General features: G+C 39.4%; 2 protein-coding genes and 2 long non-coding RNA genes across 7 annotated transcripts; 3 read left to right on the top strand and 1 right to left on the bottom strand.

Moving 5' to 3' along the window:
- The first annotated feature begins 30,697 nt into the window (after window positions 1-30,697).
- Window positions 30,698-76,246, top strand: FAM193A (family with sequence similarity 193 member A). 4 transcript variants are annotated; one of them, XM_015624466.2, is made up of 22 exons: window positions 30,698-30,796; window positions 33,385-33,630; window positions 35,905-36,071; window positions 36,331-36,498; window positions 38,323-38,557; window positions 41,798-41,922; window positions 46,175-46,319; window positions 50,939-51,016; window positions 52,214-52,294; window positions 52,581-52,693; window positions 52,837-53,079; window positions 55,015-55,168; window positions 55,275-55,454; window positions 58,327-58,578; window positions 60,543-60,741; window positions 62,105-62,377; window positions 62,718-63,000; window positions 64,799-64,985; window positions 66,629-66,859; window positions 68,710-69,553; window positions 72,445-72,526; window positions 75,291-76,246. In XM_015624466.2, the coding sequence occupies exons 2-22, from the start codon at window positions 33,541-33,543 to the stop codon at window positions 75,382-75,384; spliced, it is 4,224 nt and encodes a 1,407-aa protein (XP_015479952.1). In that variant the 5' UTR covers window positions 30,698-30,796; window positions 33,385-33,540; the 3' UTR covers window positions 75,385-76,246. The 4 variants fall into 4 exon arrangements, with proteins under 4 accessions (XP_015479952.1, XP_015479953.1, XP_033369624.1 ...); XM_015624467.2 differs by lacking the exon at window positions 52,214-52,294; XM_033513733.1 differs by lacking the exon at window positions 30,698-30,796 and having other exon boundaries at window positions 33,434-33,630; window positions 52,217-52,294.
- Window positions 76,247-80,014: 3,768 nt separating this feature from the next.
- On the top strand, window positions 80,015-104,418 carry LOC107203073. The gene is made up of 5 exons (XR_004496983.1): window positions 80,015-80,627; window positions 82,924-83,143; window positions 84,261-97,425; window positions 97,790-97,832; window positions 98,818-104,418. It is a non-coding gene; the product is annotated as an uncharacterized LOC107203073 (long non-coding RNA).
- A 15,612-nt stretch (window positions 104,419-120,030) lies between these two features.
- TNIP2 (TNFAIP3 interacting protein 2) lies at window positions 120,031-127,668 on the bottom strand. Its single transcript, XM_015624469.3, has 6 exons — window positions 127,152-127,668; window positions 124,707-125,012; window positions 122,929-123,012; window positions 122,121-122,402; window positions 121,640-121,759; window positions 120,031-121,156 (listed from the first exon to the last, which is right to left on the bottom strand). The coding sequence occupies exons 1-6, from the start codon at window positions 127,599-127,601 to the stop codon at window positions 120,875-120,877; spliced, it is 1,524 nt and encodes a 507-aa protein (XP_015479955.2). The 5' UTR covers window positions 127,602-127,668; the 3' UTR covers window positions 120,031-120,874.
- LOC117244275 lies at window positions 123,009-125,089 on the top strand. The gene is made up of 2 exons (XR_004497032.1): window positions 123,009-124,163; window positions 124,776-125,089. It is a non-coding gene; the product is annotated as an uncharacterized LOC117244275 (long non-coding RNA).
- Window positions 127,669-140,038: the final 12,370 nt, after the last annotated feature.

Here is a 140,038-nt window from a genome sequence, read left to right as displayed (position 1 = left end):
AGCTCCCCACCCTTTGTGGGGGAAGGGCCGCGCCGGCTGCGCGGGGCCGTGTCGTCCTGGGGTTTGTCCTGAAATCAGCTTCAGCGTCCCCATCTGCGGGCTCTCACCTTAATGGAGGAGCTGGAAGAAATAGGCGGGCAGGCCTTGAGAAAGCATAAAGACACCTGTATTTTTTTTTATTTTTTTTAATTTTTTTTACTATTACGCCGTTTTTGTATTGGCCAACTTCGTTATTAAGTATAGGAGGTTCCTTGTAGCTTGGGCTGTGGTTGGCACTCTGGTGCCTTGGCATAATTCAGAATTGTTACATTATTTCATATTATGGTGAAATTTATTTGGAGCAGATTGTGTAGTGTAACTGATTTTTTTTCCCAAGAAAAAATACTCAAGGATTAAGCCCTTAAAAAGGTGTCCTATCAGTTTAAGTAGCAAAAGAGCAAATAAGTTCATGTTCCTTTCTCTTGTAAAGGTTACCTCAAGTTTTTTGTTATCAACACAGAGCTTGTGTTCAGGTATCATATTTACAGCAGCATTTCCTGCTGACAGCATCTTCAGACTTCTGTGTGCATGTCTTACCACCTGCTCTGTTTCCTCTTGCTCTCATGAACTTGTTGAGCATATGAAAGGGAAGTTAAAGAATTGGCTTTTGTGATGTAGCATGTCTGAAATAATATATACTTGTAATGATATAACAAATGGGTTTCTTTTGTTCTCCATGTAGTTTTGAGCCCATCTATTTTGTTGGGTCAACAATCAATGTGGTGTAGGTTGACTTTTTTCCCCCTTCTCCTTAAAACTTGGGTTCATACACTTTCATACTTGTCTACCGTACTTTAGATTAACTGTTTCTGTATGTCTGTTCTAGTCTGATACTTAACTTCACACATAATTTCCTTTTGGGACAGTAGTCTGTATGGGCCTTATGTATCCAGAAGAATGATGTGCCTAATGACAAAGAGGTGTGCAGGTTTTTCTTCTGCAACTTTGCAAGTCATCAGTCAACACTGTTTTAACTAAACCTGTATCAAGAAGATGCATCTTGTTTTGTTTTATGTCTTAGATCATAAGCCTTTACAGGCTCAGGTTTGTAGATTGTTAAACATCATCATGCCAAGGGAAATAAAACCAGCAGTGAAGTGATGCTCAGAATGGGACGTTGATGTGGCTCCACTACCCCCATTATTTTGATGTTTATGGCTTGTGGTTATGTTTAGTCTAGAACTTTGGTTCTCATCAGACTGTATGGGATCTTTCTGAAATTTATCTTTAAAGTCAAAATAATTGCTAGTCTACCTAGTTTGTGTTCCTTTGTCTTTCAGACATGGTAGTTCCTAATAAAATTTCTCAGTCTCTCCGAAAGTATGTTATGTCTTGAAAATTAAATACTGTGTTTCAGCACTAAATTTTTGGGAGAATACATCTGTCTATTGCACTTGCTTATATGTTATTCATACTTTTGTAAGTGTACACAACATGTGACTTAGTGCATTTGTAACTTTCTCTTCATTGATTTTTTTTTGCGTCTACTCTTAGATTTGTATGCGATTTGCTGAATGTTTCCATTTCACTTTGTAGTGTGGTACAAGTGGTTCTGAAGACTTATGGGCAGTGGGGAGTTAAGTCAGTTAAACAAACAGATCAGTTAGTTAAACCTGTAGCAGAGACCTTGATCAATCAAACAGTAAGCATGTTGGAATGAGATTTTGAGGATAGGTAAATCCTTTTGCTCAGCTTTTTGAAAGTTAAATGCTTATACCCCATAAAGCTCCTTTAAAGCTGGTGTTGCTTCATCCATAGTGGATTCAGTGACCTCTTTCTTGACACTTTTAATACCTTTCCAATGGTTATGACATGAGATTTGCCACTACTTAAAAATTCACTGATAATTTTGCTGCAAAGATGAAATCATAAAGCATCATTGCATGACTCCTGCTGATGTGAAAATAGGATCACCTTAATGCTATGTAAAAATCTGATAGTTTAGCATACATGGTCAACACAAGACTTGGCTTTTTGAGTGAAAAACTAGTAGATGTTTTTTCTGGATGAAGTTGAGAAAGAAAACTGTATTTTACATGACGGATCACTTCTAAATTAGGCTTGTTTTGGCTGGATGGAGAGTAAGCAACACACTAATAGCTGTAAAATAGTAACGAGATTTGCTTTACTTTTATCTTACCTAGAATAATGTGAAATTCCCTTTGGTGAGTAAAAGAAATCATCAGCCAGTTCTCTGTTGAACAAACTTAAATGTTTAATCTTAGAAAAGATGTGAAGTATAACCACCAGCACCTCCCATGAATTTAGTGTTTGCTGCACAGCATAGTGTGTTCTACTTGTTCTCATGTTCTCATTGCCCTCATGTAGTTTCCAGCTCTTGTCACCTACCTGGTTTTAGGGCAGCCATTCTGGATGGGGTGGACATATCCTTCTACTAGTGTTCTGTTAGGTGTTTCTTTCCAAATTTGTCTAAAAGACAGAATGAAGCAGCATGTAAAGAAATGAGCCTGTGTGTGGTCCACATCCTTGTATGTCAATAATTGTTCAGAATAATGTATACTTTGAACCTTCTTTATAAAATACGTTGACTGTAGTTTAAAAATGAATGTATTTATGGTTCAGACTAAAAGCTCATGTGCCAGTACTGAAATTCTAGCTAACCCTGTTAGAGCTAACAAATAAATTTGAATTGAGGTTTTTATACATCTTATCTGGAGGGTTTTTTTAGGACTGTAGACTAAATTCTGCATTGGAGTGCATGCTAAGTCTTGTTCTGGGATGCAAGTGGGCAACTCCTAATGGAATCTTCCTGGAAGGTATGTTATTCCATACACATGCTTTATAGCATCTGAGTTCGTCCTCTGAAGAACTGTCAGATGTTTTGGAGTGCTAGTGAAATTAAGTGTGCTTTGGCAGTGTATCATTGCAAGGGAGTCTCAGTTTTGAAAACCTGTAACTGTGTCAACTTTAACTGGAACTGGAAACGAAGTCACTTAGTTGACCAGTGCTGCTGCATGACTTCTCTAGGATTTTTTCTTTTTAATATGCTTATTTATAGAAATAGATCTTGCTTTCTGTTTTGTTTTGGTTTTAATTCAGCAATGCATTCCATCAGGCTTTCTTAATTTGATCCTATACATTTTTGACAGACAGTTGGATTATTGATGTTATGAGAGGCAATTGATTAACTCTAGCAATTACTGCATAATTCATACATAGACTACAGCAAAATTGGCTATTTGTTAGTATGTTCAGGTATTTTGGAGTGAAGTGTGGTATGTCAGTAGCTGATCAACTACAGAAATACTTTTTGTTACAGGCCTGACCAATTATTTCCTTATCAAAGGAAATAATTTAGTAGCCATTTTACAATTCTGTTGCATTTTTCTAAGTATTGTTTTTCAAGTATAGTAATGTGTTGAATCTTATTGCATTTGAGAGCTGGCTTGGAATTTCATAAAGTACTTCAGCAGATTATTTTTTTATTATGGGGTACTGCTTTTTAAATCAAGATTCTATACATAGCAGAATGTATGTAGCCAATTTCTTTAGCAGCTTTGTAGCTCATTGTGTGTTAGTGATATTTCTGTTTGATTTGTGATTTTGGATTTTCCCTGTTCACTCTTCCCCTTCCATGATTCAAACAATCAAAAGGAAGGAAACATTCAAAAGACAAGCTTTGTCAGGAGCTCAGAAGTTCAGCAAATAGCTAACTCTTGTGCTTTTATGTAGGGCCTCCTCCCCTCCTCCTCCTCCTCTCCAAAAGCAAACTTATTTTGGCCAATTTTTGTCAAGGCTCAGGTAAACTAGATAAACTCCAATTAATAAAACAATTATAACCTCTGCTCTTCAGGCTGAGGCAGTAGGTACTTATAAACACCCTTAACACTGACTTGAAGAAAAACAAGCCTTTGTGACAGTGAGGAAGTAAATTTGTTCCTCTGATTAAAGGTAGTTCATTTTTTTTTTAATAGGCATGCAATGTCTGCCCTGAAGAGCTTATGCTCTGCCTTTTTTTTTTTTTTTAATAAAAGGAGGCAGAATGGCATAAAACTATTAGGATTTGCTTTAGATGGTATGGTTGAGTTAACTTGCTAATTTAGAAGCAGAGTCTAAATGGAATATTTCAAACTTTAAAACAAGCTTAGTGGTTGCATAACATTCACATTATTAGCTCTTTCATAGCTTCTTCCCATGCTCAGTTAAGGCATTTTTCAGCTAATAGACCTGACACCAGAAGCACATATACCAGTGATTGGGTCAGTTCTCATAATGCTGCTCCTGGGAAGTGTGTGCCTGTGTGTACTCATGACCTTGACGTATATCCAATCCCTGAGCGTTCCATTTCTCCCCCACCTCCTGCACCTGCAAAATCATGGTCAACTGATAATGAGAATAATCAGGTGTGAATTGTTAAATAAAATGTTCCAAAAGTGTCCAAAAAAATGGCATCTGGTTCAGCGGTATAATCCATATAAGCTAAGGATGGTCCTTTGGCTTTGTTAGGAGACATTCAATTCCAGGTGTGAAGGCAGAGGATTTTTTTCCCTTGCTGTATTTGTTGCAGAATGTGAGAGATTGAGAGAGAGAGAAATTATTTACTCTAAAAAAACTTAGTGACTCCCTTCCCCTCTTCCCTTTTGTTTCCTGACTGTGGAAGCAAAACCTTGTTGATTTAATTTGTAATGAGATTAGTTTGAAAAATTAGTTCCGAAATAGGTATATATTGATGAGAATATTCAGGGTTCTTGTCCAGTTCTTCTCCTCCAAGTTTCTTGATTGAAACAGTAGCTGAAGCTTTATTTTAGTATTTAATATGACATCACTTTCTTGGTTATGGCATTTGACCTGTTATGGTGGTATCCCATCTTGGGGATGTCTTTGAATCTTTTCTCCTTTACAGTGAGAGATCCAGTCAGCCTCTCTTCTGGCTGGGCAAGGAGGGCTGAGTGGATGTGGGAATTCAGTTTGGTGGTGCTCGGTGCCTATGAGACTAATTTTTAGACCCTGATACGTGTGTTGAGCAAGGGTGGTCCTGAACAAATACAGATCTACTGAAGACATATTGTGGAGAAGTGATTGGGAGAAATAACTGGGAAATAAGCTTGCTTTGTTGAGGATGTACAGAACTTTATGGATGTGCTCAGCAGTGTTCCGGGTTCGTATGGGTTTGAGTAATCAAAGAAGGTTTAATGTTTATTTGGGCTTCTTCACTAATGGGAAAGGAGGTCATGTATCCTGTTTTATTAAGGTAATGGAAACAATCCCTACAATTTCCTCTTTTTTAATTTTTTTTTTTTATTTTAACTGTGACAGGTAGCTGTGGACTGGTCTGTTTTGAGAAAGAATATTCTGTATGTGGAATTTTCCTAGGCTGATTAGACATAATGAAACATTTGACTTAAATGTCTAGAAGAATACTGTAGTTCAGTTCCTTCTTTGTTGCAAATGAAGAGTTCAACAGGGAAACAACATTTATGATGTTACTCTTAATTACAGGAACTGCCCAAATTGAGGCATTTCTGAGAATACAGTAGAATAAGTGTGTTTTTGGTTTTTTTTATATAACAATTACTTCATTTTGTGTTGTAAAAATTCATGGCAGCCTATGACATTACTAACCTTCACCTTCTCACCTGTGAGGAAACACACCAGAAATACTATTAAAGATACATCTGAGCAACATAGCATTTACCTGAAGTAAATATTTTTTCCTAAATATTTTCTTGTTATTTACTTGTTTAAATAGAGAATGTCCAGCTGCTTTACTGATGCAGAAATTAGTCCAGGCACTGTTTTACAAAGTGGATTTTAGGGGGAAAATTAATGGGGCTGCCTGTGAGCCTCTTCTAAGCTGTTCAACTGAAGGTGTTCATGTTGGACTGGTGATAGCACTGGTGAAAAACTTCCTTGGGGTGAGAACTTTAACCATATTCTTAAATAATCCATTTTTTTGCAAAAGCCACAAAAGTAGTTCTCTCTTAGAATCTTAGAATTCCTAGTATCTCAAAATTTCTAGGAATGATAGTACCCACTCAAGCATCTGAGAGGAAGGCATTCCTGTTCTGCATCAGTCTCTAGAGCAGGCATCTCTCTCCACCCTTTTATTAAAGGAAGCCTGGGGACATTTTGGTACAAACTAAGTGCCTGAAGTCAGGTAAGGTGAAAAACCTGTGTAGGAGGCCATGCTTAGCCTCTTCCTCCCTACTCTCATAACCTCAGTTATGGTTTCTTCCTCTTAAAAAACAAAAAAAGTTGGAGCTCAGGTAGTTTTTGATACATGCACCTTTGAGTCATATCTTAAAGAGTAACTTTGCTCATTTATAAGGAGGAAACAAAAGATTTACTTCATTGTACATTTTTCAGGAGAAAATCTATGTGCTTCCATGAACTATTCCTATGCATAGTCTCTCCTCCTCTTGCCTAGGGGAACAAAGCACAGTAGGTGGTAGGTGGCTCTATGTTGTTACTTTCTGTGGAACATCCCAAAGTCCACATGAAGAGTAGATCTTTACATTAGTCCTCCTTTCATACACTAATCTGCTGAACTGGCTTATAGTAGCTTTGATGGGTGGTTACTTGCAAAGGATGTTAAAAACATAAGACCACAATCATCCAGGTAAATTAAATTTTTACAAGGTCATAAAAGTAATTATTTTGAAGTCCAGAGCTGTGGACTTCGTTGCCTGGATCTTGAACAAACTTGACACTTAAGGCACCTGGACTTCAGGGCTTCTCTTATGGGCTCATACTCCTCTTAGAATGTGGCTGTGAGAAATAGTTTGTGGTCCAGGAGGGGCCACAATAGGCAGTGAGGACTAATTTCTGGGAGGGTTCATGAATGGCAGTTGCTCTTAGGAAAAAATCTGCTGGTTTGTTGAGTTTTTGGTGGTTTTTTGTTTTGTTTTTTTTTTTTTTTTTCTTTAACTGCTTTGGCAGCAGTTCAGTGGTTTGTGTTAAGCTGCAGACGGATGGAGGATGTGATCAGCTGTTGGGGCAGTGTTTGCTGCTCTAAATAGCTGTTTCTTGTCATCTCTGAGGAAAGGTAGCAGGCTGGATAGAAGTGTCTGGCTGGCAGCACAGGGGACTTCACTGTTCTAGATGTAAATTTTCAGATGCCTGTCTTCATTCTTCTAGATGTTAATTATGCCTACAATATCAAAAGTGTTTAGTCATGGCTTGCATTGCAATGTCAGCTTTGCTCACTTTGATTTCTAAGTCAGTTGTTGCTCTTTTTGGGAATAGTAGTTTCTCTACTTAAAGCAAGACCAAACTGTGCAGAGAATGGACAGTGTTTGGTTTATGTCACAAACTTATACATGTGCTCTAGACATGAACTTTCTAAAGATGGGGCATTAACATATGCATGCATCACTGGAGTATAAAACTCTAGTAACTGATATCTGTTTATTAACTAATATATGATTGATAAGTTAGCTGTAGTAATTAAATCTAGTAGTTGTCCTTTAAAAATGTAATGGGCTCCATGGACCCATAACTACCTGTAATTTTCTGACTTAAGAATAGAAACACTGGCAACTGAAGTCTGCTCAAAGGGTTTTACTACTTAGACTTCTGTGGACAACAGTTAATTAATTATGTTTTTTGTGTAGTTATGTTTTTACTTCTCCCTTAAGGTTTCATCTTCTTTAGGAAATCTGCAGGCGTAGCTGAAGTAATCTCTGAAATTAGTCCTTAGGAAGAGTTCTGGAAGGTAAGGAGCAGAGTAGTAGGCATGTTTCTCTACAGCATCAGAAGCTGAAGCAGGTTTTACAGTATCAGGCATCTCAGTTACAACACTCGTAAAGCTATTGAGAAGAGGGGAAGTGCATATGGTATGCTGTGTTAGAACCATCTAACTCCTGAGCCAGCTTTTATCAAAAATTGGTCATCTAAGCTAATATATGATCTGGATTTAGGGTAGTAATCTGCCTCTCAGGTAGGCTTAGCACAGCTGGCTGCTGCCAGAGCTAGTGCAGCATAACTCAGTGTTAGTGTTGAGCTCTGCTCACCAGCAATCATTTAGGAGCTCTAAGCATGGATATTTGCCAGCTAGACTGACATCTGAGCAAGACCCTGAAGCAGCACCTTTTTATGTAAGATTGCTTTCTTGGGGACTGCTATTTTTTGGTCTGCTTTTATTCTCTTCATAGGCTAGAAGAAACAGGTGGCAGTTATAGGTTTGGTAAGTTAACAAAAGTCTGTGGGTAGTGAATGAGGGTGTGGTCTTTGGAAGGATAGAATAAGACTAAAATGTTGGGGTTTTTTTTTCCTCTTGGATGAAGTAGGAGATAATGTGAATGAAGGGAGAAAGCTGTAAAAGAGCAAGCGTTATTGATGGTACATGAAATATGCTTGGCCTTTTTAAATGGGCAAGTGAGTTCAAGAAAGAAAGACTGTAGAATGCATTAGCTAAGCATGGCATGATGTAGACTTATGTTTTGAATTTGACTGAGAAGTTTTGGTCATGTGCTTCAGGTTTTGAATGTCTGTCATGATACCAGGATTGTAAAGTGAGGGAAGGAAAAGAAGGCTGTCAATGGAATCATTTTCCTGAAAGCAGTCTGTTAATTGATGCAAGCCATGACTCTAAAGTCTGTGTGTTAGGGGATATCTCATTTTGTATAGAGTTGAAATATGTTGGAAACTGTATTAAATGTAATGCACATGTAGTATTGAAAATTGCTGTAGTGCTCTACCTTGATTCCTGCTTTCAGCTTTGTGCTGTCAAACTGCATCAATGATGGCTCCTTAGAAGTAAAAAATGTGGCTTTAGGCAGGGGTGCCAGACTTGAATACACTCTGCCACCCACTTCTTTCTTTCAGGCTCTTTTCAAAGAGAGAGAACTAGTACAAACAGCTATATGTTGATGTGGTTGAAGTCAGTGCACTAACTGTGGGCACTGCAAACTTTGATTTCTTCTGTATTTTAGGACTAAAATAATAAAGATTTTAAACTGAGATTTTTTTATATATATGTTTTTTTTTTTTAATGCCAAAGCTTGTTTTCTGGTTTTTGGTGGTGAGGTGGTTTTGGGTTTATTTCTTTCACTATGTGCAAAACATAATCTTCAGCTCTCAGAGCAGAAGTCTTCCTAAGCTAGGAAGGTGATGATACTGTTGAATTGTACACAAAATTACTGAACTTGGATGGGACCACTGATGGGGTCATCTGGTTCAGCCTGTCGGCTCAAGTAGGGTCTTCCTAGAGCACATTGCACCAGATGGTTTCTAGACAGTTCTTGAATATCTCCAGTGAGGAAGAATCCAGAGTGTCTCTGGGCAGTCTGTTCCAGAGCCCAGTCCCCTGCTTAGTGAGGAAGTTCTTTCCTATGTTCAGGTGGAACTTACTGTGCAGGTTTCCACCTCTTGCCTCTTGTTCTATTGCCTTACACCGCTGAGTAGAGCCCAGCACCATGTGATTGACACCCTCCTTTCAGATGCTTATGGACATTGGTAAGATGTACTCTCTGTCTTCTCTTCCTCTTGAGGCTGAACAGGTAGTTCAGATATTTCTAATACTAGGTGGTTTTTTCCACTGAGATTGGTAGCTTAATTTAAAAACGCCTTGAGTAAAATGTTGTCATAGGCAGACTTTTGTTAGTTTATAAATATTAACAGAAATTAAGGATAACCATATTAAACTTAACAATTGACTATTTTAAACATGTTGTAGGGAATATTTCACTGAGATAGATATAATACTCTGAATTTGGATAATAATGGTGATGCAAGCCTAGAGACACTTTTGTGGACAGATGCATGAGTGACAGTGTGTGTGTGCACGTACTCAGGCTTTTTGAAACATGGTGTTTTTGAATGTGGGTTAAAGAGATTGCTGTGTAAGTGTAGGAATGAAGTAAATAGTTTGGATGTGTGCATGGAAATTAATTTTGAGTAGGAGAACACACATATATGTGGGCTACCAATGGACAAAGAAATGCCTGAGTAAATGTTTAAACCTTCTTTGCCACACAGTGTCTCATTGTGAAGCCAGTCATTGGGAACAGAAGAGTTCACCTCAAAAAGCAGTTCTGAGCCACAGTATGGTTCTGCCAGCCTTTAGTGTTTAATTGGTGTGGAGTTAATGACCAAAAGATTTCTTAATTGCCATAATGCTTCCAGGCTGCTTATCTTCAATAAGCTGCTGCCACAACAGATGGCAAGCTAGTGGTTTAGCTGAGGTTCACCAGAAGTTTTTCACAATTTTGTTTTAATGGCTTTAACTTATCTATGTGGCTGTTACTAACGTGTAGTTGAAACCCAAGTCTTCACTAGAATAGGCTTCAGATGAATTAAGGTTTTAGTTAGTCACCCAGCAAGAGATAGCACTCTACTGTCAAAGTAAAACTTCGTAGTTTTATCTGTGTAATCATCTTTATTTTATGTTCACATTTTTTCCTGGCTACTTCCAAGATTTGTCTCCACTATACTATCATTCTCCACTTCTTTTCAGGAAGTCTGCAGGGAATTGGACTGGTGTCTGCTGTGATTGGAGACAGCTTGCAGCAGCAGCCTGAAGCTGGCTAGGTTGCGGGTTTTTTTTAGCATCATAAGAATCTGAACCACAAGAGTAAGAGTGGACAAAGTTAAAATTCCATAATTTTTAGATATAAAACAAGGCTTTCAGAAAATATTCTGATGCTTTCAAAGGAAAAGAAATACAATTACTTTTCTGTCTGGAAAACAGGCGGCCATACTTATACAGTATCCACTAGTTGCAGATTTGAAACCTTATGTAGGAGGATATGGAACTTTGTACTGAGAAACATTGCATAGTAGGTAAGTTAAATATTAATTATTTAATGTTTTTGGAAGTGCTGTCATTGGTGACCTAACTTACTGCTTTTCAGAATTATGTGGAAATTATGACAATCACACATTGAATATTCTTTAGACTGGTGGTTGTATGTTTTTTGTAAGCTTGATGGCTGTATCTTAAAAATTAAGAGGAACATTCTTCTGTCAATATTTAAATAAATTTGAGGCTATGTTTTTATTTTTGTTCAGGTGAAAAATCTAGTGACTGTGTAAGGTTTAGGGGATTGTGCTGATCCTTTGAAATTTGTTAAAACATTGCTAGAAATGGCCTGTGATAATTTATTCTTTAAGTGGAATGTTCAGGCTGAAGTCTGAGTGTCTGCTTGCCTTTGTGGCTTTTAACTAAGGTTGCAGAAATGAGGATTTGTCTAAATGTGAAGCCAGTTTTGAAACAAACTCTGAAGTCAGTGGGTTGCACTTGTTGGTGAGACTGGCTCATCCTCTCAATCAGCAAGATGTTACTGATGATTTGGTAGCTAAACTGCAAAAGTTCATGGTAGTCTGTGTCTCCTCTGCTAAAGCCTAGAAGATCCTAACTGGTGTTAGACCTCCTTTGTACCAAAAACACTAAAAAAAAAAAAAAAAAAAAAATCATCTAAGAAATTTACTCCCAACCCTGTTTATATTTGTGATAATCCTGAGAAGGTCAACATCGTTATGAAGAGCTTTTTCCATGAAGTCTTAACTTGTGAAATGGCATGTAAATGAATAATGTACAATGTTACAAAATGGAGGATACAGAGTCACATTGTCAATGTCAATTTACATTTGAAAAGACCTCTGAGATCATGGAGTCCAGCCTTGACTGATCACCACCATGTCAACTAAACGATAGCACTGAGTGCCATGTCTAGTCATTTCTTGAGCACCTTCAGGGATGGTGACTCTACCATTTCCATGGGCAGTCCATTCCAATGTTTAACAACTGTTTTGACAACAAAATTCCTTCTAATGTCCAACCTAAAACCTTCCCTGGCACAGCTTGAGGCCATTTCCTCCTGTCAGGGAGTTGTAGAAAGCCGTCATGTCACCTTCGAGCCTCCTTTTCTTCAGGCTAAACACCCCCAGCACCCTCAGTCACTCATCATGGGATTTACCTTCTAGACCCGTCACCAGCTCAATGTCGCTTCTCTGGACCTCAGTGTCTTCCTTGCAGTGAGTGGCAGAGAACTGAACACCAGGACTTGAGGTGAGGCCTCCTCAGCAGTGCTGAGGGTGACAGTCACTGCCCTGCTCCTGCTGCCCACACTGATTGGTGTGCCCAGCTGACCCAGGCCAGGAGCCATTGGCCTTCTTGGCCACCTGGGCACACCTGGCTCGTGTTCAGCCACTCTCAATCAGCACCCCCAGGTCCTTTTCCACCGGGCCCTTTCCAGCCACGGCCCCAGCCTGTGGTGCTGCAGGGGTTGTTGTGACCCAGGGCAGGACCTGGCACTTGGCCTTGCTGAACCTCAGACCCCTGGGCCCACTGATCCAGCCTGTCCAGATTCCTCTGCAGAGTCTTTCTACCTTCCAGCAGATCAACACTCCCACTCCAACCCTTGGTATGTGAGGAATTGTTCTAATACTAAATAATAATTCCTGAATAATTGTATTTTTACATTTTAATTGTTCTCCCAAGTTAGGGATGAATTTGTCTGATGGGAAAAAATTTTCTGTGGTTTCTTTGTTACTTGTGTATTTCCTTGTTTTTCTAACAGGAAGTTAGTCTTCACTGTTTTATTTTGCTTGCAAAAATCCTGTCTTTGACACTTCTGCCACAAATATATTCTTTGTATAGTGTGCTTGAGTAGTTCAACTTTCTGAAGTTACAGGCAAAGTTTTCTTGGTGTTGTTATTAACTCATGATAAACAAAAAATAGTTGATGTAATAGACTGCCTTTTTTGATGCTTTTAAGACTTTATTTATGGCTAGAAATTGTTCTTGTCTTAATTTTTTAACCAAAATGGGTATTGTGTGGGGTCATGTTTGTGACATGAGAGAGTTTGCACAGCTATAGCAATAACCTGTTCATGAGTGTTACTACATGATCAGAAAAGTGTTAAGTCTGGTGATTATTTCTTTTGTAGGTGTCTCTGCTTAGTGGGCTTTAATGAGAGTTTAGTGGGAGTTTAGTGGAGCACAAATCCCTGTCTTTAAAGCATGAAAGGATCATTGGAAGATGTGGTTCTGGCACCTGTTGTGTCTGCCCTTCTGATATGCTGTTGGGATTCTTTTCCTCTAAAGCAAAATTTGACTGACAGTATTGAACAGGAAGGATGTCTGTAACTCCTCTTCATGGAAAACCAGTCTGCATGGTCAGAGCTCCTGAACTAGTTGGCCTGGCTAGTTGGAAATTATACTAGATAGGCTTACAACTCCACTATATTGCCATAAATAGGGGTAGGAGAGGCAGAAAGGATGTGTGTCCCACTGCTACTGTGTGGATTTATCCTTCTAACTTGGCTTTTTTCCATTTTCCTAATCACACTTGTGCATTTGCGAGAGAGAGCATGTGTGTGGGTAACTGATGAGCAGGCACTGAGCAGGCAGGTAGTCTGACCACCATGGGGTATCAGAAGCTGGGTAGTTCCCAGGAGAGTTGAGCTTTTTGGCCCTGTTTTTCCTTCTGTGAATCATTTTAGGTAGAATCCACTAATTTTTGACCTTTTCATCTTCTTTTAAAATATTAAAGCACATTAGTATTTGTAATTATGTACCTTGATGCATATTAAAAGGTGGATGATTTGTCTGAAGAATACAACTGATTTTCTTTAAGATCATTTTATGTTGTGTTTTTTTGGTTGATTTTTTTGTTATTGTTGTTTTGGGGGTTTTAATTTCACTCTAGGAAGTGGACAAAAATCCAAGCAGCTAGCTAGTAAACTAGCTTCTTAAATCTGATACCAAAATTGATTGTAATATTCCATAATCTCTTATCAGTCCTCTAAAGTTTTAACTTCAAGGTTTTTCCATGCTTATTTTTATCTCATTCATCTGTCTTCTGGCCAGTGGAGACAATACTGATGCTGCTTTTCTTACTTATTTGTTTAACCTGCTCTTAAAATGACTTACGTGATGGAGACTCCACAACCTCACCAAACAGCCTATTTTTACTCTTAACTACTTTACTGTTAATTTTCTATTGCATAGAACTGTCCCAAAATTCAAACATTCTGTTGCTTATTCTGTTTGCTTTGGATAGAGAGAACTGACTCTTCCTCTCTCTTTAGTGTTCTGGTAATTTTGGTGTCCACAGTTCTGTCAGCCTTTCCTGGTAGGTATATTGTCTGTGTCTGGTGATAGTTCTGTTGTGGCTTTTCTTCAGCTGTTCCTGTCTGGCTGGAAGACCTGTGTTCAGAATGAGTTGCAGTAGTCCCTCTGAGACTTACTGGAGCAATATTAGGTGAAAGGATTATGTCCTGTGTCATTTAAGCTATGCATCCCAAGGTAGCATTAGTTTTTTCCATCAGTCTGACCTTGTTGGCTCCTCTTTTGCATGTAGTCACTTAGATCTATTTTGAAATTCATGATAATTGTCAAGATCTTGGTATTTAATTTGGTCATGAGAAATTTTCAGTACTTAAGGCTGTCAAAGACATTAATCAAGTAAATCATGACATTTATTCTTCCTTCTCTGTGTAAATCTTTCATTGAAGAAAGTTTTACTGGTTTGATATAACCAAGGTGGCTGTTCCTCCTTTCTATATCATCTAAGTGCTTAAATAGATTGTTTGAGTATATTTAATTTTTCTGGGAACGGAAGACAAGCCATTCCTCAGGTGTTTCTACCTTCACTATCCTTTTTTTCTCCCTCGGTTTTTGGGGTTTTGTAAATTATTTTCTTTTGGGTGGAGGGTTGGGTTTTCTTTGAGGAGTGAGGTTGTTTCTTTGTTTTAAAAAGAGGGTTTAAATAGTTCACATTTTTCTAAGCTTCTTATTATCTAAGACATCCTCTATTGGTTTTCAAAGATAAGATTATTGATTTTGAGGTGGCTCAAAGGATTTCCTGAGGAAGTTTCTTGAATGCTATCAGATCTAGCCTACTTGGAAAAAATATAAGTATGGCTCTTTCCAATAGTCAGGTGATTTCTGGGTGGATATTTTTACTCATTCACTTGGGCTAATTGTGCTGGTCACCTGCTTGTATTTGATCTCTTTGGTGAGGACTTGTTCTTCATCCATGTGTTTTTTCTCTTCATTCAGTAATGAAGAAATTCTAGTAGTAGTAGTATACTGATAGAATGATTTCGTAGTACCCTCAAGCTGTTTTATAAGAATTCTTCTGTTTTGTGCCTTTAGCCTTTCATATTTGTCCCTCTTATTCTCTTGCCATTGTTAAGCTTGTTACTCCCTTTATGTGTGCTTTTTCTGAGTCATTATTCTCTTGCTATGTTTTCTATTCTCTTGCTGTGCTTGGTTTTCTTGAATTTGTTAATTTCTATTGTGTCATTTGAGAATTAACTCTTCCTTGCCATAGACTTGTCATCTGTGAGTTCTTATATAGTGATGTGAAATCTGTCCCTTGCTGTTCTTCCTTCCTTTCCCTCTTCAGTAACCATTGAACTGATGGTTCATTTCCAGTGACTTATTGTTTACTGTCAACTACTTTTTTATTGCTGCTACAGCTAAAGGACATGTCTCCAGTTGCTTTCTGTGTTTAAAATGTATATTCCATGAGCCATTCCTGGTAGGTGCTTAGGTTCTTATTTGGTCCATGTACCCAAAAGTCATGGATTTTTTTTTCCCCTTTCAGAAAGGATAACATTTGTCTGTTGGCCTTTTTTGATGGTCTGTGGTAAGCTTGCAGATTGATCGCACTCATGTGCTTTCTTCTTTTTATTATTTGCAGACTTGCAGGATACTGCTCTGTGCATTTGTGATGCTTGTATCCTTCAGATGTAGGGCATAGCACTTCTCAGTACTTGGATTTATTTGGTTTGAGTTTTTGTTTGCATGTTCAGGTTTTTGGTGTGTTTTTTTGGTGAGCTGACTGGATCCTTTTTCTGGTAGTATTCCAGTGGGAAAGGGACTCTAATGGAGTAGTGTGATCATGTGGAATCTACTAGTCTTGTGGAGTAGTAGATCATAGTGTTAATCCCATCCAGAGAATTCTAGTTCCTTTTCTTATGCTTTGCACATTAGTATGCATTTGTCTAAGACTGATGGATTGGTTACTTGGATTTTATGCATTTTTGTGAATAAATACTTGTACTTACTTCTAGGCTCTTGCCCTGGTATATCATCTTCGAACTCTTGATCATAATGAAAAATAGTCTTCCTTCAAGCTGACAACCAGGAAAAGCTTTTTTTGTATGTCAGTTCCTTGTAATCTTCTATATTCTCACCTTCTGGCATATGGAACCTCCTCACATGGTCAGAGAAGCCAAAACTCTCCTTTGATAGCATTTTGAAATTAATGGGGTTGTGTGCAAGGAGAGTTTGTTCCTGCTTCTCTGAGCTGACTCTTATTTGTTCTCAATTGTTGCTGGTAGTATCCCTGAAGAGTGGTTGGTGTGGTGAATGACCATTGAACAGCTTTTATTTTCCTGGGTCTGAAAGAGGCAAAGAACATCTGGAGCAGTATGCCCCCAAGCAGGACCAGTATACATTTTGTTCTTTAGGGTGTTTTTTCTGATACAGCTGTTTACTTGGCTTTGTCTTTTGCAGTCTCCTTTTGAATTGCCTTAAAGACTTTGCAGTTACAGATGTCTTGGCTCAGCTGCCTCCTGCTTCTCCTTAATGCCTCATCCCACCAAAACAAACCACACAACCCAAATCTCAAAAGCTCTAAGACTCTGTAATGTAGAATTATGTGCACTGTATGTTTTCCTTGTAATCGTCCTCAGCATAGGAAATAGAGGCAAATGCTTTTACAAATCCAGTCCAAGACAAATTTGTCTCCTTATAATTCTCACTGTCTCCTTATAACCTTTTCATCCTTGGATCAGGGAACATTCCAGATGAAAGTTTCGGAGATGCCACTTTTCCTTTTTTGTTCCTTGTATGTGTGTTGGAATCATTGTTATCTTCCTGCCATTTACACCCCTGCATTTTGATGAGGGGTAACTGAATAGACTCCTTGGATGCTCTGATCTGTTTCTTGAGTTGCAGCAGTAAATTTGGGTCAAATGACTTCAAGCTTTATACTTTTCCTCATTTGATTCAGTAATTATCTGTTCCCTCCCATGGTGGTACTTGAAGCAAACCCTCTGTTGTGTTCCAGTACTGTATTTCATGTGACCACAAGAAACTAGTAAGTGATGTGATATGTGTGTGTATGGTGAGCATTGAGAGCTCAACAGTTTGAGGATAATTAGCTTAACTTGGCGTTTTATTCACTTTGTAATGATTTGTTAGAAACACAGCTTTTAAATGCAGTTACGATGTTAAAGCTTACTTGCTGCATGTTCTGTAATTTTGCTGATTGCTCTTAATTATTAAAACTAGGACTCTGCTTCTTACTGATGCTGATTTTTGCAGAATTGAAATGAGAGAATTATTTCTCTGGTTTGTACTGTCAGTGTCATATCCTAGTACAGCATATGTAATTTTCCTGGCATTTTTTTTTCCTGTTGAGGGAAAAACATGTCTAGTTTTAGAAATTGCGTTTGGTGGGTCATTCTGAAATTGGCCTCTCCCATGTTCAGAATGCGGCTTACTTAATGCTTTATGAGATTTTGCTCTCAGGAGGATGTATGTTTAACCCTTTAACAGCTAACAAGTGAAGTAATTTTCTTGTATCGTAAGTCCTGGAGTAGGATATCTACAGTTGTAGCATTGAAGTTACATAATCAGGTACTTAATTCCTAGATGTTGTCTTCCACATCTTAAACTTGCCTTTGGATGAGTGCTTACTACTGTTCGTAAGGAAACTGCTGGCGCATCTTGGGGTTGAGTTGGTTTTGGTAATCCTATTAATTTAACATATTTCTGTTCAGGATTGAAGTTGTAACAACAGATTAAAGCTCTAACAACTCTGACTAAGAAAAAATTTATATGCATGGTTGTTACCTGTCAGGGCTAGTTGAGAGAATTTTGGGGTGTTTTAACTACTTGCTTGGAACACTTTGCTCATTGTACTTGGGAAAATGAATGCTTGAATCGTGTTCCTTACTAGCTTTTAATACCTTTTTTTAGCACGTGGCTGCGAAATCACTGGGAAAATGTTGAACATATTCCTAGAACAGAAAAGGCAGAATCCTGGTAGGAGGTGGATTGGCTGTGTTCTGCTGTGTCATATTTAGCTACAAAGAAGGGAAGTATTGCATCTGGGAAGGGGTATGTTCTTCTAAAGAATTTGCAATGTGTGTAATTAACACAGAATTTCCTTCCCTCCCCTTTCCCCCTGGAAAGCCTGGGTTCTTGGTAGCTGCACATGCAAGTACTGCAGGTAACAAGTTTCACTTGTTTTCATTCAAGGCCAAGCTTGTCTACACCTAAGTTAGTTATTTTGTATACTTGCTGTCATTGCACTTGTCAGCTGGAGGATAGCATTTAATGCTGTACTGAAACTCACTAAATACAGTTAATTCCTGCACATCCACCAGTGCAAGACCTGGTTTCCTTCTTCTATGATTTTACTTTGGTTTCGGGCTTTCAAGTTTGCTTTATCTTGCAAATTGTCCATACCTTTATGCAAAATACTTTTTTTTCCATTTCATTTTAAGTGCAGTTTTAAAAGATATGTAAGAGCTTTGTAACAACTCTTGGAGACAAAATTTCCTTCCTCTCCCCTGCTGCTGAAAAAGACACCCAGAAGACAAAGGCAGCTCTTATATTACAATTGAGTTGCAGATGTATTTGGGTGGCTGCAAAGCTTTTTTTTCATGTGAATGGCGATAAAAATGTGAAGAGATTGGGGCAGCTGTTTTGATTATATCTATCTGTAGAAAAATGTAAAATGCCTTTCACTAGCTGATTCAACTTCATTTGAAATAGGTCTTGACTGTCCATATATTCAGTTCTGTTTCATATCCTTCGTGCTGTGACTGATAATCTTGTCCTTCAGTTTGAGTGTATTCCAGGACACTACTTCCCTGTCCTTGGTTTAATTGTTGTTTTCTGCCCATCCCCAGTACCCTCGCAGAGAACTGCATTGCTTTGCTAAGCTAAACGAGGCAGGCCTCTTGCTGACGACCCAGTTTGGCTGTCACCATGTCTGTTCCAGTTTGGAATTTCTTGAGGCTGGTTGACCAAATGAGGTCTCCTCCAGAGGGCTGTGAGGCAGCACTAATACTTCCTTCCCAGTGTCTCTTGAAAACAGTGTCATGCATCTTGGAATTATGTTTTCCTTTTGACAGTTGTAGTGATGAGCATCAGCCATTGGTATAACAAAACCCCTGTTCACTTTCCAGTGCTGATAGAGAATTAATCTGAGAAAGGCTCTTTGATTGCAAATACCAAACAAGATGCTTTTCAGTGTCAATGCACCTTTATGTTGTGCAGTTTTTTGATTTGGGGATGGGAATTGAAAAATTCTGGCAGTTGGAAGTGTAAATTATGAGTAATGGGTTGAATATAATGAAAGAAAAAAAAATATGGAATCATCAATACAAATAATTAAATATGCATGTCCACAATTGTACATCTTCAAAAATAACCAATTTCTAGTAATGTATTCTTAATTTACACGCAGTACCTGAGATCGGTGCAACATAAAATACAAAGAAGATGAGAATATTAATTCTACTGGCTTTAATCTGAATAAATGGTCTTGTTTAGCCAAGCTGGTTGCACAAGTATAGGCATGCTGTATTGTCTTGGTTTCACACAGTTTAAGAGCTTATAACCTCATGCTTATTGTAGTTGGTTGAGTTTTGTTCTGTTTAAAAATGTTTTTCTTTGAGAAAAATGAAGACAAAGAAGATGAACACAAGCTTATGTTACAGTTTGCAGCTTTCTGACTGGTATTCAAATTTTAGTTCAAAATGTGTGGCTTTGATTCTTACTATCTTCACCATTTCTTTGCTGAAGTGTCATTATTTATTAAACTTGGTAGGCTGTAGTATTTGTATGCGAAGTTCTGTTTTAATGTACTCCCTTAAGCTTAAATGTAGATTTTTTAAAAATTACTTTTAATGACCAAAATAATTTTATTTTGCTGCGGAAGTAAATTTTTCCTCTATTTATGATGCTATTAGGAAATGGCTCATCAGCTGCAGCTGCCATTTGTACAAATAGTGATGCTGCAGTTTGCAAAGTAAAGCTTGACAGTTGGATAAAAGTGTTAGTTTAGGTTTCTCTTCCCCCTCCTGCTCCCAAGAGCAAAATCTTTCATTTCTTGCAGTACAATATGTATTTCTGTATGGTAGATGTTACATATTTTTCTAGTATATGTTTATAAATGTGAGCATGGTAGATATTGTGATTCCAATGCTTTTAGATTTTTGTAAGGTAAGACAGTTTTAGGTTTAAAGGAAGACAAAATGACAAGTTGGGACTTGCAAGCGTAGGCACTTTTCATGGCATCAGGGATCTGTTGCTTTCTCCTGTAGTGATCCTTCTCTGCTGGAAGGCAATTAACCATTAACCACCATAGACTGCAGTCAGATTAACTATGGCATTATTAACCCTTGCTTGGACACTTCTTCCCTGAGAAGGGACGTGGGCAGGGCCATGACAGCTGGGCAGTTTTATCTTCAGGATGAGGCAGCAATGCACACACTGTTCACTGCTTTTGAAAAAGTAAGGGAGACTTCATCTTGTTAGATTTCAAATACAATAGGAGTATTTTTGTTCCCAGATGACATGGATCTTCCAGTTTCTTGTCAGGGAATACCTTCAGTAATGGGTTTGCTAGTGGGTTATAAGGAATTGTGGTAATGCTATTTGTCTTTTTTGTGTTGGAACAAAATATGAAATTATATTGATAAATCTTCTAGGGAGATAATGATTTAGAGAGGGATAGTCAGAACCCTGAGCATATCAAAACCCAGTATTTGTTCTTATGCTGAAAACAGTATTCATGGAAGTGTTGCCAAATTTCATGTGATTTTGGTAGCATGACCTTTAGGATGACTGTGTTGATGGCCTCTGTCTGAGTGCACAATATTCTGTGAATATAAAAAACAATACAAACAAAAAACCAAACAAAAAACCCTATCCTGGTCATTTAATCTTTCATAGTGGTGTCCAGTGAGAGGTTATTTGGTATCCAGCAGAATTACCAGTGAGTACTTTGTAGGAATGATGATGTAATTGTCTGTGGCCCTCACTTCCAAAGGCCTGTTGTCTAACCCTTTCCAATTTCTTGGAACATGAGGAGAAAATGGCTCATCACATAAAAGCACCTGGATATGTAACAGTGATGATGAAGAGCGCTACTTGATGTTTGATTCTCAGCCTAGATGACTTTTGTTAGAGATGATTTGCTGCTTGCTGTTTTTAAAAAGGGCTTATGCCAGATCATATCTTATGGAGAAAGCATCCAACAGTAATTAGTTCAGGAAGGTCTTCGGCCTTTGTCAAGACAAACTTCATGAGATCATGTGCCAGGCAGTGCTTAGATACACTTCTTAATTACAGCTTGTGTAGGTTTGGTTTTAGTGGTGGAATTCAACTCAGGAGCATTGCTGGAACACAGCAGGGTAGGGTCTGTACACTCCATTCTACAAAAGAACTCTTTATTTCTTTTTTTTTTTTTTTTTTCCCCTTAGGATATTATTTGATAGTGATCAGTTATTCACATTAAAAAACCAGGGGAGGTGAATTCTGTAGCAGTGGTTGAGGCAGGGATGAATATACCCATCTGTAAGTTTCATGGAATAGTTAAAGTTGGCATCATTCAAGTTAATGGCCAAGGAAGTCATTTGACTTTGTTCAATAAAGTGAAATAGATCAGGAAAATTTATTTGAGTAGAAACTTGCTTTAACTTCCATTTTAAGTTATGTGAATGTAGATTGTTCTCTCTTAGAACAGGATACAGATCAGTTTCATCTTTCTAATTTTGGATTGTGAATTCTTGCCAATTCCTGTAGAGATCATGGCTTTTTTGTGTGTGCTAACATTTTCATGTTGTGGCACTATAACCTGTGAACTCCTTATTTCCTAAGAGGTGCTCATTTCCTGAAAGATGTAGTTTAGGTTGATTCAGCTAAAAGAAAAATGAGTGTGCTATTGAAGAATGTGTGGGAGGAATGGCACAGAATATAGATATTACTTCCTTAAAACTCATTACAGAGTAACAGTATGTGTGTTCTTTTCAAAGTATTACTTCAAAGTTGTCTTTTTGAGGTACTACTGAGGAAAAAAAAACTTTCCCTGGGGAGTTTCATGCACATTTCTTTACAGTGTAGATCATGTCATTTAAGATGGCTGTGTTTCTGTGTATAGATTTTTGTCCCTCCAAGTTTGATGGGTTTGTGCATTTTAAATAACTGTTTTGATGTGAGTCTGATCTGATTACTGCGCTACAGTAGAAAAGTTTTATTTTGGCACTGAGGATCCAAAGGAAAAATAAATGCAGCAGGTAAATAATCAGTTCTGTGTAAATCTACCAGAAGTGATGATTTCCTTAATTTTCACAGGACTTGAGTCTTACAGAACTGAAGTAGAGAGAAAACTGATTTTTCTTTCAGTTCTCCATTCTCCAATGCTGTCTGATATCCTTCCTCTGTGCTCTATTTTTAAAGGTTTTGTGTATGTCTGGGCAAACAAAAACTTAATTATGTATACTTTTTGTGCAGACTCTTAGAACTCATCCGTGTATTTGATCTGCCAGAAGCTGACAGTGCTTGATGAACACTTTTACAAACTGTGGGGGAAAAAAACCTTTAAATTTCTCAGGATACTAAATACGTCTCATTTTGAAAAACAGCTCTGTGTACAGAACTTCCTTCCCCACCCCTGTGAAAAGCCTGTAAATAGTTTTGTCTTAGTAAAATTCTTTGGGAAAAAGTCTCGTTGGCCAAGTAGACTTGAGCTGTAGCAGGAGGTAGTAGGCACTTGTAGTAGTAGATATCTTGTTATCTTGTCATTTAGGATATCTCCTGAAATGGGTGAGATGGGGACAGCCTCCCCACCCCCCCGACCTCACTCTTAACCCATAACTGTTGCTAAACCAGAAAGTATTGGTCTTTTTGAACAGTAAATGCCTGCTACTTATACTTCTGTAATTCCTCTCTATAGATTGATCTTTTATAAAAACAAAGACTTCAGCTGGAAAAGTATTATTTGAATTTCTGTTTCTGTTGAAAACTCCATTGACATTTTGACTTAGTATTAAAGGACTTCATGGATTTTACTGTTGGAAAAGAAGTAATTCAGATTTGAGGTCTTGGGCATGTGGGGAGAGGAATAATTTTGGGGATTTGATCCTTCCGTGGTACACTTGCTTCATAACAAACATGCAAGGTAATGGCACTTTCTAGATTAAGCCTCTCACCCTCAGCTTGTCAGCTTGCTTGACATCAATTTACTTTAGGACTAGTTTTTACTAACTATGAAAAAGTGTTATGTTTACTTAAAGCTAAGTGAGAAGTTTTAATAATACAACTTGTTGTGGAAGGGAAGCCTTCAGAGAACCTGTCTTGCAGGTTAGTCAGATTCTATAATGGTATGATTTTACTTAATAAGGAGAACACTGAAAGCCAATGTTACTACATTAAAAAGACTAAAATTGCAGTAGAAGTGTCACTAAAATTGTTGAAATCTCATAATGTTAATTTTATTTGTATTTTTCCTCGTTATTCATATAAGAAGACTATTAGTTACATATATTCATATAAGAAGAGGATTTAACCTGGGATCTTAAAAAGTTTATTTTGGCAGTAGCACAGTTCAAAAGAGAGAAAGTTTTGCTCATAAGCACTTTCTGTGAAGATGCTTGGATAGGGAGTACCTCGTTTTGGTTTAATATGATGAGCATCTATTGCCAAGTATATCTTTATCTTAATATATTGTCCCTAATATGAAGTAGTATCATATTTCACCTGTTGGAGGGCTAAGCTGAGTGACTTCAACAACAGCCTTCTTAGCTCCTTGCAAATATTTGGATTTGCAGTTGATTGTAACACTGGCTCTCTGCTTTGCATGTTTCTGTCTCTTGCTTGTCTTAACAAACAAAGTGAGTATGAATTCTCAAGTTAGATGAACAATCTTTTCTTAGACCCAACATTGTGTCTCTTCCTCCTTCCATCTTCATAGGTCATTTCCTGTGTTTAGCCCCTGGCTATGTAATTGCCTCTGGCTGAGCATGATGGAGGGAGCACGGACAAAGGGCTGGTGTGCTCCACAGTCACAGGATTTCCAGCCTGCCCCATCCAAATGCGTGCACACAGGATGGTGCACGAATCACTAACGTGCTGGTTTTCAGAGCGAGTTGATGTATCTCGTGTGGTGTTCTGCGGCAGATGTGCTCCTTAGTGCTATACCTATTGAAGATAGATGTGCTGTGCACTAGATACCAATGTAAGTAAGGGTTGAGTCAGCATGCTGGCTGTATTCATGTGCAGAGCTTCTGCCCTCTGGAGCTCTGACAAGCTTCTCATGAACACTTTACTCTTGACTATTGTTCAGCTTCTGGCAACTGCTGTTTCTCCTGCTTCTAAATGATTTCATATCTAAAAGCTGGTTTATCTATATTTGAGAGTAGTATCAAAACTTCTTTAAAATGTAGATATCAGGAGTAATGAAAGCCTTGTAACTCCCCTTGGAGTGCTTGTTCTTTCTCAGCTTTCACTTTCTTATATCCCTGATAATTAACACAAAGTTTTAAAGGTTCTCTGAAATTTTGTGTAGTCCAGTAGCTTTTCCAAGGAGTACCAAGGGCTGACTTGTAGTATCACTGACATGTTTATGTGTATTTTTTCTTTATTTCTAATCTCAAGTGTGTGGACTACACTAGAATAATGCAGGCTAGGCTAGGAAAGGATAATTTAGGTGTTTGTGAATATTAGTGCCAAAGACAGATTGCTTGGTGAAGTGAATTGATAGTATGCAGAGTTACTTGATTGGCCTAATCAAGTGTTGGCTGCTTTAAGAGGGATATTTGAACTTAAATTGTTATGACCTTATCTTTGCTTGTGCTGGTTTTCATTTGGTAGTTTGCCCCCTGTAGTAAAACTAAGTATCTTTTTGCATATGAAGCCTTCACAACTTTCCCTGTTGGTGACTGTTGCAGATAATCAGCGACAGCTTTATCTGTCAGTGTCTCTCCTATAATCCTGAGACTCTGTGGCAAGGAAGTCTGTGTTGGGATGTACAGCTACATTATCTTCAGTGTCGCTAGAGATGTGTGATTATGGCATGAAAAATTTAGATATTTGTCAATTTCTTAAAGAAAACACTCCTGCTTCTGGATCAGGAAGGGATACTATTTAGTTTGTTCATCCTTTAACTTTATAGTTAATAAAACTAACTGGTTGTCTTTATTCTTTCCACTAAGACATGTTTCACTACTGCTTCATGTTAAACCATAGCTACATTTGGACTAGGAACCTCCAAGCTTTTCCCTTTTGCCCATCAAATATTTACCTATTTTCAAGCTACTGATTCAAAAATCTTTGAAATTAAACTTTATATAACTGATGGCAAAAGGCTTATTTCCCCTCAAAACCAATAATAATAGACCCTGATATCTGCTTGAATGTTTTTATGCTAATGAACCTGGAGATGTGTTGAACATTACTGATTATTTTCCTGCCTGCTGTTGGGCATGCTGATTTTGCATTCTCCTTGCTCCAGTGCTAGGAAGAAAACCCTTACCTTTAATCTATAAAAAATACTATTTTAGTATGTTTTTTTTTAGTTGTCATGCTCTCCTACTACAAGAGCTCTTGTGCTTTTGGGGGTTATTTAAAAATTAAATACAAGATCTCTACAAGACTTTTGTCTTCCCTCCTATTAGAAAAGTTTCCTGTTCACCTCCACTCGGGTGTCAGACTTTCATGATGGTGGACAGGGACCATCAGTGACCTTGGGCCATCCCAGCTGGAGCACAGCACACCCAGGCATGCTGTGATTGAGGACACTTGTGCATTTCTTTGCCATGTACTTTGCTTAGTCTCATGGTAGTGTATTTCCAATGCCTTTAAAAATGCTCATGGGTTTCTTAAAGGAGATGAAAAATAGTATGTTGAAATAAAATATGAAATCTCATAGACAAGAGAGATGACACTGCCAAGTAGAAGTGTTTGTTTGCTCTTCCTCTGAAAAACTGGGTTGTACCAGATGTTAATTGGGTATAATGTGGACTTAAAAAAGGGAGGGATAAGTGTTGAAGTGTTGATAATTTACTGCTGTGTTTTACATCATAATATCTCTTCAGTGCTGTAATATATGTTTTGTAGAGGCTATTGCCTCTGCAGAGGCTGCAGTCACTCCTGCCTGTGTTCAAGAGCAGTGTTTAAATCCTTGCTATGCCAGAGGTCTGGCCAGCATGTTGCCCTGACAGTGCTTGCTACTAGAGAATGGAGACAGCTACAGTGTGTGTAGAATCATCTTCCTCCTGTGTGCCTTTGCAGGTCTTACCAGTCTGGGGATGTCCAGCATCAGATTTTGTTTGTTATCTGTTGTTGAATGTCTGATACATTTATCATTATTCTTTTCCCTCATCCACCAGGCATTTGACTTTTACGACAGCTTATCGTTAAATCAGGTTCGGTTAGCGGGGAAAGATCCTAAATTTTCACTTACTGAAATCAGATCGTTTGCTATCTGTTGAACTAAAGCATAAAGAAATCATTCTTCATATCTTCGAGTCAGTTGGGATTTTGTAAGTGTCACTCAGCTGCCAGCAGCAGTTCTGTCACCAATTTAGCTGTGTCTGGGAGAGGAGAGAACAGCTCAAGCTGCGACTGGAGCGTGCCCAAGCTGCGACTGGAGCGAGGTCTTGAGCAGAGTGGTAGCTGAGAGTGCAGCTGCTGAAGGGTGATGGGTGACCAGGGCAGCTGAGGCAGTGCTGTGCTGGGCGCCCTGCTGGAAGTGCCTGAGGCAAGGCTGAGCACAGGAAAGCTGTGGCAAATGGGCTTTGGCTTTAAAATGCAGGCAGGAGAACAGGTGGCATGGACAAGACATCTGGATAGGTATTGGGAGGGGATAGCAGGCTGAAGTTTCATTACTGTTACTCAGATATTGATAGATGTTTCTACAAACTTAATTTTTCACCTCCCTGTATAAAAATAAGATAATTGATTCAAGTGGTATGGAATACAATTATTATATTAAGGCCTTGTAGAATTGTGTGTAGCTGTAATTGTCTCTTAGTAACATCGTTTTTTTTTTCTAATCTGTCTTTCCTAATGCACTTGAGAAAATCAGTGTAGTTTATCCTTGCTCTTTCTCTGGGAGAAATTGGATTCAATCTTCATTTTTTGTTTTCTTTTTAGCATCACATTTCTTTTGAATAGTTTAGGGTTCAGTGATGGTGGATTGAATCTAAATTTCCTTCCTGTGCTTTTCTTTTCCTGAGCTCTCCTGAGATCTTGCATCACTCTTACTTTCATGATGTTTGTGGGGCTTCCCAAGGCTTCAGTTGTGAGACAGATGGGAGTATGTTGTCTAGTAATGTGTCAGCCTCCTGAAGGTCTGATTTCAATAGTGACAGGCTATTAGAGCAAATTATGGCAGTCCCTGAGTGCTTATTTTCTAATTGCTCAACTGGTTCTTCAAGGTCATTCTGGTGTAATCAGGCAGTATTGTTTAAACTGTGATTCCCTCTTTCTTCATGCTTTCTGGTATGAATTATGCTGTGCCAAGATGCTGCATGCCTTATTCTCCAGGAAAATCAACATTTTGGATAAGGTGGGTTAGTGTGACAGTAACTTCCAAGAAACACGAGATCTATTTCTCTATCTATTTTCCATTGTAAATAAAATTCATAGTAAGAGCAGAATCATACACACACACATTTCATTATGGTGAAGAGTGCTTGTGGAGATTCAGATGTTCTCATCATCCATGTCAGCCTTCCTTATAGCATTTACCTTCACAAAATAGTTTTTTAAAATGCAAAACATTAAAATAATTAAAAAGGATACTCAGGAATAAAAAAATAAGGCTTTTAAAATTAAATTTAAAAAGTTAGGGTAAGCCAGAAGTGACAACTGTCTAGCTTGTCACTTCCACTTGAATTCTCTTCACACAGAGTTATATCTGTCAGCATATGGCACAGTAACTAGATCTTGGAAGGTCCTTCTGCCATTCTTCAGTCTCTTTAGTTACTTGAAGAATTTAGTGCTATTAGCTAACTTTGTCATCTCAGGCATTTTCTTGATTCACACTTTGGATAACTGCAATTTGTCCTTAAAAAGCTTAATAATTAAATAATAAAAAAATATAAATTTGCTCTTCTAGTACTAGTGAAGCACAAAGCAAGCATTAACATACTGAAATTATTAGTGGAACTCTGGGGTCCTTGAGCTTCCTTAGGACTCTTGGCTGAATGTCATCCTCTTTTGGTGGTTTGCTAATTTTTCACTAGTCCATTTTCTCTGTATTGTTTTTGTTGGTTTTTTTTCTAGCAGGCCTTTGCTTTGAAACAGATCCTCTTAATACATATTCCATAAATTCCTTTTACTGTGAGAATATCTTTAAGTTCCTCCCTAATAAACATGAACATGCAAAAAATAATTCTGGTGGTTTTGCCCTGACTTTAGGTTACTTAAGCTTTTTTTTTTCTATTTTATGCTTCTATTTGTTTACTTACTGTAGCCTTACAAATCCTGACAGCCTCCTTGTTTCTCATGTACCTCAAGAAAGGATTTAGTTGTAGTTTTTATACTTTTTTTTTCTTTCCTAAATTATTTGTGGGACTGTCTTATATTTTTTTCCCCCTGTTTTCAGCTTGCTATTGTTTGAGCCTCATTTGGACAACTTCTAAAAGATTCTTCTAATATTTTCTCTAATATGTTACTTTAGCCATCTCCTTCCATGCCCGTCATGTCATTATTCATCCCCACTTAAGTCTTCCTTTGTTTGTTATTTTTGTGTTTCCTCTAGGCCTCACATACAATGTCTTATATCTCATTGCCTACAGATACCTGAACACCTACAGTTTTTGATGATTCTCTTTGTTTCCTCCTATTTCTCTAATTCCTCTCTAAGTTCCTTGGGGTTTGTTCCTATTTAAGATATTTAGGTCACTATTAAATTCTGGGGGAGGGTTACACTAATATTTTTAAGCAAATTCTGCACAGTGCTTAGAATCAAGAGATGTTTTTTCTGACAGCTCGTTCCATGAAGCAGTCATCCCAGATATTCAGTGTTTTGTCTTGACTTCCTGCATTTAGGGGATAACAAAAACCTCCCATTGTTTCTGTCTTTGCTTTTGTAACATTTGAGTATCTTTAGCTTGGTCACTCAATGCCTGCATGTTTCAATGTGATGGCTTATGTCTTTCTCATTATCACTGTCTTGAATGTAAAGAAGGTAAATGTACTCCCTTAATGAATAAGTAATGTCTTTGGATAAATTTATCTTTTTTATTAATTTTCTCTAAAAAAGTGTTTTTAGCTACAGATAACTATTTCATTCTAAACTTTCTTACTGGTTTCTTTATTTTTCAATGTATATGCATGCCAATAACCAGTGAACCTCCAGACTGGAGGATATCTTTTCTTGATGAAGACAACTTCTTTTAATCAAACAACCCTTATTTTTTCCACTTCTTGGAAAGTGCCTAAGTAAAAATAGGGAACTTCTTCCACATCAGCATTTTTGTTCCCATAATATTAGACCTGAGATGCTTGACTTGCATATGAAGGGTATTTTCTTAAATTTCTGCTCTGGAAAGATAGGATAGGGTATGGACGTGAAGACATGTGATTTTTTATTTGTATTTTCTCTAGCAGTGATTTGACAATCCCCCCCTTTGCCTTGGGAAAAATTCAACTGAAGGTAGTGGCTTTGCTCTAATCTCCCTGTCTCTAAACTGAGCAGTAGGGTATGCTGCAAAATGTACAAAACTGAAAGATGCTCCTTTGCTCTGACGACAGCTCCAGTTTAGAGTTATGGTTTGGGCACGGGGTAGAAAAGTTTTCTGAATCCAGAACACAAGATCTGGGTGTTCTTGGTCAGACAGACTGGTTTTATTGTGGTCTTTAGAGTAGTCCTAGAAACTCTAATATTCAACAGCAATAGGTGGGAAACTGGAGGGCAAAAAAGAGTTTAGCAAAACATGTGAAAGGTGGAACAGAGGCATGAGATAATTGATATCTGGAATTCAAAAGCTCAACCAGTGCTCAAGAAGAAGGAGGGACTAAAATAACTGACTGACTTTATTTCTCCTTTCCCACTTTTTAAAAATGAAATGCCTTTTCCTCAAGTTGGTACGATCTAGAGCTGTTCATTGTCACTGACTTGAATTCATACATTGTCTTGACTTTCCTCTTGATTTAGTGTCCTCAAATAGTGCTGTGAGAAAACACTTGGGGTTTGTAAAAGGCACTTCACTGCTGTCTGGTGTAGTCTCTGTAGCACTTGTGTAGAAGAGATCTCGGAGATTTCTGTGTGAGTTATAACCTGGGTCAGGAGAAAAGCTGCTGCACTGGAATACTGAATGCCACTGGGAAGCTTGCTGTGGAATACTCTTCTGGTTAACACTGCATATTTTTCTAAGCAGTATGGTATTCAAATTACAGAAGGCAAGAATCTTTGTTAATTGTTTTGATTTACAGTACAAGTTTAAAAGCTAAATGCAAACCATCAAATACTGAAGGAGAGATGTAGTTTTGCTTATTACTTTTCTGTTTCAGCTCAGAGATGCTACTGAAACAGTAGCAGAAGTTTAAAATCCAAACTTTTGCATCTGTATAGCTTTTCTATAAAACAAGGAAATTTCCATCTCTGCAGTTGAACAATGATTTCAATTTCAAAAGCTGTTGTATCAATCTTCAGATACTGAGGAAAATTTTTTTTTAAAATTTTTATAAAGCTCTTTTAGCAGTAAACTCAACTATTGTCACCAATCTGTTGTTACTTTTTTCCAGGTTTCGCTAAATGGTACACAGTTTACAGACAGTTCTGTTGGATCAGAATTCACTGGTGTTTCTCAGGTATGTGCAGTCACATTTTGTGGGTATATATAAAAGCAGAATTATTTACTAATGGGAGAAGATATTAAGCAGTATTAAAGGTACTAAATCAAACTCTTCAAAAAGAATGCTGTGTGAGATTGGAATGTTGCTACTTGAAGTCTGATTTCCTATTCAAGCTTTAAAAACCACTGGAAGTTTTTTTATAAAGTAAAATTTTATTGTTATAGTACTCTTGAAATTGGACATGGATGTTAAAAAGATCTATGCAGTTTTATGGTAATAAAGTTATTCTTAGAAATAAATCTAAATACATAGCAGAGATGCAGTTATTTCTGTTCCAGCTTGTCCTACTTCCAGCTTTCATTTATGAATGTTATATCTGAACATGTTTCAGAGACAAAGTGAGACTGGGTGTTTTCTTGCAGAGATACATTCCACATTTTTTGAAGCTTGACTAGTGGAAAAATATCATGCTTTTCACAAAATGTGCACTTTGTTCTGATGATGCTGAAGAGACATACAAATGTGACCTAATTGCAAGCTCTCCTAATCCAGCAAGAGTTTACTTGCATTGAAATGGTCACATGAACACTCACTGCATTCATCATGCTTTAAATAAATAAGAAACTGGAATTTATAGCTTCATTTTGGTAGGATGGAGTCATAACAGGTATCAGAGAGAATTCCAACTTTCATTCTTGATTTGCATTGTGCTGTAGGAACTAGGGCCTTTAATTTGAACTTCACATCTGTCGTAAACATGGGCCCAGTGGGGAGATTGTTGGGGCTTCACTGAATCTGGCTAGAACAAAGATTGTTGTTCCTCCTGTGTTTGCCATGGCTTTTTTTAATGAATGTGGTGCAGCTTTAAGCAAGTTACACACACACATCTTAACTTCTAGAAGTCCCTGCAGTGTGGCTGAGGTGTGTTTGCCATGACCTTTACTTTTGCAAAAGAGTAAGTGTCAGGTTGCCTTAGCTTCAGAACTTTTACATTTTTGTCCTCTTCTTTTCCTAATTTTTGGAATATGTCCTGCAAATGATGTTCATAAGGATTTGCCTGCAAAACAGTAATGAAGATGTCATCATTCTGACAGGGACTTAATCTGACTTCAAAAAAAAATAATTTAAGAAGGAAGGTTTCAGGGCTAAACAGCCATGACCTCCTGCATGCAGGGGTTTTAGACATGAATGAGCTCTTCAGTTGAATGCTGGTCAGCCAAGAGGAATGTCTAACTTGGGAAATCTGTTTGTGCTTGTAGAGTCTATAAAGGAGTTGGCCAGTCCTGGCCTTTCAGCTGGCAGGAGGTTTTCTAAAAACCTGCAGTAGACTCCTGGAGAGATTGTGTTCTTTTTCCTGCCTTAGTGCTTAGGTGCAAATTCTAGAAGTGGCAGCAGTGAGTAAAGGTTAGCTGTTCTTACTAAATTGGTTAAATTTTTCATGAACTTTTGAAAGATGGGGAGATATTTGTGGAGCTAATCAGTGTGTCTTTTGGGGTTTTATGCCTAGAATTCTTAGTTTTCCTTTCCATATTTCTGAGTCTGTCAGTTTTATAAATGTGAAGAACACAAAAATCAGAGATTGTAATGTTCTGCTGTTTTTCTTTAGATGTCAGCAATAGAGAATTGATTTGTTGTTGCTGTGAGGACAAGAAGAGAGTGAATTATGGTTTAGCTTTTTTGCTCTAAAGAACTGTTCACCTGTGCTTGTGCAGTTGAGCTTTATGAAGTTGTATTTTTTGTTAGTATTGAGATTGGAGCAGCATCAAGAGCAATGCTTGAATTACTTAGTTTGTTTTTTCTTTGAGAAAGAATTAAACTGTTTTGATGCTTACATAGAATATGGTATGAATTAAGGCAGAGTTAGTTGTAATAAAATTGAGCAAATCTGTGATTCTGCCATTACATGATATTTTGTTCCAGTCATCTCTTATGTCTCACAAAATTGGGTTCTCTTTGTCTTGTGCTGCCTGACTTGTTTTTGACTATCAGCCTTGGTGAAGAATCAGCATTGCATGGCAGAACCATAGTCACATGCACAGTAGCATCTTGGAAAAGAATTTAGAATTTAGGTTTTGAAGTACCTTGTTGCCAATCTACTTGATTCAATAGCTGATAGTAGATTTTAGGACCCTACTTATTTGTTTTGTTGATACTGATTTAAAGCTTAATTTTGTAATAAGCCAAATGTGACTTTGTTTCAGGTAGCATTATAAAATGAAATGTCACAGAGCTTCAAAGAGGAGATATTTTTCTTTTTTACCTGTAAATGGTGACAGTAAAAGTAAATATCCCTTTTTAATTTTACTTACTAGATTATTACATCTAGGCCAAAATATTTTAGAGGGAAAGCCTGTAGACCATGCTCCTTGAAAACATTTCTTTTGAAATGGGAGTGTATTAATAGTCAGAATTGTTTGTCTCATGGATATTGAGACTGCTGTATTTGATTTTGGGACTCTCAAAGTATTCACCATTTTATAATGACTAGTAAAATATGTGTGTTGGTTTTTTTTGGGCTTTGTTGTTTGCTTCAAATATCAGAACACCTTTTCTGATATGTATTTTGTGAATAACCAGTTATCTATCAAAACATTTGTTTGTAGACACCGTTTACCTTTGGCTTGGGCCAAAGGGCACCATATACAACTGGCGAGCATTGTCTTCTTTGTAGAAGTGAACGAAAAGATACTTCGCTTTCAGAGAGCGGAATAAAAAATTCTAGCAAAACAGCACTTTCCACATCTCCAAAAGCAAACAATATGCTGCATCTTCCACTGTGGGTGTGTCCAGACTGTCGAAGAACAGTCGAAAAGGAGGAGAGGCACGCTACAATAGAGCAGTCTCTCGTGGTAAGTTCAAAGTACCTCAGTAGACTGAGAAGATGCTTAATTATGGGCTGCATGTCACTCTGTGCTTTGGAACCACTGGAACTGTAAATGCTTAAAAAGGATTTGAGGTGATTTTGAGTTGGTTTTATTTAAACTGAATAGGGAAGTTGTTCCAAAAGTGAGGAGTTCTGGTTCTGACTTGTAGAGTTTAAAGTATAGCAAGGTTGGGATCTGATTTTACTGAGGTTTTTTGTTTTAATTCATTGGGTCTCAAGCTTTGTCCATATCCCCTGTACTTAAATGCAGTTTCTTCTACTTTTGCCAACATGACCTTACTCATTACATGGTTTTCTATTTTGTCTGGTCATACTGCATTTTCCTCACTTTGTGAAGTAAACTATCTGAATTTTCCTTGTTCTTTCAGTGGACTTCTTGAGCCACTGCACTTGCACTGACACCTCCCTGCAGATATCTAAGTTTTGCTGTCATTTCTTTCCTGTGTTTTTTAGTAAAGAGGCACAACTTTGGATAGCATGAATGTAACAGTTTACTAGTCTTGGTAGCACTGCAAGTACCAATTTAATATGTGATGCTAGTATTTCAAGTGGTGAATTCAACCTCATGTAAGAGCTGTGCTTAGTGTTGCAGGAAGATACTAAAAGTTCGTTGACAGGGCCAGCAAAACCTCATTAGATATAAACTGTGTTATACTGTAGAACCAAGTCTTCATGACTGACCTGGGAAGTCACAAGCTTGGGATAATTGGAAGTGCTGTAGATTCCAGCTGACATCTCCTTGCAGAAAGCTAATAGGCTGTGCACGCGCCCATAGGCGCATAGAGATTTTTACTTGAGTAAATCACTGTGAAGAAAGATTGTACAGAGGGTGTTGTTTAGCTTGTAGTACTTAAAAATATGGTTAAGGATGATTTTTGTGAGGAAAATTTTAAGAGTATATCACTTATATACAGCTTGTGTTTACAGATAATGTTGCTATTAACAATGGTAGTTAACTAATCAAAAGAGGTTACATCTAAGGGAATTATTGTGGTGGTATGGTGGTAAACACATTCTAGAGAGTTCAAAGCACAGCAAGACTGAGGCATATTATCATTCAGTTGAGTCAAATTTTTTGACACATTTAAGATCTGTTTAAGGAGTTAGTAAGGAAAATGAGCATCTTAGATGTGTAAGGAGGCAGGATTTGTTTCAGAAACATTTTCTTTAGCTACAAATACTCCAGGTGTAATTAATATTTTATATTTTTTTTTTAATTTGGCAACTGTTTATTTTTTTGTTTTTAAAGAGGAATTTTTAAAAGCAGATAGCAAATAGATATTCCAGGATTGAAGCTTGACTTAAAAAGGCAATTAGTATCAATTAGGTAGCTGATCAAATTAGGGAAGCCAGCTGGGGAAAAAAGCCAAAATTAGCTAAAAAAAAATAAATTGTTACCAGTGACTGCAAGTCTTAGAGTGAGTTCAGGTTACAGGTTTGCTGTAGATGTTCTTGTGTTCAGGTTGCTGTTGCTCTCATTAGCTTGCTTGGCAGCAACTGCATGCTGGTTTGTTCTTACCAGTCTCCATCCTGATCAAGCATTTGGGGCACAAAAAAGCCATCAGCAATCATGAGATGTGAGAGAGGTTTCTGCCTGGTGCCAGGGAAATCTGGTGGCAGACTTGGGAGGGCGCAGGAGAGAAGCATGGCACGTGCTGGGCTGGAGAACAGAGAAGGGAATGAAACTGGAGACAGAAATAGCAGCAGTGTTGGGCGAGTAGTCTGTTTGTGCTAGAATTGAACAGCACCGTGCACAGGAGATTGCATCCATTTCCAATGGCAGCAGCTTTCTAACATCCATTGCTATGATAAAATTATTTCTGGCTGTTACCAACAAGGAGATTTTCATTTTTGCTAGAAGGGGTTGTTAAATTCCGGAAGCCAAACGTACTGTTACGTGGAGACTGCAGATGTAGTGCTGGTTTATGCAGGTTTATGATAAGTGTGGATGATGCAAGCCTTCCTTAAGCTTAGTTCATTGTTTATGCTGAAGTACATAAAGGTGATAATTATAACTAAACCAGTGTACTTTGATCATTAAAAATGAAGCTCTGTTTGTATCATTGGTCATCTCTGTCCATCTCTTGCATTTATTAGGCTTTTGGAAGACTAATTCTTTGTGCCTGATTGAGTGTCCTCCCAAAATATATGCAGCACTAAGAATTGCCGCTGTAATATTTGTCTACCTAATAACATTTTATACCATAAAAACTGTTTGGGTTTTGTTTGTTTTTTTCAGAGCCAAGATTTCCTTTTGCACATGCCTCTTGGAAACAGTGGATCACAGCAGGAATCTGTAGGAGGAGGAAGAATAACTGTTGGTGCACAGACAGTGCCTGCTGCAGATCTTAGCAATTCCTCTCCTTCAGACATAGCATGCAACTGTGAAGCCTGTAATGAACGCAGGTAAGAACTGAACTCAACCTCAGCAGCATGGTGGTTGTAGTCAGATTTTGGTGGTGTTGTAGCTTGTTTGTAGGTATGTGCTTAAACTCTTGAAACAAGTTGTCTGACAGTAACAGTAATTTCTGCATTGCAGTCTTTACCCAGTTTCATACTTTAAACATTTTCAGATATACTTTTTTGTTTTTCTGGAACAGTAGGAATCAGTACACCTATGTGGTGTGTACAAGTAGAGGGTAATTATTTTTGTCTTCACATGCAGAGAAAATTCAGCAGAGCCTGAACGTGAACCTCAGCAGCTTCAGAATTACTGGTCCGAAGTCAGATACATGGTTCGGTGTATTTATCGTCAAGCTGGGACCCCTTTGGCAGATGACCAAGACCAATCGTTGGTACCAGATAAAGAAGGAATGAAAGAGCTGGTGGACAGGTATTCTTCAAATAATATTAATTCTGTTGGATTTTTCAGTACTAGTTTGAACACATGGAAGCTATTGATATGCTGTTTGCAATAGGAATATAAATGTATAATTATGAAAGGGTTCCAGAATGTTATTCTTTAAAAGGCCTTATTCATAAGACAGTGTGAAGTTTGAATTGCCCCACATGAAAATCTTACCTTGTGGAGCTAGCCTGAGGTAGCAGTAGTAGTTAGTGTTTGCATCTTACTGTGATTGTAACACCTGGAAAAAATTTTATAAAAATAAAAAAAAGTTACATTGGGCATTGATCACTAGATGAGGTGGATTTCAATTTCATTCTCATTTTAGAAGCCAGAATTGTAGCTTTTGTTGGTGTTGAAGTGAAAATGGGCTTAATGAGATCCTCAGTGATCTCCAGGGTTTTTTGCTTTTAAGAATAGTGTGGCAAACCTTAAAGAGCTCCAGTAGGATCATCTCAGTTTCTCTCTAACTCAATATGTGGTCAAGGAGTTTTTATTTCCTAGGTTCCATATGTGCTTAATATACTGAGATCTGAGCAGTCTGTCCAGCTGTAGTTCTCGTGCAATTTCTAGTTCAACCTAAATTCTGGTGAGGTAAAGACGTATTTAAAAGAGAAATTCATCTAGCACTACTCTTAATGACTGTAAACCTGAACTGGCTTTAATAGATAATTAAATAAGCATATTGCACTTTGCTTGTATAAAAGCGGTTTGGTTTTGAACATGAGTTGTGTACAAGCAGAGTAATATAGTGTCCCTCCCTATTAGTCACACTTTGTTTATTGAAGTGATCAAAACATGCAATATAGGCCTGGAAATCAAAGATGTTTAAATGTTGTGTAGTGTGTTGGTAATTAAAACTGAATCACAGCTAGAATGGTTATTGATGTTATGCATCTCCTTAATGGAAAAATTTTGGACATCAGAACATATACTATGTAATTTTCTTACATACTCAGGAGCTTATATTACTTGGAACTGTTTTTCACTTTTGACAGAGATTATTAAAATACAAAGACAGAGACAGGATCTCAAAGAAGGAAACCTTAAATACCAGTTGGATTATTTTTCACTTGAGTTCCCTATGGTCTGTAAAGTGTAAAATAAAAAAAGGTTATGGTTTGGGCAGGCACCAATGTGCCCAGTCTGTAATGCTAATATCATGCAGAATGTTTTTTACAAAGGTAGTCAATGGAAGTATTAATATTAAATGCATTTTTTTTTTAAAAAAAAAGGACTGTTTTGTGAGTGGTGAGGGAAAAGCATGGATTAGATAACTCTTAAGTACTTAACCCATTCATTTCTTCTTCCCACCTCCCTGTGCTGTATAAAACCCAAAGCACTCTCTGCATACTTAAACTCCATGCACAGAAATTTAGAGTGAAATTGAATTATTTGAAGTGGTTCAAAGCAGCCATCGTGATCAGTTTTCTTCTGTAGACAGAAATTTGTCACATGTTAAGATCGATGTGGAGAAGTTATGAAGAAGCTTATCTGAAGAGTCTAGGTGCCTGCAGGGTTGGATGCAAATGGAGTTAAGATTTTGTGTTCACAAGCTGAAGTGAAATTGTTAAGTCCTAAATCAGGTGTGCAGGCATCCTAGTCCTAAAGGTACACAGGAGCTCAGTCCCTTAAGTGTAGAAGTAGGGGACTAGACTGTGTTCTCTGAGATTTATAGTTCTCTAAACCTGAGCCACTGTGATAATTTTTGATGATGATAATGATAACTGGTAAATATGTCCAGGAAAATGAAAACTGTTGATTCCATGCTCTTTTATTTCTTTTTTTGTCACAAATATTCTAACAATAAAGGCTTTGTGAAAGAGATCCATACCAGCTTTACCAACGGTTGGAACAGCAAGCCAGGGAATATGTGCTTGAAATGAAGGTTCGTCTGCTCAGACACTTGTCCCTGGGATCTAAGGTTGCATCAACGTTAGCGACAGAAGGGCCACCCCAGGCACAGCAGTTCATCTCACTCCTACTTGAAGAGTACAGTGCACTCTGTCAGGCAGCGTGTACAATCAGCGCCTTCCTAGTTACTCTGGTAAGAATGAAAAACAGCCTTTGTGCTCCTGCTTGCCAGGACTAATGCTGACAGAGTTGTTTCTGGGCTCTTTCATGTGTCTTCTGTGGTTGTGAATTGTAAGGTTCTTGCTATGTTCATCCTTAGATACAGGAAAATTCTGGAACTGCAGTTAAATATTCAGAAGTGTGGAGTAGGTATCTCTTAGAGTGGCTTGATGAAATTAATTTATCTTCACAAAGAAGGAATGTTGTTTGGGGTGCACACTCTGAAACAAATCTTTAAGCAGATTTACAAAATATTAGCTATCATGGTGTGGAAAACACTTCTCTGTTAGTCTTTAATGATCTCTTGACAACCATGATTAAATGACACCAACTTCTGTATGTAGCACTAACTTAAATTGTTTCCATGTTCAACTCTTCACTCACAATGTAGGATGGCTACTTGAAAAGATTGTGTTGCCTCAGACTTAATCTGCTATGTAATTTATTGTTTCTAAAGTTCTTCCTCAAATGCTGTTTTTGTCAACTGATTTTGATGTTAGACTTGGGATTACATATTTGGATATAAAATGGGCAGTAGCCTTAAAAATTTCTTCTTGAGAAAGTGTCCATTGGGTGAGTAATACCATAAATAAATTCTGTAATTTTATTTTTTTAAGGTCTTAGAAGGTTATTAATCCTGTTTTGTTATTAATCCTTTCTTGTGCAACTTTTGTTGAGGTCCTCATCCTGTCCATCCCTTTTCTTGTGTAAGCTTTGTGCAAGTAGAAAAAACAAATATGGCTGAAATGGGGAAGTTGGATTTTATTGCCAGCTAGGTAAAAGTGACTGTCTGGATAGGTAAAGAGAGGAAAAAATAGATAGATGGAACATCCACTATGATGGCCATAGGTGAGGATATAAAGTGGAGGGGAAGCAGAGATTCTTTACTGAGGTAGGGCCGTCAATAAAACTAAATTAGCAAAGCAGCAAGATGTTTCTTCTCTGAACCTTGAGCATATGTGGTGGGTTTTTTGTTGTCAATGCTCTGTATTTGTTGTTGTCTGTATTATCTTTCCCAGCTTTATCACTTACATACAGACATAAGGTCACTTCTATTTCCTGTTTATTGGCTGTTTTAACAGTCATTGTTTCTAACAAAGTGCTTGGGAGAAGGCTGCTCTCGAGGTTGATTTGTGTTGCAGTTTGTTCAGCTGTAAAGTGAAAGCTTTGCAGTGCACCTTAGCTTTCTCAAAGTGGATCTGCCAATAATGAACCCATTAGTGCCAGAATTACACAGCTGATCAGAAAAATAACCATTTTATACCTTTTTCCTGGCAATTACTGTGAACTAGTAGTCATGAAAACTAGTAGGTATAAGAGGTTGAAATGATAGCTATGAGACAACATAAGATGCTTGAACTCCCTTGTCAGCCCCTTTCCTGACAAAATTGAAAGTAAAATAAAATTCTCTTTTAAAAAATAAAACATAAGAAAACACAAAATATGCTATGTTTTTCTTGTCTTTTTCCTTCTGCAGCCCAGTCAGTATTGAAAACATCTTTCTACTAAGCTGTGACCTTGAGAAACTGAAATGTGAGAATGTAGGATACCATCTCTTGTCATACATTTCTTAGTATTATACTTCTCTCATCCTTTTTATTAAATGGAGTAGTACATCATAGCTTTCAGTACTGGTAGTAGGGTCACTAGCTTTTTCAGGGTGCATCGATGTTTTCTCTCAAGATATCAGTAAACTATGGAAGAAGGAATCTTTCCAGTTAAAATACGTAACAGGCAGGCAAGATCTCTAAATGTAGTGTTGCCTTCCTTTTAAGAACAAAAGCTTTGCATGTAGTGTACTGTAGAAGGGCATACAATGCCTTGAACCTCCACCTGTGAGAAACTGATTTCTCAATGAAATTATGGATAGTTGTCCTTCCTTTCAAATGAATCCATCCGACTTCAAGAGCAGTTTTGTGCCCCACCAATGCAGGGAATGACAGATATACTGACAGCAATTTGTAAAGACCATGGTCAGTACAGTTGGCCCTCAAGTACTCAGCATACAGACTAGAGAAGAAATCTTGTGTTAATTCTTTGAGAGAAATACCATATTCTGCACAAACTGATACAGTTTGTGCAGAATATGGTATCTCTTGTGAAAGAGTTTGTTGATAAGTGTTAATTGTTTTGTTCACATCATAATATAGAAATTCCTTAAGAAATCAACCTGCCTCAGTGTTCCTTGAGAAATTATCAGCATTTTATAGCAGTTTAAAATATATTGAAGACATACAACTCAAAATAAAAAGTACACTTTTTTTGCAACTCAAAAAACCCCACAACCTACCCTTCTTAATAATATTACTTTGAACTTGTTTTTTAAAATGCTGATAGTCTTATCTTCAGATCTGATATAAATATGTTTACTTGGTTTATTTTTTAACCCACTGTTATTAACAGAACTTTAACATTCCAGAGTATAATGGTGTTTCTGGGTGCTTGGGGTTATAGTGCTTAAGGCCCACTTGCTGATCTGAGAGCCAGAATGCTTGCATTTAATTCTGCTGTGTGGGTGAGTCCTGGTATAGAAAAGCTGCATACTGCTGGCTATATGTAGGAAAACTTGCTGCCTTGAAAAGTATATTATACGTGTTTTGAATTCTTGTGTTTTAATGATAATAGTCTAAAGGCTTAGTTCTTGAAATTACATACAATTATATGTTCAATAACCTCAAATGCAAAATGTTCCACTTAGTAAAGAAGTGAGCTGTTGGTCTTGTCTGTTGAGAAAACTTAATTCTTTAAGCCATAGTTGAGGAGAACTGTTTATTAGATTTTTGTATCAGCTTTGAATAAAGATTATAGGTTGACATTGTGTATGTGTCTTATACTAGATAAGTTCAAAAAGCTGAAAAATAATCATAAATAGACAATTTTTTGGCAAGAAAACCTTAGAATTACAGGTTCAGATCATAAAATATGTCTTTTGGTGCAGAAATGAATGGGAACTTCAAATAATGTAGACTGATACTTTTTAAATTATTTTTTTCTTAAATTCATGTCAATTTAGAAGGAATGATGCTGTGGTTATTGAAGTCATTAAAAATTGCTTCAGTTCTGAGGGTTTGGATATTAAAACTGGATAACATTTGAGCTGGTTCATACAGCCTGTAGGTTGGAAATTATACTTTTAAAATAATTCTTGCCTTGCACAGAATTTTGGTTTTTTTCCCTTAACCCTGGTTTATTTCTGGTTGCTTTATCATTATAGGAAAATGAACATTTGAAGAAATTTCAGGTGACATGGGAATTGCACAACAAGCATCTGTTTGAAAATCTGGTATTTTCTGAGCCACTCCTGCATAATAGCTTGCCAACGCTGGTGTCACAGCTAAGGTAGAATTTTACTTTTGTTTTGTGGTTTCAAGAAGAAATGAAAACCCATGTTTGCAACCACAGCATTAAAAATATCTGCTGCTGCAATTGAATTTGTAAAAATCTTTGTTCAATCTGTCTTGAAGAAAGAGTATTGTTGATTGAGCAGTCTGCTGTCATAACTTGCTTGTCAGAAGAATTTCAAGCCTAATTTGCTTAGTTGTAGGTTACCCAGTAGAATGACAGCATCCTGTGTCAATACTGATGCTATGACTGAATAGTACTGTTTTCAGTTATCTGCTGTTTTTGCAGCTTTACAAGCAAATGAAAGCCTCACTACCTCCTATTTCCTATAGTGCACAGAACTTAATTTGGAATTTTAAGCCATTTCTCCATTTTCATTGGAGAAACCCCCTTGCTGTATGCTTGTAGGTCTCATGGCTTTAAAGCTCCCAAGGCATTAAACTGTATATTTTCTTAGCAGGGTTGCTCTGCTTGTAATTTGTGTACTGCCAAAGTGTTTGGGTTTTCTAGGGAAGAGGTATTAATAGAAATTTTCTTTACCCTATGTCTGAACTTTAACATACAGTCATGGGTAGTTCATGTTGACTGCTCTGTCTTGTTTGTGATGAAGACATGTTTATGGTCTGTGTTACGTGTGTTCTAAAGGTATTGTCTTGGGTAATTTTCCATGGTACAAGGGCAGTTTGACTAATTCTGTTACAAAAGATATTGTGCACAGTGGAGAAAAAAAAAAATATTTTGAGTCCTCCTTTTGCTAGTAGATACTCGAAAGGAAAAAAGGAGACAAAAAGGTAGAATTGTTACCAGGCTCAGCAAAAAGTGTAAGATCTCTCATAAGTTACCTAATTTGTTTAGATGAAACTGGGTTGATACTGAAAGCTTTTCTCCCCCTGCCTCAGCAGCTGATTTTCTTCCTGTGTTCAACAGCATGTTGTTTAATTGTGTATTTTTCCAGTTCTGTGGCTTTTCTACCACTATCCTTCATCATGTCCATGCTTTTTGACAAGGCCTCTCTCCATCTCTTTGCTCCAGCAATCCTCACTATATAAAAATGTTTTTATCTGCAGAGCTGAGAGCTGGTCTTGGTGAACTTCATGGTTGTTTCTTAACAAAAGCATTTTTCATTTAATATACCAGTTCTGTGCTACTGCAATTAAAGTCAGAGCAACAGAAGTTGTTCTGCAGTCACTGTGGTGACAGCCAGCTTCGAGGCTTACAAAGATGATGAAATCAGAATCTCTTTCTGCACGAGCTTCTTTTCAAGTGCATTTGTGTTTGCTAGGTAGTTTATGTGAAGCACCCTTGAACTTATGGTTTTGCCTAGTTTAATTGATAAGAATCACTTTTTGATAGCAAAGGTTCAGCACAAGCTTCCCATTTCTAGGTTATATAGTGTATGTCTTGTTTTTCTTTGATAAACATAGATTTTGTTTGTATTCATGGACTCTCAGGATTTTATTGTTGAGTTCTCTGTGTCTTGAAGTGACAGAATTAGATTTCTCTTGGAAAGATATGTTTCTGCCTCCCATTGGAAATTAGTGGAGAAATGGTCCATCACAGAAGCCTCACATGGAAAAGCAGGGATCAGCCTAGTCCTCTGCGCATTTGGTCAACAGAGAATCACTTATGTGCAGTAGAGGAAGTATTGCCAGAGTTTCTTTACAAAAGAGCATTGGCCTCATTATTTTCTCTTCCTGAAGAGAAATATGAAATGGCATTTTAACATCTCAACTTTGCTTAGATTTTGGGTGTTTGTCCTTTCTTTCATCCTTTGCTTACGTCACTAAATTTTTTTGTATACCTGTGGCTTTTTCAAAATACATAGTTGTTGTTCTGTGGTTAGTTCCAAGGATGCTTATCAGGTGTCAGACTGAAAAGGTGTTCACATAGGGAGATGTAAACAGCAGCCTTGTGGGGATGGAGTTTGCTTAGCTGATACAAGATCAGCTGTGTCAGTATTCCACAGCTGACAGGGGACATCTGCTGGGGTAAGCTCCCAGGGTCTTGTTTGGCTACTACACCGTCAGCATCTGTGGCTTGTTTAGGAGGCAGCTCAGCTACACAGTCTGCAGACCAGCTGTAAGGGCTGGCCATGGCTTAGCAAGAGTTAATTAGTCAGCAGGGCTTGTAGGTCAGACACAGCATTTCATAAGGATGTGTTTTCATAATGAGTATTTGTAGAAATCCAGTCCATTCAGAGGTGAAGGGATAGTACTTCCTGATGAAGGTGTCAATATGAAGAGTTTCTTAGAGGTTAAATAATATTGATTGGGTTAAGATACTTCTGATTACAAGCAGCCTCTGACATGCCTCCTGTGTTCACCACACTGCTTTAATGTGATGTGGTGACCAGTGAAGTGGCCGATATCTGGGGCTTCTCTGTCCCCTTTGTTTTCCCAGCATGGGATGGGACATGGTGAGGGTATTTGCAGAGCTTTGGTTAAATGCCATTGTCCAAAAAAATGATGTGTTCTTCATCAAAATACCTAGTTTGTCAACAGGTATGGCTTGGAAGTCTCAGTGACTTTAAAGTGAGCAATTCTTGTTAAATTTTATGTATGTGTTATTCTTTTTATTACCTTTTTTAGTGCAGTCAAGGAACATATTCTACCTTTGTTTAGAGGACTGAAATGTTAACTAAATTGTTGCTTATAGTTGCCTTGGGGGTTGAAAGTGTATTTACTAGAATCACATTAGCTTCACTCAGAGACGTAATAAAAAATTCAAGTGTTAATGCTGTTGCATTGCTAATACAAATTTTTTAAAATTGAGTTATTTTGCTTCTGACTTGAGGATATTTTAAAAAATACTTTGTGCACAGCTACTGTGTGAAAGAACAGTAGTAGTCAGGAGCAGTTATGAGAACAACTTACTGATTCTTATATAGTAGGGATCTGATTTTCATCTAATTACATAATACCAGAAACAGAGACCAAGAAAACTAGTATATTGTCATCTAGTAACAGGAGTTGACAGTGTTTTCACTAACAGTAAGAAGTGTTGTATCCTAAAGGCACTGTAGCCCTTGAAAATTCTTTTTGTACTCTTCATCCAATGGACATCCCAGATTTTAGTGTGCAGACTTGCTTGTGCATCCTTCTTAAGTGATTCTGTTGCAGGTTCTGGTCAAAACCAACAAAACAAAATTGAATATATTGGCAAGTTCACACTATCAGCTGTAACTTAGTGCTTACTGAGTTGTCTGTTTGCTCAGCTCTTCATTATGCTTAATTGCCAAGTTAAAATTAAGGGGTTAGTTCTTTGCCAAGTGACAGGCAGGACTATGAGATTCTGAGGTTGGGTTGATGTCCTATTGCAATGAAAATCTATAACAAACCTTCTTGAAATGCTGGAACTGGGCTTAAAAATCACATTTTGAGATGCTACAATTCTATTTTTTTTTTGTACTGACTTTGATTTGCTACACAAGCTCTGTGACTAATTAATTATCACACAGTTTCTCCTTAATTAGAGTAGAAAAATGTTGTAAAGCTTCAGTTTATTTGTGTCACTTGACAGGTCATTACAATTCAGTGTGGTTTAAACACATGTTACTGAGTACAATTTTGTCTTTTATTATTTGTAAAGTAAATGTATTGGGACTTGGCATATTTACTTAAGAAGCATTATGCTGTGCAAAGTTGCAGCAGTAGGAAGGGAGGTAAGTCTGTCTCCTATTTCTGAGCTTCTCACAGAGACAGTCAGCAGTGACTGGCATACCCATGTTTTGAATTCCACGCTGCTCAAGTGATAGTAGGTAACTGCTTGTATCTCACTTGCCTTATTTTACAGCACATTTCCCACCTGGAACTCCAGCTCATCTAGTCATCTTTTTAGCACTAGTCATGAGAGTTCTGCTTAACAAGCTTCTGGCTTTATTTTTATTATGTAGCTCTGCAGTGGATAGTCAACATGTATATTTAGCCCATAGAATTTGGAAGGATATATCAAGCAACAAAATTTGAACAAATAGGTTCGTCATCTGGTTGCTCATGGAAAAGAGGCTCTAGCAATGTGGCACTTCCCACATTCTTGCTATTGTTGGTTACAGAAGATTGGAATAAGCAGAGTTTGGATATTTTTTTAAAAACTACTAAAAATACTCATTTTTTGGGATGCAAGCAGCTATGTGGGCCTAGGTGTGTCAATAATCACATTTTCACAACATTCTTTTTGACTGGCAGAATGTAAAAAGCATGATTCTTCAGTGAAATGTCTCTTCCATAACCAGTTCTATTTGAACTTTTAGGCTTGGAACAACACACGATTCCTGTAGTGAAGATATGTATAGTACCTTGCTACAAAGGTATCATCAGCTGGAACAGGAAATGGGCCAAGTTGCTGAAGCATGGCTTGAATGCCAGAAAAGAATAGATGATTATGTTGATGAACAGGTAAGAGTCATGCAAGCAGTCTCTAGACTGGTTATGTAGGGAGCAGCCCATGCAGGACTGTGCCTTCAGTGAAGGATAATTTCTTGGGTATTTTTATCCAGGGCTTTGAAGCAACAAAATGTAGCACTTTTCATTCATGTTAGTCATTCACAATAGAAAAGCATTAACTTACCAATACTTAGTGATGATTGTACAATGACATATTCAAGTTGTTGAAGCAGATTCTTGTGTTTTTGTTTAGAGATGGTCTTTGAACATTTGGTAATTATGTTAGCCAGTAAATGGACCATAGGAAATAAAAATAACCCATTCCACAAAACCCTCTAAGCTTTCAAAATAATAAGTGCACTGCATGAAATCCAGAGGAAGAGGTAGCTTTTAAAAACTATGGCATGTTTCATAGTGTGATGATCATCATTGTACAGTTGTCAAATGGGAACTGCAGCTTGTCTCAATGCATAAATATTTGAAACCTCTGAAGCAGTCCTTTAATCAAGTATATGTTCTGATAGCTTGTTCTTCTGAATTTGTGCTACGTTTCAGAAAATAATCATGTTATTGTGCTGACTCCTACATTGCTGAGAGCTTAATTTTCAGAAAAATAGCTGTTTATTTTGTAAGTGGTTGTTTATACTCGTCAAAAATTTCTCCTGTGGCTTTTGTTTCATGCTCAAAAAACTTAATTCTTTTAAAGTACCTCAGGAAAAGAGTGAAAATCTGCTTAATTAAATCTTGAGTGTTCTAGAAGAAAAAATGTCTTGGAAGTAACTGAACATGGAGAAATTTATGGAACTTCCTTCTATTTTGAAGTTTTATGAGCAATAGGAATATGGAGAACTAATTTGAGATTCAGTAATGCTATGTTGCTACTGTAGATGACAAACATACTTTAGTCTTATGATACACTGCAAATGTCCTTTAGAAGTTGTTCCCTGTGTTGAAGATTTAAGTAAACTTTTACCATTAATTCCAGTGCCTTAATGATGGAGACAGGATATAACTAATTTTATTTTTAATTTTACTTTTAGAGTTTATGCTATATTTGGGGACTGCATCTGTGAGCTTTGAGTTAAAAAGTTTTCTCTTGGTCTGGCTGCTTTTGTGCTCCTAAATATTTGATTGCAGCTCAGTAAAATGTCACCATCTCACATTTTTTGCTATTAGAAGTCATCTTCCTCATGGTGTCGGGGTGTCATGGCTGTCTGATATTGCCTCTTCAGTAAGAAAGGAGCCCACTTCACTTCCATCATTCATTTGCCTTTTTTTTTTTTTTTAATACGGAATTTCTGTAGAGTCACATTCATATTTGGTTTCTGAGCAGTTGTTCTGCACCACTTGATAAACAGCTCTTAACTGACTTCTCTATATTTCTTTTTATCAAGTGACCATGCAGTTGCCACAAGTCCTGTCTTATAGCATTTTTTTAATTTGCTCAATGAAGCCTATATGCTATGCAAACAGGCACTCTTCTCCCAGTTGAGGGAATTTAATGTGCTGACTTACTTTCTAATGACCAAAAGTACCTGCAAAGGTGGGGCCATGTATGGGTAACAATTGTAAAACCTAAACCATCAAATTTTGAAGAAGATACTGATATTTATATTGGTATTTATTTGTAGGAAAAAGTATTTTCATGCCTTAAACTCTGTGTTGTTAATATCCTGTGGTTATACTCTGTTTAAGAAAAATACATTATTCAGTATAACCATCATACCTGAATTTGCAGTAATATTTTTGTCAACAAGGTAGAAATCAGAAAGCCCTGGTGCTATTAGAAACTGTGGATCTTAACAGTGAATGCATGTTCATTAGTGGCTTGCTTCTTGGCTCAACAAAATGGTAAGGTTTTGTTGGTAGTGTTTGGAAGGTTAAAAAGAAAAGGAGATTTAAGAATGGTTCTCATTTATTGTGGAACTATACCCAAAACAGTGCATCAGCAAAGATAATGGATGGACCCTCCACTACAGTATGTTATGGTCAAAAAAGAGAATAGTTCTGGCAAGCAATACAAATATTACTTTTTAAGACTGTATAAGACAGCTGTATCATGCACAGACATAACTTAATACACTGGTAGGCCATGTTTGTATGTTGTGATAAAGTTTAGAATAAGAAACCATCTGTAGCAGTGCCTTTATTAATCATTTGTTAAATCTGAGGAGAATCTTTGGAGTATCTGGATTACAGGAGAGTTTTAAGTGTATGAAGCCTGTACATCCAAATCCAAATTTCCTTACCAGACTTACACTACATGGACCTGAGGAGGTTTTTCCAACAAGTAATGGGTAGACAGTCATACGTGCTTTGTGCCAAAGGGGTTCCTTTTTTTTTCTTTTGTTTCCTTTTATTTTCATTTTATTTTTTTAACTGAAATGCTTTTACCCAGGCAGAGGTTATTGCTCGTCTATCCATATTAATGTCTGATTTTTATTTTTTTTACTGTCCTCGTCAACTTAATGGACAAAATAGTATGGGCATAAATTGGTTTTTGTTTTTATGGTATCAGTGTAGATAATTGAAGCGGTCGCTATTCTTGTGTGCTGAGAGTTTGTGATAGAAATTATTTTTATTATTTCTAGTGAAATAGTCTAAGAAAATAGATTCACACATGGAATTTGGGGGAAGCTCAAATGTGATTTATATTTGGTGCAGACTTTAAAAAATATGGAAAAATAATTGTTCACCTGTCTCTTGCTTGTCTGAGGGAGCTCAAATACTTTTTAGCTTCAAATAAATAGGGAGGAAGGAAGAGGGTAGTAGTGACCCTCTCTTCTCCATTGGGCAGCAGTAGTAGCATATTGCATCCAGATGTACAAGACTGAAGTGTAAATTTTTTCTTCTGATGCCATTTGAATTTATCTTCCACTCCCTAGAAGAGTTCTTGGGCATGATTCATGTGGTTGTATTGCAGCTGCTTTGCTCTGGTGAAATAAATATTCTCTGAGGAAAAGAAAGGAGGGAGAGAAGTGGGTTTCTATTATTTATGGAATCAATAACTTAAGATACTTGCAAACATGGAGTATTTGAAAGGCTGCAAAGGTGAAAGTAGGAAAATGTGAGTGTCAGTTCCTGTTCCCATTAATGCTCAGGTACCAGGACTTATCCCATGCTGTTTGCTGTGGCAATGTCTTGGCAGGCTTGAGTAGGCAGCTCCCAGTTAATGCACTGGCTGTTTTAAATGTCGTTCTCTGGCATTAAAAGTCTTCTTTTACAAAGTGTAGTGAATGGAAGGGGCTGACTTTGATGGTGAGGGTTCAGGTGTCAGGGCACCCAAACCACTGAGTGTTGCTGGCTTTAAATATAGCTCAAGGGTTCTCAGGAGCTGATAGTTCATCGAGGATGAAATTTCTGATGTTGCTTGCCACAGGCTCTGCAGTACCTTTTAGTGTGTCTAATAAATGGTTTGAGTGATTCAAGAATATTTCATGAGTGCCTTTTTTTTCCCCTATTTTTTTTAAACACACATGGACATGGTAAACTCATTTTTTGGTATTAGTGTTATCTCACTGGAGCAAAGGAAATCTAAATCCACGGTAGTAATTAAAATATGATGCTGATAGTTTCAGAAATTAATTAGGCAAATTTTTTCCACTTAATACTGCTTCAGATCCCCAGCTTAAAATTTCATCTTCTAAGTTAAACAATGATAATAGCAATAATATACTTAGCTTAGTAGTGCGACTTTAAACTTTTTATCAAGTATTAATTTCTTGAGGCATGCTTTTGAAGATAAAAAGAATGTTGCTAATAGTGTAAACTACTGGTCTTTGGCTCACTAACCTATTTTATGAAGCAATTTCTTATATTCTATAAGGTGATTGATGATGACTATTATTATTTAGGTAAATTTAAAAAAAAATAACTGTAAAAGATAACCCAGGTAGTTTTTTTTCCTCACTGATGAAGTAATGCTGTTAAAATGTTGTAAGGTACTACAGGAGGAGTTTCATTCTTGCATTTTATTGTGTTTGAGTTCCTTTTGTGTTCACTCAGAGTCAATTTATTTACTAAATAAAAAAAAAATCATTTATGTACATAAAGTTACACACTCTGTATGCATTTATGGTGATATGATTTGAAAGACATGTAATTATAAAGTATTTTTCCAACCTTAGATAAATCAAGGGGCATGAAAAACTTTGGGGAATAAATAGTCTTAGTCTAGGTCACTACTTCTGATTCTTTTGACTCTTCAGCTGATTAATTCCACATTTGGTGCTTTGTGGTTTACACTTGAGCCTGCATTGAGGCCTTGCTGTAAGTCCAGTATCTCTAGATTTTAATGGATTGTACTGAATCTGAGATGTTGAGTATTTAATACCAATCACTGTTTATTAAAAATATTATGAAACTACTTAATAAAAATAAATATTAACATAAGGAGTAACAGTGGAAAAACTTGAGTGGACAATACAAGTGAAAAATACTGTAAGTGAAAATAAAATCTTCTGTTTAAATGACTCTAATTAGCAAATAAAACATATTTCATATTGACTAAGTGTGTAAGTGCTTGCAGAATAGTACAGATAAGCTTGGTTTAATAAAACAGATAAGCCAATTGACAACAAAGTAGGTTTTCTATTGTTAAATCAATGAGTTTTCCTCAAATTCTGTTTTAGATGGCAATGAAAACAAAACAACGCATGCTAAAGGAAGACTGGGAATTTTTTAAACAGAGGCGTTTTATTGAAGAGCAGGTAGGATTTTTTTCGTACCATTCTAAGTCATACAAATGCTACACATATATTTATAAGATGCAAACACGAGTGTAGTCCACTGTACTAATTCTGCAACTATGCCAGGCATGAAATTTGATCAACTAAAATACAGAAAAGTGAGAGCCAAAAAGAGCGGGTAGAAGTATGTAATCTCAGTTACTACAAGTAACTTGTTCTATCCATAGTCCTAGGACTGAATGCCAGGTGTTGAAAATCTTTGTACAAAAAAGGGGGAATTTTTGTTGCCTTAGAGTGGGATCCAAAACAGCCAATACATTGAGTGTGGAGCTGTCTTGACGTACACAGTAAGGGAGTATTGTTCTCAAAAGTTTAACACATGCCTGTGTGTGTGCAGGAGTATGAGCTTCAGTATCAGGGCAGGTGATTCCACGTGTTGAAACTCTGGAGATAGCTCCTGCATCTATTTTTTGGGGAAAGGGCTGAGCAGAACTGTGTTCCTGTTTTTTTAAGCTGTAACCATTGAAGGTCCAGTAGAAGTTTCTGCCTTATTATAAAACTGCTGTTTAAGACTCAGTACTCTCTTCTGCAGCCTAGAAGTATTCAAGTGTGCATCATACTTTCCATAAGAGTACAGTGGGCTTCAGATAGAGTCAGCTCTGGATGGAGAGCCGCTCTGTTCCTGTACCAGTATGCAGAAAGAAACGCTAGTCATGAGCCAGAGAGAGTATGATAGTACATTTTAATAAACTTAAACTTAAGCTCAAATTGGCAATGTCTCAAAGCAGTCATCAGTAAGTACTTTTTCCTGTAAGGAATATTAGCATGTGTTAACCATGTCTCCAGAACATCTGGTATACAGATCTCCTCAGAGGACTTGAGGAAGAATCCTCTTTTTCCCTGATCGTAATTGGCCTTAAGTGAGCTGTAAGACCATGGCTGCTTAGGTAAGGATCAGGTCTGGGCATCTATAGAAGTGGGAGCTTAGGCACATCCTTGTTTAACCTAAGGCCTGTAGGTACCTAATGAAATTAGGTGCTTTCAGGATTAGGCCTCTGCCAGGTGGAGATTATTTGGATTGTATTTTTTCACTAATGCAGTCAAGTCCTCTTTTGGGCAGCTACTCTTGACTTCTATACCATTGTAGCTACCAAATTAGTTCTAATGTTTTTTTGTTATTTGAAAATTAAGGGTCAGTTTACTTTCTCCATTTGTCAGCAGTGTCCTTTTGTGCATATCATGAAACAAGACAAAAACTGCTCAAGTTCAGAATGCATCAGTAGAAATACCGTGCAAGATGTACGTATGAATGAGTCAAGGAGATGGATGTGTCCACTTTCCTATTTCATAGTAGAGACATGCTTTATTTGAAGATCATTGATGCCAAATGTTTGTCATTTGTAACTTTGAACTTCCTTTTTTGTGATCAAAGCACCACCTTCATGAAATTATTCTGCAATATTCTGCTGTTAAATTATTTTGCCCAAAGAACCCTTTTTGATTATGTAACTTGTCATTTTGTGCCGTTGAATTCTTAACGGGAAGACTTGCACTACTAAAACACTGCCTTTACCATTTACTTCAGCTTAATAACAAGAAAGCACTATCTGGGGAGAACAACTTCACAGACACAATGAGACACATGCTGTCATCACGTTTGAGCATGCCTGACTGTCCCAACTGTAATTATAGAAGAAGGTGAGCTGATGTTTTTAGTATGAAATCATTACTTTCCTGTTCAAGGAAAAAAGAAAAACATTATTGGAACAAAGAGTGTGGTTACTTTAAATAAATGCCAGTTAAGCAAGGTCATAAAAATCTGTAATTTAATTCTTAAACAGATGTACTTGTGATGACTGCAGCCTTTCACACATTTTAACATGTGGCATCATGGATTCTCCCATAACGGATGATATCCACATTAACCAGTTACCACTACAAATTGATTCTGCTCCGGATTATTTATCTGAGATCCGCCCACCCAGTATGTCTTCAGCAAGTTCAGGATCGGGTTCCAGCTCACCTATCACAATTCAGCAACATCCCAGACTCATCCTCGCAGATAATGGTTCTGCACCAACTTTGTAAGTTCCTTTTTCTGTTTTAAATTTTTATAGTGAATGGATCTCAAGCAGGCAAATGACATTGCCAGGCTATCATTATGTAATGCTAGTTTTGCCTCAGAAAGTTTAATAATGGTACTGTATTCAGCTGGCCACAACTCCAGCTGTATGTTGTGCAATTGTACGTATGTTAAAATAGATGCTGTCAAATTTCTGAAAATTTCTGTAGAAACTGTATTTACCAGTATTGCTAGAAGTTTTTGTAATGTGTGCTTTCCTGCTTTGGAATTACCAGGACATCAGATTTTGATCTACTTTACAGCATCTTGTTAAAATGTTGCCCTACACTGAGCAAAGGAACTGGCATTCTTTTCTTTGAAGGATTGTAATTTCATATGAATCGCTCTAGTTCCAAGAAAAGCCTTTATTATATGGCTTTTAGAATTGTTGAACCTATGTTAATATGTCTTGAATCAAAGATTATTGTCCCTATCTGAAGTACCTGCCACCCAATTTCTTACACTACGGTCAAAGTCATATTCAGACATTAGTCTAATGGTGAGCTTCCACCCCTTTGTAGTTTTGAAGAGTTGAAGCTGCTTGGTGGCTAGCTTTTATACTCAGTATGGGTACAGCTAACCAGGAGTCTCCTCAGTTATGTGATATTCTAAAGAAATACTTAAAAAACCCCAACTTGAGTTATTTGTGTGGTGGGAACACTGAAAAATGAAATACCTGCTGTAGGTACAGTCAGGGGAATTTGCTGTAGTGTTCTGTGCTCATACACTGCGATGAACGAGGACAGTGCAGGTGTGTGGGATGTTTGTGGTGACTGTCAGCCACTAAGTTTCATTTCCTCTAAACATTTATCTACTACCACCAATGGTTCAATATTTTGTTAACAGAGCGGTAGTTTCTAAAGCCATTCAGGGAGCACTTGAAAACAGCTACATATTCTTAAATGTGTGCTTTGCCATTTATATAAACTCACTAATTTTGATGCTAAAATGTCAAAAATTGTTCAGTTTGTGTCTTCTGAAGCTAGTTCAGTTGAATCCAAGTATTATTTACTGTAAGGAGCCTATTTTTAGGGAAATACCATTGCTCCTTGGGGAAGTGCCATTTTTTGTCTCATACTATCTGCTGTGTTTTGTTTCTTCATTGCACATTTGAAATATGCCTAATGGTGCCATCATGTAATTAAATCTTGGCTCAGTATTTTGTGGAATGCAACAAGATAAAAGTGCACAGTTTAAGAGCTCTTTTAAGAGCTCTGGATTATTGTAGCAACATGTGCTAACCAATCTTTGCAACACTTCCCTGGAGTGAGTAATTAAATGTGCAGGTCCTCTTACTATCTCTCTGTAAGGCAAAAAAAATCCACTAAGTATTTTAGAGCAGATTATAAAAAGCATGCAGATGTGGGATTGTCTACAAACTAATTGCAACTGAGAAATTTAAGAGCTACGTGATGTGTTCAGTGTTTCCTTTTTACTGTTGTGACATTTAATGTGTGGAAAAATGTAGATTTTATATTGTGGTTTTTTCCCACTTCGCAATTTAGGAAGATGCTGGCATAAGGCTTTTTTCTTCGAGTTAAAGGTCATCAATATCCTGGAATCATTAATTCCATAGATTCTTGGTCAGAAAACAGTGTTTGAGAAATAATTTACCCAAAACCAACAGAGAATCTTACTTTCAATTGAGTCTGTCATTCAAGCATATGACTGCTACATTCAGTAGGATTATGTGGCAGGTTGTTTGATTTTACTTGCTTGAAAAAGTAAATTCAGTTGAACAACTTGGAAGACCATCTGTTGACTCCTAATTGGAATATTTATACAATGGATGCTCTCAATTTTCATCTCAATTGCTCTCAGTTATTTCATCGTGGCATTGTAGCTGCTTTCACTGTAACTGAGCACTGTGATTTATCTAAGCCTCTTTTCCCCTCAGTGGTAGTGATGATGATGATGTTGCACCATTATCAGCAAAATTTGCTGATATCTACCCACTGAATAATTATGATGATGCAGAGGTTGTAGCCAACATGAATGGAATCCACAGCGAGCTGAACGGCAGTGGTGAAAACATGGCATTGAAAGATGAGGTACAGCATTTACTGTGTCCTAGTTTTTTCTGGTTTTTGGTTGTGCTTGCTGGAGAAATGCTTGTCCTTGTTAATGTCCTCATGTTAATGAGTTAATGTTGTCCAGTCTCCTCAGGTAAGCAGTACTAGCAGCAGTTCCTCAGAAGCAGATGATGAAGAAGCAGATGGGGAGAGCAGTGGTGAGCCACCAGGGACTCAAAAGGAGGAAATGTCTCTAGGAAAAAGGACATTAAGGAAAGATGAAACAAAAATGGATAGTCCACCACCTTCTTACCCCAGTCAGCAGGTACAGTCATCTAAAAGCATCTTGTAGTAGATTAATTTCTGAAATGTAGCTGTTGAATGAGAAGAAATTTAAAATATTAAGTTGTCAGTAGGTAAGTATGACACCTAAAATAATTAATTATTACATTGTCATGTCAAATAATATTTTAGTCAAAACCGGAAATATGTTAGTTATATTTAAAGTTGCTTCAGGAAAAGGGGAAAAATCTTATTCCTACCTGTATGAATGAGAAACATAAACTAACAAACATTTCTGTTTGGAAGATTGACCTGGGCTTTGCTAAATCTTAGCATTATGATATTTGTAATTAATTTGGGTGGGGTGTGGATGTTATGAATACTTAGTTAACATATATTTCTTTCATATTCTATTTGAGGATTTCCTTTCCCTGTGTAAACCCTGTATATTTAAATCAGTTACATGACTTAATGTCATGGGTCTTGGGATGTTTGGTTTGTTTGTTTTTAATGGTTTAAGATTATGAAGCTCTTGACTGTAAGGTCATCAGACCACCTAGAGAACCATGCCTAGACTATGCTCTGCAAATAGTGGTGTTTGGTTTAACAGCTGAGCACCAAAGCAAAGTATCTGATGGATTTGTCTTTGTAACCACGTGGATTTCCATCTGAGTCACCCTGCAGTTACAACACAGGCTCATTGCTTTGAGAGAGACTGTCACTTTTATTTCTTCTTACTGCACGAGTCTATATTGGGCACCTTTGAGAGCTTAGACAACAATCATCTCCCAGCAGATGTTACTCTCTGGTTAGGTTGTTTTAAGACCTTCCACTGAAAGTATTTTCTCATATCTTAAACTAATTTTCTTTCAGCAAATATATCAAGGGTTTTTTCTATGTATGGCTGACCAATGCCATAAAAATTACTTGAGGTGAGACCTCTTGTCAGACTAGTTTGAAACTGGTGAACAGGTTCAGTGATTGTTTTGGAAAATCAAGTGAGATTATATAAGCCTGCTTGCCTTAGGGAAGCAAACTAAAATGCAAGATAAAAAGATGGATTTAGCCTTTCTTTTTTTTTCCTTCCTTTGGGGAATAAGAATATTCTCAGAATGACTCCGAAAAACTCTTAATGACTTCCTTTTTTTAGTCCGATCTTCTAATCAGAGCTGAGTAGTGTAGTGCTGTATTTAAGTGATCGATTTCACTGGTACATTTAATGTGAATTTGAGATTTTTTTTTGTCATTACCTCTTGGGTTTGCTAATTTATACAGTATCTCTTTTTCTCTTGGACTCCTTTTCAGTACCCGATTTGTCAGAATTGGGTTTTGAGTCTCATCAGTTTGTTTGAAATCTTTTTTTCCCTTTTCATTTGTTAGTAGATTAGTGTTGATTTCTGGATAGTACTAATTTTTTTATTACAAAATTGGTGGTTTTTTTTCTTTATGCACAAAATTCATTCAGTCACTGTATTTGGTTTTTGAAATCTGTTATTTGTTAAAACATACCTCATGTTAAAAGTTATAATGCTTTTAAGTGATAATGCTGAATTATTTGTTTCTCAGAAGAAGGGATATTTAAGAAAAGCATTACCTGTCATTTCTTCTCTAGAAAGCTAATACTTAATGTTACATTTTTGGAAAATTATGAACTGCCACATAGGTGGGGAAAAGAAGAAACTGGGAAGTATTCTTGGTATTGCTTCTGGTAAAATTATCTACCAGTGAAATATCAAGTGACAGTGACAGGAAAATGTAATGAGCTGAAAGAGAAATGGAGCTGCTCTTTCCCAGGCTGCTTTTCTAAAGTCTTGAGTTCTTTTGAGACAACAGATGCTGATGATATCAGTACAAGTTTCTGAAGTGTGGATTTTTCATGGTTGGTACGATTGTGAAATGTTTATGAGAAATGCCAGCCTCACACATTTACAAAGTGGTTGAGTTTGGAAGGGACTTGTGCAGATAATCCAGACCAGCCTTTCTGGTCAAAGCAAAATCATCTAGAGAGAGCTGCTGTGAGAGCAAGGTGTTCAGTTGGTTTTGAGTACCACCATGAGTGGAGAGGCTCTACTGCTGTAGGTGTTACATTCCAGTGTTCAGCCACTCTCACAAAAGAGTGGTTTGAGTGGAATTTCCTGTTTTTCACTCTGTGTCCATTTCTTCTCATCTTTTATGGAATACCACTGAGGGGAGCCTGGTGCTGTCCTCTGTTCTTCCCCTCCCCACCCAGGCAGGGAGCACACACTGGTAAGATCCCATGAGTCTCCTCTGTTGAGGCTGAGCAGTCTTGGTGCACTCATTTGCTCCTTGACAGATGCTCCCATCTTTGTGGTCCTTCAGTGGTCTGACAGCAGTGTGTTCATCTCATACTGGAGAGCTCAGAACTGAGTGTCGCACTGGTCCCATCAGTGCTGAACAGTGGCAAGATTGCCTCTCTGGACATGTTGTTTGTGCTCTGCCTAGTGCAGCTGAGGACTGCTTCCAATTTTATCAGTTAATCAACTCTTACCACTACTTCCTACACCTATTTTTTTTCATATGCTTGGAGAACTGTGGAAAATATTAATCCAGTTTGATTTTTTTCTTTTTAAACTGGAGTGATTGCCTAGTAATGATCAAATGCTGTCAAGGTTTTTATCAGTATTTTGCCTATTGTCACTGATAGTGGACATTAAATCTCTGTATGGCATGAAATCTCTTAGTTTTTAGGGTATTCTTTTAAGTTAGATAAAGATTATTCACTAGTGCTTTTGCTTCAGTATGAGGCTTTTCTATCAGTACTAGAAAAAATTCTGTGGATGCTCTGAAAATATTAACTGATGTATGCAAAATGAAATAATACCATGGATTACTGAGATTTTATGTCTGTTGAGTATATGAAATTTTTTGATGGGTTTTGTTGGGGTTTTTTATAGGCTGACCAAGGTCCAAATGCTTGTGAATGTCACGTTTGCAAACAAGAAGCCTCAGGACTAACAGTCTCTGCACTTGCAACTGGACGCCTGCCTCCTGGGCACCAGTTTATGAATCCTGAAAAACCTGCACATCCTGCACTTCATCTTTATCCTCACATCCATGGACATATACCATTGCATACAATTCCTCATCTGCCTCGTCCACTTATCCATCCCACCTTGTACACTGCTTCTCCCTTCACACACAATAAGGTAAGCCTGACCAAGGAGATGGATGCATCCCCATCCCAGGAAAAATTCTGTACAACTGTATAAACCAGCATGACTGAATATTAGTGAAATAATGAAAAGTTGCTTTAAATTGTGGTTTGGTTATAATACTCCTTTTTAAAGGAATGGTGAAGGGCAGGGAGTAAGACAGATTCAGAACTGCTGGAAGGTTCATACAGAATGGCTGAGGGTATTTTGTCAGGAAGACTGATAATGTCTCTTCACTGTGGTTAGAAAGCATGGTGAGTCAAATGAGTCTTGCATGGTGGAAGCAGTGATGGGACTTCAGTTAGTGTAAGAGAACTAATTAAATCTTCATTTCATATATATCAGAAAAAATTAATATTCCATTTTGGCAATAATATTCTGAGATTTGTAGTTAAAATTTTTTGTAAATTCTTTTTTTTTTTGCTTGGGGTTTGTTGAGTTTTTTTGAGAAAACAAGAGACATAGGAGTCTTCATATTTGTAAGGGGTTTTTTGTTATTCAAGAGAACTTGTGTTTCTGCAGGTTCTGCAAAATCCTTTTGACCTTAAACTCTTTAAGTAATAAACAAGAGAAAAGTGTAGAACAAGAATTGGGAGCAAGTGACAACTTTTCAGAAATAATGAGTTAAAACCAAGCAGTCCTATTAATGGGGATGTTGTTTTGCATATATTTAAAGCAGCAGAGCTTTGGGTGCTGCTAAGAGGGGCAAAGCCTTTGTCATTAGGTACATTTTGGTCATCTCCTGATCTGATCCAATGTTCAAAGTTGAAAGGAGAGTAGAATAGTCCACCAAGATGACTGTTGCTCTTTTTGTCCTTCTTAACATCCACTTTGGGTTTTCCTGTCTTGGGTGTCCCTTCCTTACCTCTGTTCCGTAGCTGCAATGTACCAGCAACAGTCCATTGCTGTTCTTTTGAAACCATGTCAAGTGTTTCTTTGCATCCATGTATATGAATTTTCTTTAATGTAGGTTATTCCAGCCCCTCCCATGTTCACCATTAGGCAGATAATGAAAATCCTTTATAAAAAAGGGAGACTAGGTATGTAAGTAGTTTGCTTGGCCGTAAGTTTCATGTCTGAAATGTCATTGGACTCAACTAATATTTTAATATTTGTATGTACTTGTGCATAGCTTTTAATTTGCATCAAATCTAGTATAAAAAGAGAGCAAACCTGCTTTTCCATGGCCTTTTTAAAGGTGGCAGTAATTGAGTATAATGTTTATGTTGCACGAGATCTCTGGGAGAAAGGTCATTTTAGAATGTGTATAAACAATTTCAGCCAGAGGAAATGGAGTGAGCCTGAAAACAGCTTGTCTCTATCAAATGAGAAAAAACATGTGCTCCCTTTTTCCCTTTTTTTGTTTTTTTTTTTCTTCTCCCCAGCTGGTTCTTGAAAGGGTGTGTTCCCTGCCTGTTAATTTTTGAGTTAGGAACCATTTAATACTTGAAAATCAAAAAAAAAATGAAAGCAAATAATCAACTTTTGTTTTTTGTGTTTTATTTCTTTTTCTCTTGCCGTTATTTTCAATACTGAAATGTTTGTAATCCCTTTTTGACAGTTGTCTTCTCTGGTCATGATTGTCATGCCAGAGAAGATTAGTTTGTTTAGGCAGCTTATGCTTTGAAAGGTAGTAATTCCTATCAAATTCTAAATTTATACAAATACTAGTTTTAATTATACATTAATTCCACTATTTTTCGAGGTTTGGATATTTTGTGTTCATCAGTTAGTTAATTATAAAAGCAGTGCTTTGTGAGTGTAAAATATATACATGTACATACAGTCTGTATAATTATCAACAGATAAGTCTTTTTATAATTCTGAAAAATACTGTCTATAATGCTTTTGATAATGCTTTTCCCATTTAAAACACTATGATTTGAATATTGCTGTTGGAGTGACTGTGTAAGCAAACAGAATATTAATGGGGAAAATACTCTTTGTTTTTCTTGTAGGCATTACCACCAGCTCCAGTTCAGAACCATACAAACAAGCATCAAGTATTCAATGCATCTCTCCAAGATCATATTTATCCAAGCTGTTTTGGGAGCACTCCAGATTGGAATAGCTCTAAATTTATAAGTCTTTGGGGTTCAGAGGTGATGAATGACAAGAACTGGAATCCTGCTACATTTTTGCCTGACACAATTCCTGGTGAGGGTTTGTTACTACTTCACACTGACTAGTTAAAAGCCTTATGTTTTATGGTTTTTTTCAGGAATGGTGGGTTTTATCACCATGGTTTTATGAGATGGGATTCTGGCAGATTCGCTGCCACTTCTACTCCAGTTGGGCTTAAAATTGAAAAATAAATTTTTAGGTACTAGGGAGAAGATGCTAAAGTCAAATAAATAGCGTGCTGGTTCTCACCTATGGTCATTGTAGAGTTATGTTTTTCTTCAGAAGTTTAGTATTATAAAGAAATGGAAAGGAAAGGGAAACTTAAGTAACTTCTAGACTTCTCTAAAAAGCTTATCTGTTTTTCTACAGGGTAGTAAGAGCACTGGTAACAAGACACTGTGTCCTACTTCTTATAATGCACACAGCTAACTGCATTGTCATTCAGAAAGACAGAGGCATAAATCAAGAAAAAAAAAATTAATTTAAGCCAGGAAGCATTTGGGACTCCTAATGGTTAAAGTGAAAGAGAATAAAAGGAAAATCAGAGAGAGAGAGAGAGAAATCTTTCCATTCACATCCTAGTAAATACTAAAAAGCCTTTTTTATTTTATTTGACTTGTATAAAAAAGGAGTCTTGGGGGTTTTGTGTGTTGTCTTTTTTTTTCAGACTCATCTGCTGCTAAGTTGTTCAAGCTACTACAGTGATACTTAAAAAGAAAGTCATTAAAAACATCCAGAAAACTTCCCCAGTAGGGATAGCTCACCCATTTACAAATGTTGTTGTGGGTAGTTGTTTCAAGAGTTGGTTGGTGGCAGATTCTGGAAGGTCTGTCACAAAGGTGTTTCTGTTAACTGGAGTTTCAAATAAGTAAATAAATGACTTATCATTTTGTGTTGATAAAAGGATATGCTGTTCCATCTTATTTTTTCATGGCCTACCTGGATTTCAGATAGTAGAGATTATATATTTAGCATGTAGAATGTCCAGTTAAAATTTTTAAATTATAAATGGATGAAGATATCTGTAGCACATTTGCTGCTTGTTAACACATTCAGTAACATTCTTAGAATTCCATCTATAGGGTGTGTGATTCTGCTCTGAGACTTCCCAGCACATTCTGTTTACAGCAACATTGTTTGGAGGATAGAGGGGGAAAGGAGGATTCCCTTCACTAATCACTACTACGCCAACATTAATATATTATAATATATATTACCAATATATAATATTAAACATTATATATTATATCAATATATTATTAATGTAATATATTAATACGAATATATTAAAATATCCTATGTCTGCATCTGAATTATTAAACGTGCGCTTCTAAATCTTCTAAACACACTTCAGTAATTATGTGATTCTTAATTACTCTGTGTGTTTCAATTGAAGGGAGTGATATCTTAGCACCTGCACTCTCAGAAATAAGACCCGACGCACTTCCTACTACATCTAGCAATGAAACCACAGCAGTTACTGACAGCAAAGAGAAAAAAAATGCTGCAAAGAAGAAATGTCTGTACAATTTCCAGGATGCCTTTATGGAAGCTAATAAAGTTGTCATGGCAACCTCTTCTGCCACTTCTTCTGTCTCCTGCACAGCAACTACAGTGCAGTCAAGCAGCAACCAGTTCAAAGTATCATCCAAGAGACCTTCATCAATAGGTGAGGATTTGTAACTCACATACAGCTTCAGTAACTGGCTCAAATGCATTTAGCTAACCATAAGGGTTTATATAAGTGTTTAATTTAGTAACATTATGCATCTTGATGATTTTTGTTAATTGGTGATATTGCTCTTGAGTTAGTCTCTGTACTTGTGGGTTGAAGAACTTTGTGAAAGACCTTGATGTTTGGGTTTGAAACTGGTAATAGAAATTAGTTGAAATACTGCTGACTTTCATAGAAGCTGAGAATATACAGTACTTTATATGACTTTATGGATAGTTCTGGGGACTTAATTATTTTTAACTCTGTAAGTTGTTTCTTTTTTTCCTCAATTTAGGTGAAGTGTTCCACAATATTAATAAAGAGGACCATAGACATTCTGCGCCAGTTGCACCACGAAACAGCCCTACCAGTTTAGCATCCCTTCCTTCACTGTCTCCTGCTGCACTGTCTCCAGCCTCTACACCTCATCTTCCAAATCTTGCTGCTCCTTCTTTCCCCAAAACTGCTGCAACAGCCCCTGGATTTGTGGATCCTCATTCAGGTCTTTGCCCTACTACAGTTGCACCTCCTACGTCAACCACAGACAGCTCTGTAAGTGCCCCACCAAGTGTCTGCAGGTAAGTTTGTTGTTATTCTTACCATTCTTTTGTACAATAGAAAGGAAATGAAAATACAGATAACTCTTGTCCTTTGCCACTGGTTGCAGTGTGAAAGCTGTGTTTGTGTTCAGCAAATGAAACCAAGTGCAGATACTTAGTATGTAACTTGGTGTGAGACTTCACAAATATGATTTCCATTGTGAAGTCCAGTTACTGAATTTAGAGGCTTGAAAATAAATGTTTGCTCTTTTAGCAATGTTACCTGGGATATACAAGTCAAACTGTTCTTTCTTACTCTTAGTTATTGATTAATGTTTGCTGCTGCTGAGATTCAAGCCTCTTGTATAACATAGCTGTTTTATGTCATTTTGGTATTACATGGCAGTCACATAGTGATTTTCCTGACTACACTTAAGGCTTCTTAAGATATCATTTATACAGAGGTTTTAGTGTGGAAGGAAGTTGTGATTTCTGAAGGTTTTCAAAGGTCTTGGAGGTGGGAAGGACTTTTGTCTTCTAGTACTGTTATGTGCTGTGGCAGGCTGACAGTGGTGCCAGCCCTTTGATGTATCTGAAGGGTGGAGGCATAAAGAAAAGCAATTGAGTCATTGCTCTAAGCTCTCTGTGACCTGTGGGGCTGTGATCATGGATTTTATGAATGTAGTCTCCTGGCTGCTTTAAGTTTTTGGAAGATGATGTGAGATTTCGGTAGAGTTTGGTAAATGCTTCTAAAAATGCCTTTATTTCTGTTATCAACTGGTTTTATTGATGACAGCTCAAGATAAGTAACTGTTCTTTCACACCTGAGAAATTATTGCAGTTTTGTAAAGAATTTTTTCTTACCTGGTGCAGGGAGATAATTGAATACGGACACAGTAGAAATCCACCTTTTTATCATTGTTTCTAGGTGCTAACATTGTATTTTTAGCATGTTAAAAAAAAAAAAAAACGAAATGGACTGGGAGAGACCCAGAAGCAATGACTGCATTTGGGGATGGGGAGTGAAGTTAGAAAGAAGATTTATACATATTCTGTAGATAAGGCAGACTATGGCCTGTTTTCACCTTTCTAACATAAGAACGAAGAAATACTAATAGACAAGAGAGGGGATTTTTTTAATACTACTTGTTTTTGAAGCAAAATTACCTCAGTTTTAGAAGACTTGGGCAGTAGAAATGTTGTGTGCACAGTTACACAGAGCTCTGGGGGAATTAACTGCCAGGTACCTGCTTATTGAAGAGATGTGCTACTATTTTCCCTTCAAAATCAAATTGCAGACGAGTAATGGGAACTTTCAGGATTTAGCTGACCTTGGATTTTTTAAGTCAAGAGCTTGAAAATCTGTCTGAAACCAGGAGATTTGCAACTGCATTTGAAACCTTCTTGATGCCACAAGTGGTGAGATAGGCAGCAGTTTCAAAACTATTCCATATGAAAAATCTCAAGTCACTACTTCTAAAATGCTTACTTGTTTAAATCCAGGAAGAGCAGTTCCAAAACTCACTCTCTAGGCTGCTTGTTCTGGGAGTCACTAAATTTGTTTTTTATAGATCACTTTCCCTTGCATCATTTTATCCTACTGCTTGGTTTTGAATGTCTCCATTTGCAAGGTAGTGGATGGAGGCTTTAGGATTTGATGCATCACTGGTGATTGATATCCCAGTTTGGAAACCATTGTTCCTGGTAGGGGCAGGAACATGTGTGTATATATACATTTTTTAAAAACATTATTCTTATTATATCCATAACAACATTATGTACTTTATTAAATATCATTAGAGTTTTATAAGCACTTTTTTTTTTAAATTTAATGCAGTGATCCTGATTGTGAGGGCCATCGCTGTGAGAACAGTAATACGTATGATCATCAGCAGTATGATGGAGAGGAGAGCCAGGATGAAGATAGCTGTTCAGAGCATAGCTCCAGTACCTCAACTTCCACAAATCAGAAGGAAGGAAAATACTGTGACTGCTGTTACTGTGAGTTCTTCGGCCATGGAGGAGTAAGTATTTGTATTTTAAATTGCTTTTGTTTGCTTTTTTGTCACTTACTCATCATAGGTTTCATGGGATTTATCAGACTGCTTCTATGGGAATGGCATTGGAGCTCACTCAAGAAGTTGTAAAAGGAGTTTGCTTTTTTGTCACTTACTCATCATAGGTTTCATGGGATTTATCAGACTGCTTCTATGGGAATGGCATTGGAGCTCACTCAAGAAGTTGTAAAAGGAGTTAAGAAGTAATTTTCCTCTTGGAAATGAAAGATTGAAATAAACCTTTTCAGTTCAAAGCATTTAATAGCAATAAAAATGACTAAGAGATTTAGGAAGTAACTGACTTGGATAATAGATGCCGTGTTTGACTGAAACTGCAAACAGGGGCATTGAGCCATTTAAGCACCTTTACAAAGTTATTTTGCTCCTCTTTGTAGTACTGTAGTTACAAATAATGTGATGAAGTTGGGTAAAAGTATGCTTTATGTAGGGCATTAGTTTAAATCTTTATGGCAGTTTATGAACTAGTCTGCTAGCTGTAGAAGCAGCAATCCTCAAAGTATTCGCTTTAATACAGTTTTTTAAAAAGGAGAAAAAAAAGAGAAAAAACTCCAGATTCTTAGCTAAGATATAACACACTAATTTTTTTTCTTAACTTGTAAATCTGTGTGTGGCCTGTTTTAATAATAAGTTCAGTGGTACAAATTGAGTCACTGGCATTTTTTCTATTTGAAGTAAAAGCTCATGAAGTTTATTTGCTATGTATTTGATCAGCTCAGTTTCATGGTAGTTCTTCAAGTGATTTAAAAGCCCCTGCCCTGTGGCTTAAAGGGGCCAGGGAGAGGGTCCCATTTCTCCTTGCATGTTCCCACCATGTCCGTGCATGATTTGTGTTTGTTAGTTACCTGACTGCACAGTTAGTCAGTCATTTTGCTAAAGTGGCAGAATGTGACAGGATTTTTAAGTTAATAGGCTTTGTTTTGCTGGTTTAGTGAGTTGAACTGGTGTAGCTGTCAACAGATGGGCACCAGGTCTGGTACAGGAGCAGAGAGGCAGCAGGAGGGTAGAAGCAGTAAGGAATTGAGAGGCAGGAGCAGCAGTTGAGAATACAGTTACAGAACATGATGCAAGGATTCCAGTTGCAGCAGTGTTAAGTTATTGATGGGACTCTGCTGGAGGGTGTGCTGGCAGGATTCAGTGCAGGATAATCAGCCCTTCACAGGTACAGCCCAGAGGCCTGTGTAGCCCAACCTCTGAAACTGCTTTCACAGGAAATAAAAACAGAGCAAATGTCTGCTCCTTTGAAATTTTCAAATACAGCGTACCAATCACAGGAGAATATGGAAACAGAAGTCACAGTATTTTTTTCTTGCTTTTGGAAGTTATTTTTTGTTTCTCACTCATGCCATCCTCCTCAAGATCAGCTGTTCTTTCAGTTGGGAAATGTAGTTCAGAAGCCAGCACCAAGTCTGGCAGGTCTGTTGCCTGTTAAATACGCTTTAGGTTCACTTAAAACAATGAGTTTGATAGTCAGGTTTGGACCTCCCATGTTATTTTGAAGGGAGAGTATTTTGAAATTTCAAAATCTCAAAAGCATTAAGTCAGTGAAATTTTTCCACTCAGTCACTACATTTTTGTCATGTATCCTTCAGCCTCCAGCTGCACCAACCAGTAGAAATTATGCAGAGATGCGAGAAAAGCTTCGTTTACGTTTAACAAAAAGGAAAGAGGAACAGCCGAAGAAACCAGATCAGATCTCTGAAAGGGAAAGTGTTGTTGACCATCGAAAGGTGGAAGACTTGCTACAATTTATAAACAGCTCTGAAACCAAACCAGTAAGCAGTTCTCGTGCAGCCAAGCGAGCCAGGCATAAGCAAAGAAAGGTAAGACATAAAAGTATGTTTATCCTAGACCTCACACTTTTGAATCTATGCACTCCACTTAAGTATGCCACAGTTATACTGATTTATCCTAATGCTGTAATTGTTTTCCGTGTAGCTTGTGGTACACTGCCAGTTTGTTTTTACACAACTGTTCTGGTGCTACCTGAGGAATTGTGTACTAGACTGGGAGGATTCCTCAAAATGCCATTGTTATGTGGTTTGGTGTAAGTCAGCTTTATTATTGGAATTTCACACACTTCAGAAGGTTATTTCTGAGTATCAGAAATGTTAACAAATTTTACTGTTTTGTAGCATCGACATTTAAAAGTGGTGGAAGTTAGAAAGCCAGTGTTTCTGTACTGGGATAATGGTTTTGATAAAGCATCTGTAGGAAGCCAGGAAACATAGGTCAGTGCTTTTATGAGAGAGGAAGTGTTGTGATTTGGTATTTTTAGAATAATTGCACTGAGCACCTTGCTGTCCTGATTGACAGAGGTTAAGTGCTGTGCCACGTGATGACACAAAGGGTTATCCCAAGCTGGAGTGGCAAGCTGCAGAGAGGGGGCAGGGAAAAAAAAAATTACAGGCTGCTTTCAAATGAACATTGGCAAAGGCGGTGTATAACAGTGAAATGATTTTTTGGAAACAGTATTTGCTGAGGATAATATAGAGGAAATACAAAAGACGAATAACAGAGGAAATACCCTTTTTTATTAAAGTTGGAACAGGCAGGAAACCTTTTCCTAGAGCAATTCAAATATCAGCCATAAGTATAAAGTTCAAGGTACAATGTGATTGGTTACTGGATGTTTTCAATTTCTAATAAGCGTGTTATGTGATCACACTGTAAATATTTTCTTGTTTGTGGGTTTTCTTCTGGCACTACTTCTGCATTTCTTAAATGCTTCCATGGGCTTGAAGGACCTCATGTTCACAAGTTAAATTCTTTATGTTCATGTTGTAGGACCCTTCAGCATCTTGAGGGTTTAGTGGATTATTTATAAATAAAATTAACTTCGTAAAATTGCAGTGCAAAATTCCCTTTGCTTTTACAGTGCAGTATGAATGTAAGAAGTGGAAAATTCCCAAGGGGTCATTCTCATGAGTTATTCTCATTTTTTGAATGACTTCTGTAATTGTGAAAAAGTAATGTCATACAGGCGCCTCTAAATGTGCAAGAAAATAAATGGTCATTGTTGTTCTCATTGTATGACTTTGTTTCATTTTGCTAATGATGCAAGATCAATGCTGCACAGCAGAGTTTTTGGCATTGGCAGTAATGGCTGGCAAAATCCCTTATGTCTTTGTTTTGGCTAATGAACTAATGGCTGACAATGGAAGACTGCCATCCTTAGAATTTTTGACAACTTCTAATGTAACTATTATTTGCCTAGTGTTTTTAATAATTTTTCTTCCTAACATTTCTGATCTCTGAAACAGAGCAACTCTGCTACTATAGCAAGAGAACAGGTGAATGATACAACCCGATGGAAACTTGAGTTACCTTAGAAATACATGAAGTCTTGGAGAAGGAAACTGAATGTTTTGTGGCCATAGAAAACTTTGACTTAGGCTTAGCTGTAGGGGAGAAAAGATCAACAGTTGGTATTAACAATGGTCAAATGAATTACAGGAACATAGAAAATGTGAATAGAGAAAGAATTGCAATGTTTTTAAAAGGGCAGCCTTTGTATACTTATTTGCTTGCTCTGCAGACATACTGATTAAGTATGTTCATATGTTCACATCTTAAGATTTTTAACGTTGATAAAGAAAAGTAGTAATAATCTCTAAAACTCTTAATTTCCAAAATATTTGTCACTTTTAATAAACGTAATGTTATTTTGCAGCTTGAAGAAAAAGCTCGACTCGAAGCTGAAGCCAGGGAGAGGGAGCATCACCAGTTGCTTGAGGAGCAGAGGCGACGTGAGGAAGAGGAAGAAGAGAGACTGAAACAGGAATTACAACGGCTCCAAGAGCTTCAGCAGTTGCGGGCTGTAAAGAAAAAGAAGAAAGAGAGAACAAGTAAGGACTGTCCGAAGGCAGAGCTGCTCACCAGGAACTGCCAGGCAGTGAAGGAACCTGTCCCAAACACACCTGAAGACATTCAGAATGGTACCCTCGAGCAATCAGAAAAGTTAGAAACCTCAGCTGGTTCACTGTCAAGACATGTGAATCACACAGAACAGAGGCCAGTTCTAGAGACGGGCTGTGAACTGTCCAATCCTGTAAACACTAGAGACTCAAGGCTGCTTTATCAGAAAGAGGGCACTGTAAAGCAGCATGAGCCCCTCTCTTTTCTGCTTGATATTATGCATCAACATAAAGAAGGAAACAACAAACAGAAACTAAAACAGATGAACAAACAGTGTGTTGAACAAGTGAAAAAGCCTGTTGAATTCCCCAAAGCAGCTGAGATTCAGACTAAAACCAGAAACCAAATAGAATCCAAAGCAAAAGCAGCAGAGCTCCCAACACTTGCAGAACCTAAAAAAGATGAGAAGAAATTAAACAATAACAACAAAAAACAGTTGAACCATATAAAGGAAGAGAAAGCACCTGTAACAAGTGAATCCCCATCACCAAGTGAACAGCAGCAAAATAATAAACTAATACTTGCAGATTCTCCTCAACCAAAAGGCAAGAACAAGAAAAACAAGAAGAAAAAAGGGGACAAAGTCAACAATTCCATTGGTAAGTGTGTAAGAAAGTTGAAGAACTTGGGTTATTTTCTATTCTTACCATTTAATTCCATAAGTCTGACATATTTATCTTCAGGCGTTCCTGCCAATGTAAATCAGAGAAACTGAAAAACTGGTGTCAGGAAAACTCAAGTCATCGAAATTACAACAATTAAGAGATGGATAGTGTTTTAGTAAAGAAGTGTTGGATGCCTTCAAAAACAAATGAATAAGCATATCTTCTAGGTTTTGTAGGGGGTTTTGTCAGGCTTTCTTCTCTTGCTTAAAATAAATATATTGTTTAATTCAGTAGTATGTTGAAATCAATTTTGAATTTCTTTAAAAGCAAGATTATTTCTCATAGCATTAAGAGTCTAGTAAGAAGTTGGTTGTACTCTTTAGGCAAAGGAAATAAGGGGTTTCTGCAGTCAAAGAATGGCCATTCATGCATAAATATGCATTTTCAGTGGAAATAATTACTTTTTTATATTAATTACATCAACAGGTAAGTAAATGAATACAGAAATTAATTTACTATTTTTTATTTCCCAGAGTGAAGAGTTGTAGTGGGATGTTACTTAGTGGATAAAGTTGAGTGTGTTCTCCATATTAGCTCATTCTAGTAAACAGGGTTTTTTTATTTCTCAGAAATAATAAAACTGTAGAAGATTGAGTTATGTCAAGCAAGTTGCACTTGAATAATTTTATTTCCAGCTTATTTTTTATTTGCCTAAACACATGCAACAGCTAATACCAGAGCTGAGAAGTGCACACAGTTCTGGCCCATTGGCTTTAGCAGTGCAATAGTCAAACTGCTGTTCTCAGGCACCTCTTTATTCCTGCACATCCTTGGTCCATACTGGGACTGCCAGCTGGGATGGTGGTTTTGTGGACATCTGTCTGCTGGGAGCACCTGGTCATTCCCCTGGCATCACCTGTAGCTGAGTGGTAATGTTGCATCAATTCAATGTACACCCATTCCCGCTGCTCTTCTGACTGGGATGCACAGGAACACAGAGGCCTTCATGCCTTGGCAGTCTCTGCCAGTGTTTCAGAATGCTTATGTTTGTAAAGCTTTGCTACAAAAATGTAAAGGTAATTCCTGGTTACAGGAGGTGCTAGAGGTTTTTTTAGTGATTTTGTGGTTGGGTTAGGTCACCCCATGATCTTTTTCTTTAAATCTGATGCCTAATGTTTCCATTCTATTTAAGTTGAGCAGCAGTAAAGTGTGGAAGTATTCTGTGACACCTTAGTTCTTGTGTCTACTCTGTTGTGTTGTGTTTGGGCTCTTTTAATTTACCAAGAAGAATGTACTCCAGTGATTGGAGCAAGACACAGCTCCAGAACTGGGAGCAAAAAGGGAAGACAGGAGACATTTGAAGGAGAAAATATGGAAGAGGGTGTTTACTGTAGGAGGACTTGGGTACCTTCCTGTGTCTTGTCCTCCTCCCTGCACCCCACCATTTTTTTTCTCCTACTTAAGTCAAATGTACTTACAATTTCCCAAAGGTAATGTTTAAATGTGAAAAAATACAGGGATGTGTTTCTGAATTTGTCAAGAAAGAACTGTGCTGTTCTCTGTAGACTTGGAACTGGATTTTTACTTTAAGTAGTTCTGACTTGAGAGCTAGAAGATAGTGTAGATGAGTTTTAATATAGTTAGAATTTTAAGATATAGGGTTGATGTACCAAATCAGCAAAGAAACAAAAATTGAACTGAGGAAAAAACAAGTAAATCTGGGGTAATTGAGAGAACATGAAAAGAGGGAGCAAAACTAGGGGGTTTTAACTGAGTTTTCAAGTAAAGTGTTAAAGAAGTGAATATTACTGCTTTTGGTGAGATTTCTGTTTCTTAAAGACATTTCTTCTGGCAGAGTACTTTTACTTCTTGTTACAAAAAGGCTGAAGGAAACTAGGAGTGTTGGGGAAGCCCCATGTTTGTAGGGCCTTCTGCTTCCTCAGAAGTAAGTTGAATAGCAAATACATGCAACTTTTACAACTACCATGAGTGTCTTTACTATGAATTGTCTCTTCTCATAATCTCAAGGGTTCTGTAGTCCAGGTGTGTACTTGGTGGTTTTGGTTACTTTCTTTGTCTCACCTGTTTTTTGGAATGTATTGTAAAGCTGCTTCAGAAATGAGACTCAAGTACATATGCAGTGAAAAATAAACTTCAAGAAGAAAATGTTCAAATTGGTTTCTGCAGTGGTTTCTGATGCATTTCTTTTTGAAGTCCAAAAGAGAACCATATGCTCAGATAGTGCAATATAACAAAAGGCTCTGTGGTGACTTCTTTGCTGTAGCTGAGGCCATATAATTCAACTCACAACATTAATGTGTTAAATATTTGTTTTTAATTTTTTTCTTTTTATAAAATCTAATGGTTCTTAGCATGACTTAAACTCTTGCAGTCACAGCCTGATCATCATGTCCCAGAGGGAGTACAGCAACTCTACAGCTCAGAAGTTACTATGTTTTTTTCTTTATAAATAGTGTTTTAAAAATGTTTCTAGAGCTACATTTTTAGTAGCAAGACCAAAAATTTCAGGCTTTAAACAGCTATCTGATAAATCAAGCCCTCTGTATAGTTTGGTTACTCTTACTTGTATTCCAGATTTATGGTATCTTGCAGTCTATGCAATCAGTACATTTACTGTTAAATCTTTTTTTACCAGTGTTACTCCTTCAAGTCTGGGCAGAGATACTAACAGAGGAGTTTCAAGAAGTGTGTTTTTTAATTATAAGTGTGTATTAATTCAGTTTAAATATTAATAATGAATAGTCTATGTAAATACCAATAGTCTAGTTCACTTAGTTTTTCAAAGACATCTTTAATGCAGATTCTTCCTCTCTCCTTCCCCCTTCCCTATGGAATCTAACAGCGTCATAATTTTTTATTTGTAGATGATGTGTTTCTACCCAAAGACATTGATCTAGACAGCGTGGAAATGGATGAAACAGAACGAGAAGTGGAATATTTTAAAAGGTAAATTGCTGTAGTCCCTGTGCATCAAGCTGTTGTTGCTTCTTCCCATATGTCATGGTTGTAAAACAAGCAAAAAAAACACCACACCAACCCACAAGTTAATAACTAACTCCTGGCAGAAAAGTCTGTGCTGTAACACATCAAATCCTGTTACAGCTGGCATTCTGAACACTGTAACAATCACCAAAGCTGTGATCTGTGGGCACAGCTCATAACTGAATAGCAAAAATTCAGAAGCAAGTGCCAGAGTTACCTATGTGACCCCCAGGTTCTCATCAAGGCGTTCAGAATATTCTGAATTACCATTATTTATAAGCAAAGTTTATGTGAATATTTCTTTTATTGGCCACACAGACCAAACACTGATTAGTGTTCTTAAAAAAAGAAAGTGTTTAGGTTTAATTTTCCAAAAAGATGCTTCAAAAAGGTTTGTTTGTTTTATTTTCTTCCTTATTTACAAAAGCTGTTAGTTGTTAATTTTATTCTGTGCATGAATTAGAGATGTATAACTGTGGTATAGTGTCTTATGCCAGTCTTTGAGAGGAGATTGCTTATCCTAGAATCATAGAATAGTTTGCACTGAAAGGAACATTAAAGACCATCTTGTCCCAACTCCCTGCCGTGGGCAGGGACACCTTCCACTAGAACAAGTTGCTCAAAGCCTCATTCATCTGATCTAATACAGTGACAGTAAAAGCATAATATAAACCTATGCTTGTGAAAGGTTTTTCTTCTGTACACTTCGGTTGATTTTGGGATTTGTGCATCATATTGTGAGTTGGACTCAATGATCCTTGTGAGTCCCTTCCAACTCAGAATATTCTGTGACACCTGGTTACCTCTATATTCCTCAAATATGAGGAGACAGCTCATCTAAATAGTTTAAATAGTGTAGCACATGTTCTTCCATAATACTGGTATCTGTTCAAATTTGTTCTTCAATGGTGTCTGGTTGTGCTGGTTCCTCATGAATACATATAGGGAACCTTTTGTTATGGTAGCCAAATCTGTAATGTCACAAATAACTTGGTTTCCTGCAATTTAATAATTTAGGACTCAACCATAAGCCATTTGTTACAAGAAAAGCCTTTTAGCATGGATTTATTTTCTAAATTTATGTAGTTTTCATGGTCTACACCCCTGGGATGTAATGTGTCAGGATCTTGTAAAGAACTGAATACAACTGCTGCTTATTATTGCTACAAAATGCATGCACCCAATTATTTATGGAGTTAGTGTGCAAGATAATGAAATTGTCACAGATACATGGTCTCTAGTCTCTAATTTTTTTTCTGAGTGGTGCCAATTAAAGGAGTTTTTAAAAATCACAATGTAGGTTTTATAAGTGAAATATGGCATTTGGTAGATACTGCTAGTGTTCATATAGCATAAGTCTTTGTTACGGAGTATTCTTAACTTCCTTCAAGTTTGCAGCATCTGCAGTAAATAGAGAAGTTCTGTTCATCAGTTATTTGCTCTCAATAGGATGGATGAAACAGTGTCTTCCACTTGTAGAGGTACAGTTGAGTTTTGGGGATAAACTTGTCAAATGTGATTCCAGCTGAAGAGTTAGCACTTTAAATCATGCTGTTTTGTAATCCATTCACTAATTGGTGGACTCTATTCCTTAACTGTCATCTGTTAGGAAGTGTGTGTAACTGTCTAGGTCTTTATGGATACCTGTTTAGAAAAGGTGTCTGAAAAGCCCTGGTAGGTGCTGTTTTAGGGGAGAAAAACAGCTACTTAATGCCATTAAGGCACCTTTAATGCCTAGGTTCTCTACCATTTGTTAATTCCCAGCATTATACTTGGAAGGCTAGTAGCATGACTTGTTTTAGTAACCCTGCATGGCAATGAGCTGCACAGGCCAGCTGAATACGTATTTTTCATTTGTAGTTCATTCATCATTTTTTCCTGCTTTGTAGTGATATAATAGATGGATATTTTAATTACACCGTGACATCATGATTAATATTGCACACTGCTTCTATCTTTAGCACAGAACAAAATAAGTCTGATTGTAACCTTCCACTATACCTGTTTTATTGTGCTGCTTCTGTCTGCCCCTGTTTTGGCTTTCACTTGTTACTGAAGCAGTGTGACCTTCCAGAGGAGGTTTGCACTGCTCTGATGCAGTCATGCAGCCTTTAGCCTCAACAAGCTACACCTTGCCTTAATGAAGTTCTCCAGCTTAGATTAACAGCCCCTGAAAGGCCTGTGTGTGGCAACTTTTTCTAGAGTTATTCCATAAACTGTGGTCAGTGAAAGTAAATAAGAGGATTTTTGTTCTAGGGGTGTTTTTTCTTGGCATGTGGGCTACTTTTCTGCTGTATTATAGAGACCTCCTTTCCCTAGGTCTTTGTCTCTGATGTAGCTTTGCTGTATTGAGAAGCAGCAGTGTCCCATGCCATTGGTGATGCTGCTTTACACACCATCTACTGCTCATTCTTACCCTTTCAAAAATTTTGATGAATATAGCAATACCATTTCTGTTTCTAGTTGACATTTAATTTGCTTCTGAGCTGCTGAATGTGCATCATTCTTTGCTGCTTCCTTCACTTAATCCTGATAATGCAGTGGTGTTAAAAGTAACTGGTTTATAGTATATTTGAGTGATGGACAAGTGGGGTTATTTTTTATGCGTGTGTGGTTTTATTTAGAGTTTTTTTCTTTCTGAATGAGAGCTTCTCTCCAAAAGGGGTGTAACACATGTGGTTTGATTTTTAAGTATATTGGTTTCACTTTATTGCTTTTTTCTTTTCAGATTCTGCTTGGATTCTGCCAGACAGACAAGGCAGAGACTTTCCATCAACTGGTCCAATTTTAGCTTAAAAAAAACCACCTTTGCTGCACATTGAAATGACACAATACAGGGAGGGAACCCTGCAGGAATCGATAAACGACAACTCCACTTACCTGTCCTGCTGTGCTGAGAGCTTATCTGGTCTTGAGCCAGTGCTGCCTTGCCTTGTCCCCAGTGCTGTGTGGATCTGCACTGAACCCTTTGGCCTGATAATTCTTGCGGACTGAAAAATTGCCACTTTCTACCTGAATTTGTTAGCTTGTGTGCTTGTAGTCTGTGAGTGAGACTTACTTGATTGTAGCTGTATGCCGTTGGAGTTGGAACAATAGCTCTTTTCCATCTCCTTCTGAATGCCTTGGCCTCAGAGACTTTAAATTGCTTAGGCTTGGGTGGAGGCCAAAATACTAGGTTGCATCATCTGCAGTGGCTCCTGTCACTTCTGCATCTAGCTATGTTTTGTCATTCTGACTCCTGACAAAGGAATGGACCTAGTCAGTTGTGCTTTCATCTGCTCCAGAGTTCTCCTGACATGACTTCATGAAAAAGAGGCTCTTATGGGACAAGTATTCCCTCAGTTCTTTCACAATCTACTGTTTAAGAGTGTACAAGTTACGCTATTTGTGTTTTGATTTTTTTCTTCCTGACTTGTAGCCAGCTTGTGTAAGAATACTTGCAGAATGAGAAAATTTAAAAAAGAACAGTACTCACACTATCAAATCTGTTATAGAGTGTATAATTGTATTAACACTGAAGCCTAACTGGCTACTTTTTTAACATATTGTTAAGTAATATTAAAATCATGTCTTTCTTTTTGAAAGATGGAATACATTAGTATGGCAGATGACTTGTGTCTTGCTTTTTTCTGCATGGGTGGGGAAAGGGAAGAAAGAAAAAAAAATTTTGCAAACTTAATATCAGCTTGTGTCAAAATTGGTCAGTGAACGCTTATCAACTTGAATATATTCTCTGTTTGCCAACTCACATGATAGTTTTTCCTATCTGCTAGAGCAAGGAAGATGCCTCCTGATTGCTAGAACTAAGTTTCTGTGAATTACTGTAATGTTTCTATTTCTTTGGATAATTTGTGAGAAAAGGTAATACAAAAATTTCCACTTTCATGTCAGTGCAGTAGTGAAGTAGGTAGGTTCAGTGCTGCTGTCAAGGTAAATGGTTAACATTATAGTAATGGTTTGCTGTTCCATAGTATGTCCAGCAAGAGAGAAGATGGGTGAGTTTGAGCTGTGTAAAGAAAGCACATTTAGAGAACTTCCCTGATATTCTGTTCAGAATAGAGACAACAGAAGCTTTAGTTCTAGATCACCATACCCAAATTGTAAGGCAGTCTTCCTTTTTTTTGTAAAAAAAACCGAATCTTCCACTCAGCACACATTTAAAAGTACAATACAGCTTCAAAGACCATTAATGTCCTTTCCCAGAACTTGTGCACAGTTTTCTTTTTTCTACTTGTTAACACATATTTTTCTGTGATCCTCCCCCTGGGCTTGGGACTGAATTGCAAAACACAATGTAATTACACTCAGCATTAGACTTGGGAAGGTTTGACAGACGATTACTTTCATGTCCCCTGTGAGGCACAGATGTAGCAGGATCGGGTTGGCTGCAGACCATTGAAATATCTACAACTTCACATCCCTCTTTTTGTTCTGGAGCTCCTATCCCAGTGTGTGCTCCTGGTACAGAATATAGTTGCTCAGTTTATACCCAGCCATTGTAGGTAAATGAACCCTTAGTCTCCTCTTGAAGAAAAGATTTTGAGAACAATACCTGTTTTCATTATGTAATTCAGGGATATAAAAGGAACATCTTCTATTATTCTTTTTCAGATTAAAGTTGAGGAAGGGTTTAGTATCTTAGACTCAAATTTTTTATCAATGCAGTGTTTGTCAATGGTTTTGTTTGCTTGTGCTGGAGGAATAGCAGCTCAAACCTGAAAGGTAAATATCCATGCCACTCAGCACCAGCTGTCCCAGCAGAACTAAAAAACTGTGCTCTTGAAAACACCTGCACTAGTCAGAGAAGAAGAATGAACTTTGTTCCTTGCAATCATGGAGGCTGTTGTAGCCTGAGTTAGACCTTTTATTTATTTATATATATATATATATATATATAACATATTACTGGAGAGACTCCTCATGTGGAACAGTGGCTGGGGAAGAAATAAGAAATTGTTGCTAAAGTGGAAGATGGAAGCATGTGTGAAACCCAGTTTCTCAGACTTCTTCAGTTCTAAACCATAACACAAGATGGCAGTGCATGTCATCACTATGGCAAGGATCTCAACAAATTGAGATAGGGCTGGGAAATCTGCTTGATGTCACACGGGTGAATATTGTTGCAGATCATACCTTCTCTAGAGCTGGAATACTTTGAAAGAATTTTTAATGGTGCTAGAAAACTCATTACATTTGTTTTTACTAGGAATTGGGTAAAAAAGTTGGCTTTATTCTCTACTAACAAAGCAGTTTGAAGACTTACACATAAGTATGACTGCTTTTCTTTTTCTTGAGACCCTGGGTGAAGACAACAGAAGTTGTACTTTTTGCATTTGAGAGTGTATGTATGTATTTGTAATATCCTTCAAAGGTATTTGCCATGTGTTGCATCGTGGCGTATTGGTACACATAATACGCTCCCACACTCGAAACAGAAAGCATCAAGAATGAGTCTCCATGGATCTGATGTTGTGCACCTTGATAAGAAGTTAAAGGCAAATCATACTTCTTTATAATAATTTCATAATTAAGTGAAGATAAGCATGGTTTAGTCTGGGAGATTTGAGGGGAGGTAACCAGTGACATGGTAAGAGGTAATGGCCTCAAGTTATGCCAGGGGAGGTTTAGGTTCATTGCTAGGAAATATTTATTCACTGAAAGGGTGGTCAGGCATTGGAACAGGCTGTGAAGGAGATGGTGGAATTACCATCCCTGGAAGTATCCAAAAAATGTGTGGATATGGCACTTGGGAGCATGGTTTTGTGGTAATGTGGCAGTGGTTGGATCAAGGTTGGACTTGATGATCTCTGAGGGCTTTTCCAACCAAAATGATTCCATGAGTCTATGAAAAGTACTGGCTTCAATTCTACCACTTTGTGGCCTTGGGCAAGTGAATTAGTTACTGTTACTCCATTCATTAAATGGTTTTATTAAGGATTTGCTGAATTATGAGCTTATTTCTTAATGCCTATATTAAGTAAGTAGCTATGTGAAGTCTGTTGAGGTACAGCTAATTGTAAGAATGAATCATCTTCATTGGTATTTGTGTAGTTCAGATAAATTATATTTCAAACTAACTTTGAGCAGAGGAGACTTCTGCAAATAATACATCATGGCTGAGTAGGTTAAGAGTTCACATGAGAGTTGAAAGGGGAAATAATTCCAAGTTTGAGAGTGGCCTGCTTTGATAAGCAGTAGTGTAGCTTATGCCCCTATTCCTTACTAAATTTAACCTGCATGAAAGATGGAACCAAATTTCTGGAGGTGGCTGGTGGCATATCTGTTTTATGCCTGTCTGCAGATACCAGTGTTGCTATCAGGCATTTCCTTAATGGAAGGGGGCATAACTGCACAAAACAAGTGCCTTGAACAGTTTGAATTCGGATGCTCTAAGACAACGCTTAAACAGAGATGTCTTACTTCTGCTTGGCATTCGCTACTGCTGCTTCCTGAGGTAATGTAACTGAGAATTCAAACATCTTCAGCATGTCTTTTTGGTGTGGCATCATTGGAACCTAAAACTGTAGCTGAGGTTCAGAGTGCTGGCTACACAGATTTCACCATAGGCTGAAAAGAAGTTTCATGTGTTAAAAATTAATTCATATAGTGACTTGAGTGTGTAGGCGTTTGTTGTGCTCACTGCTGTTCAAAAAGCTTTGCAAGTTGCCTTCGGTTTCAGAGAAAGATTAGGTTGTTTTCACTTTAGTATCAATTTAGTATCATAATGGGGAAATTTAATGGTTACTGGAGTAAATGTTTACATTAATATTACAGTTTCACACATCTCCCAGTACAAATGAAGATGTGTAACCTGCAATTGAAGAAGCTATTCTAAAAAAAACAACATGTGTTGCTCTGTTGTAACATACATCTGAGCAAGATTAGGTGTGTAGTATCTTTGTTGTCTTTGGCTCTTTCAATTTAAACCTCCAAGAAATCTGGAGACTCAAACCTTTGCTAGGGGAGTTCTCTCTGAAGTGAAGTCACGGAAGTATTGATTTGAGATTCTCCTTTCTTCTTCCTGCCCACCAGAAAAGACTTCTAAGAAGAATTCCAGTTTTCCAGATTTTCAGTGCCTTCCTAATGGCCAACAAGATCTGTCAGCTGTTACCCTGTTTGTCATTTTGTTAATCAGAAAAATACTGTATTTTGTACTGCTGCTACAAACACCTGATGTAAGTGAACTGTCATTGAAAGGAAGATGTTTTTTCTCTTCTGTTTTCCCACTGAACAAAGAAGTAGCAATGCCAACCCTATTTTTTTGGGGGGGGGGCGGGAATGACTAATTTCTGTTCTTCACAGGTCTGTGTATTTAGTTTCAGCTTTGCTGCTGCTTTTAGGAGAGTTGGGCTTCTCTTCAGTGCTTAGAGATGTGAAAGAAACTCATCAATGTACTCTGGATCAACATACCCATGTCAAAAAACATGCCAGGTAAGCCTATGTTTTCCTGTAACTACTTTTGAGCTTTTTACTGGTTTGCTTATAGAGGTAAGTATAAATGGGATTTTTTAAATGGATGGTGTTGATTTCTATCTCTCTGGAAAACCAGAAGAGTTCTATTGATTGTGCCCTCTCTGATAGGTTCTTCTCAAAGATGTTTTAAAACCTACTAGTTTGATTGTCTCATTTTAGAATGGCTTGAACTGGGTTTTCGCACTTGAATCACAGGTCCATAGCCTTTAACATTGCTTTTTCTTGAGAAATAAGCAGTCTTTTCTTGTGTTGTTATTTGTGCCTTGGGCAGAGTTGCCAGGAGAGCAGAGGGTGTGTAGTGTGGATGTTTCTTTAACCTACCTTTTCCTTCCAGTATGTCTGTGTTGCAGAAGTACAGCTGTCCACAAATCTGCATAGAGGGATCCACTGGACACTTCTTTTCTAGAAATTGCCCAAAGACAAACCCTCTGCCAGTGAGAAGCATTCAGGAATCTCATATCAACTTTTAACCTCCCTTTCCTTCACCATTTTTTTCTGGAAGCTGAACAGAAAAGTAAAATGAAGATCTCAGACAGTGCTGTAATACCCATAGGCTGACAATTTCAGACTCATTAACTTGCAACATGACAATGTAAGGTTTTCACTGTAAATAATACTTACATCCAGCTTGCTGTCAATGAAGAGAGGAAGCAACGCACAGGTGCAATATCTGTGAAGAAAGAGACATGTAGCATTAAATGGAAGAATAAATAAAAATCTATACTGATATACTCACAAATTATTATCACTGATACCACATAAACTAGCATGCATTCCACACCAAATATGTCACTCAACCAGCATACACAAGTTTGATTTTCCTGAGGGAAAGATGTCTGGACTTGTTTTCCCATTCTTGTTTCCCCTAAACAGCCTGTTCACTCAAATCAAGTTGCTACAATGGCTGGTGCTGGTTTAAGGGGGGTGGAGGAGTTGCATGCAAGCAGCATGATGTTGTCCAAGGTTGTTTTCCTTGTAGCTGAAATACAGGATTTGAATCTAGGGGTTTGGAATAGAAAAGCTGCAATGCCAAACTCATCAGACCAGATGTGTGTATTGCTGCCTGCTGTTGCTTCAGCAGATTTTATGCTTCAATCCACTCATCTGTATCATCTCTTGCGGGAGTGGTTCAGCTGGAAATTTATAAACAGCAAAGCTCTCTTCTTCCAAAAGGGAGGAAAACATAGGAATCAAGTCACTTGAAGTCAAATATTTGACCATACGTACCTTGTGTCATACAGTCTGTCTTCAAGACCTGATACAAGTTTTTGTCCAACTATTGCTTGACTACTAAATAAATTCTACAGTATTGCTAAAGGCAGCTAAATTGAGGTTTTCATGTTTTTTGGATGGTTTGTTTTGTATTAAGTTGAGGGCAAGTTAGATATAACCAGCTTGCAAGAGAGGTCCTCTTGGCACAGTCTTAACAGAGTAACGGGGAAATCCAAGTTTTGAGTAACGTTACATCAGTTTCTTCACTTATATATGTTGTTTGTATCAGGCTATGAGCTCTTTGCTCTTGTGAGTGAAATTTTAAGGCTGGAAGCAATCAGAGTTGTGTAGACTTGCTGACTGAAAGATGTGATGGCTAGAAGGATTGAAAATAGGAGGGGAAGTGTTCCCTGGTAGCCTAGTACCTAACATAGCAACAATACTGTTGCCTTTATCCTTTAATGCAAGGTCACCTCTGAGATTTCTTAATTTGGTATACTCTTACTTTCTGTAACAGTCTGCAGATAAAGTCCCTGTGTTCTAGTTAGCAAGTAAAAAAACTTTTCCACTTGAAGAGAGAATGAAAATGCAGTTTGCTGGCATTTATCTTATATGGGCCTTCTACCTTTCCCTTTTTCTGCCATCAATCTGTCTTAAAAGCTTTAAAAGGTGATGTCTTTTTCCTTCTTAGACTCTGAGTTCAAGTTTGAAAAGTCCATTTGAAGAATTAATGAACCTTTTCAGTAATGTAATTGTGGTGCATATCACTTGCCCAAGCCATTTTGTGGTCTAAAGTTAAATTCTTTCTTTTATTTATTCTACTCAGCTGCCTGTGAGCCTTTTTGTCATTTACATTGGTCATGCTTGTGTATTTTCCCAGGTGGGGAAGCTTTCTGAAGGTAGTCTTGCAGAAAATCTTACCCTTTTTGTATCATGAGTTATGCTTCTTGAGTCAAAAGGCATGAAATTGTGTATTGACTGGGAGAGGGGAGGGTTATTAAAATAGTAATAGTAATAAAAAAATTGCAACTGCCTGCAGTATTGAAGTGTAATTATGGGAGGAGCTGGCTAAATAAACTGAATGAGTAAGACTAGAATTGTGAGGTAGAGGGCTTAAGTCTGTTATGTGATGCTCCTTATTCTGAGACCTTTTATTTAACATGAAGCAAAGTAATTCCTGGAACAGCCTGTTAGAGAAAACCGTGAGGCCATCACTCAGCTTCTCCATACTGTCTTTTGCTGCTTTTTTAAGTGGTACAGAAGCATGGAAGAGTTATGTAAAAGAAGTTTCAGATGTTTATTAAATTTGCTGCAGAGCTACAGCTGAGGATATAATGCTAGATAAGGAGATAATGAGATGAGTAAGTGGAAATGCAAGAGTTAAGCAGGTCAGTGTTCTGACTGTGCAGCATGAGAGTCAGTCATCTTGCCACATCAAGACTGTTAATCTCTTCCAAGATGTTTCTTCATTTCAGTTCACATAGAGACCACCAGTGGTGATCATTACTGTAATCATTCTTCTAAAATCCATTTTTAGCCCATCTTACCAGTTGGTCAGTCCAGACTGGTCACAGCTGAGTTACTGGAGAGAGTTGGCATATTCTCATGTGATCTGAACTTTGTGTCCTTTTTTTTTGTCACTGTTAGCCTGATTTTTTTCCTCTTTCCTCATGCAGATGCCTTTTTGGACACTAATCTACACTTGTGCAACAGGAGTGTCATCGCTGCATGCCTTGGAACGTTGTAGGCGTAGGAGTCAGGGGCTTGAAAGGATTAGGCACTGGCAATAAATTTTGGCAGTGCCTTGGACTAGGACGTGCTAATCTGTACAACGCATGCAGATCGAATAAACATGGAAGTGAAGCCTTAAAAAGTTGAAGTCATTTCCACGCAAAGGTATGTCTGTCTTTGGGTTGGAGTCCTTTAAATGATGTGGTGGAGGGAGAGAGAAGGTCTGGCATGACCTGCTGCCGGTTTGCTTTTCTCATACCAGCAACATATGAGCCTGACATGGTCTGAAGATGTGGGTGAAGTATTTACTAAAACCAGTTGGAACCCAAATACAGTTTCAGATTGCAGTCTCCAGGCTGGCTAGCTGACTTTGTTTATTGCATAGTTTCTTTTAAAAAAATAAACCCAGCACCCCATATGTATTTCAATGGGGAGATTGTCATCTCTGCTTTGGATTTGGTTTTGATGTCAGTTAACACTTCATAATGTTTGGCTGTTGGTGACTTAAGCAATCTTGAATGTTGCTGTAATACAGAATCACCCAAACAAAAGTCACCCAATAAGGAAACAGTGCAGCTGGTTGAGAAATTGTGGAAGTGTTAGTGTTTTGAAATGACTGTGAGGAAAAAAAACCACCACCACAAAACCTAATTCTTTTGGGGTATAGCCTGGAATGCAGTCTGTGTGTTAGATTGCAGGAGATAATGCAGCATAAGTTTGAAAAACAAGCATATTACTTCAGTTATATGTGTAAATATTGATGCCGTGTTTTAATGTAATGATCTAAAATAGTTTTGTTCATAAAGGTACCATTGCTTTAACTGTGTAAGGCTTAAGCATTGCATAGATGTTACCTACTTCCCCTTTATTTTATTTTAATTTTTTTTCTGTTGTGGTAGTGTTTCATAGGCCTAAACTTAATAAGATATGCCATTCCATGGCTATGCTGAGCAAGTATTGTACTCTGCACAACTTCAGATGCCATATCTTGTATGATAACTGAAATTAGGTAGCTGAGGGTAAATGAAGAAGAAAAAAATTACTATTTTGAAGTAGCTTTAAAAAAAAATTTCTTCATTATAAGGTTTTTAGCAATTCCTTTTTGCATTTTAACTGGATTTGTAAAGCATGTAAAAAAGATTGTTGTAAATTATTATACAAGGTTTTGTGTCTTTGACTCTTTGGAAATGTGTTACTTTCTTTTGGTGAAATACTCTAATTTAATCACTTTCTTAAATGGTTTTTGCCCTAACCAGCTGACAGTATTTCTGGTTTATTGTAGTCCATGCAATCCAGTAGCTTCATCACTGCACTAAGAACTGGTCTTTCCTAGGAGGATTATTGATGAGGATCTGAACTGTGGTAGAGATGTCTCCAGGCTGACACTGATGGTCCCACATTGATGTACATCTGGAACAAGTGAGGCAGGAAAGATACAGTGCAACTGCAGTTTGACTCCATTTGACAGAAGCATCAGCACAGAGATGAAACAGCTTTGCCCCAGAGCTACCTCAGCTCAGTGTACCTCTGAAATGGAGTTTGAAACTGAACACTGACATTCAGAGACTTAAGTCTGTGGCTGAATTGTAAGCCTGTCTTAAGTCATGAGGATTTAGACAAGAACTGTCACTGGATAAAAGAAAGGAGAAGCACTGTGAAGCATTATACTCTTGCTTTGTGGCGATTTTTGTACTATGTGTTCTCTTCTAATCCATTTACTCTCACTACCTCCCAGATCAATCATCACGTTGATCTTTCTTGCTCCTACAGACCTTGTGGCTGCAGTTCCCTGGAAATATCTGAAGAGCAATGAGGTTGTGTAAGCAGTAATGTTCTCCTCAGGCTTTTTGACAGCAGAACTTCAAAGTTAATCTTATGGGGCTTAATTTGTTCACTTAAGATGTTACTTTGTACATGCTTTAAGTACCAGCACTGTGCTGGGTTCTTCTACATGTTTCTTCCCATGTGTGAGCAGTGACATCACTGAAAAGCAGTGGAGTGCCCTGTGCTGTTGTCAGTAACCTTGGTGGGGTCAGAACAAAGTAAAAAAACTCCTCATTGTTCTCTAAACAGCATTTGGTGAGAGGAGAGAGGAGGGGTCTGGTGTTTCTCTCTTATTCATTCCTGCCACAGTAACAGTATGTCCTCTGCTGGAGGAGGCAGTCACTGGGATGGATAGGAGCTGTAGATTTCCTGTACTAATCTTTTTGGTACTAATTTTCTGTACTAATCCTTTGGTAGAATTTCATGAATTAAGAAGCATGTATGTCACAGCTGTGGCCGGATTCCAGTCCAAACCCTTAGTGCTAAGTTTTCTATGGATTGTCTCACCTCTTGCTCCTGGCTTAAGTAAATCACTCTTTGGTTTTACCATATCAGGGGGTATCGGGTTAATCTGGTTGCTGTTTTCCATCATCCATGACCACATTTCTTGTTGGGAATAGGAACTGTGAAATGACCCTAAAACTGAGTATGACTTTTGTACTTCTAAAATAATGGTAGCTGTTATTAAATATTCTGTTTCTACACCTGAAAGGTCTTTGGTCTACAGATCACAGAACAGGCCAGTGGAGGGAATTTTCATCTGAAAGGTGTCATGAAGTTTAGCAGAAATACTTAATAAGTGAAGTGATGGGAACATTAAATGCTAATTAATGGTGTAGCTTGCATTTTGAGATCATTATTGCATGGACTGGGTACCTGATGCAGTATCACCATCTGATGCATGAGGAAGTGAATCATCATTACACGTTTTATGCCTAAAAAACTCTAAATGTGAAAGACCTCAGGTAGTTCAGCTTGGGTATAAATGATCTGCAGCAGTGATTGAGGACTGTATAGAATTGTAATAGTTTCTATCTGCTAGAAATTAATTTCAGGAAAGCACATGACTTGTTTGGTTCACTGTACTTTTGCTAATAGAAAATGAGAGCTTTCATCAGCCACAGGAAGTTTTGCATTGAATGAGGATCCTTGTCTCATAGCAGATGTACTTATTTGCATGGGAGTGAGCTGATTTCCAATGATCAGCTCAGAATGGATTCAGCAAATCCAGCTAGTACATGCCATTTCCTGCTGAGAAGTGTGGAGGGAGCTGAAATAATATGTGCAAACATAGAGAAAGGATAATGGATATATGTGAAGAGCTTGGCTGAGTATGTTTAAGCATTTTGGTCTGGTGGGATGTTACAAATGACTCAGACCCCAGGCAGGAATGAGTAAATAAAATATAACTAGAACCCGTTAAAGTTAAAAAGCAAAGCTCTGAGAGTGTAGTGAGACTCTCCTCACCAGAGGCTCGCCCACAAAATGGCATGTCCACCTTTTATATAGTCAAGGTGGAATCAGCTACATTAATATTCATGAACAGTTCTGATATGTCCTCCCATCGCCTCCCACAGTCCCTGGCTTTTCCCATAGCTGTAGATCTGGCTCCTCCCAAGGTCTGTCAGTCCTCCTGCCTTTCACTGGTGGAGCCTCTGTCACATCTTGATGGCTGTGCAGTGTTACCCTGCCAGGCCTCCTGGCACACTGTGCCCCCCACTCACTGCTGCCTCCTGCAAGGGACAAGTGTGTGTCCCCCCCAAAATGTTTTGACAGCCCTGTCAGCCAGAGCTGCCAGGCAGTAACCGCAGAAAGGAAGGGGAGGATTGAGGGGAGAACAGAAAATTGGAACCAAAATTGGAACCAAAAAACCAAATTGGAACCACAGAAGTACATGTCAAAAGAGCTGTAAACCTTAACAGAACTTCCCACCATACTTAATAACTCCTCCTAATTTGCATTAGCCAATCACTACACCTTATTCATAACATGGGATAACTTGTGATAGAATGAAAAGTTGCTTCTTAAAGCTGTTTAATGAGAATTTGCTATGAAATTTGACACTGTCTGGAAAAAAAAAATACCAGTTTTCTCATATCTTGGTCTTCAGGTGAGAAAATAATCCTCCGTATAACTAACAAGAAAGGATATTGGATACCTGATTTTTATAAGGAGTGTGTGGTGCTCTTGGATCACTGAACAGTTGCTGCAAATGCAGAAGATGATCAGCCATATCACTTGCTCTGTTTCAGCTAGAACTGGACTTCGCCAGGATTTTAAAAGATGTAACTATTTTTGTTTGTGATGAGACTTTGTTTAACTTGAATGGTTAAATTGCCTTTTCAGGGTCATGTTCACCTAGGTTCAATTTGGTTTGCCCTTTTCTGTGTAACCAAGGCAGAAGCTTGGTTACACTCGATATCCAGCTTTCAAAACATACTTCATCTGAATTTCACTGCTTGGAAACAAAAATAATTTGTGTGGTTCTTGTTCTTTTGGAGTGTGGAAGTTATGGCCTGCTTTTCCTCTAGGAAGAGTCACTGAAACACCCTTCCTCCCTTTTATGGTGGCATTCTGGCAGTCCCTTGTTGGGAAAGTCACCCAGGAAAGGACATACTCTGCTTGTAAGTGAGAGTGGTGTGGCCAGTGCAGAAGTTTGTGCTTTGTGGCCATGGGGACTTCCTGTTTTATGTTCACTGTAGTCTCCCACTGCTGTTTTCCATTGCCAGCACTAGATTTTTAGGGATCAGCATCAGGGATATCTTAAATATTGTCCAAATTTTAAATAATTTCCAGTTCTTTGTCCCTGGCATGTCATGGTTGGTGTTTCAGTGGACATACCTCAAAGGACAGATGAGGTTTTTGAGCAGAACTTAGATGTACTCTCCAGGGAGAAAAAAAAAAGGTGGTGAATTTTCATGTACCAATAAAAGTGCAAATGTATTTTGATACTATTCTTGTCAAAATAAATGTGACAACCAATGGATTCTCAAAGAGTTCTGACTCATTAAGGCAATTAGTCTGGAGTGCTGCTAGCCAGGAACCGATTAAAATAAAAACCAGATGACAGATTTGTTTTACAAGTCTGGCTTAAGTTTTGATTGCACTGCTCCCTGTATTGGTTAAGAAAATCAATGTTTAGCAGAGATGGATAGCTCTAGAGAAAAGTCCTGGTGCAGCATTCTGCTCCTGCTGGCAGTGCTTTCAGAAGACACAAGGTGGCAGTCGGGGAAGGTCTGCATCCAGTGGCCACTAGTAATCAGGAAAGGCATCTTGCAGAGGTTTTTGGCTTCACTTTCAAATTTTGATTCTGAATGACTCAGTCTAGTTTGACAGTTCCAGGAGACAGACTGAGGCCACACCAGTTGCCAGATGCCAGCCGCTGCCACCCTGCTTGCCGTGCTGGTACATCAGCCCAAGGACAGGTGTGAAGTGTGGGCTGCAAACTTCTTGGGGATTGTGGTTTCTAGTGAGCCCTGAAATTCAGCAGGGTAGTCAAGTCTAGCACACGTGTGTTACAGCCTGGCCATCCTCCTAGATACTCTCTAGCACCTTTGCAATGCTGTTTCAAGGGCCCAGCTTGCTGGTGCGCTCTCAAAGTTGCTGTGCTGCCTGGCAATAGGTGATGATCATGGTTCAGTTTTACTGGGCTGGAGGGTTAATGACTTTCTCACTTGAATATTTAAAGGTTGGAGAGTCTACAAGGAGAGGTTTGATTCTGAAGACTGCTTTTGAGCATGCCAGACTTGAAGAGATTCATCACTGCACCACCACTGGCCAAAGGCCAAAACTCAAAACTGCAGTGCTAAAACTCTCCTCTTTCAGAGGGTGTCCTCTCCCACCACTGGTGGATGAGATGGAGAGCAACAAACAAACGTAAAAGCAGCTGTGTCTGGATCCACTGGGATCCTTCCACACTAAACAAAACCATAAGGGATCCCTTATGGGATCAGAGAGTCAAGGGGCAGGAGGAGTCAGGGGCAGGAGCTGGGTGTTCCTCTCATCCAGGGGTTTTTCAGATGTTTTTCTGTCCTGGCAAAGTTGCCAAAAACTGATGCCTGGAAAGTCTACCTAGAACAGAGTCTAGACAATGTTAAAGGAATAAATTGGGCATTTATTAAAAAAGCCCTGAAAGGATACAGCTTGGGCAGTACAAGAGCCTGGCTGAGGCTACAGCCAAGATGGACCATGGGTCACACATTTCCAGACTTTTTATAAAAGTTTTGGTCCATTTACATACAGGGGTTAATTGTCCAGTTACAGCTTCAGGTTATGAAGTCCCATCCTCCCAGACTGCTCTCCTCAATTCGCTGTTGTTTATACTTTTTAGGCCTGAAGCTGCAATAGTGTCCTTGATTCTTGGGCTGGAAAAGAATTGTTTTGTCTAAATAAACTGTGAGGAGAACTTGCTAACACTTTATATGAACTTCAGAATTATATTTTACACAGTACAGAATCTGGAAGACATGAAAGCTAAAACTTGAGGCATCACTTTAGTCAGAGGCTGAACCCAGGAAAGCTGTGTAGCAGGAATAGCAATAATTCAGGGCAAAAGATACTTGGGAAATTCACCAGTCCAGCCTCCTGCTGGAGGATCAGCTTTGAGGTGGGATCAGGTTGCTCTGGTCTTTATCTGGTTTTACCTTGAAAACCTTTCAGAACATACAGTGAAACACTCTGGGCAATCTGCTCACTGATTTATTTGTTTTAGTAAATTGGCATTCTATTTGTTATTATTGTTCATTTACTTTCTAGTCTTTAGATTAATCTTTCATGTTTCTGGTTTTACCAAGAGAGACAGAAAGTTTTTTTATGGCTTCTAAGGAAGTTCTGGGCAGGGAGTGGGGATTAACCCATGCATTGCAAGAGTTTCAAAGTGAAACAAAACAGCATTGCCATTGTGAAGCACCTGGTTTACATCAGTCTAGAGATCATGTTCCTGTGGCAGATTTTTCCTCTATGTGATGATAATGGTGTAGGCAGTGCAACCATAGTGTTTGTTTGTGGTGGAATATTGTGTTAACCTGGCATGTGGTGTGATATGTTTGTTAATACTGGCTGGTTTGTTGATGGGGAGCCTTGTTTCAATTTGGCTGCATCATAGTTGTCAGGTCTTTCCCTTTATAACCTACTCACTCTGTGCAAGTTACATTAAGGAAGTAATAAATTAATGGCAGTGGGCTTTCCCTAGCTGAAATTAGCTGTTGACCTTAGAGTACCATAAAGTACATCTGCAAAAAGCCCCTGCCAGTTTTCCAGGTGGGCTTGAGGAAGCCTCTGAGTGGCTTTTTGTGAGTTAATGTCCGGAGGAGGAGTAGTGGAGATGGTGTGAATGTTACATGTTTTGCTACAAGAGCTGGTAATTGCTTGAATGAGTGGACTTCCTGATTCAGAGGTAAAGAATGAATGGTCTCTCCTCACAGTTTCACATTTATTATAAAAGGTACTTTAGCAGCTTGGTGGTGTCTGCAGCCCCACGCAAGGGCTGCCTAGACAATTGTTTCCACTGCTTGAGAAAAAGTCCATCTGACGCACCAATGGGAAGTTGACACTTTCAGTTCATTAAAGTGAACATCTATGAGTGCATGTACTCAGCTGAGAATGTTTCAGCTTCTAAGAAGGGTCTGAAAAAGGCTTAAACTTCAAAAGCTTTATTGTCCAAAGGCACGGATTGTTACTGCTCAGCTCCCTCCTGCTGTAGCTCTGGGACTAATTGTGTAGTTGGTATTTGATTGTTGCAGCAGGTTTGCCGTAGTCCTTGACCTTGCTTTGTTTAAAAATCGTAATTAAAATGGTGGCTTTCTGTGTTTGCAAGGTAACAATGAATTTGGAACATGTAAAGGAACTTGCCTGGCTGATAGTTCAGTGAAGGGATCTTTACAGAGACCTGATAATATACTGATGTTTCACTTAAATTTAAATATTTTTCTGTTTTGGTCTCTTCACAGAGCTAATGTACCTGTCTGTATTTTTCCTTCAAATTGGCTATTACTGTGCTCCACTGGAAGGTGCCCCTGTAGGGGTTTTTCCCCCTCTATTTTCTTCTAATGGTTGCTCTGATGTACTCTAAGGGGACTTTTTAATATTAGAGTGTAATAGGATTAAATTTCAGCCACCAAATCTCTGATGTAAATCCTTTGGTAATGAGGGAAGCAATGGTATCAGCTTTTCTGGTATGGTTGAGAGGGCAGCACTGTTTGGCCCTATCTTGTTCTCACCTGAGATATTGCTGTCTAAAAACATAACTCTAGAGATATCAGTATCTGGCAGTAGTGTATATGGATAAGAACTGTTAGTGAAATTCAAGTCACCATTTTGGGTAAGCATTGTTATGTCTTCTGTCTTTGAAATACACCAGCTTTTTAGCTTTGGCATAGTTGTGGTTAAGTTGTGACAGGGTGAAATGACACTTTGTTTCTTCTTTGGATAGCAAGAGTTAGTGGTAATCCCTGAGAATTTTAATCATAGCTAATTCAGGTTCGAAGGGACATCCCCAGGTCATCTAGTCCAGCCTCCTACTACCTTTGGTGGTGTTTCATTTACTGAAGTGGCCCCTAATGCACTTTTTCTCTACTTTGGGTCATGCTGCACTTGCATAGACTCTGCCCCTACCTTTAGGGAGACCTGAGAGCAGACTTTCCCAGCCAAACAGATGTTTCATACCTTGGTGGGGGTTTTGGTCTTCTTTTCTCTTGGATCCATGTTTTCCTTACTGCTGAAATACTTCTTGTTGCATTCTGCACACCTTCCATGTTTCATCTACAGATAAGCTTTTATTTTCCTGCCTTCCTATGTGCTCAGGCATTGTCTCAGTTCTCCAAGTAGTCTGTCCCCACTTCCACCTCCTTACACTTCCTATTAGGGTTTGAGCTCAGTCAGGAATTCCCCCTATGCGGAGCTGGCCGCCTGCCATACTTGCTTGACTTCCTGCACATCAGAATGGTCTGTTCTGCTTTAAGAGGTTTTTCTTGGAGATCAGCTGGCCTCCTAGATCCCTTTGCCATAGCTGCAGTGGGATCCTGCCTGCCAGTTCCCTGCACAAGCATAGATCTGCTGTTCTGAAGCTCAAGATCACTCTTCTGCTACCCACCTACCTCACTTCTTTCAGGATCTTTAAATCACCCTCAGGACTGCTGCAGCCAAGACTGTAATCAACTTTCACCGCTTTAACTAGTTTATCTACATTAATGAGTAGCAGATTAGAGAGGTGCCTCTCCTAATTGACTTGGCTATATCTTTTATGAAGAAGGTGCCCTTCAGGATAACTCTCTGGGATTACTTACACCCTTCCTTGTTTCCCCCCCAGGCAGATACTGGCAGGTGAACCCCCACAGAGGGAGTCATAGAATCATTAAGGTAGGAAAAGGCCTCCAAGATAATGGAGTCCAACCTCTGACTGAACACCACCATCAACTAAGTCACAGCACTAAGTGCCACATCCAGTCATTTCTTAAATGCTTTCACAAATGGTGACTCCACCACCTCCCTGGGCAGCCTGTTCCAATGCTTAACCACCCTTCCAGTGAAGAAATTCTTCCTGATGCCCAGCCTGAGCTGCCCTGGCAAACCATGAGTTTCTGTCCACTTATCCTGTTTCTGACAGAAACAGGGCCTGCAGTCAAAAGGCTTCTCCTCTCAGCTGATGACAGCTGATTTCATCAACTTTCTCCTGGTTTTGGTGGCCTGTATCAGACCATCCATCCACCTGTCTGTCCATCCCAGTAGTGCGATCATGTAAACTATCCCACCCCCTCAGCTCCTAAAAATATCACAGTTTTGTGCCTGCATGCAGACTTCCAGTTTCTTCTGTTTTGCAGTATTTTTTGCAAATCTCTGATGTACAGGCCCTTCAAAGATAGCCCAAACCTAGAGGGTGGGAAAGGGAGAGTCTTGGGAAGAGAGTAGGGACACTGGCTACTATTTGTTCCTTTATTTTCCTTTTCTGTGGAACAGGTTATGGTGTCACAGTGTTAACCTTTTTGTGAAGCAAAGAAGCTGCTCCACTTGTGTAGGAAATGTAAGGAATGTAATTCCTGGGTACTGTGAATCCTAAGAAAATACCTTTCATAACCCCTGTCTGGGACAAGTGAGTGAGGCACACCATAGGAGATACAGACATTTCTGATCCGACTCTTTCATGCTCAACTTCTGTGACACAGAATGATGCTGATGTACGTCTTAGAGATTGGTCACTCTGTGATTGTTTTCAAATGAATTCCAGTTGATTTACTTTAATACGGTCTTTCACACACTTAATACACTTGCACAAACACACATTCTGTTTCTGTGAGAACTTCTGTTCAGCCTTCTTCAAGCAGAGTTTGCTTTTCTTCAGTGTTTTTCCATACAGTGGACTGTGAATGTCCGACAGTGGATTTTAGATTTAGTCATCAATGAAGAAGAATGGAAGGAAACTTTCTTCCTCTCTCCAAAGTAAGGGAGCAGAATCAGCTGGCATTGGCCCTGTACTTCCTCCTCTTCTCAGAAGCTGGAAGATTGCAGTTCCCACCTCCTACATCCTCATCTCTACTCAGATGTGTGCAACTATTGATGATTAGAAGTAATTTTTTTTCATGTCCAGGGTTCTTCAGGTGAATTCCACCCAGGCTGTGATAGCTCCAAAACTGACTATTTGAAGAGGAACTATCCTAGAACAATTGCTGGGAGTTCAGTGCGCACTTCCCCTGAGCACTTCTCCATAGCTATGGAAGTTACGATGTGCTCATTGGATGAGGTGTCTTAGTAACTTCTCTTTGAGGGGATTTTACTGTACGTAGTTTGAGAGACTCTTTCTTAGAGATGTGCTGTGTCCCTGGGCCATACAGCTGCTGTGAGCAGATTGCTCAGCTTTATTCTCTCTTTTACTGCACCTGCCTATATCCAGCAGAGTGTGTGTAGCAAGGCTTGATGGTGGTGAAAACATTGCAATAAAATGGATCAGTCTGGTGGCAGCTATAAAAGCTTGGGAAGGACTGCCTTGCTGTGTCATGTTATTGCATGCAGCCTGTCACACATGAAGATGGAAACAGCCTGTGATTAGTGGAATCCTTTTCAACAAGGAGTAGAGCTTTTGACATGCTTTGACAGGACAAGAATATCTTACTGCAATTTCCTCCATTTACCACTTATCTAAGGGCATGTATGTTTTGATGAAATCATAATTATGTTGGGTTTTTTTCTTGTTTCTGTTGCTAAAAATTTCCAGAGTAGTGTTTTGGGATCATTTTCTGATCTGTAGTGTAAAGAATGCTCTGTCCTTATCTGTTTGTCCCTTGTTCTATATGGGCACTGAGGCTTTACATGCAAACCATTGTTTCCTTTCCTCTTCTTTGAGTAATGTTTTTCATCTATTTTATTAAACTTCTGACTCCTTAAAGCATGACATGAGAAGTCACAGTGTACATTAATGGTGACAGTATTGTGGTAACAGGGTGTTTGGCCCAAAGTAGCTTTAAATACCCAGGTCTATCAAAGCATGCTTTGCCTCCATTCATTCATGTGTACACTTACTCTTCCACACCCACTGCTAGGTTGAGCTTTATCCCTTCCACTGTCAAGCCAACTTCACCCTCTGAGCTGCACTGCATTCTCTGATGCCCTGGAGGATTAGCTGTGTATCTCATAGCTTGTATCTCATATCTCCACTCCAGCCTGGCACCTGGGGTACATTTGTTGTCTATCTCTGATCCCACTCGGCACATCAGTCTCTGTAGAGGAGCACAGAGGTAGAGCCTTGCTCCTCAGTGTGTTTCTGCTTTGTCCTGTCTCTTACAACCCCTCCTCAGGGGCCAAGGAAGTACAGCTGCCAGAGAACATACCAGTGCCATGGGAGGTAGACCTGAAGCACAGTGAGAGTGGAATAAAGAGGCAGCCCAAACCCAGATGACTTCTCTGCTTACCGGCACGATATAGCTGTGCTTCGGCCTTGGTTCATCTCTTCCTCAGTTGAGGCAAATACAGAGCTTCTGTATTTCAGGAGATGAAAGATAGAATGTACCAGCAAAGAGAAAGGGTTTTTCCTGGGATTTCTTATTTCTCTGGGGCATGCCTCCATGTAGAGAATGTCTGATATACCAGTGTCTCCTTCCCTGCAGCAGTCTTGTCCCCAGCTAAGTCCACTGACACTTCCAATCAATCTCCTGGTTTGGATATGGTTATAAAAATGCAGCCGTAGCATGGGTGTGAAAGAGCTGAACTGATGCTTTGCTGAAGAGTCATTTCTTAACTTGGAAAGTGCTTGTACTTGGAATCCTAATAACCTTTCAGTGTTGTTCATGCTAGTAAACAAGCACCAATAAAGAAGTGGTCCAATAAGATTGTTTTGTTCTTAGATTGCACTTTTCATATACACATTGAAGCTGAGGGCATGCATGACATTTGTAAGGTCAACAGGAGAGTAGATAGAGTTAAATGAAAAGCTGAAAGCAGTAGTCAGTCAGTGTCAGAGCATGGACATCCCTATCTTACCAATGGATTCTTCTTTGTGTTCAAACCAGGGACCCATTTGAACACAGACTAAATTTTGTAGCAATAGTGAAACAGAGGTTGTTCATGTATCAAGTTACTGGTGTCTGTGTTAATATGGGCTAATCATTATTCCTAAGGAGGGTTTTCCTGTTACCAGAAGAAAAGGTACTTTTCCTTCTCTCCCTGCTATAGCTTTATTGTTTCACTTGAAACAGAAGATTTTTCAAAAAGCAGAGGGTACTGTGCTACCCTTAATACAGTTATGAATATGAATTTAAAACAAAACTTCATGTGATTCAAATGCAAAATGTGAATCTATTTGGAACTGTAGTCACATAACTGCATTGTCATCATAGTGATAGAAAAGAATGTTCAAAACAGATGTTTAAGAAATGTGTTAGTTATGCTGAAAAATGCTCTGTGTTTCATTTCTTACAGCATAGATCTGTCACCTGCTACAGAGGACTTTCTGATAATATTTTGACTTCATTATTTAGGTGAACTTTTCTTGTTTAATATTTTGAAAATTATAGGGAAAAGCTTTCTCATAATTTCCCTCTTCTAGCTGATCTTTTTTTGAAATGTTGCCCAGTTTTAAGCAAATGAAGCAGGTGAGCCATACTCCCATGTTTTATTTTTCAAGGTATGTGTGTCATACCTTGCCACATCAGTGGCAACTTTTGAGCTGGAGCAGATACAGAACATGTTTGCTACAGCTGGGGTTGAGGCCAATCTCTGCTCTTGACCATTTGGTTTCCAAACCCCTGTGGTGATGGCTGATATAGCTAATGCACAAATGGTATCCCACGAACAATTTCCACACCTCATTTGTCTTCCCCGCTGTGCAGACCTGCTTAAAATAACAGCATCCCTCAACCACAGTCTGGTTGTGGTGGCCTAACCCTGCAGTCATTCAAACCACCTTGGTAATTCCAGCACACCGTTCATGCATCGCTTGCTCATCTCAACAGGGGCATTCCCATGCAAAGCTCTGATGCTGACACTCGGTGTCTGTCTTTGTTCCTGTCTAGAAGGATTTTCATCCTTGTGTGTGGCCCCAGCTCCATGAAGCTGCTGCTGAAGTTCCCACTGGCTTCAGTAGGGTTTGGCATTCCCCAGTGGTTCTTTCCTTTTGCCTGTGTTTGTTCAGCATGGGTTCAGCTCTGGTTTCATGCTCAGCTCTCATCTCTAGCTGTTCCTCTTCCATTCTTGTCTCCTTAAAAGATAATAAAGGCACAGAAATAGCACTTCATAAAGTCTTCAGAGGGGTTCTTTTGTGGTTTCCTGGAGAGTCCAAGCTTGCGTCTTGCTTGCTTGTCATTTTTTTTGGTTTTTTTGGTTTTCTTTTTCTTCTCCTCTCTTTTGAAACTTGTATGCTGAAGGCTCAGCCTCACAGGAAACCATCTTTAACAAACCACAGCAGCAGAATTATCACACGCCCCCCTCCCCAAAACCATCTCAAAGATCACAAAAGTGGCACAGTTTCACAGCCCTAAGAATTTCAGCACTTTGCAGTGGGAATGCACATGCTGGGTAGGAAATCCCAAGATGTTCCACTAACTCTGCCTCAAAAAGAGCCAGTGCTCTTTAGGCTCATATCAATTCCTCTTAGAGTGTTGAGGTAGGTGTTTTTTCTGGGGTGAGGAGAGAAGAGGTATTGCTTCTACCTTCATCAGAGTGAACTCCTAAAGGGCAGGAGTTCTTGTCCAGGTTGTGTGTGTGCTGAAGAGGTCACCTGTTGATCATGCTGGGATTTTATTAGAGTGGACAAAAATTCAGCTGCCATCTGGAACCTTTTTGAAGTTGCCATTTGTTGTCTACTGTCATAATCTTTTTCTTACCCGTGCCTGGTGGCTTTTTATTTTTATCAGGATGTCAGTTCATGTAATAGCAGTGCAGAACTGGGGATTCCTTCCACTTACACTAGTGGTGCCCTGCTTTGGGAGTGTGCCAGGTATCCATATCCATGTTCTCTGTTCATCTTTGTCCTCCACAAGCCTTTATGGTTGGATGGAAGTTTTTTCCTGCTGAAAGGTAATGCTACCTGTCAGGCATCCTTTTAACATTCTTCTTCTGATTATAGGTAATGCTGCTATATTGGCTAGTAATGTACTGAGCACAACAAAAGATCACTGAAAATATCCTTCTCAGCAATGGTGAGTTTCAAATTTGATCACATTATTTCATTTTAAATACTATTTTTAAACAAAAAGACATATATCACTGATGTTAATGGTAGCTCTCCATGGGACCAGGAATAGCAAGATTTTATCTTTTCCCTTTCCCGTAGAAAACACAAGTTATGTTATATTCACTCTTTAGGATACTAAAGGACATTAATCACTCATTAGCTCTCCTTTATGATACAAAGAACCATTTGAACAAAACCCTAAAGAGGTACCATAGTAAGTTAGCACCAAGTCAGACCTGGAACTAGGAGTTACATAAAACATGTCTACCCTGACTAGCCCAGAAGTTAACAAGCATCTTTTTTTTTTTCCCCTTCTCTATTTTATTCAGGAATATTTGCACAGAAATTACAACATCCTCATGGAATAATAAGGTAACTTTTTCTGATAAAACAATGAGGTTTTAAGAAATTTTTGCATGACACTCCACCTTATCTATTGAAAGCTTCTCTTCCTGTGCTGTCACATTTGATTAATTTGTTTTTCTCAGAAATTTCAACTTTATCTGAATTTTCCAACTTTCCTCTGATTTATCCAACATACACATTTAATTTTCTGAATGGATGACACTCTCTCCTTTATTCTCAAGATTTGTAGAGAGTTTGTGGAAGGCCAAATTCTGCTTCTTGTGTTGACCACATAACAAATCACTTTTTATACTCTTTTTTAATTAGTATTTATTTCCTATAATAAATAATACATTTTTTGTGATCTCTTAAGGCCTGATCATTATGACACTGCTTTTTTTTTTTTCCAGTATGCTGAATAAATTACATTTCCATGAAGAGGTTTTCCTCTTCTCTAGTGTATTCTGTTGTTTCTCTATACCTTCTTGGAAGCATAACTTTTCTCCTCCTATTCCAGGAGATGGGAAAGAAGCTGTGTGGGTGTTGCAGGGCTGCCTTTCCTGCTGGTGCTTGTCACAGGCACAATCTCAGGTGGAGAGGTGGGGTTTGGTTTGCCTTCCCAGGGCAGTAATGAGCAGTGATAAGCTGTGAGCCCATGGGCAAACCTTGCTGACGTGGAGGACACCTTTCAGCCCTTGCTGGTTCAGGGCTGGAGCATGTTTGGAGATCAATGTTCTCCACATCCAGTGGATCCTCTCTCTCTTGTAACCATGGCAGCAGGTGGGAGCTCACATCTGTGTTGTGTTTGCTCTGGGGTCTCCACCAGAATTATCTGTGTCTTCCACAAGCTCCAAAGTCTCATTCTCTCTTCTGCTGTTAAGGAAAAGGACCAAAACAATTGAGTTTCACACTCATTGAGCAAAGAAGCTTAAGAGCTGTGATGCATTTAAGGGGAGTAAACACATTTTTTCCTATTTTTTTCTGCCTAATCCTTCCCCTTGACTTTTTGCAGAGTTTGTTGCCACACCTGAGAAACGCCCCACCACAGAGTTAAAGGTGGGTAGTTACTGTGTACATTTCTGTCTTGGACTAGTGGCTCATGCCAGAGTGAAAAAGGAAACTGTGTGAAAACATGAGAATCCCAAGGCAGGAGAAAGAAGCCATCTGTGTGGGAGAAGTTTGATTTGATGTAGTGAATGTAGCAGCCATGGTCTGTCATTTGTTCATGCTTCAGCACTGCCTTACATCTCTAAAGCCTTCACACTTCTGTCTCTGGGGCTCAGAAAGATGGTCTGAATATCATCTCAGAGCGATGATCTGAAGCCTGTTCATGGTTTGTACTTGTGCTGTCTGTGGTCCTGCATTTTTCAACAAGCAGCCCCTGGTCAGAGAGTGGACAAGCAGCACCAAAAATCTGTTCAGGAGAAATGGCACAACCCACATGGCTGTGTGATGGGGCAGACTGGCCACATGACTGCAAGACAATGTCTGGCACATGGCAGCTTTGACCACAGGTACGTAATTCAGTTTCTGGATGGGGAGACTGGGGGGAAAACCCAGAAGAATTTAAGAATCTGCTGAAAAGGAAAAAAACCCAAAAACTCTTGGTCCTCTGGCTGCACACTGAATGAGAAAAAAATCCTGTACACGTAAGAGTCCAAGTAACAAGCCATCAAAGAGGCCACTCTAAGATGAAAGTTTTTTTTCTTTTTCTGACATGAGGTACCAGTGATGAAAACTGCCAGAGGATGTCGCAGTCAATGACTTAAGGATGGAATTTCCACATTGCTTGTGAGTCCCCTTGGTTATACAGAGTGACGCCAGCCCTTTGGGGTTACACGAATGTTGATGGTTTTGTAACAGCCTTTAACACACAGGGATTTTATTTTGGACACCAGTACTCCCACCTTGGGAACAGATTTGAGTGACGTTCCACGCTCCTTTGCAGGAAATGTGGGAAATCCTCTCCTGTTCCTGTATAATCAGAGGAGGTTGGTGAGAAGAGGAGGCTCGGTTGGCTCTCTGGATGAATGAAACTGCCCCTGCAATGTTATGTTGCCTTGGTGTGTTCAGAGATGTTCTTTGGAACACTTCCAGAAGTGCACTTTATCTTCCAGAAATGAAAAGCTGTGTATGGCCTTCTGTGTTCCCAGTAATGCTGCAGAGATTTTGTTCCTGGTTTCTCTGAGCCAGCAGTAGATAGCAGGGTAATAACACAAGCAGATGGTATTTCTGCATGAGGTTCCTGTGGTTGGTAGTTTGCTTTTTAAATGTGAACACCTCAAGACGACTCCTGCTCTTCTGACTCACTGTGCAGACGTGTTTAAAGTTGTTTAAATTGGACCCCCCCAACCAACAAAATAACAAAAAAATCCACACCAACCCTTAGGTTTCCTCAGCCCCAATCTCAGTATTTCAGTTCCTGATGTTATTGGTGGTTTCTCCAGGTCAGTACTGAAATACATCAGTTGAGGCAATTCCTCTAATCTCTAGAAGGACTTTTTAACCTTTTATTATTTATTAGATACAATATCTGTCAATTTAAGTAAAATGGAGGTATTATGGTATTGAAGTGACTAATGGGATTCTAGTGCTGCACTTGCATTCCTGGGATGGTTTGAAAATCCATGGTCAAATAAAAGTTAAGCTGGATGGGGTGAGAGCTCCCCATTTCAGCAAGTTTTTGTGGCATGGAAAGTTTAAAACCACAATGTTGTAGGAAAAGTTTGTAGCTGTGGCAATGAACGCTTCTTTTTTTCTGTCCCCCCAGGTTTAATGATAAATACGTGTGTTCTACGCACACGCACGTGCGTGGCTGCTTGCAGATCTTGTTTGAATAAATGGAAGTGTTTGTTGTGATTTCCCAGGCAGCTGGTTGTCCTCAGGCTGTCGTTAACAAGGGAGCTGCTTGGCTTCCTGTGCGGTGTCCTGGCTGTCACTGCGCGTCGTGCATGATGAAATCAGGGAATTTCAGCGAGCCGGAGAAGGAAGTGAATGTTCTGTGCGCCTGCGTGTCATGGTCCAAAGTACCGGGTAAAACTGGTGGGGTGAGGTGAGGGCACGTTTAGAGAACTGCAGGAAGCAGCTCCTTTTCTCAAGCAAATAGATGCAAAATCCCAGGATTTTCAACACTGAAAATCTCCACTGGTGGAGTTCTGTGAACCCAGCACAGCTGTGGTGTCTGCCTTCTGGCTCAGTGTGAAGCAAATGCCATGTTACACAGCTAGCAGGTGGTTAACCAAAGGGAATTTCACTTTGCTGCAGAGATGGGAAACCACAATACGTGTGTCTTCCTCCAGGCTATTCAGTGGGCATTCACAGAAAAAATCCTGGGTGTGGAAGATGTGAGGAACATAATAAAAAAATCAGGTTTAGGTTCCTCTAGTCCATTCAGAGACTCCATACAGCTCTGTTAAATGGGTGGAGAGGGATGTGCCACAGATACCTTTGAACTCTTCTATCTTTTTGTAGAAATACCAAGATACATGATTGGCAAGAGAAGTGGTGAGTGCCCCCTCCCTGAGAGTGTCCAAGGCTGGATGGGGCTTTGAGCAACCTGATCTGGTGGAAGGTGTCCCTGCCTGTGGCAGAGACTTGGAATTGTGTGGTCTTTAGGATCTCTTGCACCCCAAACCACTCCATGATAATCAGACTCTAGTCAAAGTATACTTGTTGTAGAGGGCACTACTGCCAAGCACCTTCACCAAAGGATGAGTATAGTAAATATAATACTATATATAATAGTGTTATAGATACATATTATATTATTGGCTTTTCACAAATATTAAAATGAACGTTACATGTATAAGGTTAGAAAACTTTGTTGTATTAATGTAGTTCCTTCTCTTTCTGTTATTGATGAAACTTAGAAATAGTGGTATGAAATATATTAGGCTGCAAAATGATATTAAAGCAAAAACTACTTTTGTTTATATAACCTAGAGACTGAAAAAGACAGTCAGAAATGCCCCCCTGCATTCTTAGATTATCTTATCCAGATGAAGACAGCAGTCCTCCAAGTCCTCCAAGGGAGGAATTTATTGCACCTCTGTTAATTTACCAATTTACCCAAGAAGACTGATCTATTGGGAAGGGGGTGAGTTAAAAACTAAACAGAGAGAAACTTAAGAGGAATGTTTGAATTATGTATGAGAATTTATGAATATGTAGTAGGGTTCTGTTTTTAAGGGACAATCCTTTGTTAGTAAGGTGTGCCCTTGGCTGAATGCTGAGGCACCTGGCTGTATCTGTACATTTTACTTTATTTCTATCTCCTGATTGTCTTTCAATTAAACTTTTTAAATTTTATATAAAAAAAATGGGAGCCTCATTTTTCACAATAGTACAATAGTAAAGCTATTAAAATTAATTCCTCAAAAAAGCCCCTTTTAAAAGCAGTGATACAAAACTGGAGGTTTTTGGACTCCTTGCTTTGTGCTGACAGTTCCAGGAACCACTCTGCTGAATGGCAAACACTAACCAAAATGTTTCTTCTGCTCAACTAAACTCAGTTAAAACTTAAGGCATTAGGAAAAATTATTTGAAGGTTGCTTGCAATTCAGAAAATATAACTGGTAATTTTTCAGGTCTTGGGTTGTTTCTAATAAATATTATAATTTTTGAGGGATTTTAAAAGAAGGAGGAAAGGTAGATGAATGACCTGAAGCCAACTTTTTCTGCTTGCTTTTTACCATAGGGACATCTATCCTTTCAATTGGATTGGACTTTTTGGTGTATTTTACAGAAATAAGTTGGGTAAAGAGACCTCTGGATCCAGAAGAGCATTACACAATGTTGGACACCTTGTAATTTCAGAATGTTCTTTAGGTAGTTGGGCTGCAGTAATGTTACATGAGTACCAGCAAATGATTTACAGTCATCAAAATGAATTGTGTTATCTACAAATCTGCTTTCTTGTCTCTCATGTGTCAGTTTCCCAGATACAGCTAGAGTGAACAGGACTAAAATCAATTATACAAACCCCCAGGCCAAGATGGAATTTCTGTTGGAATCTCCCAGAACAAGAAGAGGTAGAGAGCTTTCTTCCCTCTCTGTGTGTTCCAGAATATGAAACCTGAAAAGAGTCTAGGAGCAGCCTCTGACAGAGGGCAGTAACGAATAATAGACTGAGTGTGTATTTTTTCTTCTAATTTTATTTCCCTGAGGATTCCCCGTTGGCTTTCATCAGTTAGTGATTTAAAGACTTCCTGAGCCAGATCCTGTCATCCACACTCGTGCTTAAAAGCAAATAGACATTTCTTCCTTCAGTTCATCTGATCATTTTTTAATTCATTTATCCTTTTGCCATCCAAAACATCCCATGGCAGTGAGCTCCCAAGCCTGATTATAGCTTTTGTTATGAAATGACCTTTTGGGTTGGGTTTGTTTGGGGATTTCTTTTCACTTGATACTGAATCCCTGCATTATGAAAAGCAGCACGTACTAATCTTCCATTCACCACATTGCTCACTCCTGATTTGATAAACTTCAACCATCAGTCATTTTTCTTCCTGCTGAAGAAGTTTGAGCTTGTTTGATCTTTCCTTAGGTTAAAGCCTTTCTGTATCTATTTGGTTCCCTTCTGATGTATTTTGTATGTTGTCTTTATGTAATTTATTAGAAGGCAACTCAAGCTGTACAGTGGTGATGAGATATGGATTTATAAGTTAGCACAATGTCTTTGGTTTCTCTGTCCAATTCCCAGCTGCTTTTTGTCAAATGGTGCCTGATCCCTGCCCTGGTTTGTTCAGGGAGCTTAAAACTAACCTGGATACAGCCAAGGACTTAATGTTTCCTGAATGACTCACAGGAGATACTCTGCCTATGAGCTCCAGCTCAGACTGTGCCTGGAGTGGTGTGCCAATGCATATCAGTTAAGACAAGGGCCTGTGATTTTTACAGAAGCTGACTTGCCAGAGAGGGAGAGGATGGGTTTATATGGTTGTTATTATACTGTTCTCTCCAAGTTCCATGCCTGTTTTCCTTCCTTACCTCTCTCACCTCCCAAGCGATACAACTCTCAAGAAACGGAAAGAAAAATCTTCCCTAGAATTGTGTTTGTTTTTTTTCTGATTCCAAAGGAAAACACCCGAGCTCTGCTTCAAAATATCAATAATACCCAGTATTACAAAATCTTGAAGTGATTACAAGAAATCACTTTTTCTGATTTTAAGAAGAGGAGCTGAAACAAAACAGGAAACTGATCCTGACAGTCCAATGTGTTTTGCATGCATGGAATTAGATTTCAAATGCCTTCCCAAAATTACACTTGAGGGATGGAAAGTGCTGTGATTTTTGCAGCAACTGAGGAGTTTCATCATTGGCTTTTACTAGTTTGAACTGCTTTGGGGTTTGGGGGAATGCAGAAAAAAAAATAAACTTTAAAAATCAACTATATGTGCTGGTATCATTGATTCTATGAAACCTTTGGGCACCAGGTCACTTTTCAAGTGTACTGGAAAGTCCACATATATGCTAGGAAATGTAGGTTCAGAAAAGCTCTGGAAGGTGATAGAAGAAAATTACTGTAGTACTACTGAAGCTTTTAATTAATTTTTTGAAATAAGCTTAAGATGTTCTGAAGCACTAATCCTACTCTGAAACAGTTCTTTTTCCTTTTGGAAAAATTGGGAGGAAAATTTAAGTAATTTTTCAGCGTTACCACAAGTAAAGCACATTCTGCTGTTCCAGAGAGATGGCACAGGCTGCATTTATTATGTGGAAAAGAATAAAATACTATTTCAGACCAAACTGAAGTGGAGGGATAGCTGTTTTCACAGAATCAGAGTCAAGTAGGTAGGAAAAGACCTCTGAGATTGAGTCCAACCTGTGACCAATACCACCTTGTCAACCAGACCATGGCACTGAGTGCCACATCCATTTTTTCCTTAAGCATGTCCAGGGATGTGACTCCATCCCCTCCCTGAGCAGCCATTCCAATGTCTAATCACCCTTTCTGTGAAGAAACTTGTCCTAATGTCCAACCTAAACCTCCCCTGGCACAGCTTAGGCCTCTTGTCCTGTTGTTTACCTGGGAGAAGAGCCTGATACCCTGCCACCCCCACCTGCCTACAGCCTCCTTTCAGACAGTTTTAAGAGAGTGCTAAGGCCCCCCTAAGCCTCCTTTTCTCCAGGCTGGAAGCTCCCAGCTCCCTCAGCTTCTCCTCATCAGACCTGTGCTCCAGATTCTTCACCAGCTCCATTGCTCAGTTCTGGACTCGAGTCTGGACCTCTATTCAAGGTATTAGTTGGTCTAGTGAGAGATATCATCTTTCTAGAAGCCTTGTCCTGAAATAATATCAAAGATGATATTGGACTTTAGTTGGGTGTTCAATTTCCATTTCTGCTTGACTTTCTTACCTTGCAGCCCCTCTGCCGTGTCTCTTGGTGAAGTCATATTGTATTTGGGCCGCGATACAAAACCAGCATTAGGTATTCGTTGTGTTTTCTTCTGTTTCACTTGATTTTTATTCTTTTATTAGAAGACTTTGCCTGGCATTCATCTCTTTTCTATCAGACAAAATCTCCTTGGTTTTTTGCCTTTTGTTTTGACCCTCAGCCCTTTTTATTTATTTTTCTCAGCCCTTGTGAGTGTTCTGTTTCCTATGAGACAGCCCTGTGGCAGATGTCTCCTGGTTTTGGGTACGTGATACCTCTGTTTTTGAAGCTGGAGCACATGGCTGCAGCCAGAGGCTGCCTTGAGCTGGGATGTGGCTGTAGCAGTGTATCTGCAGCACCCTGGCTGCTCCCTGCTCCCACAGCCACCTGCACCTGGCAGGGATACATTGCAGGGAAGCAGGAGGTAAAGCCAGATGTGCCTGTGTTCTCACCAGCCCTGCCAAAGACAGGATTTCTTTGTCAGCCTTTCTTCCACATCAGCCTTTCCACTCATCTTTTTGTCCATAAGTTCACTGCCTTTCTCTGCTGTCTTTTGTTTGCAGCAATTCTGGGCACTCTTTTAGCAGCACCAAACTGGACAGGCTGGGGGTACTGGGAAGCTCCAAGGCTGGCCCATATTCTGCTGCTGCAGACCTGCCTGCATCCTGCTGTGTGCTGACCCATTTCACCCACTCTGTGGGCGGTGAAACCCCATCTCTGCTCTGCTGGAGCTGCTGAGCAGTCCCTGGCAGTGGAGGCTTCTTGGATGCTGAGTTACTCCAGTCTCAGCTGTGTTTAAAAGCAACAGTAGGAGCTGTAAGCACTATGAGACTCCTATTAAAGCCTGCTGCTGTGAGGCTGAAATTTAGAAAGTGGAGATTGCACTCCTGAGAAATTGGACCCAGGCATTAAAAATCCAGGAGCTTTGTTCACTGGGATCAGGGAATTTTTTGTTACAGGTAGAGGGGTGGCACAGGGAGTGTACTTTTTTTTTTTTTCCTTTTCTCTTTCTAGTTTCCAATTGTTTTACATTAGTCACTGGTGCTGATTAAAGCCCAGCCCAGATTAAGTATATTGAGGTGACCTCATTACCACTGTGTCAAGGAGCAGGAATGTATAAACTGATCAAATGACACAATCACTGAGCCCGTATTTCAGTCAACCCTAATGTGGTGGTGCTCAGTGAAAAGGCTTGTGCAGGAGCCAAGAAAAAAGGAACAAAAGGTTAAGCCTGGAAGGGTGGAGAAGGGAGGAGGTGGGCATGAAGAGGAACTGTAGAGCTGATAAAGGGGCTTCACCTTCTTCTAAATATGGAGTTTCATGAGTGCAAGGCTAGGGTCTGTGTAGCTGAAGGCTTTAGGAAGCTGGGATAATCATGGCTTTTATAATTTCTCTGGTATTGACTAGTGTAATGGGGATGCAAAATTTTTTTTCTGTTTTTTGTGTCCTTGGATTAGAGGATGTATGCAAGTTATGCAGCTCCCAGGCATGTGCTTCACAGAACATGGAACCAAGTGCTTTCCAAATAAAAATATTTAATGAATCAATTAAAATAGGATGAGATGTTTGAAAGAAGTGACCTGGCCTGGAGATAGCTGGGATGTTTGAAAAGCTGGTGGTTTTGGGGCAAGCTAACTTAGCAGTACCAAAAAAAATTGTATTGAAACTCAAACTCAGTTAAACTGTTGATTCTACCAGGGGAGATAAGAGAGAGAAAGAAAGCCTGTGTGAACCAGAAGGTCAAGGTTAAGAGTGGACCCATCTGCAGGTCAGGTGAGTCAGTTTCATGTCTCCTTCCAGAGTCTGTCTGAGCCCCTGTGAGGATTTCTGTATGTGGTGGAAAACCTTCATGAGGGCAGAATTGAAGAGGCATCCCTGAACAGCCTGTCTCTTAGAGCATTGCCCTGCAGCAGAAAGGGTTCCTGTCCTACCACCAGATGTAAATGAACACATGATTATGCTTTAATTAAATATACACTCTCCTGCTACATATATATATACGCATGGGTTTTGGAAGTTCTTTGCAGGCAAGGCAGTGAGCAGCTGTGGCAGGGAGTGCACGGTACCGTGTCTGCTTTGTTACAAAAGTTGTGATGCACATGGTGTCTGAGGAGGGCAGGAGGCAGCTGGTTGTGCCTATGTTCCTCAGTTCCTCATGTGGTCCTCCCAATGGAGAGAGGGATTTCTCCATCCCTGGGAATGCCTGGGCTTGGCTGGGAGATGGTCCCACAGAGCAGGGCAGGGCTGCCAGAGAGCTGCACAGGCTGCAAAGGCTCCTTGTAGGAGGGAAGTACACAGCACAGTGGCAAGAAAATGGCCCAGAGTATTTTTTAGGAACCAACTGGACACTGCATGGAGTTTCCTAATCAGGGTTGTCAGGGAAACAAACAACCTTTACTGTACTGAAATGACTAGAGGTGGGCTGCACGGTCTCCTTGTCTCCTCCAATGATATAGCCAGAATTCCCTCAATCTTCTGCTCTGCTGTTATATTTCATACTATTTTGTTGAAGTCCTGTGGCTCTCAGTCCAATTTCCACCACCCCCCTGCCAGATTTTTCTTGATGTACAGTTTTCAAAGCAGTGTGGTACTTCAGCTCTGCTTTGTTAACCCCAAGTGGAGCAGAGGGATTTCTTCACATCCAGCTGTCACCAGCTGACACCTCTTCTCTTTATTCTCTGCACTTTCACATCTAGCTTAATCACAGCAGCCTGTGACTCAATCCAGCCTCTGATCCTTTGTGAGGAATTAGCCCATTAGTGATTCCTTGTCATATATTGTGCAGTTTGTTGTCTTCAAACAATGTAAATTTGTGTCTGTACTTGCTGAATTGCCAGCTTTTACCAAACATCTATTTGCCAAAGCCATTCTGATTCCTTTCACCTATGCACCTTATTTGTGTTTGGTTCTGCATGTGTATTTGATACCTCTTCTCTGTCTCATCCTTGAGCAGTAATGAAAATATCTCATTGTTATGTTCAGGACTAGTATTTTAGGAACCTTGCCTGTATATTCTCCCACATCAGTTTTTGCACCCCTGAAGACAATGTTTTTCAGAGTTTATTTACTGAAATGTCGTGTGAAAAAGGCATTAAAACTCTCATTATATTTCACTATACTGTTTTTCCTCTGTGCACCAGCACTGTTGTTAACACTGAAAAAGGAGGAAACAAACAGTCAGCAGTTCAACCATGAGTAGCAGCCAACATGAACTTGTCAAGAATAAATCACATCTTTATTGTCAGGTAGGCACCTAAAAATCATCTGCTTGTTCCTTTGAGGGGATATTGAAGTTAGTTTGTTGTCATTTTTAAGGGTTTTGCCCTTTCTGGGCTTGTGGAGTTTCATCGATTACTTGGCAAACAAGATTGAGTGTTTTTTGTAATTTTAAAAATTTAATCTTTTTTTTTAATTACGAACTTTTTGATGATTAGCAGTAGCCTGGTTATTTTGAAAAACCTAATATATCCCCATGAATCCCTAGTTTAAATTCATGGTCTGTTGTTACCACTTGTGCTTGTTGTGTTTTTTATTCTGTTCCAGCTGACTTTGGTAAGAACAGCAGGAACTCTTCACTTCTATCAGGTTTCATTCCTTTTCTCCTAGTCAGAGTCCAAGTCCTTCCTTTTGTTTTCATCTTTCAGTTTAATATCAAGGTCCTAAAGGCGGTGTGGACACATGTGAGTTTCAGAAGGACATACAGTCTAATGTATGTGTAGTGAAACTGTTCTATCAGGATTTAAGCTTGCTGTGATTTAGAGGACCTCAGCTATAAAATGGGTTCCTGCATTAGACCTCCCAGGTTTTCAAGGCTCTCATTTTCTATCAGTCTGTTTGGTGAGTTTTCAAAATAAGCCTGTGCATTTGAATTGAGGAATTTTTATAGTCTGCTAAAATTAAGTGGAAGATTTTTTTCCTTCCTCTTCACCAACAATGGACTGTGTTGTCTTTCTTATAAACATTTCCGGAAGTGTTTGTTTTAAAAGCCATGATAAGTGTGCTGTGTTCTGATTATTCAGCACTGATTCCTGAGGTAAGGGTCTTTGTCTAGTGTTTTAGCTGAGGTTTTAGTCCCTCCTCTGTACCTCCATGGGTTATTTATTTACATATGGATCTTGAATACTTAGAATGTGATAGTTAATAAATAAATCATCAAATCTGTCTCAGGATTTGTGTCAGAGAGGAGGGGCAGGATAAAAACCACTCATTTCTCCCTTTAGTGACCAATGCCAAATAGATCAAGCTCAGGTTAACCCAGGAGTCTTGCCAGGCAAATTGAAGGTGAGCAAGTGGTGTGTCCCTTGTTCTAAGGGTGGCAGCTCTTGGGCAGAGCACTGCCACCATGTCAAGGGAGATGATCCTTCCCCTCTGCTCAGTCCCAGTGAGACACATCTGGAGCAGTCTGGTTCTGGGCTGCCCAGAAAGAGACAGAGATGGAGAGAGTCCAGCAAAGGACCACCAGGATAGTTCAGGCCTTGGAGCAGCCATCAAACAAGGAGAGGTGAGAGCTGGGACTGCCCAACCTGTAGAAGAGAAGACTCAGGGGGGGTCTTCCAAATGTGTATAAATACCTGATGTGGGGGCAGTATGGAAGATGGATCCAGACTCTTCTCAGTGGTATCCAATGACAAAACAAGAGAGCAAGGGGGCACAAGTTGAACTGTAAAATTACGTTTAAACATAAGGAAAACCTTTTCTACTATGAGGATGACTGAACCAGGAGTAGGTTTTGTAGAGACGTTGTGGACTCTTCATCCTTGAGATGGTCAAAACCTGAATTGGCCACAGACCCAGGCAACCTGCTCTACTGACCCTGCTCTGAATAGGGGATGTTGAACTACATGATCTTCAGACTTTCCTCTTCACAAGCTCAGCTATTCTGTGGATTTTGAAAACTTTCCATTGACTGTGACAGTCATAAATTTGGCTCAGGCAAATAATTCATGCCTAGACCTGTTGTCTTTGTTCAGAGGTTCCAGTAAGTTTATTTCTGTGTTTCCTTTAGATACTGGCTCTATGCCCTTGTCCTTTTCTCTGGAGTGCTCTTACATGCATGCAGAATTTTCCATTATTGATTTAATGGATGCTTAAAAGATATTTTGCTGTTTATTTCCTAAAAGTCCCTTCCTTTAGGGTCAGTCTTGGCTTCTAAATCCATAAGCTTTTATAGCCTTTTGTTGTTTATATATTATTTTGTGTTTATATTATCCTTTTCCCTCTTTGACCTCTCACTTACAGAGCTGGAGTGGAAATCCCAAACTCCAGGACACGCAAAGTGGTATTTTCCAAACCTGTAGTCTACAGATGTTACTTGGAAAGGATTCTGGCTTTCAAATGTGAAGGAGCTGCTTACCCTGGAGTCTGGAATTTGTTACTTGCTTTGACTGTCAGCCTCTTGTGTAGATCAGAATCATCTTGACTCATGAGCCATTGCGTCAGGAATTGGAGTAATTGCACCAGGCTAAACAACTGTGCAGCTGCAGGTTGTACTGGTTTGGTGCACTGAAGCCCACAACAGCTTGTTGGTGACTTGCAGGTTGGGTTGCCACTGCAGGTGCTCCCTAAACTCCTTTGTAGCTGAACTTTGACTATTCAAACCATGCCTGCTTGGAAATAGGTGTTAATGATGTGTTGATATATATTAAGTAAGGCATGTTTTGAACCACATCCTCTTAGTGGACAACAAGTGATTAGATGGGGCTGGGTGCACTGGAGACTTGCTCTGTGTTCTGTAGCTGGGATTTTTAGTCAATATAGCTTTCAAAGGTGGTGGGGGTTTGCATTCTGTTATTTATATAGTGCACTTAAAAGGTTGCATGATCACTGTAATTAATTAAGTGTGCTATCTCTGAATGTGGGCACAGCCTACAGGAGAGCATCAAGGCCCAGAGTAGCCTCTTTAGCCTGGGCACAGCAAATCAGTGGCTACCAAAAAATGCAAGTGGAGGGAACTTGCTAATCCTGGCAAAAACTGGCTAAGAGAACTCCAGTATAGAACCAGGGGAGGATAAACAGTTCAATAATGTGGAAAGCTATGGAAAGAAGAACCTCAACAGAGTCTGTAGCCTGTGACAATACAAAGTGTTTGTACAGGTCACCTGGGGCTGAGATTTTTAGTGTATCCAGGACAGGGTTTTTTCCATTAAGTTGCAGGGTTGTCTCATTGGAATGGTGTCAAAACACTTGCACTCTTTGCACAAAGCTTGTTCTGGTTTGCGTTAGCACCATCTCTAGAAACACTTCAGAGCTGTCCCTGTGTTGTCACTTAACAAGTGACAAGGAGAACTTAAACAAGTCACACCCCTCTGCCTTCCTTAAGTAGAAAGTTGCATAGAGGAGACTGGAACTTTGAAGGTCAGTCAAACATGAGCTATTTTAATATTAACCCTTTTAAGAACATGAACCCCAGCTTGTGGAAGGCTGCTCATAGATTCAAAACTGCTGAAGAGTTACACAAGCCCAGCTTCTTATTATAGGCATTGTGGTCCTTTTCTGTGGATGCTGGGAGCATTATTTGCCCCTCTGGTTGCAGAAGCAACCTAAGAGATCCGTCTTGTGAACACCTGTTGCAAGTTATTGTCTGTTCTTGCTACTTCTTTTTTCATTATTGCAGCAAAACAGAAATATTTGCAAGTACCTATAGTGCAGGCATCCTTTGGGGGCTTGGCTCAAAATCATTCAGTTACCCAGGCTATGATTATGATTATATTGTGATTTTATATTATGATTACCCAGGTATAGATTGTGGTGGATGCCTGATCGAGGTAGTTTGCAGCTGCTGGGGATGCAAAGGCACAAACCAACTGCAGGGAAGAGTAAAAGGTAGCACTTTTTTTTTTGCCCTTGCGACTGTCAGAGTGCCTTTTACTGCTCAAGTGTTTCCCAACCTTGTTACTGCCCAGTGTGTGTAACAAGTGACATTGTTGGTGCACGCAGGAGAGTACGGCAGAGGCAGGAGGGAGAGTGTCCTCATACCCTTTTGCAACAACTGCACATTTCAAGTTCCTCAGCTGTGCTAAGAGGAAGTGGTTATTCAGTCTTGCTGCCATTTCAGGAAGAGTAAAGCTCCAGTAAACTTTCCCTGAGAAAGTCACCTGGAAACCACAGAGGTAAAAATTAATATTTGCCCACTGTCTGTCAAAGGAGATACCAGCAGGAGGAAACTTAGGACAAGGTGGGTGCAACCTGAGTTGAGGAGAAAGGCCAGACCAGTGCAGTCCCCACTGCACAGGAGTTACCCTGGCCAGCACACGCTATTTTCCCCCTCAGTGGTTATTGTTAGGAGTTGAAGACTGACATTTTGAAGGAGGGGGCGTGGTGTCATGCAACCGGTGTGTGTAGGTGCAACAAAACAAAGCCTAAAAACAGTTCACAAAATAAGCTGTCGCTCATTCTTTGGGTAATGAGGTAGTTGTGCTCATCAATTTTTTCCACTGTCCCCAGGAGCTGTCACCATGCCGAGAGTTTAGGGGATTCCGTACCTGGTTATCAAAGGATGGATCTTGTGTGGGAGGGGAAAGCCTGCCTGCACCTCACATTGGTTCCTGGTCTCAGCCACAGACTTTATTCTCTTGAACACCCTGGTCTAGTCCATATCTTTGCCTTGGTGTTTCTTTAAAACAAGTTCTACCTTATTCCCCTTTCCAGACCCTCTCTGCTCAGTGTCAAGTGCTCCAGAGCCATCCTCTCCATTCCTGGCTTGCACATGGCAGAAACCTCCAGGGCTGTCAGAGACCACTCACCCTTGGGTCAAGACACCTCACCCCTTACCAGGCACCACTGTGCCCTGTTTATTTTGGAGTGTTGTTCTTGTGAAAAGACTGGCTCTGCAAAGTTGTAAAACCTTTCAGGTGCCACAGGGGAAAGTGATGATATTACTGCTGCAGCTGAAATGCCTTTCAATGACCACTCATCGTTTTAATAGAGGAGATACTCAAAGAAGCAAGGGCAATGGCATGGTGCTTTTGGGGCCAAGCTTGATGATTAGAGGCACTCAGCTGGACTGGTCAGTGTCACAGGCTCTGGGTGACAGTGAATTGATGGTGAATACCCCAAGAACCATTTTTGTGTTTGACTGGAATTGGGATAGGGCAAAAGTGGGCTCTGATAATTGGTAAGGACTGCTCAGGGGAGAGAGACTGGAGGATAGAGACACTCCTTGTGACAGCAGCCAGGATCAAAGGAAGATCCCTTTTCCTCCAGAGATGTCTGCTTCCCATCTGCCTGCTGTCATTGGGAGTGACACAAGCTCTGTCCTTCCACCTAGGGAGGTAAGAACAGGCCTTGCAGATGGTGCAGCAGGTGCTCAGTGCTGAGGTCAGAAGAGGAGCTGAGAATCACTAAATTAGATTTGCATCACTGAGGGCAAGCTCAGGTGGTAGGAAAGAGGAGTAAGATGCTCTATTAGACTGTGCTCTGCTGTGTGTGCATGAGTCACTTTACATCCCACCAGCTCCTGCTTTCTCTTGGTAGGTGATGTTTTTTCCTCGAATGTGCATGGACCTTTGCATGCCTCTCTGAAGGTCTGAATTTCCCTGAGATGTGGTAGTGATAGAATGAGGGCTGATTTTTCTGTGGATGTCTGAGCTCCTTTCTTTGCTCATTTTCCCTGTTGTATGAGCTGGGCTCAATTAGTCCAAGATCTGAGCTTCTCTCACCTCCTCACGTGTGAGTCCTAAAAGAGTCCCTGCCCTGTTGTAGCATGAGACCTCCTTCCTGCTTTGCACTGGGCAGGAAACAAACAGGGTTTTGTGAGTGGGACCAGCCACTATGGGACTGCTCCCAGAGCTATTCTGTGTGCCTGTGGCTCTCCTCCCAGCCCAGGGCCCAGGTGCTGGGTGCAGTTGGCTGGCTGGTTGAAATTGCAGCTGGCACTGCCCAGGGAGGGCTGTGGGGGCACAGCTGGAGGGAAATAACAGCTCAATCACCTTGCTCTACACTGTTCCCATGGTGTAGGATCTTGTCTCAGCAGAGAAGGTAACTGGGTATTGCCCAGGTTCAGACTGCTGTGGAGCTGAGAAAGTCACTGTTCTCTTCAGATGTGCCATTTTGGGCTGTGCAGGGGAATTTTGGGACATGGCTGAAGGAAGCCTGGTTGCAGCAGGAACCAAGAAGCTAAGAGAGGCATGGGGTGTTCCAGTGCTGGCCCAGCTGGTGGGGCACACACCAGGCTGTCTGGTGCCCCACCTGTATACATGGCCTGTGATATTTGTGTGTAACCAAGTGTCATGGGGTAGCTTTACCTTTAAAGCAAAGCTGAAGAAAGAGGGGAAGTTAGAAGTGCTGATGGCTGATGGGAGTTCTTCCTCCTGACCAATTATCAGTCATTTCCAAGAATTGACAGCAGTTTAGGCCATTGAAAAGTGGGATCAACTTGTGAACCCTACCTTAAAGTGTAAAACCAGAACTCTCTGAGTTCTCTTTGTTTCCTGGCGGTGAAAGGTAGCAGAGGTCCGGCCTCTCGCTCCCTGCCCGGCCATGCGGCCGGGCGGGGGCCAGGCCGGGCCTGCTGCATCTCCCGGCTGGGAGATGGGGCCTGCGGGGGGCTTGTCCCGAGCCCTGTCCGGGCCGGGCCGGTTCCTGGCTTGGCTGCAGGTTTTGCCGTGATGGAATTCACCAGAAACTGCCGAGTGAAGAAGGAGAGGGGCTCTGAGCCTGCAGCAAGCAGAGACGGTGACCACACTCTCTAGAGCTCTAGAGCAGCCATGAGGAACTCTCCATCACAGACAGCTCCAGTTCCTGCACCAGCTGAGGCCACAGAACTACCTACAACAGCCTGGGCAAGATTTTAACTCTTTCATTACCCAGATGAGACTTGCGGATTAACTTTTTTATCCAGGGAGAGAAAAGGAGAATGATCAGCATGAAAAGAGACTTTATAAACTACCAGTGACAAGAAAGAAAAGAAACTTCAAGAAAGGTAGAGAATTAAGAAGATGCTTTAATTTAGCTGAAATGTCTTTCTGTTAAACTATGGAGATGGACAATGAAGTCCTGGAAAAAAACTCCTTTAATTCATGATAAGTATGCAGGGAGGAATAAAGTATTCAAAGTGTAAACTTGAGTGATTATGGTATAGTGAAGTGCTGAGAGATTTGAAGCCTTGAAAGGCAATGAGAAAACTGTTGTCTAGTGAAGCTCACAGAAGCAGATGAAGAAGACTTTTTTTTTTTTCCTTTGAATACTCATCCTTAAAAATACTATCCCTAGACTCATGACCCATACACATCTCAGAGTGATGTGAAAATGGGAGGGGTGGGCTCTGATAACAGCAGCTCTGGGCAGCTGATATCAGGGCAATGGAAAACTATAACAAAAATAGTTTTCGTGTGAGAAACTCCATAAATTAACAGGAAGAAACTTCTGTTTCTCTACAAAGACAGGTGAAAAGACTGTAGCAAGAATTGGGACTGTTTTAACCACCAAAGTTCCAAAGTTTTTGTCTCTGTTGTCATGTGAACGAGAGAATAGTAAATAGATAAGGGATGAAAAGGTTTTTCTAGAAGTTTATTCTGGTATTCTTATTGTTTGTCAATAAACTTTCTTTATTCCTTTTAAGTTTTATGCCTGTTTTGCCCTTATTCTAATCCATATCTCACAGCAAAAAATAAGTAATTTTCTTAGTTATTGGTTTTAAACCACGACACCAAGGTATCTGCCTATGAGGTAAAAAAAAAAAGGAATTAAAATGCTTTTTATATGAAGACAGATTTGACAAAGAGATTTGGTGACTGCAGGATGGGGGAGGAGGGTCCCACTGCTCTTTCCTCACTTCCACTCCTTGGGAAATGAGAGGGTGAAAGCCTCAGGCAAGGTGAGTTCCTGTGGCCCTGAGGAGGTGGGGGTCAGCACGAGCAGCCAGCTCGGCCCAGCCATCAGACAGCTCTCCAAATGTGCTGCAGGGTTGCTCTGGGGAAGGGTGGTGAAGCAAAGAGTGTGATTATGTACACACTTCTAGAAGGCACCAAAACCATCCATTTGAAATCAGCTGTCTCTTAACCCCCACCTGATTTGGTGTTCTCCATTCCAGAGCCTTGTGTGCCATGGAAATATCTCAGGTTCCTGAAGGAGGCTGTTGGCCCCTGTCGACACCATACACCTTCATATTTTGTGGAGTGTTCCTGCACCAACAGCTTCTTACCAGCAAGTGTAAAAGGAGGGGTAAGAAGCAGACTAATGAGAAAGGGGAATAATGCACTGTGCCTCTTGGGATGGTTGGTGCTTCCAGGAGCTCCTGTGTAAGCAGTTCCTGCAGCACTCTGTAAATCCCCAGCTGACCTTGCTGGAGCCCTGACCCCCAGGACAGGCTGCTTCAGGGGATGCTGTGAGGGTGCTGGGCTGTGCTCTGCCCTCAGAGAAGAATTTGAGGCATAAGAATTTGAGGCATCAGGTAGAAAGGCAGGAGTGCTTAGCCTTATATCCCATTTTCTGCTGAGGTCCTGCTGGGCTGACCTAGTCCTTCATAAGCATTTCTTATGCTGTAGGTTTTTTAGCTGAAACAGCCTCTGTGTCCCAGCTGATAGCTGCTGGAGCATGGTAGTATGAAATATTACTACAGTATAATTTGAATTCACATAGATTTTGTAGAAAAAGCATTTGAGACTTCCCTTTTTTAGAATGAGAAGCACTGCTGTTCTGAGTATAATGGTGTGGCATCTTGTTTGGAATTTCCCTTGCTTTCTATATATACACATGCAGCAAAGCCACAGGAAATGGAAGTTTAAAAAAAAAAGCATAGAGCATAGGTATCTGCTTCTTGAACCAATTTTATTCTTGTAGATTGTTTTATTATTAGTGAGCACCTTATCTTGAGGCATCATTTAAGGTTTATTTTCAAAGATAAACTGACATCCTAAATCATTGAAGCCCAAAGCAGACATTGACTTAGAAGCTGCATGTTATTTGAGAAACCTTTTAGGCTCTGTACTGCCCATGCTACAGGAAAGGGCATTATTGTTGATCCTTTCTCCCATGGGGCTTTTGGGGTAAGGACCAGCTTCTGAGGCTTCTTGCATTTGTATTTTCTAAGGTGCAGTGAGTCAGTTTTGCCTACAGCTGCTGTCAGGATTGTGTGCGAAGGGCCCGCTTCTGCATGGCAACCAGCATGGTTATTTGTAAACAGACTTTACTTTAAAATCTCGAGTAAAGTGCATTATAATTAGGTCCAGGAGAAATGAGAGCAAGCTTGCCAACAGCTGGAGATTATACAGTCTGAAAATCTCATTGCTGGTGAAGTGAGACAGATCCTCAGGAGCTGAGTTGCCCTGGGTCTGGACTCAGGTTGGTTTGGACAGCAAAACTGAGGAACAGTCATTTGAAGGAGAAATTTTAAAAGAAGGGACTAATCATGAAGCTAATTGGAAAAATCCACCTTGGCAGCTTTTAATATGTTAAGATAGATTCCTACAGGTCCCAGAAGAGGCCTGCTCTCAGCCTCTGTGGAACTGCAGTGTCTCTGTCTGCCTTCTGTCTGGTATTGGCATGCCACTGCAGAACAGGCAGTGCTCGCCTGAATGAGAGCTCTACAGAAGCCTGAACAGGCATTAACTTTGCCTGAAAACAGGGTTCATTTCTCTTGGATGCCTTTTGTTACCAATACAGCAAATAAGGAACTGAGCCCCATCCATACAGTCAGGCAGGTTTTCTGTATGATTTCAAGTCTCTTGTGTGAGGATATCTTTCTGCAGTTTTACAGATGACGTGTGTTTCAGTGAATGAGTGTAGTACAAATGGATAATGAAAGTTCACAAAGTTTATGCTACTAAAGTTCCTTTCACTGCATGCAGTTACTTTCTTACTCATTATGCCTTTATTGCTTTCTTTTAGGAAAGGAGCTGGGTTGCTGTTGCTATTCAACCAAGCAAGACCTTCTGTTTGGAGAACAATCCAACAAGGAGAGACCATGAGTGCAAGGCCAGAAGGAGCTTTTCTTAATTTAAAGGGTTCAGAAATGCTGGAAACTCACAGCCTTTCACTTCAGTGTTGCAGTAGCAGAGCTGACAGGTTTTATGCATCCTGGTGTACAAGCTGAGAAATGTGACTTGTGAAGGTAGGGGGTGCTGGCAGCTGCTGGGGGTGCCTTGGTGTGTGTGCTTTGCCTGGTGAGGAAGGGACAGGTAAAGATTTTGTGGTGTTTTATCAAGAGACCTACCAGTGAATTTGGTGTGAAAGCCAAAGCACTGCATAACAGACAACTTTTCTTAGGAGCAATAGTTTATGGCCCATCATCTGAAACAAAGGTTTGTATGTAAGTTCTTCATAGTGTAGCATTTCTTGGTTAAGCCAGAACAAGAAACGATCATGCTTTTTACCAGCTGGGGGGAAAAAACTCCAAAACTTCAGTAAAGTCACACAGCTCTCAAGAGAGGCATTTCTGTACAGAAAACCAGCAGATCTGTCCTAGATTTATGCCACAGGTAGTCAAATGCCAGTCCTCATTTATTGCACTTATTGATTTATGTGGTATTTATGTCTAATCTGTGCTTGATCTGTAACTTCACCTGTTTTTGTTAGTCCAGTGTTGTCCTTGCCAGTTCCCCAGCACTGAAGTGCTCTCCTTTCCTAGGATTAGTGTGAAACTAACCTCTGCTTAGACTAGGGACTAATTCACAGAATTTAAATTCACAAGAATAGGTGCTATTAATTTTTGTGTACTGTGTATTCTTCTAATTCCTGAATCTATTTCTTACTGGAAATTATTTCTTTTTGTAGGTCAGTCTGTACAACTATACCCACAGGGATTAACATACATAGAAACCTATAGCAGACTTCAGCTGCTGATATATATTAAAGCAGTCATCATCTCGATGCAATTAAAAAAAAGGTGCTGACAAGACCTAACTTACTTTACTGTTGTGTTTGTCTTCTAGTGTTTTCTAGTGTGAATCAGTACAAAAATCAAGTCCCTTCCCTGTTTTGCTGTATCAGTCACTGGCATTATCATATTGATGTACAATGAAGCTGTAAACCAGGCTTGTCTAATGAGAACAGTCAAAAAAGTAAGATTAGCCTATGCCACAGGAAGTTTAATCACATTTCTCATCTTATATTCTCTGGGCTGAATCTGATCTCTAAGACCTTAAAAGGCAATGTAAAAAATGGCCACTAAAAAAAAAAGAAAAAAATAAAACTTTCTGTATGTTTGTGCATGCTGTGCTGGGAAGAAGCAGCTAGTAGTGAATCACAGGGCTGCAGTCATTGTAGACTAATAATAGATTAATCTACATTAATACATGATTATTAATCTAATTACATTAGATTAATAGTAACCATTGCTGCATGCAATGGCCCAGGCATTGCTCTTGGAAATATCCCACCTAAGACAACAGTGGCATAAACCACCATCTTCCTTTGGATCTACAACAGGAAATATCCAGAAAAATATCCACATTCCTCTTGAAGCATGGAACAGGGAATGAAGCAAAGCAGAAGACAGGAGTGTTGTTATAGAAAGTAAATTTTCTTTAATTATGAAGTGTCATGAGGGCACTAGGCCTTTAGTTTCTATCCCATCCTTAGCTCTTGCTCTGACACAGTGAGAAACACCTGGAGCCAGGGCTGCAAAAACCTGTGGCACTCTTATATTTGTATACTTTAATTGCCTGACTAACTCCTTTTCAAAACAGTCCCCTGCTATTTGTTGAAGCTCTCTCCAGTGCAGACAGGATAAGAAGAAATTTTAGTTAGCATTGACATAGTCAGATGTGTGTGACAGGGTAGGGGGTTAAATGTCTTCCTGTGCCTCTGAAATGTCAAGCTTCTGCTCAGAGATGAGTGATTTTTTTTTTAAACATATTTGAAAATAGTCTGAGAATCTGGTTATCACTAAAGTAATGAAATAACTCATATCTGAAACCATGACATTTAATTAGCCCTTAGTATAGTTACTATTTCACATTTAAATACTTAGAGCAAGAGATTTTTGACACCTTTACTAACGTAGTAAAGCAAATGCACAATCACTTTTATTATAAAAATAATCCTTATGTCAAATAGGAATACAATCAATAATTACACAAATATACATTTACAAATCTCTAAGATAGATACTTATGGCACAGAAAATATAAATATCCCTGTACCTTCTTCCTGTGCAAAAAAGGCAGGCTAGTTTTAGTCAATAACCAGCCCATTTATGTTTTCTTCTGATTTCTGTTAAATAGAAGGGTTTTCAGATGAGATGTCTGAAAGTTCAGCCTCATGAGTCAACAAAATATTTTTGCTTTTAATCCAGATAAAGCACAATAAGATTTTTCCTATCTTCTGCCAAAATATTCCTTCCTGTTCTTCAGCCTACATTTTTTGGAAGAGGAGGAAAATTTCAAGTTCAGTAATTTTTTTCACAAGCCATCAGACTGCGGTAGAAAATTAGACCCAAATAAAGTCAAGCTGCACTCTGAAGCTAAACTACCACCATAGGTTTCAGTTTAGTTTGTAGTAGAATCTGTGTTACACTTGCCTTCCTTGTAGCTGTCAAAAATAATTCTTCAGAAAAACACTCTGCTTTCTCTTGAAGCCTTTCACACAGTCCAAGAGAAGGCAAAATCAAGCAAGAGGTAGATATTGTTCATCCTCCTAATTCCCCAGAGCTCTCCATTTGAATTAACTCTGTTTTAGGACCGTAGGAGATAGATATAGAGCAAGTTTTATGTCTATAAAAGTAGTGATCAACTTACACCCCTCATATCCTGTGGTCACTGACAACATTCAGCAACATGCTTGAGGAATTCATCACTGAGTTCATCACTGAAAAGCCTCATGCAATGAGGGCATCTGAGTTCACCCTGTGCCCTGCCTTCAGATCCCAAGTTTGTGTTGTCCCTAGGAGGAGAAGCTTGTTCAGACTGTGAGTTTGTTCTTCTTGTGCCTGTCTGGCCTGGGCTGTTGCCTCGTAGATGTTCAACGTTTGTCTGAACGTACAAATGATTTTGGTTACCAGCATGAATTCTGAAATGACTGCTTGTGTCTCTTGGGTCCTAGAAAGAGAAAGAAGAGCTCTTGAAAAAGATGGAATAAAAATATATTCTTCAATGGGTGATATTTTATCCCCTTTATCTGAAACACCACTCATATTTATCTAGGACTTGTAAATTATCAATCAGTTTTTGCATTGTTATTAACATTGTTGTAAAGAAGGTTTGTAGAAAACACAGAATACAGCCAGTGTGCTACTTTAAAGATGCAAAGAGTCATGGCTGTCCTCTGCCTTCTAAGAATTCACCCTTCCTATGCTGATCCAAAAGGAGAAGAGAAAGGGACTGGAAAGGGGTATTACATCTGAACTGGGAAGCATCTGCACCAAAACTGACTATGAAACAATCTAAGTTGATGATAGCTGCACTGAACTGGAAGTGTTTTAAAAATACTAAAATATTTTTAAAATATATTTAAAAGTACATTTTAGTCCTGAATCTTGTTGACATACTTGGATTTAAAAAAGGAGAATGCTGCTTTCTTACCTGTCTTCTTGCTAGCTGGTGTTGCAGACATGCAACTTCTGCCTGAAGTTCTTGTATTTTACTCTGTGCTCGTTCTCTGTCTGATCTCTCAGATGTGAAATCATCTTTATAAACCAGGACCTGAAATAGAATTATTATGTTAATATTTTATAAATCCCAGCATTGGCAGGTTAGATTGAAAAGCTGAAGCTATGATTCCTTCGTTACTTATTCTCAGAATCTCAGTATAATCTCTACAATAATTCAAAGGTGTTTGTATTTATTTTACAGATCTGTCATATTCTGTATTAAAGCCAGCAGAGCTGCATGGGGTTCTTTAAGTAGCAAGTTTCCTTTAAATCTGTTTTGTTAAGTATCCGTAAAGCCAAATGTGCAAAGACAGGCAAACATCCAAAAAATAAATACATTGTTTCCCCTTGTACTTCAGTGGTCTGGGAAGAAACTAGGAATTCCCATATCTAGGAAAAAGAAATTTAATGACCTGTTGCTCCAGCATTTGTATGCGCTCATTATCTCCTTCGCTAGCCTTCTTCATGTCTTCTAGTTCTCTCTTGGTTTTTATGCACTCATTCATTTTTTCTTCCAGTAGCTTGTTTAAGCGGAATATCTCCTTGTGCATCAGGTCAGAATTCCTTTGTGCTGGAGTTCCACTGTGGTGCTGCTCCAGCTGTGACTTCATCTCCTTCAGCTGCAAGTGGAGCCGCTTCACGTACTCATCCCTACTGGCATCGTACTTCTGCCACTTCGCATTTAAATCTTCCACCTGAAAGTTTATCCAGGAGAGCCATGAAGAACAGGAAGACACAAACATCCAAGCTTTCATAGCTGCCTATATGTGCAGGACCAGAACGCTCCAGGGGATAATGTAACATGCTGGCTCAGCCCCTGATGGTGCGTAAGTCACTGTACATTGTGCAGACCCTTCATGGGCAGCCTTCCCATCTCCCAGACCAAAGGGACAGTATTAAATAATGTGGAAAGGGAGGGGTTGGTGTTCACCCCAGGCCTAGTGCTGCTCTTCTGGGGTGGAATACTGATCTGTGGAAGGAACGTGAAAATTTTCTTCTGCACTGTATTTTTAACGACAAAAACACAGTATGCTAAAAATTATGTAATAAGTTGCTCATATCTAAGGGAACAAAAACTGTGCCATGTTGAAAGGACTAAGAAAAACCGTCTTGCTTTAAAACTGCCATGTAATTAGATTAACCAGACCTCATCTATTCCAAATTTACTTTAACACAAAATACTTAACAAATATTCATCTGTAACAAAATGAAAGCACTCACGTGAGCTACTTTTTGTTTTAACATCCTGTTTTCCTCTTGTAGGTTGCAGATAAGAGCTTGAAGTGAAGTTTCATTGTCTGAAAGCTGTAATTTTCAGATAAAATTAGGTGGCGTTTTAACATAAAAATCTCAGATGCTGTTTGGCTGTGCTGTTAACTGGAAGTAATATTTTTTTTTTTTAAAGTGATGTGTAATGACACATCACATCACAATCTAGGGTTTTATGACCTTGGTACTATTAAATAAATAGACCTCATGACAACAGAGTTTGAGTTTACACAATAGAGTTTACACTACTTGTCTGGAGTGGGAGAATGCATGACAAAGGCACAGATATGCCTTCATCTTGCTTTGTTATTACTGTCAATTTTGGCCAGTACTAGGAAGAAATTACTGAGGGGGAAAAAACCCTGCTTGCTAAATAATTGACTAAAATGATACCTCTTTTTTACAGTTGTGACATCTGCTTAAAAAACCCCGGTGTACATGAGTAATATAGAACACTTTTGTGCAAAATTCCCTAGAATCAGCTAGTAATGGCATCTGAAATTTCTCCTCTTCAACAGGGAAGTCCCCACTGTACAAGGTTAGCTTCTTATTGCATATATCAAAGTCAATCGAGTTTCCTGTCTATCAATTACATGTTAAATATGATAATGCCAAGTGTTTCAAGTCCTTAAAACGTCCTTTTTTCTTCTATCTACTCAACCCCTATTTCTTACAAGTAACTTTAACGTAAGTTTTCTTTGGAAACGCCTCTGGGATGTTTGACAAAGCAGACGTGAGTATGTACAGAGCTCATCACAACAGCACAGATGATTGGTCATGTGAAAAACAGCATTACCACGGTGTAGCAGTAAGAGCATAAGTCAGAAGCATTCTCTTTCATGAGAACTATCTGTAGCACCCTACTCAAGGTTCTGATCTGTTACTAGAGACAGCACAGCTAATGTTATTTCTTAATGGTGTTTTAATGAATTACCTAATGACTCTCAGCCATAAGGATTTCTGGAACAACAGAACAATGATCTACCTTCACCCCGTGCTGAGAACTTTAGCTAAAGCCTCAGCAGACATTAGCAAAGTACACCAAAATTCAGGTGTTTCCCTGTGCCCTGCAATAGCATTTCTGACACTGCCCTATATGAAGCTTTTTTTTTAAGCATCCCTCCTGAAGAGAAGCACTGCCCTGCACTCAGAGGCCAGGGGGAATCCCAGAGCAAAAAAAAACAAAGGTAAGACACCTTGACTCATATTCCCAAATCAACTTTCTGTAGGTCTGTTCTACGTGTGCAAAGCCAAATCCTGATGTGATAAGATCACATATTACAGAGTTCTTAATATAAATACTACTTTGAAGTATCTCTACTTTGTTTTATGATTTTGATACTTAAACAAGTAATCAGGAGAGATCAGCTTCAAAATCACAGCACCATCTAGTGCTGCACAGAAGCAGAGATGGTATAAGGTGCTGTCTTCTGTGTATTGAGGGAAGAACTGGAATCATGGAATTGCTGAGGTTGGATGAAACCTCTCAAGTACTTCTCTCCAAAAAAGCCTCTGATGATGAGATGGCCAAAGTTGAAGTGGTAGGCAACTGCTTCCATCCTAAATTTCAGATACACAGAAGCATTTATCATTGCTATGGCAGTCTTAACACCCTGCATGAAATTATTTAAAGGGCTTCTCACCATTCCCCAGTTACAGCTATCATATTGTAATTAACATCTCAGCAGCTAATAAGACTTTAAAGACATACACAGTAGCTGTAAGAATACCTGATTAGAGCTTTCTGTAGGTGTCTGGTCATCTGAATTCTCCTTCTCTTTTCTTTGCTTCTCTTCTAGACATTTTGCCAGGTGTTGACACATTTCTGCTGTGGATGCTAATTTGCGTTGAAGTTGGTGAGTTTCATCAGTGAGTGAACGGCACAAAACATCACTGGTGGCCTGAGCCTTCTCCCTCTCTGCCAAGGTCTTCTGCAGTCGTAAGATTTCTCTCTCTTTTTCATATGGAGGCTGATTTATCATCTGCTGTATCTCTCCATTTTTCTCCTCTAGCTGCTGATTCAACTTCTGCACTTCCTAAACAGAGGGGGAGGGGAAGTTATTTAAAAGCAAAACAAACTTAAGAGCCAAAATAAATCTCAGACTGACTTCAATATTGCTGTAATTCCTTATTGTTCCTGTACTCATTGCAAAGTACTTAAAAATCTAGACTAAATCCATTTCATTTCTTTATGATCACAAGACCTTGGAACTATTGGATCAATCAAGAACTGCTCAAGCAGTCATGCAAGCACTTTCTAACCAGTAGAATGGAGGAACAAGCAGCAAAAATCAGAAAGATTTTATGACTATACAGCAGCAACAAAAACAAGAAACAAAGTAATTTAGGATGAATAACTGTGCAGACTGAAAAATACTTACAAGTCCTGCACACTAAATTACCAGATAATAGAGATTTTCCTCAAAAGAAAAAAAGGAACTGTAAAGTCATCAAATCTAGTGAAGTGTATTCAGTGCCTGCCACTGTCACAAGAACAAAGCAGAGGTTGCACACAGAGCAACTTTCCCACCTAGGAAAGCATAGGAATGGTAAGGTAAGGACAAGCAAGCAGAAAATAAAATCCATGTGGCTGCAGTGGCATCAGTTTGGCCACAGCTGACTCCCAGGTACATGGAGAGGGGGTCTGGCACAATCACCTGTGTACCTTGTTTCTCCTTCTCCTTCTCCTATTAGAAGCTCTGTGGGATCATCCACACTGCATTAACATCTCCACAGGTGTTTTGGGAAGGAAGGGGTTTGCTTGGTGACTGGTGCAAACCACCTATAATTCCATGCACCTGAAAGGCACCAGCCCTGACTTTGTAAACAAACAAGCTGTTTTTTACACACCCTCAAGAAGTGCTGGTACCAGAAACCTCTGCAGCACTGCTCCTCCAGAACTGAGGATCTCTGGATGCCAGTGCAGACCATGAGACAGCTACAACCTCTGCTCTATCATTCCAGTTCTCAGGAGTGCTAATAGAGCTGTAAATCACTGGGATCACTCTTTGCCAGCACACTGGCTTCTGGCTTCACAAAAATGTCTTTTATAATTGGTTATTATTTAGTGCCAATTATTTCAGCATTCTGACTGGGCACAGAATTTTATTCTTTCAAGAAATAAGTATTAACATCTGACATAGATAAACAGCACTTGTTACAGACACTTAAATTCTTTAGCATCATACTGAATGCCAAACTTCCCCTTTAAAGATATCCAGCATCAGCCTTTCAAATATATTCAGATACCACAGGTTTGTCATCTGTCTGCAAAGTGTCAGTGAGATCATCTCTTATAACAAATTTCCAAACATGAACTTTTTAAAATGTAGTTTAGTTGAGTGTCATATATGGAAAATGTTTTGTATAAGCATTAGGTCAAGAGATTACTTATGACAAAAACACTTGTTTCAGTTTTAAGTAGTGCTGCTCAGTTTGGAAATTACTTCATGCAGCTTCATCTAGAAATAAATGCTTTAAGAATCTTTGAGTATTTCAGACTAAACCTGGGAAAGTCTTAATGACAGTAACCAAAACAGCACTTGTGTTGGATGGGGAGGGATGCAGTTTTCAGGTTTTTCTCTGTCAAGAAAGATACCGATTTCCCTAATCTACCTCCACACAATCCAGACTTGTCAGTAACTTCTTCAAATATGAACGTGCTACCTCACTGTCAATACAAAAATTCATTTTTAAGAGCACTTTAAACAACACACTTTAACAGAAAAATTCGTGGCATCAGCTGATTATCTTTGAGAACAAAATTGTTGCACCTAATAAATTCAAGGACTATTTTACTGTTTTTCTTTCTCCTTATGAAAATAGTCGCACGAAGAGCTATAGCGCCGTGCTAAGCTTTTGGCTCAGGATTCATTGGTTGGCCTTTTTGAAGTGAACGCAAGGGACGCCACCTCTGGACAGAAACGGGGGAGTTGCTTTGGGCACCCGGGGTCGGACGGGCATCGCTTCAAGGGGCTCAAACCCTCTCTGCGCTCCGGGGCCGCCCCGCTCTCAGCGCCGGTTCCTGCGCGCCCCCAGCTGCTCCCAGCGCCCGCCCAGGGGGTCCGCAGCAGCCCCCGGCTCCCAGCACGGCACCCCCGGCCCCTCGCTCCCGAGGGAGCGGTGCGGAAAGCCGCGGCGATGCTGCTCCGCTCCCTGCGCGCCCGCGGCTTTACCTGGCTCAGCGTCTCCACTCTCCGCGCCGAGAGCCGCTCGCTGTCCCTCAGCTGCTCGCGGGCCTGCCCCAGCTGCTCCAGCAGGCTCTCCACCAGCGAGCGGGCCGGCTCCGCGCCCGGCGCCGCATCCGCCCCCTGCGCCGGGAGCTGCCGCTGCCGGGCCAGGCTGCCCCGCAGCTCCCGGATCGTCGCCTCCTTGGCCGCCAGCTGCAGCTGGAGGTGCTTCAGCTGCTGCGCGGACTCGTGGTACAAGGTGCAGAGCGCGTTGTACCGAGGCACTTTATTCTTCAAGCTCCTATTTTCCCGGTGCAGCTTCTCCAGAGTCTCCTCCACCTGCCTGAAGCGGGTCACCAAGGGGTCTGTGCTGCCGGCCTCGCTTACCGAGCACATGGCCGGGGTAGCTCCCTTCTGTTCCTTCTCCAGGGTGAGTAAGAGCCCAGGCAGGTGCATAAAACCCCAGAGTGCAGCAGAACCGAGGCAGCGGCTCCGCTCTTCCGCCTTCCCCGCCGGAGGAGGAGGCAGCCGCTTCCTTTAAGGGCTCGCAGGACCCGCCTGTGCCGCTGCTTTTTTCTGCGGCGGGGCCGGGCGGGGCCGCGCTCCGCCCTCGGGGGAGAACCCCGGCCGTACAGAGCGCTCTTTCCTCCGCGGCCAGCGCGGGATGCGGCCCCGCGGGCAACGCTGCCCGGGGAACCCCGGCAGGGGCAAGCGGGAGAACCGGCACCGGGGGCGGGGGGGAGAAACCTGGGGGCGAGGAAGGCTCCGAGGGCACGGGGGAAGTCCCGGCTGAGCGACGGGAATGCGGGCAGGCGGCTGCAGGAGGGGCCCCGATGGGGAGGACGGGTCCCGGCGGAGCGAGGGTCCCTCGGGGGCTGGCGGGCGGCGCCGGCCCCGCGTTGCGAAAGCCCCGGAGCGCCGCGTCCTCCCGGCGCCGCTGCGGGAATTCCCGGCTCGGAGCGGGACTTTCCCCGCCGGCGGCGACCCCCGGGCTCTCCGCTCTCCCCGCTCCGCCCGCCCCGGCGGCCCCGGCCCCGACCCCAGGGGCAGCAGCAGCAGAAGAAACGCGCAGGAATTCTCTGGTGATGCGTCTGCTCCGGTGGCGAGGGGATGGCTCCGGACCCAGCGCGTCCCTCCTCACAAGCCGCGTACCTGTGCAGGTGTCGAAGAGGAACTTCCTTAGCAAAGACCTCGAAGAGACCAAAATCTTCGGTCGTCAAAATCCGTATCTCTGGCCAGTGTTTCTGCTCTCAGGATGAGTTGATGAGAGCAAAACCAGCTGCTTGACACTGAATAAACTGCTGCCCACCGGCTGCCCTATGGTGGAGAGCCTTTTTATGGGCAGTGTAGAGACAGAACGTGTTAATCAGGAGTCAGGGAGTAGCACTGGTGTAGTATTTCTCATAAGCTGGACTGAGAGAAAGCTTATTTTGGATTGACTTACTTAGGTCCATGTTACCATTCTGATGGAACCAAGTGGGAGGAAAGAGTCTTAAACTAATACAAAAATAAGTTCCAGGGTTATTATTTGCGATAGTATGTATTGTGTGTACATGTATGCATGTGCATCATAATGTGTACAGCACAGAGCTCCAAGTGTGCACACAGCCTTAGTGTGCAAGGCTCAGCACAATCACGGGAGATGTTTCTGGCCCAAGTGCCTAAAATACAGCAAGTGAAAATCACCACATGCTGCGGGTGGAGGCAGCAAAAAGAGAAGACTTTAGACAATGTGATAGAGAGCAGCCTCCTGTTTTAGCAGGTCTCAGGGTAAAAAGACACAGCAATGAATAATTTGTGTGAATGAAGAATTTGCAGGAGTGGGAACATGATGAAAGGAAAATATGGTGAATTTCAAAGCTGTGACTGTCAGTTGCCCTGGTGATGGATCAGGAGCCTCATGGTAGAGGCTCCTGACACATGATAGAATATTTCAGCCTTTCATTAGGACAATGGGTGCAAATTCAAACAACATAAGTTGCAATCAAGTACAGGGAAAAATATTTTTCTGTAAGGGCAATCAAACATTGGAAGTACAGGGTGAGGGCTAAAGACCTCCTGAGGTTCCTTCTAACCTGAATTATCCTGTGATTCAATTAAGTTTTTTGAGGTAGAAAGTTATTACTTTGTCCCCTTAATTATTCTAATAATTATCCAAACTATTAGGAATAATAAATTCAAAACAGCCTGTTAGCTTAGCTGTTTCTAAAAATGTAACTGAATTTTATAGAATTTTTTTGCACAAAAGACCCTGTGTGACAGAAAAGGGTAAAGCACTTGTTTATGGTACAGGTCCCTGGCATATTTGCTATTTCATCTAATACTGTAAATATCAAATGATTTAGGACAATGAAAAATCTGTGTGAAAGTTGAGGGAATAGAATTTTTTTTTTTTTACTTGTAGAGTTATATTCTACACCCTCAAGATGCTGATTTTGCTGTGATGAAAGTAAAGTTCCTGCTTTAAAATACCTATACTTTACAGTTTTCATATACATTAGAAAGAAAAGTGAAAAAAACACATAGGCTTCATGTTACATTTTCATTATTGTGTTATGGTCAGAGCTAACTGAAGAATTTGGAACAAGATTGCTTTTGCTGTCTGTCAAAATATTTTGTAGAAACATATGATGATGTCTTGGTACTGGAGAAATGTTTGGTTTCCTGCCAATTAATTAGCAAACTACAAGGAAAGTCAGTGATCCTGTGTTTGCAGATGGGGCAGTGCTAACCTCAGACCAAGCATCAGGGAATTTAGTTAGCTGCCAGATAGAATCCTTTATAATATGGTTACATTTGTGGCATTGTATTGGTATATTAAAATCAAGCATTACTGAAAACTCGGTATGAATAGTGCCTTGGATGGAGGCAGCATTCCCCCAGGAAAACACCACTGACTTAAGGGAAATTTGACCTGCGTAAGTGCTGAGTAAGAAACTGATCCCACATGTTCTTGGGAATGCCCTCAGCTGACTGTTTCCTTTTGTCAGTTCTGAAACACAGAGGAATTCCTGGGAATTCAGTCAAAGAAACTGGTGCCAAGGAATGAGTCACATCTTAAGCCGTGTTTCGTAGTACCTGGCTTTTCCTGGATTGCCTCTCGTGCGCTGTTTGTTGATAAAGCAGCTGGTTTGTGCTGTGTCACACTTGTCCTATTTGGGGTTGGACAATCATCAGGGCTTATTAAGTTCTGTATGAAAAACAGGGATGCTCTGCATGACTTAATATAAAGAAAAAAACCCTTTATTTTCCATACCATACTGGTTTCAACATGAAATATAAGGTGAAGTTCACTTTAACTCTTTTTCAGTATAGGGTGTAACAGGATATTAAACCCATGTGGGAAAAACTTAACCTCAGATTTTGTTAAAGAACTCTTAACAAAGTTGTTTTGAATAAGTAATTCTGTGCACATCACAACTTGCTATAATGTGTGAGATACATCATAGAGTGCATGAACAAAAGGGATTAGATACTGCTTAGAAACAAAAAGGAAGTGAAGCTGCTCCTAGCAAAGCAGGATGAAAGAAAGATGAACAGTATGTTTAGATTAATGAAGGGTTCATATATGTACATATATTTAAAATTTAATTTTTAAGCGTAAGTGATTTGTTGAGGGAATAAGAATAATTCCTCTAAATGTAGTAGTTCTATTTCTGTAACATAGTGAAAATCTTATGAGTCTTTGTATTTAAAAGAGTAATTCTCTGTGGACAAGATTATACAACATATTGGGGGGGTTCTATTATTTATAATAGTGACCTCTGCTCAATTTGTAAGAAATTTTATTTTTCACTTGTGAACTCCAGATGTCATTCAGCCAATCAAGCTGTGGTATATCCCATGGTCTTAAGTCACCACTGATTGTTCTGGAGGGTAAGTTGTGACATAATGACACTTAAAAAGTGTTAGAATTGCCTTGAGCTGATTTACCTAAACAGAACTAATTAGAAATTAGTAGGTGATCATTTGGCTGTTGTAGGCTGAATAAAAAAAGGAGTTAAGTTCACATTTCCTTTGCTGTAGGTTGTGCAGTGCAAAGGGGGAAAAATAACCTGTAAAATAATCTGACATACTCCCTTGCTACATAAGATGCTACCTGAGAGCTCTATGTGCATCCAAAAGTCTGATTTTCATGCTGAACAACTGAAGTATTGATGCTTTTGTGACTCATAGATTAACAATAATTATGAGCTGCAGGCATGTTTACACTTCTTCCATGGGCAGGACTAAACATCCTTTATATACATCACTGTAATGGATGTTCTGGTGATATAATGTTGGACATGTTTTGCTGCTGGAATGACAAACTCACTGGGAGCTTGGCCTGAGGGCTGCCAGGATTCCCGAAACTGGGTGAACTCATTGCTATGACGTACATATGTGGCCATCTCTGCACGGAGGCTGTGACTTGGAACACAACATTCCTTTTTCGGTCTTGTTTTCTGTTTACACACATGAAAATATTTAGTTTAGCTAGGGGAAATAGAACGGGGTCTATTTATTTCTAATGTAAGTTTTTCCATGCATTTTTCTTTTATTTTTCCTTGTTTGAACTTCAGAGGATGTAACAAAAGTGTTTTGATGCAGAGGGCAGAGTCCCAGGGCCCATGTTCTTAATGACAGTAAGGGTGAAATAACCAGATTGAGCCATACAAAGCCATGACTGGTCAGATGCATAGCAGTCCCAGCAGTTTCCCCTAAGAGCATTTCTTTCACATTTATATGGACTAAGGTGGTTCAGGCTCATCCTAATGGGTGTTGGTAGATAAGCTGGATACACACTTGTACGGGTCTCTCAAAAGGCCCTTGATGTGTTTGTGTCCATATCAAGGCAACAGCTTTTTCTTATGCTTTGTTATTCCTCAGTGTTTTGAGTCTTTGCTGCAGTTCCCCCTCCTGTGCTTACTGTTTGTATCTCCCCAAATGTTCAGCCATTTCAGGCCCTGCTTTAGTTTCCCCTGGATAGCCTCACTTTTGCAGTTTTTCTTTGTCTGCCCATGGCACAATAGTACCAGCTGGCTCAGCCTGACCCTGCAGACTGGAATCTATAGCAGTTCTGCTGCTGCTGCCTCTGGATCTGAGAAGTTTAAGCAGTTTTCTTGGTTCTTCAGAAAACCCTATCATGATTTTTGAGCTGTGATTCTATTTACAAGAATGTAAAAAGCTCTCTGGTGCATGTAAGTGATCAACAAGTGGAGGCTGTTTCTTTACTCACAGCCTTACATCACCTCTACTTAGATGCAAGTTACTTCTCTGAGCTTGTTCTGGATAAAACTTTGGGGTTTGCCCATGTCTGTTTATTCCTGCTGAGCAGTGCAGGATATGTTGGCTTTTAGTTGTCATAGGACACCTTTTCCTAAATCTGATGATCTGAAATACTGCAGACAATTTTTTGTGTGTATTGCAGGAAACGCTTTCTTAACTCTTAATATATGATCCATATTACAGACTTTTTGTGGATTTTACATATATTAAATGGATTTTCTGCTTTGATTAATATAGAATAATATGAGTTTTCTGGTTTCTGATATTCACCTTTCCTCAAAGGCCAGCCAGTTTTAAAGCTAAACTGAGGGGAAAAATAAAATTATTAAGTCTGAATAAGTACTTAGTATTCACTGGGAAGACTGGAAAGATTTGCAAGTAAAAGCCTAGTTGTTTACAGATTTGTTTGGTATGTTAATGTTGTGTAATGAAACTTCCTAAAGTGGTGTCCATGATGTTTCCAATCAAAACCACTCATTCTGACTAGAGAAAAACCGGTTTAAACATTTTTGATCTTTAGCTTTTTCTTTTTAGCAGACAGACCTCTAGAGTTTGGTTAGATAAATTTCTGATTTAAATATCTTACTTTAAACGTTTGTTTTAAGGGATGATGGGGAAAGGTGATTTTCTAAGATTATCAGGAACCAAAAAAGAAGTCACTGTTGAGTAGTAATTAAATTTTACTAGAATTCTAAATTAGGAAAAAGAAACATTGGATGCTTCTTAGAAAGTCCTTGATAGTAGGTGGTGAAATATTTTCAGAACTGTGATATAGAAGAAGTGTTGGGAAGAATTAAGTAATTAGAACAAGAAAGTGGAAGTGTCCTTACACCACCATTCACTCTTCTTCCACAGAAATAGCAACATTTCCTAAAATTTTGATTAGTCCCCAGTTCAGAGGCAAGAAACAACACAGCTACGTTCCTCTGGAGCTTCATCTGTAAAGCAGAAAATCTATCAATCATCCTGTCAGGAAAGGGAAAAGCAGTTTTCAGCAGAGCTTTAAATTCAAGTCATTAATGTAGTGTTTTGCAGACTGAAGAACTAATGCCATGTAGATACCAGCTATTGAAAATTTCAGCTCTTGTTCAAGTGTGTTTTTGTTGTAAGCCAGAGTAAGCATATTCTTAGTCATAGGTTGTGCTTGAAGCAGATAAGCATTTTGACACTTTCTGCTCTCAAACAGAATTAATGGAACATGGAAAAATACTATTTCTGAGGAGCCTGCATGTCAGTACTTTCTCAGCCATAGCACAATAAATTAGTCTATTGTGGACATGCAAGTAGGTATGGATTGTACAAGATTAAATCAGGAAACCATAAGAAAAAATAATGCATTTCTTGAAAGTGATAATTCCTAGGAAAAAAAAAACCCACTGTAGCTGTTTTCATGGCTGAATGTGTCTGAGCTAGCTGGTGGCACAGGAACTTACACTTGTGTTACAGTGAAATATGCCTGTGTCTACAGGAATAAATCTTTCCAGCTCTAAATTAAATTCCAATTAATTATATTAAATTTATGCAATATGTTATGATTATTGCTGGGTTAATATACATTTTAGGGTAGGTGGCTGTTTGGCAAAGTCTTTATTTTCTTGCTGCAGAGGAAATACTATAGGGGATTCTAGATGTATGGTTTTCATTAAAGTTTCTGATGAGAGCTACTAATATATTTAGCTGAAAAAATAGAGAGGCCACCATCTAATGGAGTGAGTTGAAGAATTGATTGACACTGATTTCTGCTGTCTCTTCCCTTGAGTTTGCTGCTTGACTTGAGTAAATTTTGTAACAGCTTAATTTGCTTTGCCATTTGAATCTTCCAGTATTGACAATAGGGACATTGCTGTAGATGGCTTAAAGGCAAAAAGGGTGCAGAATATTAAGCATTTGGTCTGTGGAATGAAGATCATATTGGTCTGTGCTTAGCCTTAGTTTTTAGAGAAAACCTCAAAGATTTGACTTTAGGCTGGTTTAACAGAATGGCCCATTTAATTGACACACCTGTTTATGACTGAAATGCTTGGAAGCCAGCTGTGAGAAAATTAATTGTGTTAGGCCTTGCATAAACAAAATAAGAAATGTTCTCTACACTGTAATACTCTACATACTGTCTCATTTGGGGGCTAGTAAGTCAGATTTAGTATAATTGTGATTTCCAGTTTCAATGTATGCAGACACATAGACACCTTTAAAAGGGCAGAAACAGTGGGTTTGAACTTCAAGGATTTCCACCAAAGTCACAATTTTCATGTAACCAACTTTGGAAATAGTCCTTTTTCTGTGAAAGCAGATTATAATATTGCCATAATCTTGTATTTACTTGAATTTACTCATTTTAGAAAATTTAGAGGTGTTTTTGCAAGAGAAGATTTGGAGGATGAGTGTTTTTGTTGGATCATCTGCTGTATCTGGGAAAAGAACAAAGACCATTTGAGATCATCTCTACTTCCTCAGATTAGTTGATCTGTCTCTCCCTACAAACTTTTCTTCTGTTATATCTGTATATCACATTTGCACCATCACTTCTGGGACTTAGAGATAAAACAACTCCTTGTAGTATTTTTTTAAAATCAGATTACTGACATGATGGTGTGTCCATTAGCTGACCCAACAGCTTTAAAAAAATGAAACATAGTTGCCCCCATCTCTTATTTCCTGTGAGCTATGCAGGAAGTGTCTCAGAATGAAAGAAAAGCTATGAATTTGCCAGATAATGAGTCCGAATCTTGGTTCATGGTTCTTTCCTGTAGGCAAAATTATGGGTTTCTTGTAAACTGAAAGGAAGTGGAGTGAAGAAGTTCACTTGGGTGATAGTGAGAGTAACCAAATGATTGATTAGCTGTTGAGAAGAAAGCTGTGCTTTGGGCATTATTCCTTTCCACAGGTATTAGAGGAGTGTGATGGGTGGATCCCTGGTGGCAGGTAAGACCCCCCCCCCAGCAGGGTTGGGAGAGAATCAGAGGGGAAAATGCAAGAAAAACTTGTGTGCTGGGGTAAGGAGGGTTTAGTAAAAGAGAAAAGAAAAAGAAACCAAACAACTGATCAAGGCATCACTCACCACCTCCCACTAGCAGCCAATGGCCAGACAACCTCTGAGTAATGGCTTGTTTTGACACACCACCACCACCCCCAGTTTTACTGCTGAGCACGGTGTTCCATAACACGGAAAATCTCTCTGGTCACTGTGGGGCTCTCCTGGCAATGGCCTCTCCCTCCTGGCCACCTCAGCCTTCTCCTGGGGGGCAGAGAGAGAAGCAGGGGAGGCCTTGAGGCTGTGCAAGCACTGTTCAGCAAGAGCTAAAGCACTGCTCTGTTATCAGCTTTGGTCTCAGATCTGAAACACAGCATTGTTCAGGCTGCTGTTACTAAAATTAGCTCCATCCCAACCACAGTGGTACGGAAAGTGTTACCCCAAACAGAGGTGGGGGAAGACACTGATATTTTATGGCATTTACACAGCTGTTGCAATTTTTATTTAATAGAATGATATCAGGCAAGGGCACTTTTTTTTTTAAAAAAAAAAAAAAATCTGTTTTGGAATGAGGAGACCTGAAGCAATGAGATACCAAGAGGTTTGCTTGAAGTTGCATGTAATATCAAAATATTATGAGCTCAGCTGAAGAAGCACAGAATCCTTGAGATAAAAACATTGAAAATACTTTGGAAAAGAATAGCCAGTTTTCAAGATGTAATGTCTGATAATAATAATTTCAGAATTTGTTCATGACTCCTGCTAATAAAGAAAATGATTTAGAATAGTCAGAAAACAAAATTTTTCTTTTTCCCAGGTTTATCTGGATTTAATGAATTAATGTCAATGTATACTAGAAGATTACATGTGAAAGACATTTTCCAGCCTCTCCTTTTCTCATTTTTATTAATAATGTCTCCAACCTCAGCAAAACTCTCAGATGTACATCTCCTGCAGAGCAGTATAAGCCAAATGGAACAAGCCTCTGCCAGAGCAGCACCTTGAAAATTTCCCAGCATATCTCCATAACAGCTACAGGATGGCTTTGCCACTAAGGAGCTGTGATACCTGTCATGTCAGGTTTTCTGTAGCTCTGACAGAGCACATGACATTCCAAGTGCTGTTATCCCCAGGCTTATCACTGTGTATTTATTCCTGCAGCAGCCCACATAGGGGATTGCTACCCAAGAGGGCTCTAATTCCCTCAGGCCTCTGCAAATGGAATTGACAATCTGACCTTCCTGTACATTGTGAGAGAACTATGGTGATAAAAGGGCTTTCCTGGCTGCTCTGTGTGGGAAGCACTTTGTGTCTTGGGCCGTATTGGAAAGAGGAGATGCTTTTGCATGGAGCAGAGGAGTGCTGTCCCTGCTTGTTGTGCTGCTGTTTCAGTCTGGAGCTGGTCAGTGCTCCAAGGAATTTCATGAACTGTTCCTCACTAATGCACAGATGCTGGAAGTCTTGTCAAAGGAGTTAGCCTGTTGCTGATTTGGTCCATATCTGTCATGCTGTGGCTTAAGTCTTACAAAGAAATTTGGAGTTTTTGGCATCCTTGAGGGCAGATAGTGGAGAAGGGCCTTTCTCTCTGCCCCTGTCCTTGTGTGCACAGGCTTTTCCATTTATGGAAATGGATGATGTCCATCATTCTGCTCAGCCCTCTGACAGTGTCAGCTTTGCAGTGACTATGCCCCTATGGCTTGCCCACAGACTGGATGGGTTTAGCTAAATACAGCATGAGATGTGACAGAATGGGGAAGTGATACCTTTTTTCAAAATGTAGCATGCCCAATATGATGGTGAGTGGCAAAAGTCACCTCAGGACAGGGTCATAACAAACATAATTGAGAATGGGCCCCCTTCACACATCTTTTGCCTATGGAATCAGGCTGGCAGTTTATCCTGCTTCCCAGATTGTGGGATGTAGCATCCAGCTTAAAAACTGTACATATGCACAGCCAGCCTTTGGTTCACATCCTAGTTTCTATGCAAGGAGCTTTTAGCTTCTGTATTTCAAACAGCATTGCATATGTAACCTGTGCAGGGTGGACCAAGCAGATCTGCAGCTGCTTTTAGCTCAGGTCAGCAGCCTTGGTCCCTGCCTGAGCACCACTGGGATCCTGGGACAGGGACCTTGTTGATCCTGACCCTGCCTCACTGTTCCTCACCTGCCTCCCTAGTGATGCATCTAGGAAATACCCAGCTGTTGGCTGTCCCTGGTTCCTGCCCAGGGAGCTGCTCTGTTCTTCTGGAATGACTCTTGTGGGACCATGGCTTTCATGGGTAAGGATGCTGCCTCTGCCTGCCTTGCTGTCCCCCTTGTTTTGTTAAGGTACCCAAAATAACGGAAGTACTGCTTTGTATCTTCCAGATTTTTGTGTTAATAGCCTGAAACATATAACACATGCCCTGGCACATAGGTTTGGACATAAATCTCATCACTCTCCTCCTTCATGGGAGGCTGCTGGTGGGTGAGGCTAGCTAGAAGAGCAAAAACCTCAACTGAGTCCTGTGCATATTGCCTGACCATTGAGCAGAAGTGCCCTTACTGTGCTCTTGAAGATGTAGCTGTTTTACCCTGAAAAGACACCCAGGAGCTCATTAACACACTGGATAGCAGAGATCAGAGTCCAGGAGGATACAAACTCCATAATGAAATAAATCCTCAAATCTCCATAAACAGCTTGCTTATCACATTGTCTGAGCTGCTGCTAAAAGCACAGAGTAATTAAAAGGACCTTAGGGCATCAGCTCTATTTTATTTTCCCTGAGGAAAGCTAGGGTTATTTTACTTGCCACATGCCTGCCGTTGTTTTTTGTTTAAAGTTTGCATGCTGCACTGTACTTGGAAGAAGTAAAAGTGGAAATTTTGCCATAGGCTTGAAAATGGTTAGCTCGTTCGTACTGAAAGGTTCAGCAACACTGATCGCTGTCGCTCTTCGGGTGTTTCCACTCAAAATTCTAAAAGGTGGTGTCAAACATCAACAAGCTTATGTCAGGAGGTCAGAATATGTGCAGTGACATCCTGGCACACGCAGATACTGGCATAAATGATGCCAGGCCCTCTTAGCAGACCTCTGTGAAGAACATCTCCACTTGGATACACACTTGACTTAAATATTCATCTCTGGGCCGTGTTAATGTTTAGTTGATAATCTCTTCTTGTTTGATATTGATTTACACACAACAGCCAGGCCATTTAATAGCACAACACTTCCTAGACACCTCCTAGGAAAACGAAGCATGTTAGAGCTGTAGAATGTAGCATTGATTTCTTTCAGTTTGCGTAATTCTGACCTTTGTTTCTGGTTGTACATACATACAAGGCACAGTGAGTACTCAAGTCTTTGTGCCAAACAAGCAAAAGCAGAAGTTGTAGCACTGCAGTTTGTATTATCAGGGTTCAGTGCTCAGGACTGTCACGTTTCTTGTTCTGGAGGTCCCCAGTGCATTCCTTGGTGTGTCAGACAGGAAAGTGGCTGTCATGGCTGTACTTGGGACTTTCTGAAATTTTCTTGCCACCAAAAGAAATCTGACTGAATCTGGACTTAACCGTGTCAGTGCAACTGTAGGAAAATTTCTGAGAACATTTTGTTATGGGTAAGGGGAGAGTCTGAAACTGAGACTTTGTCAGAAACCTGTGAAAATCTATAGGATGCAGTTTGTGTGCCTTCCCCTGTGTGTGACGCTGCAAACCAAGAGGGGTGGTTCCCCTGGGTGCTGTGCATGACTCTGCACTTACACTATGGCTTTGTGAGGCGGCTGGGCATGTAAAAATAGCTCTGCTTACTCAGATGCACCTGATGCCTGCAGAAAAATACCACTGCATGGTAAAGCTGGAACACCTTGTGCTTCTTTCCCATAACCAGCAGCAAACAGAAAGCAAGATTTAAAACAGTATGGAGATAATTCACACTTCATTTTCAGCAATCTGGGGGGAAGTTTCAGCTTTTTTTTCAGCATTTTGGTTTTTCTCATTCCTTTTCATGGGTTCAGTTATTTTTTAGGGCATGGAGAACCCATTCATTTCTTATTCCTTTGCTAGGATGATGCCAGTCCTCTTTCTGTAACTTGGGATCTTTGTGAAAACAAGTTCTTAATTTGTATTCCCCTTTGTCTGCCCATCTGAGACATTTTTTATAGGCACTAACATGCCCACTGGGGCCATTGCAAGGAACAGAAGATCCTGCTGCCTCAATGTGTTATTTCCATGTAAATACAGATTTTCCCTGAAGGCTAATTACAAGGCTTTTAAAAGACTAAAAACTTTTTATATAACAATTCTGGAGCAGGAACTTTTCTTACCTGGTATTATAAAATGTTATATAGAAATAGAAATGACATTGCATATCTTAGGAGCTGTTTATATATTGTCAGTTCACACTTGTGTGCATGTGTAGAAACACACACACAGAGCCAGTGCTGTGCAGACTTGGCAAATAGAGTACATAACTGATGTGACATACTGGAGAAACCTAGATTATAAAAAGTGACACATTATATTCATTTGAGTCCCTTACTCTGTTTAGAGCAGTAATGAGTGGTTTTTTGGTTATTCTGGATCCTTGATTATTGAGCTGGGGCTGTGGGGTTTATTTTGTGTGTCTCACAATTCAACCTAAGGCAGTGTATTTCAGTGTGCTGATAATGATCTAAT

The sequence above is a fragment of the Parus major genome, chromosome 4 (assembly GCF_001522545.3).
Source record: "Parus major isolate Abel chromosome 4, Parus_major1.1, whole genome shotgun sequence".
NCBI classification, from domain to species: domain Eukaryota; kingdom Metazoa; phylum Chordata; class Aves; order Passeriformes; family Paridae; genus Parus; species Parus major.
Note: the sequence above shows the minus strand (reverse complement) of the source record. Positions and strands in the feature narration are given on the sequence as shown.

What these genes read in the sequence shown, in the direction of transcription:
- TNIP2 (XM_015624469.3), bottom strand. Translation starts at nt 127,601, where the DNA reads ATGCACCTGCCTGGGCTCTTACTCACCCTGGAGAAGGAACAGAAGGGA. An exon ending in CTACAGAAAGCTCTAATCAG is followed by an intron (nt 123,013 to 124,706) that starts GTATTCTTACAG and finishes TGAAAATTACAG; the next exon opens with CTTTCAGACAATGAAACTTC. An exon ending in TACAAATGCTGGAGCAACAG is followed by an intron (nt 121,760 to 122,120) that starts GTCATTAAATTT and finishes ATTCTATTTCAG; the next exon opens with GTCCTGGTTTATAAAGATGA.
- FAM193A (XM_015624466.2), top strand. Translation starts at nt 33,541, where the DNA reads ATGCTGCATCTTCCACTGTGGGTGTGTCCAGACTGTCGAAGAACAGTC. An exon ending in GAAGCCTGTAATGAACGCAG is followed by an intron (nt 36,072 to 36,330) that starts GTAAGAACTGAA and finishes CTTCACATGCAG; the next exon opens with AGAAAATTCAGCAGAGCCTG. An exon ending in ATGAAAGAGCTGGTGGACAG is followed by an intron (nt 36,499 to 38,322) that starts GTATTCTTCAAA and finishes CTAACAATAAAG; the next exon opens with GCTTTGTGAAAGAGATCCAT.